Source organism: Cavia porcellus, unplaced genomic scaffold (assembly GCF_034190915.1).
Source record: "Cavia porcellus strain 051 isolate PalLab524CR breed Dunkin Hartley unplaced genomic scaffold, mCavPor4.1 scaffold_9, whole genome shotgun sequence".
Lineage (NCBI taxonomy): Eukaryota > Metazoa > Chordata > Mammalia > Rodentia > Caviidae > Cavia > Cavia porcellus.
This window is the reverse complement of record NW_026947492.1, coordinates 68,674,372-68,818,550: the sequence shown is the minus strand read 5'-3', so window position 1 is coordinate 68,818,550 and position 144,179 is coordinate 68,674,372. Positions and strand designations below refer to the sequence as shown.

General features: G+C 37.0%; 4 protein-coding genes and 4 pseudogenes across 4 annotated transcripts; 2 read left to right on the top strand and 6 right to left on the bottom strand.

The window, feature by feature from the left end:
* Window positions 1-4,001: 4,001 nt before the first annotated feature.
* Window positions 4,002-4,952, bottom strand: LOC100713538 (olfactory receptor 52D1-like). The gene has a single exon (XM_013147597.2). It carries the CDS (start codon window positions 4,950-4,952, stop codon window positions 4,002-4,004), a length of 951 nt encoding a protein of 316 aa, XP_013003051.2.
* An 8,243-nt stretch (window positions 4,953-13,195) lies between these two features.
* Window positions 13,196-14,157, bottom strand: LOC100713814 (olfactory receptor 52H1-like; annotated as a pseudogene).
* Window positions 14,158-21,029: 6,872 nt separating this feature from the next.
* LOC100716799 (olfactory receptor 52H1-like) lies at window positions 21,030-21,989 on the bottom strand. Its single transcript, XM_003465263.2, has one exon. The coding sequence runs from the start codon at window positions 21,987-21,989 to the stop codon at window positions 21,048-21,050; it is 942 nt and encodes a 313-aa protein (XP_003465311.1). The 3' UTR covers window positions 21,030-21,047.
* Window positions 21,990-26,895: 4,906 nt separating this feature from the next.
* LOC134477504 (eukaryotic translation initiation factor 3 subunit J-like) lies at window positions 26,896-28,523 on the bottom strand (annotated as a pseudogene).
* Window positions 28,524-32,229: 3,706 nt separating this feature from the next.
* Window positions 32,230-33,197, bottom strand: LOC100714372 (olfactory receptor 52B2-like; annotated as a pseudogene).
* Window positions 33,198-83,759: 50,562 nt separating this feature from the next.
* LOC100714648 (olfactory receptor 52W1-like) lies at window positions 83,760-84,725 on the top strand. The gene has a single exon (XM_003465339.4). It carries the CDS (start codon window positions 83,763-83,765, stop codon window positions 84,723-84,725), a length of 963 nt encoding a protein of 320 aa, XP_003465387.3. The 5' UTR covers window positions 83,760-83,762.
* A 6,395-nt stretch (window positions 84,726-91,120) lies between these two features.
* On the top strand, window positions 91,121-111,805 carry LOC100714924 (tripartite motif-containing protein 12A-like). Its single transcript, XM_013147639.3, has 8 exons — window positions 91,121-91,169; window positions 91,244-91,306; window positions 93,534-94,003; window positions 96,827-96,922; window positions 97,615-97,845; window positions 107,630-107,652; window positions 108,794-108,894; window positions 109,679-111,805. The coding sequence occupies exons 3-8, from the start codon at window positions 93,596-93,598 to the stop codon at window positions 109,963-109,965; spliced, it is 1,146 nt and encodes a 381-aa protein (XP_013003093.1). The 5' UTR covers window positions 91,121-91,169; window positions 91,244-91,306; window positions 93,534-93,595; the 3' UTR covers window positions 109,966-111,805.
* Window positions 111,806-123,149: 11,344 nt separating this feature from the next.
* On the bottom strand, window positions 123,150-123,272 carry LOC111755535 (small nucleolar RNA SNORA2/SNORA34 family; annotated as a pseudogene).
* Between the last annotated feature and the right edge of the window lie 20,907 nt (window positions 123,273-144,179).

The window sequence follows — 144,179 nt, the reverse complement described above, 5'->3', positions numbered from 1 at the left end:
GCAGGTTCACTCGAAGAACAACAGTCTCTTTAATAAATGGTGCTGAAAAAACTGGCTCTCTATTTGCTGAAAACTAAAGCTAAATGGGTCAAAGATCTGAATATTAAAACAGAAACACTAAATCTCTTGGAAGACAAATTGGGTAGAAACATTGAAGACATAGGAATAGGTAGAGAATTCATGAGCAGGACTCAAACTGGATGGGAAATACTTCCCAGGGTCTATAACTGGGACCAGCTCTTATTAAAAAGTTTCTGCATGTCAAAAGAAATCTCCAGCATAGTGAAAAGAAAACGCACACACTGGGAAAAGATTTTAGCGAACTCTCTCTCAGACAAGGGACTCTTGTCTGAAACATATAAAGAATTAAAAAAAACTCAGACCCCCAAAATTCAAAGATCCAATACAAAAATGGGCATCTGAGATGAATATGCACTTCTCAGATGAAGAAATAGAAATGGCAAATGAATACATGAAAAAATGTTCATCATTATTGGTCATTAGAGAAATGCAAATTAAAACCACACTGAGATACAAATGCTGGAGAGTCTGTGGGGAAAAAGGAACTCTCCTACACTTTTGGTGGGAGTGTAGACTGGTTCAATCTTTGTGGAGGTCAGTCTGGAGATTTCTCAAAAACCTGAGATTGGAAGTCCCATTTATTCCAGCTATTCTACTTCTAGGCATATTCTTAGAAGAACTGAAAGCATTATACCACAGTGATATATGTGCACATATGTTTATAGCAGCACAATTTGTAATTGCCATATCTTGGATCAACCTAAGTGTCCATCAACTGAGGAATGGATAAAACAGTTGTGGTATTTCTATACAATGGAGTATTACTCAGCTATAAAGAACGATCACATTGAGATATTTATGAATAAATGGGCACAGCTTGAGAACATACTCATAAGTGAAATAAGTCAATCTCGCATACGTGAATACCAAATAGTTTCCCTAATATGAGTAATGATTCAAATATATAAAAGTATGTGGTAATCATGATTCCCCATTATGTGACCCTGTAGTCTTATAAAGTATTCACTTATTGATTGGAAAGGCTTTATTCTGGGCTGCTTGATATGGAAATATTTGAAGCTATAGTATATGAAGTTATATTCAAATATTTCAAGGAAAAAGACAGACACTATGGTAACTACTATTAAATTGGGTTATTTGGTGGTGAAGCACTAGGTTGCTGAAACAGTCATGCTTTGACCTGTATTGTTATGTTGTTATGTCCTCTTTTATCTCAATCTCTCCCTTATTCATTAAAAAAATTATTTAGTTATTTTTTATGTTTTTTTAATTAAGGGTAAAATTTAAATAAATTAGCAGGATATATAATAGTACCTTTTTTTATTTCCTATTAACTTGTTTTGAAGTCCTGTAATATTCCCACTATCTTGTTTTGACTGATTAGACTCTGTTCCATTCTGTACGATAGTATCAAGTTTGAGGGTATAGGCAACTACTTTGAAAGCAATAAGATTCACTAAGATGCCCATTGTTGTTTGACTATTTTCTCCTTTGGGATTCTTGTAATGTTTACAAGGTTTAAGTTTTATTGGTCTTGTTCTCTACTGTTTTGTTCAACTTTATAATACCTAATAAGATAGAAAATTCTTTTTAAGGAAACAAGAGACATTATGGTAACCATCGTTGATAACCTTGTACTCTGTTCTTACATCATGTACTATGTACTCTGTTCTTACATCATGTACTATGTCTTGGTTTTGACTGACAGCTTTGTTTTGCCATATTTGGCTTTATTCTCTTCCCCAAAAAAAATAATAAGAACTAAGAAGTAATAAAACCCAAAATGTGTAAATTGTTGTAAAGAGGGAAAGAAAGTACTCTAAGGGATACAACTGCAAGTGTGTTTAGGGGTGTTAAATAGCTAAGCATATTATTGTTTTTGGTTGGATCTTTGAACACAACTGTTTGCAGTCTCTCTGTTTGAATATTCACTTTGTATGCTTTGATACTGTGACTTGAGCAACTATCTCTAAGATGATAATGTGTAATCTATTAACTGGTGATTTCTTACACTTTTTTTGTAGTTCTGTATTACTTGTACCCTTACACTGCTTTGTTTTGTTTTGTTTTTCTCTTTTTCCTTTTAAATAAAATTTTTTTAAAAATCCAAAAAAAAAAAAAGAAAAAGAAAAATTCTAATAGCCATTTTTCAGAAAGGGTGAAATGATTAAGTTAAAATTAGTAATATTATTTAACTTTAGACTTTCAGTAGTAGATTGTAAAGCAATTGTGTAAATATTCTATTCCCCAAGTATAGTATACAGATTTCTTTCAAATATACATAATTAATTTTTTATTTTTGTATTTGCATCTTGGCCTGAGTCTTACAAGAGGCAAAAAATGTTTTCTTAAAAGGAAACACAGTTCTTGACCACAATGTGACTTTTTAATTATTATTTAAAAAGAAAAGCAATAAAAACAATAATGTAGAATTTCAAAACAAGATAATACAAAAATTAACAATGGTTAGTATATTGTATATTGCTATCTTCAAAGTAATAGTTCCTCAGATTACGAGATAGAGGTATGTAAAATGGATCAAACAATACAAGCACAAACTGTTCTTTTCAATGAGCTAATACAAATTAGCAGTGCAACTGTCTTAGTTATCTTTGATAGATAGACAAATAGACACATATACTGTGTTTTCCTTTTCTTCTCTCCTGCCTCCGATCCTAGCTCTTCTTTCCTTTTGAACCATTTCCTTCCCTTTTACAATATCTATTGCACATTTTGTATCTTATTTACTCTTTCAGTTTCTCACAGTAAGGAGCCAATGTAATGTTTCAATCTGCAAACCTGTTTCTATCACCTGTTTGCTCTACTACTGCATGATGAACTAAGTCAACTTTACTAGGATGAATCTCAGAGTTTAGAAAAAGAAAGAAACATAGATATTGCAGTGAAAAGGTGAAATAAATACTCCAGAAGACCTAGAATGCAATAAATATTATATAATAAAAAAATTGCCCATGGGGAATTTTATTGAAGTATATAAGAGAATAGACTGACTATTTGCATTTACTTCTTCTAAAAATGGAGAGGGGGCAAAACAAAACACACAAACACTGCCAGCATTGTATTCAAAGTACATATGTGCTAAAGCAGGAAGGCCAGCTGTTTGAGGATTGTTGACACCTATAAACATGAATGGAATTTACGGAAACTATATCCTGGAAATTCTTGAACACTCAAAAGCTTGTCAACTAATTGAGGTAAGCAAACTTTAGAATAATGCCCAGAGTAGTACTCAGCATAATTTGTGTGTTACACTCATCACTCTGAGAAAGCCAGGAAGAATGCAAAGGCAATCAATCACGAGGTCTGTTAGCTATACATTGCATCTTTGAAGCAATTCCTTAAGAAACATGTATTGTGGCTGTTCCATGTGACAATGTGCTTCCAGACTTCTTATGATAAACCACCATGTAATCATTCACATCCATTCCAAACCTACGCCCAGTGCCAGAGGGCCGGGGCTCTCACAGCCATATCTGTCTGGGGCTGACACTCTCACTGAAAGTACTATTGGTCTAAGAAATTACTGATAATTATTAATTAGTCAATTAATAAATGTGGCTGCCCTCAATTCCTTGAGGTGGTAAGTAAGCAGCTCTTCTATAGCAACTTTCCTAACTCTAACAAATGGCATTTCTGTAAATGGAGTTAACTCTCTAGCTCTCTCTTTTAACATTGCGTCCTAATATTTCCTTAGCAAAATTCAAGATGTACAGGCCCACTTACAGGCTCTATGGTAACTTTATGGGAAATTAGTAGGTTTAGCAAATAAAGATGGATGAGCTGTTTTAAATACTCCAGAATATCAGATAATATGTGATACTTGTTTGCTGGGATTAGCAGAGACAGCAACGACTAGTCTGGGGACAACAGGTGCTGAAGAAGAAAAAAAATTAATTATGGCTTTTCCTATTAGTTTCTTAGGCATGTAGAGACTATAGTTACTTCCTTCCCATAAAAAAGTCACAGATTCTCTGGCGAATCTGTTTGGTATTAATGCCATAGACCAGAGGGTTGAGAACGGGGGGCACAAGAAGATAGAGATTTGCAAGTACAATGTGCACTCGTGGAGGTACTTGGTGGCCAAAGCGATGGGTAAAAAAAGAAAAAAAGGCAGGAATATAGAAGACAAGAATCACACAAATGTGGGCCCCACAAGTGCTAAATGCTCGGAATTGGGCATCTTTGGAGGGCAGTCGCAGCACAGCTTGCAGAATCATAACGTAGGAGACGGCAATGAGGACCACATCCATCCCAGTGACTGAAAGTGCTACCGTCAGACCATAAACAGTGTTGGGGTTGATGCTGGCACAGGCCAGCTTGGCTATCCCCATGTGCTCACAGTAAGTGTGGGGTATCACGTGGTGTCCACAGAAAGGTAGGCGCTCAATGAGGATAACAAAGGGGAAAACGAAGAGAAGGCCACGAATCACACATGCCAGACCAATTTTCCCGATCATGGTGGTACTGAGGATGGATGTATAATGAAGCGGACGACAGATGGCCACATAGCGGTCAAAAGCCATGGCCAGCAGAACAGCTGACTCGGTGGCAAAAACTGCATGAACAAAGAACATCTGGGTGAGGCAACCATGGTAGGAAATGATGTGGGACCTAAACCAGAAGATTGCTAGCATTTTGGGCAATGTTGTTGAACAGAGCACCAGCTCAGTAAAGGAAAGCAGGCACAGGAAGAGGTATATTGGCTTGTGCAGAGCTTTGTCTGTCACAATGATGTATAGGATGGTACTATGGCTAACTAGAGCAAGGATGTACATGGAGCAGAAGGGAATGGCAATCCAAATATGCTGTCCTTGCATCCCAGGAATTCCAAGTAAAATAAACATGGAAGGGTGGAAGGTGGTATCATTGGAGACAGATGCAGAGAGCATACCGAAGCAGAAAACAGACTTTATCTTCCTAAAAGTGGTTAGAAAACGAAATGATGTCATCCTAAATGCCATTTGTTTCTCTTAAACATCCATTTGATTTCTTGCCTCTTTTAAATCAGCTCTCCTCAAATTCTTTCCCTTTTCCATCTGATTAGGTTACTAAGTGATATTTGTGACTAATAGTATTTATCCCACTTCTAGGATATCCAGCTCCCTGTGAAGCATCTGAATCTCTGCCCAAATATTCTAAAGAAACATCACCAACCAACTGTAATGGAAATACTGACTTTTCTTTGGATATGCTCTACACCTATCCTGCATTCATGAGCTCTGGTCTACCCTCTACTGCTTTGTGTTATGTTCCGGATCCTGGGACAAAGATCCCTTCGCCTTCTTGATGCTAGCATTAGGAAACATCAACAATATATTGGAGGGAGGAAGAGAAGCAAGATCAGGAGTTTGTTTCCACAACAGTTTTTCCGCAGGGTTTTGCACTACCTCCCCATGATATCCTGCCTGATCAGTCTTTCTGTTACTATTTTCCTCTGGTAACTGTATCTTCTTTTTGTCCCTGTAATTACATAGGGAACTTCACAAACAGTTGTGATTTCCCTATGTATAACATCTTTTTGCTTCTCTTCAAATTACCTACCTTGTTCTGTAATCTGTTCCCAATGGAGTCTACAAGAAAGGTCAGGATGCAATGCCCTTCTTACCTATCTAACACTGCTTATCCTCACTTGAACCATGTACTTCATGTTTTAACCAGACGTATTGTCTTGAAAGGTAAGAAAGCACACTTCTTTTACACCAGTATGCTTTTTTTACAGGAAGATTTTTCTGCATAAAAGTGTTGTTTCCATTGAGTTGCCTAACAATCAGCTAGTCAGGTGAAGACATACTTGGCTATAAAGTACTACTATAATAACTTTTCCTAAGGAAAGAGAACCATACATCTTTAACATGCCTCCCTTTAGAAATGGAAACACTGTTCAATAATTGTGTGTATATATCATATATCTCAATTTTTACTCTGTGAAATTTCTGTCTTATTGTTCTCTATTGCTACCATATATGCCCCATATTCATTAAGTTGACAAATAATATTTAATTAGTTATTAATGGAAGATTGAACCCAAAAAATAGTTTTAAGATTTAGATGAATGACTATAGCAAAAAAAAAAAAAATACGAATATTCCCCCTTGGTAGCCGCCCTTATTAACTAGACAAGGTCTTCCCTTAACAGATCTATGATTTCTACCCTGTTCTTTTTAGTGCACATAATCCAGCAGGTGCTTCTCATGACCTCGTGTTTAATACAATATAACGTATATAATATTAATAAATATAATAATATAGCATACATAACACATATCTGTATGCTATCTTGATTAAACATATGCATTAGTTTGATTATAAAGTATATCTGCCTTATATTGATTTATAGCTTTATAAAATGATACTTCAGACATTTAAAAAATGACACTTCATTCTTTACAGTCAGTCAGTCCAGAAGCCACATAAGTGTGAGCTGCCTAAAATCTCCAAGAAGATGAAGTATGTCCTGGGAAGGAAAGCAAAAGGCAGAGTTGTGGAGCTTACAGGTGAATTAAATTAGGATTTCTCAGTGTGCCTGCCACTAGTTTGAGATTTTGCCAATAGGAAAAGAGAAAGAATTCTGGAGCCATCTTGCCTTTGGAGATCATAAGCAGAGTTAGATTTAGCATTTTATCTTGTCAAAGTCCAGGCTTTGCTCATCTAAGATCCTTGTCTTTTAGAAGAGACATCGACACTTGGCTCATCCAGTCATTCTTCCCTAGAAAGAATTTTAGAATGTAGAAGAAACAAAGATAGGATCAAAGCACTGCACAAAGAATATCCTCCCTTTAAATCTCTACTCTGCTGAGACTGCATCACTAAAAGAATAACCAATGGTGCATTATGGATTTTGTTTGTTTTAGTAAGTCCCTATTGCATGCATCTCATTTACTATTATAATTTTATAGTGACTTACTGTGAAATGTATACATAATACCAGTTTATTAAAAGTTTTAGTTACTAATGAAGTCATTTAGGGGCTTTAAATCCACAAGAAAGTTTACTAAGAATTTTGCTGTAATTGTGTATATCCTTCAAAATTCAAGTTAAACTCTCAAAATGAAAGTGATTGTAAACATGCAGGGCCCATCTTGGAAAAATGTAAATGTTTTGCCTTCTATTCTGGTAAGACCTGCTCTTCCAAAACAAGAGATAAATATAAAATTAATATTATGTGGTTTTGTTATGTAGTTGAAAAATAAACTGCTAAACATTTGTGATTCAATAATTTTATGTTTCATGGCTCCAAAATAAATACTATCCTGAACAACAGATCATCTGGCAGTTGCTTGTGCATCACTGCCGCCAGCAAGCATATGTTTTATCTGTGCAACCATTCTCAACCTCAGATCCCGAGTTGGAGTATGTTTCCCTTTTCACTGAGCCAAGGTCTATAACCACAACCTGTGATAACTGTTATTTTCTTCAATTTCTTAGTCTTCCAAACTTATAAATGCATATTTTTCCTAGGCTTTTTTATTTAATTTCTTTATAATTGTTTTTTACTTTGTTTCTCGTGTACCAATTAGTCTAGTTGTCTCACACACATTGATGAGTAAGAACACACATGTTCAATGATATGTTAAGCTTGCTACTTGATAAGAATACAAAATTAGGTAATCTTCATCATATGCATTAAGTACTACACTGATTATGCTACGAATGAAACTTACATAAGCCAATTTCCATTCAGAGAAGTCTTCCTGGGAAAAATGAAATTTAGAATCAAAATCTGGGTCAAATGTTTCAAACATCTCTTGAGGAAATTTACTACCACTATTGTCAGCCTTCTGAAGCTCCCCTTCTAGGGTCCAGCTTGAAATAGAAGATATCAGAATCTAAATTTAGACTCCCAGGGATCAAAGTGTGGTTTATTGCTGTTACATGCTAACTTTATTACTTTTTGTGTCCCTTCAGTCCTCAGTTTCAGATAATACTTTACAATGTTTCATGTGTTGCTGAGAAAAGGTATACAGTCTTATAACTTAATGTACATCAGCTATAATACTCTGACTTATCAAGATTTTGAAATCTCTTGAGTCTATTAAACTGTGTATTCATCTCTAAAAAGGAGGGAATTTCATTTGAAGACCTCTAATTGGAAGACACACTTACTTTCTTAAATCTGTAGCCCATGGTTAGGCAACATATTTTCATTCTTTTCTAAATCAAAGTCTTCTTTAGAGATAGCCAAGACTAGTCCTTAGCTAATTGATTAGGACTCTCAGAAATAGAACTCTCAGACAATGAAGTGGGATGGCTACCTAAAGTTCCCAGCATCACAAGACTGCCAGTGTCATTGAAGTCTCTTCAGTGATTTCCCTTAGGGCCAAGGAACTAGTATGGTATTTGAGGTCCTTTGATTCAAAGATAAAATGTGTGTTCAATATTGCTACAAGGAAGAGAGTAAATAAGAGATGATTACCTTTATTTTTGGTAATTTCGAAGTTTTATTAGATTATTTAATGAAGCAATGATCTGATTTTGCCATGGGGGGAAAAAAACAACATTTGGGGATTTCTAGCAAGGAATTTGTAGCTTGGTGGGTTTCTAAAGTTTATGCACATGAAATTCTAGGATAATCTACATGAAGAAAATTAAATTTGGAAGTTATCTACCATGTGCAGACACTGGGGGGAACAGAAAATCAAATGAGCTTTCTGATCTCTAGACCTTTAAGGGATACTGAAGGTCCTAGATGTTTAGCAACAAAGTTACCCTCTAATATCTCTCTGGCATGAGAAACTGAAAGTGTAAATAGGAACCAAAATGAAAGATAGATACTGTGAAATAGGGAGAAATTGTTCAAGAGGAAAGGGGAACTTGGGAGGATCAAGGAAGAAAGGAGAGAAGGGAACAGAAAGCAAATGAGAAAAGAAGGATACACTGGAAACAAATCTTTGTAAATAAGGAGGGAAAGTGGGGCTGGAGTGGAGGACAGTGGGGAAAAATGACAAATCAAGATTTATCATGTACAGGTATAGATTCCCTATGATGAATGTGATTGTTATGTGTACATAAATTATACCAATAAATTTAATTTTTAATAAGTTACTCAGTAACAAATGCATATAGCTTTACCCATACCTGGCTAATATAACTGAGAAAAACAGAGAGCTATTCTGTGCTATTATAGTAACCATTTATTCCCTACAGGTATCTCATGTCAACATGCGGTATACCTCAAACATACAAAATGGGATCTATTTCAAAGAGAGAAAAGAAGTGCTGACCTCATTATTTTAATATAGGATCCTGCTAGAGATCTTTCTAATTTATCTCAATCTACAAGGACAACGGGCAAAAACTAAAAGCTAGAATTGCAGCAGGATAGATTCAGGTGCAAAGCAAGGAGGATTTACTATGATAAATGTTAACAAGCATAAGAACCATACAAATATCTGAGGGTTGAGGAATCAGGGAGTCAACAAGATGAACTCTGTAGCATCCCAAAGCACTGGCAGCTCTATGTGATTGTAGTTTCTCCAAGTCTTCCCCTAGCTCTCTTCCTGGCTTAACAAAACTGTCCTCAACCAAATTTCCTATTCACTTCATCAATTTGGCACTTACCCCATCCTAGGATGTCAGCAGCACAGAAGGAGACTTATTCCAGCACAAGTAGCATAGCTTCTGGATCTGAGGTCTGGACCTATTTATCCCTATCATGTAAAGACTTTTTAATCCAGAGAGACTGTGCTTGGCTCAGAATACCCACGGTACCAGCTGCTGCACAGAAATGACTTTTCAGATATAGTCTCTGGGGAGAAATGCCAGTTGTCAAAAGATCTTTCAAAGCGTAGACTTTCATTATTGCTGTTGCTGTTGCTGTTTTTGTTGTTGTTGTTGTTGTTGTCATTGAAGACCAAAAGTAAGTTACCAGAGCCCTACACCAAAGGTTGACTTGGGATTTAAGAGACATAGAGCATGGAGTGATGAGCCAGGGAGAAATACCTAGAACTTAGAGTATTAATAATTTGCACATAAATTCATGTAAATACAGAGTCCTAGGGTCTGTCCAAGGTATCTGAGGTAGGGTGGTCAAGATCTATGAAGGAAAGATCAAGGTGCTGATAATCAAATTATCCCAGTTGTCTATTGTTACATATAATTACCCCAAAGCATAATGTTTTCCAAACAATTTATGATCATTTCTTATGATTGTGTAGGGTATACTGAAATGCTTGAATATTTCTCCATTGGGCTGTCAGGTGGCTACAGTGAGATTTTGATGGAATTGTAATCATCTCTAAGCCTACCAATGTTGATGCAATTGGTATTTGTTGTTAAATAAAAAGTTAGCCAGGACTGCTGATCATATAACCTCTCTGTTGCTACACTGTATAGTACCTTGTATCATAAAGTATCAAAGAAGCAAATATGTAAACACAGCTATGAGAAAGCTGTAAAGTTTCTTATAACCATGCCACGAATATCACCAAATTCCATTTCTATTTTTCCAGGCTCATCACTTCAAGCTCTATTTTTCTGTTATTCTTGGGGATACCGAGGATCGAACTCATGACCGCGTGCTTGCCAGACTAAAAAGAGAATTAGATCAGATCTTTTGAAGAGGCAGATATTGTTGCAGAAAAGTTAATGGGATGCAAGATATTGTTCTGGCCACTCTTGAAAAGTAAACCTTGCAACATTCCATTCTCTGGCCATAATGTTATGTATCTTTTCCTACAACCAAAAACATTTACCAACTCTGAGTTCTTGTGTCCATTATGGGATTAATTCAAAGTACAGATCTCATAAATTGAGAGTAGGGTGGTTATTATCAGTGACTGAGAGAGTTAAGGGAAGGGAGCAGAGGGAAATGTTGGTTAGTGAGTACTGTGTAACAGTTACATCAGAAGACTAAATTCCAGAATTCTATGGCACAGTGTGGTAAATATAGTTAGCAATAATGCTTTGCATATTATGAAATAGATGAGAGAAGATTTTTTTATGTAGTCAACAAAAAAACGAAAAAAGTTTAGGGTGATGAGTATACTAATTACCCTATTGGGTAATTACCCAATATGATTCTGCTCCATTTTATACCCAGATCACAACATAACACTCTACCGCATAAATATGTACAATTATTGAGGGTTAATCAAAAATACATTTAAAAAATGTAAATATGGCTGGGGATTTAGCTCAGTGGCCTAAGTGCCTGCTTGCAAGTGCGCAGTCGTGAGTTCAATCCCCGGTACCTAAAAAAATAAAACGTAAATATAGCTTCTTAAGCTTAGTTCTTTGTACAGAGTTTAGTTCTTTGTGGTTCGTCTCAGTTTTAAGAACAACAAAGGAAATAAAAAGCTTATCAACATGACTGCAATATTAACCTATAGATAGGTTAACTGCGAACATTCTTACAAACTCACTCTAGCAGTGATGCAAGATCCTGAGGCTTTTTTTTTTTTTTTAACTTGAGAAGCTTTTTACTATTTGGAGATCCTGGAGTGGAAGGGGTCTATTTATATTTTAACTTAATTCTTGTTTGTATTACTCTAAATTCTTCTTAAACACTGATTTTATCTTGTATCTCCTTTCTCATTGCATGTGGTATAAAAATAATATTAGTACTTTTAGTACTCTACCTCAAAATTTCCTTGGCCAGACTCTCTAGCACATTAGCTATAGAAAAATTTCCATATTTCTGCTACAAGTCTTGTAAATTGTAACTTGACTGGATGTAACTAATGGCTTACTGACATAATTGGCAGTTACTGACTGTGATGTGAATTGGGGACATTCATTTGAAATTTTAAAAATAGTTTCTCCATATTGCTTTGAATGCTCACAACATAGTAGCTAAAGTCTAAAGGGAGTCTACAGTAATCAAACATTGAAGAGCCCCAGGTGGAAACTGAAAAGATTTCAATGACTTACTCTCAGAAGCCATAGAATGTCACTTCTACTGGATGTTTTTGTCAAGGATGTCTACTCTATGTCAAAATTCAAGAAAAGGATGACTCAACTCTATTAATGCAGAAATAAAGAGCAGGTTATAGCACAGAGACATCTTTGTAAAATGCAATGCTATATCAAGTTATAAAAGAGCCTTTAATGTACACATGAAAATCACTAAGAATTATAGCAAGAACTGAGTTTTTTGCTTTGTTGTCTTCTGTTCTGGGGGAAACAATAGTATGTGAAAAGCCAAAACTCTTCAAAAAAAAAAAAAAAGAGTGATCCTGGCTCAAAAGATAAATACTACAAGTAGAGAGGAAATGAATAATATATTTTGATGATATGAGATTTTAAAAGTGAAAAGTTTTTAGTGTTAATGGATAATGTTGGTCAAAAAAGCAATGAAGGAGACATACATTACCTTTAGATCTGAAAAATTACTAAAAGAACTTATGAATTTTGCAAAGAACCATAACTTTTCTGATCTAAAATCAGTCAAAATTTCAGTCACTTGGAAGATCATTAAAGAATTCAAAGGTCCACTGATGGATGACAGAGACTGGAGCTCTGAAATTTAAGTTCTACAGCTGATTCTGATACCCACTGTAAGTTTGAGAACCACTATCTTAGAAAAATTAATTTCCTGCAAAGATTCCTTAAAAAGCATAAATATTCATGTTATTTCTACTGATATTTTATGTGGAAAGTACTATACACTTTTTCCCAAATTGTGGGGTCTTATTCACCTCTTTTAGCTAATTTATAAGACTAATCTACCTATATGATGTTCTACAGATCTTATCTGAAAATGAAATGTAAACCACTGTCTGATTTCTCTCTCTCTCTCTCTCTCTCTCTCTGTCTCTCTCTCTCTGTCTCTCTCTCTGTCTCTCTGTCTCTCTCTCTCTCTCTCTCTCTCTCTCTCTCTGTCTCCATCTCCTCTCTCCGTCTCTCTCTCTCAATTTGTACCAATCATCAAACTCACTACCTCATACTTACCACACACGTGTTTGAGCTACTGAGCTAAATCCCTGGCCCTGCCTCTGATCTCTTTTCAAACAAGTCTTCAACTTTTTATTGCTTCCCTTGAAATCTACCTGCTCATCTTTTCTCACTGCTTTCAACAAACTATAATAGATTTCCAGGATTTTGTGCAATTTTACACCAAGATGTTAGAAATTCTGTTTAAAAAACAGAGGCACTCCAAAACCAATACCATTACATATTTTACTTTCTTAATCCCTCAGCCTCTTGTCATCCTCTTAGGGAAAAACAGTAGTTTGACTTTATCCTGAATCTGCTTGGTCTTCACTCCATAAATGACTGGATTGATCGCCGGAGGGATGGACACATAAAGGTTAGCAAAAAGAATGTGGAAAGAGTGAGGAATATTATGACCAAAACGATGTGCAAGGACTGAGAATATGGCAGGTGAATAGAATATAAGAATGGCACAAACATGACAACCACATGTGCTGAGGGCTTTCTGTCAAGCAGCCTGAGATGAAAGATTAAACACATCACGAAGGATAAGAACATAGGAGATTTCAATGAGGATCAGATCTGAAGTGACAGTTAGTATAGGCACAGCAAAGCCATACCAGATATTGATGGAAATATCTGCACAGGCCAGCCTGGCAATATCTATGTGCTCGCAATATGTGTGGGGAATGATAAATGTTCTGCAGAATGGTAGTCGTTTCAATAGGAACACACATGGGAAGATGATACAAAAGCTCCTGCAGATTATACCCATCATAATCTTCATGATAATATGATATGTCAGAATAGAGGTATATCTTAGGGGAAAGCAAATAGCAACATAGCGATCAAATGCCATGGCCAGCAGTATAGCAGAATCCATGGCAAAGCTAGAGTGCAGAAAAAACATCTGAGTAAGACATCGGGAAATGTGATCTCCTGAGGACCCAGCCAGAAGATATTACAGGTTTTTGGTACACATGTGTTAGACAGGATAAGATCTGTGGCAGCCAGCATGGAGGGGAAAAAGAACATGGGCTCGTGAAGGCTACGATTCTTGAAAATAAGGCAGAGAAGAACACTATTCCCTGTGAGGGCCGCAAGGTAGATAATAAAGAAGGGAATCCCGACCCACGTGTGAAACTGCTCCAGCCCTGGGATTCCCATTAGGATGAAGGGGCCAGGATTGAAGCTGCTCACGTTGAAAGTGGCGATGATGGCCATGGTTGGGTGAATCTCATAAACTGAAAGCAAAAATTTCATGACTGATTGTTAGTCATTCACAGGCATCCACATCTGAACCTTCTTCAATATGATTCTCTTTCTTTCAGTTTTGTAGGGAATGATCAATCATGCCCCATCTCTTTTATTTCCTAAGCAACAGCTGCCAAATTTTCAGTCATAATTTTAAAATCTAATAACAGTATTATTGTAATATTGTCCTAGAGACAATGACATAACTCAATCCCAGTCCTGCTTACCTAACAACAACCCATGAAGCTTTCTAAGATAATGTGTGCATGAAATGATATTAAAGAGAGATCTACTTAGCTAGAAGTTAAGAATTTGGGCCAAAATTCAATTTGAAACACCAACCCAGGGCAAGTTGTAGTAAGTACTGTGTAGAATCACAAGGAACTTCACAAATGAGGCTCAACTAACACCTGAGCTCATCCTGTGGTCTCTTTTCTTTCTTTCTCCACCCTTCGTATTAATGGTCTGCTTATTTCTCAGTATCATTATGGAAAAGTTTACCAAAACCAGCAAAAGTGGGAAATTAGCACGTTGTCTACCCACCTTTGAAGTTTTAAACACAATAAAATGTTCCATAGCTCTGCATTGCCATTCTTCATGGGTACATTTTCAAACAGTACATTTTCTTTAATCTGTTAGTAGTATTTTTATATATGATCACACTACTTTTGATCACAAAGTCCTGATTTTTTACTTTAGAAGATATTTAATTCTCCTTTATTTTCTGATCTACTTGATTACTGGGGACAATTCTCCTCTCCTAAGACTGGGGATAATTCCATAGTGTTATGAAATTATCCTACACCTGTACATGCTCAGTGCCCCTCAATGCTTAGCTAAACACAAGAAATGTCTTTCAGTAATGTCTTGCTCATGAAATAGAATAATTCATTGCCTATCCTTTTCTCTGTTTTTATGCTGAGTATAACAATATGAATATGAATATGCCCTCTGCATCCTTAAATGAATGAGTGTGAATTGCCAAAAATTAGCCATGGAATAATATCCTAAGACCTATTCCAGAATGCAACTGTTCTTTACTACAATTCCATGCCACACCATGGTATTAGACATCTTGGCACTTGTCCAGCCCTCCAAAAGAAAAGACACTCTCACAAATCCTTCATAAATACAAACCTATGCTTGCACATATTAGACATCCTAAAGTCTCTGAGCTGACACAACTAGTCCTGAGTATAGCAATACTACCTTTTATCTTTCATATATCTTATATCATTAGAGTTAGAAATTTTGACCCCCCCAACCCCCCCAAAAAAACGAAATAATGTGAGAAGTGACATAGAAAGCATTCAAAATTAAGCTCCCAGCTCTTTTACACTATTATTTTACATGAGTACATTACAAAACTATGTTCAATATTCTAATCTTGTCTTTCCTGTTTTCTGGAGTCCACCCTTACACATCTCTTTCTTTCCTCCCTCCATCACTTCTATTTCTCATGAGCTGTGTTCACCACTATTTTTATGTCCTCTACTAGCTCCACACTACTCACCATCAGTTGATACCTTGGAATTCCTGGTCCTGGCACTGTTTTTTTACAAAGGCAGGGTGAAGAACACAAGGTGCAGAAAAACAGCAGGCAAGAGAAAGACCAAAACACTGGAAGAGCAACCTGAATGTCAAGAAGGAAGGACACAGTGATAAAAGGGAAAAACATGGGATCACGCTCACAATAGCAAAGAACAAACACAGAGCTTGGAGACATTGAAAATATATAACCCTCGATTTCTCAGTGGATTAAAGCAAGTTAAAACAGAGGACCTCTGAGCCAGGGAGACCAGGTCCCAGCACACTAAGATATTGTAGGCTAGGAGGAAAGATTCAACAAAATGAATAGTTTTCTAACTTAACAAAATAGTGTTCATCTCCAATTAATAGTGACAGGTATTTTAGCATCTAAGAAAGTAGCATAAGGACAAAAATGTGGATTACATCTCCCCTTTACTTTCCAACATTCATAGCAAACATTCCTATAATGAAAGACAAATTGACCAGAGAAAAGCATAAGAAGTTTATTTAATCAAAGTTTTAGTTCACTCAGTAGACTTTAAAAATGAAGACCCAAATACTCAGGGAAAACTATATTTTGTACTTAGGTTTAGTGAAGAATGGACAATCATGTATAAACGTCATTGAACAAAAAAGGTATGATCTAATAATATTAAGTAGAGGGAGTGGCTATGTTCTCACATGTTCCTTGGTCGCTTGGTTTAGCATTTCTTTACCTCTTGGAATGAGGTTGGTCCCTTTACAAATGAAGACTCTATGGCTTATTTCAAAAGACCTCACTATGTTCCATGGCCTTCACTGGGAGAGTGTCCTAGTCCCTGAGACCTGCCCTAAGGAAGTATTCTAGTTTCTATGCCATCATTGTGATAATAAACAGGGAAAGGAGAAAGAGAGAGAGAGAGTTGTATTTGTTTCAAAGTACACAACTTGCTACGGGTTGTACTTTTCAATGTCAGTTATGCTTCAGTTTCTAAGGGCCTTCTTCTAGTCTGACCAGCAACTTGTGAAAGAAACTCCATAAGAGTTAGAGCTATTGTGTTGTGTGGTCCGGTCTAGAATTCCTAAAATTCCTTGTATAGGAACCTTTTTATCTTCTGAATCCTTGGCAGAAACTGTATCGTAATGAGTGACTATCAATGCTTGTTGAATAGAAATAAATTTGTTCTATTTTTAGGTGACAAAGCTCTGGAGAAATTTTCACTATAACTGACATATATGCAGTTATAAAGAGGCTGTTCTATTCAATGATTTTTTTCATGGCCAGGCTTGCTTGATATTCTTTTGATCTTCCCATAGAGGTCCATTATTTAGAGTATGTTATATAGAGTACTACTAATTTATTTGTGTAGGGTAGGTCTCTAAAACAACATACATGTGAGTATAAAAATCACAGATAACCTACCTGGATGTTTTATCTAATTCTTTCAACAGTAAAATGTTCCATAAAACCAGCCAGTCATGGAGGGGCATGCCTATAATCCCAGCACTCAGGAAGCTCAGGCAGGAAGATCATTGAGAGTTCAAGACCAGCCTTGGCTTTAAAGTGAGCTCATGGTTAACCTGAACAGCATAGTGAGACCGTGTCTGAAAAAGACCAAAAAAAAAAAAATTCCACAAGACCTTCCATTCATCCAATGATGAAGTCAACTTTCTGATGCTAGTGACCAAAAATCAGAATTTACTCATTGTTCATCTCATTCCTTCGTTCATACTGAAACAAAGCATGTAAGTCTTCTAGGAATCAAATGGCATGCTTATTAAAGAGGTGTAACAATTTGAAAATATGTGTCTTAAGCACATATTGCAAAGAACTGGTGGTGAAACAATTATCACCTGGACTATAGAGAAAATAAGTCTTCATGATTTCTTCCAATTCCTCTGTTTAGGCTAAATCCAGGTAGATTCTCACCAGGCATAATAAAAATTCATTTTTAACTAAAACTCTTTCCAGTTATTCAGTAAATGTTTACCAAGGGCCAGGGATATGGCTCAGTGACACAGTGGTTGCTTGGCAAGGCAGAGGTTCTAAATTCAATTCAAAAGAAAAAAATTGTCACTTTTTTCAAAAGAAAAAAAATTGTCACTCTTGTTTTGATTGCCAGTACCAAAAAAATTTATTGAGTATGTATTACATTGAGACTGAATGCTAGGATCCTTGTTGAAATGGGAGCAAAGATAAATAAAATAGACACTAATCCAGTGACTTAATAGAGAGAAGGCAAAGATACTTTAAAAATTAAATATATAAGCAACGATCCCATCAAAGATATGATGAATCTTGAAATTACAAGTACTTATACTATCACAATATATATGAGACAATAATTTAGAATACAAGATTAAAGAAGGAGTATCTCAGGAAAGAGACTTAATTGAGGCCTAAATAGGAGTTGCCTAGCAAATAATAGTGAAAGATAAAATGTAACATTTCATGTACTGAGGAAGCTGAAACAAGGCGTGTATAGTGACTATATGATATTAACTCATTAACAGTTGTAGGGCCTGGGAATATAGTTCAGCAGCTTAAGCAACTGCCAGGCAAGCACAAGATCCTGAGTTCAATTCCTTGTTAAAAATAATAAGAATAATAGTTATTATATATATATATATATATATATATATGCATCTTCCTGCCCTGTGAAGTCATTTTTACCAATTCTCTAGAATACTGAGCGAATTTAGTAAAATTCTGTAAATACGTTTTTTAACTGAGTGTATAAGAAAGAAAGGAGAACTTAGGACATAAACAAAATGTGGCTAAAATCATGTACAATGGACTCTTAGCTGGTTAGAGAAGGAAGAAAAGAGAGTTTGAATGTAGCGTCTCAGTGGAAAAAATTTCTGATGAGGTATCAATATGCATGACACATTTTTTGAGGGTACATTCCAAGCCAGGTATTTTCATTGGACAGACTGTAGGAAGACGAAAATGATAAGTTTTAGCCTTCAAAAAGCACATAAAATAGTTGTTGGATAAATAAACATAAATAAATGTGATCATTTTTAGCATTGGCATAAAGAAAGCAGCCACTGTGTCTCTTCTGAGCTTCTAAAGTGCAGTGCTACAGAAAACAAAGACAATATCAACACACAAGCACACAGACACACATAAAATCTCATATCAGAATGCTAAGTTCAGTTTTTACTTTCTTATTCAAAGATGCTTGGTCTTTTGCCTAAGATCAAATGAAGAATCAAAGCTGCTTTAATGTGATCTTCATGGTTGAATGTATCACATTATTTCCTGTGGAGATTTTAAGCAGAATATATTGCTATCTGAGGACAACGGTCAAAGAGGCGTGTGGGCAGTTTCCATTCAGCTCCATTGCACACACCACATCTATTCCAAATCTTATTTTGTGTAAAAAAACATAACTCTTGAGTGTGACAATGTGAAAGAAAACCTTCACTACTGAAATTACTTCAAAGAGCCAAAGAGTCAGGGAAGTTAAAGGCAGACAAAGTGTAAATAAACATAATTATATACATTTAATATTTTTTATACAAAGAATCAAACTCAGGGCCTCATGCTTGCTAGGCAGGCATTGTGCCACCGAGCCATGTTCCCAGACCCCATAAATTTAGTGATGTAAGTAACAGGCAAGATTGGAAATTTCAAAAAACTACTTTTTATTTAGTCTTTCAATGATCTGAAAGAAGGACAATATGCATAATTCTGAGAACAATGGAATCACTGAAGAGCTTCAAGTAGAAAGTGACACAATTTTTTCTAAACTGTAAAATTCTTACGCTAAGAATAAGTTGGATGAGACTAGGTAGAAAGTTCTTCAAAAAACATTTTGAAACATCTTCAGAAACATAATGGATTGGGGACTAATCAAGCTCAATATTATGCACTGAGCATGCGATGCATATAGCTACCAGAATGACACATAAGCACCTGAAACTCAAATACTCAGTTCAAATATTGAGTTAATTGTGTTGGTGAATCTTGAAGGAGAAATAAAATACTACTCACAGGGTTCAGGCTTGGCATTCATTTTTTTTTTTTTTTTTAAGATACCATTTACCAGAAAGGAAGATATAAGAGAAAGGGAACATTTGTGGAACAGGAGGGTCCAACTGGGATTGAACGCAGGGGCAGTCCACTACTAATCTAACTTCTACCCCTTTTCATTTTTTAAATTTTGAGACAGGCTCTAACTGAACTGACCATGCTAGCTTTGAACTTGCAGTCCTCTTGCCTCAGCCTCTCAGACTGCTGGAATTACAGATTTGCACCACCATATCTAGTTAAAAAGAAAAATTTTTACAAGAAAGGAAGTGACTTTTCAGGTCTATTATGAAGAAATTCATTTTGAAACATTTGTAAGCCAGTTGTGTTAGTAGATTCCCAGGAAATATGTATTTGAAGAGTTCGGAATTCAAAATCATCCAGAACTGGATTTAGATACTACATCTATTAATTATCTTTCTGCAATTTTGTAGGTCTCTGTCTCTTCATCTTTAAACTAACTTAACATTACTCCTACAAAATGGTTTGAGTTAGTTGTATTAATGTTCCTACAACACAATCTAAGGGTTGTAAAAAATAAATTGTATTTTCTCTATAGTATGCAATTGAAAAAAATAGTTCCAAAAGTAGCTCATCAAACAGAATAGTTTGTGATGTCATTGCTTGTCTGTTCGTTTTTTACAATTTCATTTTGTAAATTGAACAGCTACTTCTAAGATAACAATATGTAATTTATCAACTAGTGATTTCTTACTGTCTTTTTTAAACTCTGTATTATTTCTACCCTTTTTTCTGTTTTGCTTTTTTCTCTAAATAAAAAAATAATTCCATGAAATTTGAGGTGAGAAAAGAGAAACAGTACAGCAAGTAAAAGGCATAGAGGAGAAGATATCAATGCCTGGAACCTAGACTGAAGAAACAAGAAGCTCCTCATCTGATAATTTTAGTAAAGAGAATTGATAGCCACTTGACAAGGGAAGGCAGGGGTGATGCTTTTAATTCAAAGTTGTAAAAATAATAATGATGATAAGGATGAGTTGCACATCAGAAAGTATCATCTATCCTTAAAATATCCTCAAATTTAGCAAGAGTTAGTCCTCTTAACCTTAGCTTTGGTGCTCTTCGGAATTCATCATCACCTTTTCACATAAAGGATAAACCTAAAGAAAAACCTTGATTTTCCACAAACATATAAAATTTTCTTTCCACTCTTTCTCTCTGGCCTATACTTCATGCATGGTTAGAACATTTGGATTTCATGTACATAGAATTTACAGATTTATAATTGTATCTTCATGTCTAATACAAAATTTCATGAAATTGATTTCATCTCAGTTTCTCCCTTAGGGTCTACTCATTGTGTCTTCCTCAAAGAGAAGCGAAGAATAAATTTGTCTTGGATCTGCTTGGTCTTCACGCCATAAACAATAGGATTCAGAGCGGGAGGGATGGCTACATAGAAGTTGGCAAACAGGATGAGCACATTGTGAGGGACTCCATGCCCAAAGCGATGAGCAAGGATGGAGAAGAAGGCGGGTGTGTAAAACATGAGGATAACACAGACGTGGGAGCCACAGGTGCTCAGGGCCTTTTGCCGGGCACCCTGGGATGGGAGCTTAAAGACAGCATGGAGGATGAAGATATAGGAAACAGCAATGAAGACGACATCTGAGGTGACAGTCATGAGCAGAACGGAAAATCCATACCAAATGTTGATGGAGATGTCAGCAGAGGAAAGTCGAGCAACACCTATGTGCTCACAGTATGTGTGTGGGATGATGCGTGTGCTGCAAAATGGTAACCGTTTTAGCAGGAAAACATCTGGTAGGATGACCCCAAAGCTCCTTGTGACAATGCTCACCATCAGCTTGATGGTCACCTGTGGAGTCAGGATGCTGCTGTATCTCAGGGGGAAGCAGATGGCCACATAGCGATCAAACGCCATTGCCAGCAGGATAGCTGAGTCCACGACAAAGCTGAAATGCAGGAAAAACATCTGAGTCAGGCAACCAGAGAAGGTTATTTCTTGGGAGCCAAACCAGAGGATACTGAGTAATTTGGGCACCGTGGTAGTGGACAAGATGAGGTCTGTGCTGGCCAGCATAGAGAGAAAGAAAAACATGGGCTCGTGGAGGCTCTGCTCAACTGCAATGAGGTCGAGGAGGATGCAATTGCCCACAGCTGCCACGATATAGATGACACAGAACGGAATCCCAATCCAGATGTGCAACTTTTCCAGACCAGGTATTCCAACAAGGACGAAGGAACTGGGGTTGTAACAGCTCAAGTTATACATGCTCTCTGCAGTGTGGGATCCACTGGTTCTTGAGCACTGCAGAAAAATCAATTGTCACGATGAGCAATGAAAGTTACATTTTCCGCCCACTGCTGGAAACTTTTGGGGCCGCAGTTGCCCCATTCTGCGCCTTTACTGACCTTCTACCTAACATGCTGGATACATGCAGATTATTGAGAACAAACACAAGTCCAATAGGAGAAAAAAACAATAAGAAAGGAGAGTGGAGAGAAGTAGGAGAGGAAAAGAGAATAATAAACATGCTGAAAATATACGGGATGAAGAAAAGAGACTAAGACTTTTGAACAGTAAATATTTTGTTTCAGACAATGAATTTGATAGCATAAAGAGTATGGAAGAAATAAAAAAAAAAGAAGAAAGAAACAGAAAGGGCAGATTTTAGTACCAGAGGTGGTGTGGGAAGCTTTGTTTCATAGGGGAAGAAAAATGGTTCAAATTAGGACATATGCTTGTAGGAGTGTGAACATAAGAGGACTATATTAGAAAACACAGGGTGACAAGTAAACAACATCACTCAGATCTAAGCAGAGGACAGTGAGCTCAGAGGGATATACAGACTTCAGAAGCAACATTCTAAACCCTGATTATCCTAGCTCCCTATTGTTAGTGGGAGAGACAACCTATCAGTGAGTCTAACAGTGCCTACCTCAGAGAAAAGAATATGTGTTTTCTCCTAAGCAAAGATGAACAGAGAAAGCTGTCAAGATAAAACAGTTTTCTGATCCCAAAGGTTTCCTCTTTGGCCTTCCAGTGCTTTGACCCTATGTGACAAATCTAAAGAAGATTGTATTAAACAGAGTCTGCCTTTAAAGGGGTTTTTGCATTGAAATGCATTTTGAGGGGCTGGGGGTTTAGTTCAGCAGCATAAGTGCCTGCTTTGCAAGTGTGCGGTCATGAGTTCGATCCCCAGTACCTATAAAAAAAAAAAGAAAATGCATTTTGAATATTAACTCCAGTTTGAGATTCAGTTTACAGATTGCTTTGAAAAGAGAAGCCAAATCAGGAAGGCTGACAGAACCAGTGACACCAGGAAGCAAGCAGAGTATTGGAGAAGCCTCACAGAGTATGAGCCACTGTAAGCTCACTTTTGACGGGGTTTGGCTCTTACTCTTCCCAATAAACTTATAAAGTTATTTGAAAAGCTTGTAAGGAAGGAAAGTGGATTTTGCAAGAAAATCATAACAAATCTGTATTGGGGTGCTTGCAGGGATCAGTACACTTGTCTACAGGAAGAATGAGTGAATCCTTAAAGGGTTTTGTAGTATCTCTTCAGATCAAATTTGTACATAAGTGAGCTTCTCTCTTAGGTTTGTCATTGAATGAACTCTCAATTAAGCAAGATGAACACATCACCTCTATCTATGAGAAACTTAACATTTCCATATCCAAAGGCAGACCCTGTATGAGTAATCTAAGTTATATCTCCTGGCTGAGGCTGGCTGAAGTCCTACAGGTGCTGAGCTCATATAATGTGTAGCAGCAGGGTATCCAGAAAATATTCCCTAAAATGATGGCCAAGTGATCTCCTGTAGCCAGAAGAGTAAGTAGACTTTCTTTTAGGCTATACTGCAATTCAGCTTCTTGGCACAGGTTCACTGCCCCATAATAGAAAATGCTTTTCCTCAGTTACAAGGGATACATTAAAGAGGGAAGAATAAATAACAAATCATTACAACTACAACGGAGAGTCAAAAGAAAACATCCTACCCAAGTTGCTATAATCAAATCTATTCTGATTTCCCTTCTTTTGCCCAAAGACTCCTTTCTTCTGAGTTTCTGGTTGTGTCTCTGGTTGTTCATTTTCTGGTCTCCACAAGAAATTGAGAGTCTCTCGCCAGACTCTGTCTGCTTATAACAGAATCACAGGTATTTACAAAGGCCATGGCCTTCAGGGCACAGGCCATAGTTGGATGCAGACTAAATTACGGATTATCATTTTGCTTGATATAAGCAGATCTGTTAAACATTCTGTCATGAATTGACTGTGGTTTTAAACTCACCACGTCTCTTTTGTCTCCTGGTTACCAAGCTTGTTGGAAAGAATCTATTTAGAAGGAAAGAATAAAATTTTTCGAATGGCAAAGACTCTTGTAAGCGCTAAATGAGAACATTTATACATCTCTTTTTATTCCCAAAACATTATTCAGGTTAGATGGGGGCCCTTTATTCCCATGTCCTCCAGAGGGCTGACACCAATCATAGTAAGTTATTTCTCTTGAGAGGGAATGTGCCTGACAGTTTTAATGGCCTGTGGATATTGAATCTTTGGGAGACACAGCCCTTGATATATTCAAACAGAATCAACTGAGACAATATTTGCAGAAGCCTAAGAATATTCTTGTTCTTTCAATATTTTTAATGTTTATTTGTAAAATGAACCAATATTATATACATATAGTGAAAAATATTTGCATTCTTCATGTTGCAGCATGAGTCCTTCAACTTTGTCTTCTATTTTTTCTTATCCTTTCTCAGCACTCTGCGCTGGCATGAAAGCTGATTAGCCTTTCAGTATATAAACACAAACATGATATGTTAATAACGTTGGACATATATACTGCAAATGTTATAAATGTATCTATGCTTCATTTAGCTTCTTTTAATTTTCCCAGTAACAGATTAAAATATCACAATGAATTTGCAAGAATCAACACATTTTTTGAATTCATAGTATACTGGTATCCAATAGCCAGTGTAATAAAACAATTGCTATAAACTACATTGCCTAAAATAAAAGAAATCTTAGAGTTCTGCTATTTGGAAGTACACCACATGCCCAAAGAGCTAAACACGATGTGTTGAGGTTACATATCCACCTAACAGAAGCCTCTTCTTGTCTTCCAAGCTTGCAATGCTCTTTCTTTTTGGCACAGTCACATTATCCTCTTCCACTTTTAAGAAGCCTAAATTATGCATTTGCACATACTGGATAACCCAGCATAATCATCCTAATTTAAAATACACTGATAACTTTTATCTGAATTCCAACCTACTGTATTCAATGTGATGTTGGCAGTAATGTTTAATATGACACATCGGGAGATATATATATATAGATATAGATATAGATATAGATATAGATATAGATATAGATATCCATTGTTTATGGGTATACAGGTGGCTTCCAGATTTAGCTACTAGGAAATTATGTCGCTGTAATCATTGGTATGCATGTATTGTTATAGTATGATATCTTAAGTTCTTCAAGGAAGATACCTAGAAGGGGAATAGCTAAGTCATGGAATTTCTAATTTTAGTTTATTGAAAAGTATCCACAATGGTTTCCATAATGATTGGATTGTATCATACTAGGAAGCTGCCATACAGCAAAAGAATCAATTAGTATAGCTCAGGGCACAAGTGCTTGCCTAGTAAGCATGAGGTCATGAGTTCAATCCCTGGTACCACCGAGAGAGACAGAGAGAGAGAGAGAGACAGACAGACAGACAGACAGAAAGAGACAGAGAGAGAGAGACACAGAGAGAGACAGAGAGACAGAGAGAACCTACAGAATGGGAAAAAATTTTTGTCACCTACTTCTCAGACAAATGACTTAGAATATACAAAGAATTCAAAAAAGTTAGACCATCTAAACTTAATTAGCCACTCAAGAAATGGGCAAGAGAAATGAACAGATACTTCCCATAGGAGGAAGTACAAATGGTCAATGATCCAAGATGTTGAATATTTTTTCATGCATTTATTGACCATATATATATAAAACATAAAGGACAGTTCTACTAAGTCAAGATACATTTTTAGGTACATTATCTATGCTGGATTAAAATATTTTTTTCTCTTTTTTCCTATTATGTGCCTTTTATTTTCACTTTGTATATATTATGTACAGCATATTCTATATGTATAAATTATTGTTTTCATACAAGAGAAACCATATGGTAATTAAACTTGTGTATCTTTGTTATTTCTCTTAACTTAATGGTCTCAGTGTGCATCCATTTGTCTACAACTGATTCAAGTTTATCCTCCTTTACAGCACATTAGTACAATATCACATTTTCCTTATCCATTGATCCATTCATGGACTTATAGGCTGTTTCCACGACTGCAATATTATGAATTTTGCTGCTACTAATATGGGTATACATGCATCACCAAGGTACGATGTCTTCAACTCTTTTGGGAACATACTTAGAAGGGAAATAGCTAGGTTAAATGGAGTTTGTATTTTTAGTTTTTCTCAGGACTCTTCATACTAATTCTCATCATGAATGTACCAGTTTACATTTCCACCAACAATGAAGAAGGATTTGTGTCTCCCCACAACTCACCAGCATTTAGTATTGATTGATTTCTTAATGGTAGCCATTCTTTCTGGAGTAAAATGGAAACTCAGTGTTGCTTTAATTAGCATTTTTCGAATGGGCAATGATGGTGAACATTTTATCATGTGTTTATTGGTCATTTGTGTTTCTTCATCTGAGAAGTATGTTTGGCACAGCACCCAGTTCTTTAAAAATGAGTCACAGTATTGTTATTGACTCCAAGATGACTTAATTATTCACATCCCAAGGAAATGAATTAATAGCACAACTATGTCACCTTGGCTATAGTAACAAAATCAGCATCAATTATACTGTCCAATGCAAACTGAATATTGACATTCTCTAAGAACTAGTAAAGTACCTCCATCAACCTAGATGCAAGGTATATAATTATAGTATGAGTACTAAGAAAAACCAAATACTAACCTATAGTAAACATCTACTAAATTTTACCTCTGCTACCAACGGCATAGTATTCAACAGCAATATCACAAAGTTAACTCTCTGGAAATTCATAAAGTTTAGTATTTATATTAGTAAAATTAGAGGGAGCAAGAAACTGGGGAGTGAAGAAAGCAAAACTTGAAAATCAATCAATGTACAATTTAATCCATTTGAAATATTGATTGAAGAATAAGGGAGAGATTGAGGTTTCTCTTTTTCCTTTTAAATAAAATTTAAAAAAAAAAAGAAATATTGATTGAATGCAGTATCAGAAGAAGTATCAAAAAAATATAAATACGTAATTGGTTTTTGTTTGTGATGCTAGATGGGGAACACCTCGGGCTATTAAAAAAATATTCCAGTGAGCTGAGCAAAAGAGACAGGATTTATAGGCAGAATATGGTTGAAGAAAGCAGAAACAAAAACATTGGTTGTTTCAAAGTTTTCTCTTTTTTTAAGATAAAGCAAGGTTAATACTAGGTGCACACCCCATGCCTTTATTACAATCTGCTTTTCTTGGCAAATTAGGAAGTAGTTCAAGGAAGTATGGGTAAGGCTGCATTACAAAATGGTGCTGGTAAATGCCACATAATTAATTTTGTCATGCTGCAACCTTTGTTTCCAATTTAATGAATGCTGCTATGGAATCAGAGAGCAACAAGGACAACATTATTAGATCTGTTTTTCAGCTATGATTTAGTAGCAATTGAAGTTCCTTGATTTTAGCCCCTTGGCAACAAGATCCAAGTTCCCTCATTTGCACATTATCACCTGAGGGCCAAGGGGTTAAATAACCAGCACAAAAGATACTGCACTTCTGATTGGCAGAACTGAAAGGAAAGAAGTTGTGCTACATGTTGAAGGGATTGAAGGCCACAGAAAGAAGTCTCCAGAAGATAAAATGTCCCATGAAGTCTTCATGGTCTTGTGCATATCGTTCATGATAACCTCCATAATCTGCCAGACTGTCTTTCATGGTAGCCTTTAATGCCCCTCCAGGAACCACACCTTTCTTCTCCTTTTTGGTTTTGCTTTGCTTTGCTTACTTCTGTTTCCAACAGCAAAGCACAGACAATGAATTCGTAATCTTTTTCAAGTCATCAGTTTTCAATCAAATACACACATCTCATAGCTTCCCTCCAAAAAGCTGGCATAATACAGTGACTTTTTATACTGCCTAATTTTATTTTTTACTAACTTGACAAACTGTGAAATCATGTCTTGAAGATGGATTCATAGTATCTGTTCCATGTGTTATTAACATCAAAAGTTTCTTTTGCTAATTCAAGATCTGACTCTTCCTTTAATTTCTTTAGGTGCAGTTTATCTGCTACTTGTTCTTCTGGTGTTAGCACTTTAGGTTCCTCGGGTTCTTCTGACCTCTTTTTAATTTCTTCTTGCCTTTTCTCTTGTTGTCCTTCTTTCTCTTTTAGATTCTCTGCTATATTTTTCTTTTATAAAATGTTTAACTTTTGTTTTCCTTCTGATTCCTGTTTTTTGGAGCTTTTTCATCATCATCATCATCATCATCCATTATCCTTAATGCTCTAGTCCCACCCCACCCCCCAGCCCCCACCCCTGAGGCGCCCCTGCCCCCATCTTCCCTCCAGGACCTCCACAGCCTCTGCGCCCCAGGAATCAGATTCCCTAGCCCCTCTATCACCGCAGCCTCAGCAGGGCTGGAGGGCTTGAGTGGCAGGGGTGACTCACTGAGCAGGATTTCCATAGCCAGCGCAGGGCCTCTTCTTAAAGAGTGAAGCAGAAGGCTCAAGGAAAATAACATGGTTTGATCAGTTCTGTATGCCTGTATCTGGCAGCTTGAGTAACAGTTTTGCAGATCACACTATGCAGTGTAACAACTACAGTTAAATTCCTATCATCTTGTTTTGAAATCCCTTATCACTGTTGTTGTTGATGCTGTTGATTGTTGCTGTTTGGATTTCCTTGTTGCTGTTTGTTTGACGCCTTTTGATTTTTCTGTGCTTCTTTACCCTTTAAAAAAAAAAATTAAAAGTTAAACAGAAAGGATTTCCTTACTTCACTGACTCAAGTTGACCATAATCTTTTTTTAAGGCACTAGCCAGTAGAGAAGTTCAGTTTGATCACATGGTACTCAGCACAAGTGAACCCCTTCTGGTTTCTTAGGTCTGCTGGGGATTAATGCAGAGCTTAGTTCAAAACAACGATCTGGAATAGACTCTTTAACACAGAAAGTTGCCAAAACTGAAATTTAACTACACAGAACTACATAAATGGTACCCGTGCACATATCCCTAAATCTTAGTTTATTTTATGACCTCTGATATTTTAAAAATAAATGAATCTAGCAGGCTGAATATTTGAAAGAGCTAAGACTAAAATGTAAAACACCAAGTAAAAAATAGGTCTATCGTGAATATAAGTCCAGTATAAAGCTAGACACACTCCAATTGCAGCATGCTTATAGAAAAATGGAACAGAATAATCCAGTATATATAAGAACTAAATGCATAAAAATAGCAGCTCAGTAATCAATATGCAAAGACCCAAAAATTATTCTTTACTTACTTTGAAAAAATCAATAAATGCTTATTATAACAAATCAAAATCTGCTTAATATTAGTTATATTATTGTAATCAAATATTAGAAACAATAAAAAATAATGAAAATGAATACTATCAAAAAACCGAATTGAAAGCTGAATATGGTGGAACATGCCAGTAATCCCAACACTCCCAGGCTGAGGCAGGAGGATCACTGTTTGAGGCCAGTCTGGGCTGCAAAATGAGTTCCAGGCCAGCCTGAACTGCATAGCCTAGTGAAACCTTGTCTGAAAAAGATTTTTAAAAAATCTTTGCAAGTCATTCAATGAATATTTCCATTTTCTCTTTCTGAGAAATGACCTGAAAACATTTTATTACTATGCATGATTTGAATCAAAATAGAGACAGTCTAGTTTGTAAATCTTCCATATTGTTCTACCAAGTCTTCCCTTGTATCCTATAAGCCAGCATGCTCCAGTTTTGCCTTGACAGCTTTGGTCAACTTCAACCCCAAAGGGAGAACAGTGTCTTTTTAAATTTACCTATTTTTTTTTCTCATTTGTTCACTGGGCAGTTACAATTTCCCAATATGACTAGGACATTAAGAAAAGCAAATGGAAATGGTAAAGAAGGTGTCTTGGATGTACCATCTATATGGTAGTAGTTAAAATTGATTTGCAATTCAAAGCTTGGAAAAATACTTCAGACATCCTTTTAAGTGTTGCTACTCAATTTTTTGTTTTTATCTCTTTAGTGAAATCATGGACAAAAATGTTGAGTCCAGAATTCTATAACCCACAGCAATGAAACAAATTGTGTGTGAATGATTGAGACATTCAGAGAATAGTGGAAGCACAAGTGAGTACCATCTTTTCCAGTGTGCATGTGGATACACATTGTGGATCACGGACTGAGGGAAATTTATGGATAAATCCAACCTTGAGGATCAGATCCCTGGGAGACAAAATCTAGACTAAAGCAACAAGAGGAACCAGAAGGTCATAAAGACTAGGTGGTTTAGTGCTGAGCAGCATAGGGAGCTCCAAACTCTGAGCAGAGCTAGATATCAACTGCCCTTACTCTAGGACAGGTGAACATGAGAGCTGTGTGCAGAGATCCTGTAAGCAGAAAGAAGCTGCGTCCTACTCCAGGGCAGACCATTTCATTCATCAGTGTCTGCAATGTAAAACTTCAAAGAATGGGTAAGGGAGGAGGGTTTAACTAGAAGATAACTTATGAGTAGCAGTATCTCCTCCAGAGAGCTCTTAGCAGCTAAAATTACCCCAAATAAAGCTCATTTACTCCTTATAAAAGTGTATTAATGAAATATGCTTCCTGTAATCCCAGCACTTGGGAGGCTGAGGCAGGAGGATCACTGTGAGTTCAAGACCAGCCTGGGCTACAAAGTCAGCTTAAGACCGGCCTGAACTGTATAATGAGACCCTGTCTCATAAAAGACAAAAAATATTAAATGTGATTATTATTATTTAAAAGATCTGAGAGCCAGAAAAATTCAATGTATTAAGAAAGAAAATAACTTCAAAGTTTCAGTTGTTTAACACAGCAGAACATTGTTATTCACACAGATAAGAAAAAATGAGGCTATTGTTGGTTGAATGATTTTTCTGATGGCTCCCTCCAAGGATGGACTTAAGAGTACTAAACTCCTGTCATTTTAAAAGCTACTGTCTCCAGTATGTGCCCCCTGGGAACTGCACTAGATATTGAGCTACTTCAGGATGGAAGTGATACACACACACACACACACACACACACACACACACACACATCCTTTCTGCCTGTAGTTCTTCAGTTGTAGCTAGTTGTGTGGCCCCATCTAGTGGTAAGAGTATGAAAAGCAGCAGCCCCCAGCTTCTGAAGAAAAGCTGTCCTATGGAAGTGACAGAACTGCCCATGTGTTCCTGCATCCTGACCAAACTGACTGCACGCAGTCCAGTGCTGATTTTACCTCACAGGAATGTGAAAGGTGGTGGTCTCACTTGTGTTGCACTGTGTGACCGTGGCAATGAAGAGAATGGAAAATGACTTGAGGGTCGAAGATCAGTTTAAACTCCAAGGCACTCAGAGAGACTATTCTGTGATCTCTATATCACAGCAAAAGTGCGAGAAGAAGGTATTGCTGATCAGCTGATTTGCCTCCAGAATGCTAAACTGTGTCAGTGAGATCTGGCTTATTTATCACTGGTTTTGAGGGCTAGAGGTGTGTGGTCTGGGTTTATGGAAGTAACTTTACTGATTTATTTTTCAAATGTGTATTGTGTGCCAGGCATTTTTAATGTATTATGGGTACAAATATGAATCATACACACTCCATTTCAAGGAGTTTACAGTCCAGGGTATAAACTACAAGATCATTACAGTTCACTGTGCATATTTGGACATATACACAGGGTAAACCACACCTGAAAAGATAAGGATCTTGGCTTACTGGAGAAGTTAGGTAAGACTTCACAGGGAAAGTAGTTATTGAAATAAAAAGTGAAGAATGGTGTGGGATTTTCTAGATAGTTCTAAGGCATGGATGTCTGTTTTTTAAAACATGCGCCATTATAGAAGTAAACTTGACTCTCTACAAAGCAAATACACATTTGGGGGATTTAAAAAATGGAATTGTGTCATATGTTAAATACAAAATTATTTCTCTTCATTTGTTTATAACCTTACTTCACATGACACTCGGGTCCCTGTGCTTCTGGAGTACGTCTGGCCTACTGAGACACAAACACTCATATCAGAGCATCATACACTTGGTTATTCCTGCACTGTAAATAGGAATGTGTGAAACAAGTAAAGGAGACACAGAAAGCACACAGGAGAGAGGCAACAAAAGAGTAGGCGGAGACAAAAGAAAAAGGAGAAAGATAAACTCTCTAAGTCCCAGAAATCTCTGTATTTCCTATCTAGTTTCCTTGGTGCTGCTGGGCATGAAGTTCTATGAGACCCCATCAGCCCAGAGGGGCAGCGCACCACTGAGTCTTCACAGCAAAGAGCCAGTGGGCCACACCCTCCCAGATCTGCTTCATCCTCACAGCATAGACAATGGGGTTCATCATCGGGGGCACCGCTACATAAAGACTGGCCAGCAGGATATGCACATGACTGGGAATGTTATGCCCAAATCGGTGGGTCAGTAAGGTTAAAGAAAGATGGAACCTAAAACATGAGGATGACACAGAAGAGGGACCCACAGGTGCTGAGGGCCTTATGCCGGGCATCCTTGGAGGGTAAATGAAACACCACTCGTAGAATCAGTGAGTAAGACACAGAGATGAGGATCACATCCAAGATGAACATGACAATGGGCACTGAGAAGCCATACCAGATGTTAACAGTGATGTCAGCACAGGCTAAGCGGGCCACTCCCATATGCTCACAGTAGGAGTGGGGGATAATGTTGGTCCAACAGAAGGGCAACCACTTCAGCAAGAAGATCACTGGGAAGATGATGCAGAAGCTTCTGATGATGATAGACAGAGCAATTCTTCCCACAATAGGCCAGGTTAGCACTGTTGTGTACCTCAGGGGGGCACAGATGGCCACAAAGTGGTCAAAGGCCATGGCTAACAGGATTGCTGAATCCCCAGCAAACAGAGTGTGAACAAAGAAGACTTGGGTGACACAGGCATCAAACGCAATGTGATGGGAATGAAACCAAAAGATGGCCAGGGCCTTGGGCACAGTAATGGTAGACAGAAGTATGTCTGCGATTGCCAACATGGTGAGGAAAAATACATGGGCTCGTGAAGGCTAAGCCCGTGATGATGACCACTATCAAGATACTGTTCCCCAGGACTGCAGTGACATACATGAGGCAGAGCGGAATTGACAACACAGTATGATAAGGCTCTAGTCCAGGGATGCCAAGTAGGACAAAAACTGTGGGGTGGAAAACGGTAAGGTTGCTGTGAGTCATGCTGCATACTACGGTCCTCTGTAGAATGGCTTAGAAGGTGATGCATCTGCTGAAAGTAATAGGAACCGAAACACAGCTGAGTATGTGTGGAGATCACAGAACACAGTGTGGCTTGATACACTCCTGAGCTTTCCAGGGTAAACTCTCCTAGAGCATGATCACTGGGTGTGGGACATACTCCTGGCTATTGGTGCTTCCTTGGCGCACAGAGTATCTCAGGCAATGTTTCAAGATTCAGTGGAGCTACATACACCTGCACTCACTGTGTCCCCTGAGTTTGCCCCCACACTGATTTCTGTCATCATTCTACCATTTCCAGGTGCATCTTATTTGTCCTGTACCCATCTTGCCCTTGTCCTTTCCCCCAAGATTCTACTCCATCTTTGTTTACCTGAATTCCCCTCCCCTTCCACTTCTGTCTACCCAAATTTTAACCTTAAAATACCTCCTTAAACCAGGCATGGCAGAGGACATGTAAAATCTAGTCATTAGGAGTCAGAGGCAGGAAGATCACCTCAAACACAAAGCCTTAAACATTCCACAAGACACTTGCACTTATGGTTCCCTGTGCATGGAAGTAGATTCCCATGTGGAACTTCAGAAGGAGCCTAAGGGTTGTGTTTACCATTCCAACGCAGATGCACATCTTCTCTAAAGCTAGTGAGCACTAGGGCAGCAAATGAAATCTGAAGGGACGATTATCAAAAGCTTCCTATGCTCTTTCCCAATTTCATACAAGTGGTTCTGGATTGTGTTCAGATCTTCTCTGTTATTAGTATGTGTCTGTGTTGCATAATAATTACACTCATCTCAAGGAATTGATAATACACACATTGCCCCTGGATCATTGTTACCTTCCTTCTCTCACCATGCTGCTCATCCATGGAAGCCCTGAGGCCTCCAGAGAAACTGTTCTGAGTAAAGGAAATCAATAGATTCTGGCTGCCTGTTCTCTCGTGGCTCCACTAACACAGCACACACACACCCTACGTCCCACACACTCACAATCCTAACCCTTATGCACCACTTGTTCCCCAAGCCTCAAAAAGAAGCAGTTTCCTTTGCTGCAAAAAAAAAAAATGTTAAATATATTGACTTCCTTATCTTAGCTTTCCCACTGCTCATCTAATAATTGTTTGCTTGGAAGTTAATTATCTGTCTATTTATTAGAAATAGAGAAGGATTATTAACTAAGAATCTAGAAGGATATATGAGGAAAAGAGACCATGGAGAGCTGAGTATGGTGGTGGCACACCTATATTCCTGGTACTTGGGAGGCTGAGGCAGTAAAGGTTTTCTCAAGTTCCAGAGCAACCTGGATTACTTAGTAAGGTCAAGATCAGCCTAGAATACCTAGTGAGACCCTGTCTTAAAATAAATGATGTGGGGTTGGGGGGAAAGCATAGTGAGGGAATCAGGAGTATAAAGGCATCCAACAAATAGAAGTTGGTCTTCTGTTAAAGGTATTCAGAGAGCACCAAGGAAGAAGCCATGCAAAGGAATCAAACCCTCAACTTCTCTAGCCTCTAGATGAATGCGCTTTCTCAGAGCATGATGGGGGGTAGAGAGAGAACAATGGGACCCCACTGTCCCATGATGTGGGGTACAAGAATGGGAAAGGGGCCAGATTCCAACAAGACCCCAAGCAAGCAAATCACTGACCTCTTCCAAGCCTGTGTTATCCCTGGCTTACATGTTAAATATGGACTCAAGTTTTACTTAGGAGGAGCTAAACTGTGCTGGGAGAATCACAGATAAGAAGAGCACTGGAAACATCCTGTGCCTGCTGTTTAAAGCACTGACCTCAAATTGTGTATAAGCAGAATCCCTTCCAGAACACAAATTAATTTTTCTTTGAGAGGAACCTATTGGACACTCATTTTCTCACTGCATCTCTCAATCTTACTAGTTATTAACATATCTCCTCTTAGTAAAACAGTAAGAAACCTAATGTAACTCCTTATGAAAACAATTTCAGCTCTTTTCTTATAATTTTGATGATGTCAGAGCACCCCAACAGAGAGATACCGAAGGCCAGCATGGGGATGAGGCATGGACCCTGTGCAGCTGTAAATGGAGGTCCATTCAGGTTCGTCCATCTCACTCAGCCCGTTCATGCTGACGCCCCTCTCTCAGCCTTGCTGCTTCTCTGCCAGACACCTTCGGAGGGTTCTAGGCTCTTGAAGGAAAAAGTCAGGGTGAGAAGAAAGGAAATACAGGTACAAAGAGGTATCCAAAGTCTCACAGAAAGTACCTTCTGGGGCTTTAAGAGAATTGTGTAGAGTGACAGAAGGAAAACCAGCATGGTGGAGAAGGGACAGGAGCCACAGTGAATGGGAGAGAACGTCTTGAGTCTTGTGCTCATTGCCCTGTTCATTCCTGACTGACCCAGTGATCTTGGGCAAGTCACTGTACACCTGCACACCTCTGTTTCTTCATTGTAAGACATTAAATTTCAGGAGGCAACTGTGAAGATTAAATGAGTTGATCCATATAAAATGCTCAGAAAATATAACATTATTTTATTATTGTTTAACTGTTTGGTCATCTTTTAATTACATTTCCTGCAGTAAACAAAATACCTTACTTAATGTTTAGCCATATTAGCACCTGATTCTTCACCCAAATATGACCAAAGGAAACTCCTTTCCCTGCAGAAAAGAAAAGAAAAAGTAATTAAAAAAGAATCTAAAGAAGATAAGTAGAGTGAGATTGAGTCTCACCCAGACCTGCCACCTCAAGGCCCCTTTGACGGTGTACGAGGCAGGGTGAATTTCCATACATGCAGATGAGATCATATAAAAATTGGTAAATGGTTTATCTCATATACTGGAGAAAATTTAGACTTATACCTGTAATTGTCTCATTCTTGCTCACAGTCATTTAAAACAGCATGTAAAATATTTTCATATAGTCTGTGTTATGCACGCTACTGAGATACTGAGATTCCCTTAATTAATTGATGAGCCCTTAATAGTGATTCATACCTTATTTGTAAATTACTAATATGTTTGTGTATTTAGGTGAGAACATTTAAAATCTACCCTCGTAACAATTTTAAATATACAATATATTGCTATTAACTATAGTTGCCTTGATGTACTGCTGTACAGTACAACTTCCCTTGAAGTTACTTCTGCCTAACTGAAATATATGCTTTGACCAACATCTACCTAATCTCACCATCCCATGGATTTTGCTATCACCATAATTCATATTTTTAATTAATAAATATCTCAAGAAAAGTGTCCATCTATCCATTTGTTTTACTCCATATAAACATTTTGGGGTGTTTAATCTAAATTTTAGTGACCATATGGTAGTGCAGCATGTGTTAAACCCCAGCTCAAGGATAGCCTCTTCCTCTCCCGGTGACTATAGCTGGTCTGCAATATTAAGGAGAAGAAATAGAATAAGGAAGATTTTTCAGGTTTATGCACACTTAATATACAGACTATTAAAAACATTTCTCCAAGTGGCGTCACTTTAGATTGATGTGTTTCTAGCATTAAGTAAATAGTTAGGCAGATGGTATGTGTTTAAGAAATATTTGAACAAATAAACCAAGGAATTAGTGCATTAATCTTTCCCTAGCTACTTTACTTATTTTACCAAAAATAAGATGGTGCTCAAAATGTATTCAGATTTTATGAACAGTCCCCCATGATACCTCCTACCCTAATATAGTCTAATTTTTTTTAGAAGGATTTCTCTATGCACTTCAGGCTGGGCTTGAGCTCACTTTGTAGCTCAGGCTGATCTCAAAATTGCAACAATCCTCCTGCTCAGTCTCGCAAGCACTGGGATTACAGGCATGCACCACTATGCCTGATTTACAGTCTGATTCAAATAAATAATATAAATTGCCCTCAACCCTTTCATCAAAAAGTCCCTTTTCCTCTATGCTCTTCTGATGTTTTTCCTAGCCGATGTCTGCATTTTAATTTCTGTCTCCACTAGTGCCTGCTACCAGTTCCACTGTTACATTACCTCATGCCTACACTCACCACTACATGCTCTATTATGTTATAATCTCCCTCCTCTCATCCCTTGTCTCACTAACCCCTTATATGTCTCACACATATCTATTTCTCTCTCAACCTAAGTCTTTGTCCTTTATAGTTACTTCTACACACACACACACACACACACACACACACACACACATCTGCTGCTCCCTCCTTCTTCCACCATGGATGCTCTTAAACTCACCTATTACATCACAGTATCCACTGAAGGACTAAGGAAGCAGCAGAGAAGAGATAAAAATCACTTTGTTTGCCCTGAAAGAGGAAGAATGATAACAAAAGAGAAGGCTGGAAACTAATCATGGTAGCATGAGCGAGAATCACTGTACAGAGCTCTTATATCTAGCCAATGGGAAGTTATTGCTCCCTTCTTATGGGAGCAGATGTCAGTGTCACCCCTGGGATCACTGAGAATGCAATGAATCGCTAGTGCCAAGAGCAAGCACTAATTCAAATGGTAATTAGTAACTCCAGACAAAAACCAAAGTATTTGAAGATACAACATACAGAATAATGATAGGAATACTCATATAAAAACCAGCTAATATTTGTTATATCTCTGTCCCTGTACTGTTTAACATAAATTATGTCACTTAATTCTCAGAACAATCCAATGATAAAAAGCGCTACTATTATATACATTTTGCAGATGAGCAAGTAGAAGCTTAGAGAGATGAAGTAGCTAATCAGAAACAAAGACAAAGAAGGGCTTCAGACAGACACTTCAGTGTTCAAACTCAGTCCAGAAACACAGATTAAGTGAGCTAAGAGAAATAATGTTGATGCAACACTGAAGAATCAAAAACTCAAAGTTATTTCAATCAATGAAAGAAGAGACAAACTAAATAAAAAATGAATTGAAATGTTGTACCACAAAAGCAAATTTATAAAAACATAATCATCATGAAGAAAATGCAAATCAAGGCCAGGAGATATCACCTCACATGCATTACAATGACAACTACTACTGAAAAAAACTGAAACTGGGCTTTAAAGAGAGAATAACAAGTTTTGCCCAGGACACGGAAAAACTTTGCACTGTTGGTAGAAATTTAAAATAAAACTGCTATGGGAAACAGTTTGATGGTTCGTCAAAACATTAAAAATACAATTAATGTATGATTTAGCAACTCCTCTCCTGAGTATTTTCCTGAAATAACTCAACTGTTCATTGACAAATATGAGTGGATTTGCAAAACCTGGACTATATACATTATACACATTGTTAAAAAGATAAAGAATACTGATATAAGTGGTAAAAATGTGCTAATTGAGAAAAGTATCCAAAATAAAAATACTATATGACTCCACATATATGAACTATTTATAGTAGTCAAATCATTGAGAAAGACGGTAAAGTGGTGGCTGGCAAACGTCATGAGAATAAGCAGGGGAAGTTATAAGTGGTACAGAGTTTGGCAAGATAAACAGTTTTAGACATGATATGAATACATTTAGTGTTGCTGAACTGTACAATTAGAAATGGTCAAGATGGTAAATTTTATATGTACATCTTATCACAAACAATTGAGGAAAAAATAAAATTTATCTTATATGAGCACTTAAAGCACTCTAAGATTGTTAGAACCATTCTTCACCCATATTCCAATTTTTAACAAAAGAAATTGCTAAGAAGCCAAAGATCAATGGAGCAGAACAAAAGATGCAAAAACAACTCCAAACACATTCAGCCACCTTTTTCTTCGACAAAAGCACCAATCATCTTCACTGGAAGAAAGCCCCTTTAATAAATGGTGCAGAGGGGCTGGGGATTTAGCTCAGCGGCATAAGCACCTGCCTTGCAAGCAGGCAGTCATGAGTTCAATCCCTGGTACTGATAAAAATGAAAAAGACCAAAAAAAAATGGTGCAGAGAAAACTGGCTAGGCCCATATCTCTCACTGTATGCTAAACTAAAATTGAAATGATCAAAGATCCAAATATTAAAACAGAAACATAGTCTGCCAGAAGATACAATATGTAAATCTCTTTTCCCATTATGTGTAGTTTTCTTTCCTATTCCTTTGAAATATTTACTATTCATGTCTTTCTTTAAGTTGATTGGTACAATTTAAATACACATAATGATCACACGCATCACAGAGAATTTGTACATATATATGTTTTGATTCCTCTTTTATCCTCAATCTCTTCCTTTCCGTCCTTCTGCTCATTTCCTAAGATTTGTTTCGATTATATCCTTCTTTAATCTTCCTTCCTTTCCCCTTCCTCCTCTTAGTTCCTCTTTCCTTTTGAAAAATTTCTTCCTATTTTGCAATATCTATTGTACATTTTGGGTTTTTTATTTCTTTTTTATTTTAAAGAGGAAAAACCAAAGAAAATAAAATCAATCTAAAAGAAACCAGAATAAGTGATACAGGACTTCCAAACCTTATGAAATCAACAATAGTTACCACAGTGCCTTTATGGCCTTCAAAATAGGTGCAAATACCACCTTCAGAAATATTAAAAATCGAACAGAATGGAATAGACTCAATAAAAACAAAACATCAGTGCAAATAAAGGACATCAAAACAAGCCAGTAGTAAAAACATATGTCCATAACACGTCTTGCTATCTTTTAAATAGCTGCTCGTGCCATCAGAGTTAACACATACAAAAGAAAATAAAAACCCAACACAACAAAACAATGAAACTGATATGGTTTCTTGGTGGGGATCGCCTCACTGTGGGGCCAGGTTTGCTCTCTCCACAGTCTACAAACAGTGCTGACTCACAGAGAAGGGCTTGGGTCTGACTCTTCCCAAGCCATGCTGGTTTCTGGAAGGTGATCTCGTCCCATGGTACCTGCTTCTCTCCCTCCACTGTCCACGAATGGCCTCTATTGTACATTTTGGTACTTTTTTTTTAACTCTTTCAGTTTCTTACAACAAGGGTACAATGCAATATTGGCACATGTATATCCATTTATTTGACTTAAAAGTATACCCCAAGATACAATCACTTACCTAGAAATGTCTTGAGTTTATGCCTCTTTCTGGCTGAGTAGTACTCATTGCATTAAATAAAAAAACACATCTTTTTCATTCATTCTTCAAAACCACTGGTCATTTAAGAGATGCAAATTCAAACAATGCTGAAATTTGAGGACACTGGGAAACCAAGCAAGCAGCTTCCCCCCCTGGTAAGTGGCTGCCGTGTGGCAGATTGCAGCCCTTCCAGGGGAAGAACCACCAGTGTCTCCCGAGGTCCAGACCATATTGGAACTTACGACCCTGGGAAACCAAGCAAGCATCTTCCCTCTTTGGTAAGCTGCAGTGGTGTGGGCGACTGTGGCACTTCCAGGGGGAGAACCACCAGTGTCTCCTGAGATCTGTGCCATGTTGAAACTTACGACCCTGGGAAACCAAGCAAGCAGCTTCTCTCCTTGGTAAGTGACTGCAGTGTGGCAGACTGCAGCCCTTCCAGGGGGAGAGTCACCAGTGTCTCCTGAGATCTGTGCCATGTTGGAGCTTAGGATGCTGGGAAACCAAGCAACCAGTCTGCCTCCCTGATAAACAAAAATGAACTTACTAGTGTACAGCCTAGAGTCAAACATCCCACTTCCCCTAGCCCCACTTCCCTATCCCCCATTAGCAAATAGGAACCAGAAATCTGAGCATCTCTTGGGAGTTTGACCATAGCAAATAAGGGGGATTTCCTTCTACCATCTCTTTGAAGGCAAATATTTTTATTACTGTTTTGCTTTATTCTGATTAATGGTACTCTTCTATTCAATATTTCTGTTTTGATAAGTTCTACAATGTTCTGTATTTCATTTTATTTTGATATAAGTGATTGAAAGAACAACTATTGTAAAGATTATGAAATATACTGTGATACCCATTACTGTTATCCTGGTTACCTGGTCTCAGTTGGCTTTATTCTGTTTTATTTTACTACTTTCAAAATGAAAAAAAAAAAAATCAAGCAATGCTGAAATTCGATCTCATTCTAGAAAAAATGACTGTCATCCAGAAATCAACCAATAACAAAAACTGCAGGGGCTCTAGAGAAAAAGAAACCCTTCTCCATTGTTGGAGAGAATGTAGACTAGTGCAAAAACTGTGGAAATCTGTAGGGAAATTCCTCAAAAAACTAGGACTAGAGGTCCCAAATGACCTAACTATTCCCTTACTGGTTATCTTCTCAGAAGAACTGAAATTACCAGACCACAGTGATATATGTGTACCAGTTTTTATAGGATCACAGTTTGTAATAGCAAAATCTTGAAAACAAACTAGAACAAGTAAAATGCATGAATACAGGTGGAGGCAAAGATGTTCTGAAAAAAAACCCATGATTTCCTAGGAAATATTACAAAGATTCAACAATAGCAGATCATCTCAGATTAAAAACTGTTTGCACAGCAAAAGAAACCACCAACAGAGTGAAGAGACAACTCAAAGAATGGGAACAAATTAAACAGCTATTTCCCAAATAATTAATATTTAGAATACATAAAGAAAGAAATCAGAACCTCCTACTCAACTGAAAGACCCAATCTAAAAACGAGCATCTAAAATGAATAGATTACTCTCAGATGAAGAAGTACAAACAGCAAATAAATATATAAAAAATGTCCAACATCTCTGATCATTCCAGACATGCTAGTTAAAGCAACACTGGCATGGTTTATGTCTGTGGCCCCCAGGCCTTATGAGTTGGCATTGTTCATTTGTGATAGTTCATTGTATACTGCTTGGATTGATGGTGTTAGTGCTACACCCACTTAGGGGTGGAGCCAGGATGTGATGTAATGGCAGGAAGAAGCTGTTTGCAGGGGCCATGAACTGTGGCCCAGCCTACCTGCCTTGGAATCAACTGAGTGTGGACTGAAACCTCCAAAAACTGTAAGAAATAAACCTTTCCTTTCCCAGTTTTGGGCTTCAGGTATTTTGTCTCAGCGATGAGTAAAAAGTAACTAAGACACTGACATTCCATCTCATTCTAGAAAGAATGGCTGTTATCAAGAAATAAACCAATAACAAATGCCAGCAAGATTGTTGGTGAAAAGGGGATCTTGCTCTACTGTTGGTAGGAATGGGAAACACTCCAATTGCAACCAATATGGAAATCAGTATGGAGATTCTTCAAAAAAAATTGAAAGTAGAGGTTTCACTTGACCCAACTATTTCCCTACTTGGTATCTTCCCAAAAATTGAAAGCATCATACCACAGCAATATATGTACATCCATGTTTATAGTGGCATGATTTGTAATAGCTAAACCTTAAAAACAGCCTAAATATCCATCAAAGAATGAATGGATAAATAAAAGGTGATTTCCATATACAATGGAGTGTTACTTTGCAATAGAGAATCATTAACTTGAGACATTTTTAGGTAAATGAATATATCTTGAGAACATACTTTTAAGTGAATCAAGTTGGACACGCACATTTAAATGTCACAGTTTCTCCTGTGTGAGAAACTAAAAGGTAAATAAGGACCAAAATGCATAATACATATTGTGAAGTAGGAAAAAAGTTGAAATGAGAAGAGTAACATTGGAGAGGGGAAAAAAACAAAAGGAAAATTTGAAACAAACTTTTGTAAATAAGGAGGGTAAGAAGGGTTGAATGAGCAGAGGAGTGGGGCAAAAAAGAAGCATAAATATATGTTACATACAGGCCCAAATTCCCTGTGATTAGTGTGATCATTATATCAAATGGGTACCAACAAAATTAACTTTAAAAAGGAAATTAGTAAAAAGCCAATAAAAGAAAAAAATGAGTATAAAGTTATCAACACAGAAATTGAACTCTTAGGAATAGGATTCCTATTTCAACTGTTGTTTCTCTTAGGAGAAATAGGTCCACAAACCTTTCAATACAAATATTATAGTAGCTTTATTTATAGTAGCCAAAAGTCATAAACGAACCAAATATGCATCAAATTGAGATTAAACAAATTTTAACATATCCTTATAATATATTGTTTGGACCTCAAAATGAATTACTAAACATGTGACAACACAAACTAAATTCAAGAACCCTATGTCAGGTGAAAGAGTTCAGACACAGAAGGCCACATATTATATAATTACACTTATGTGAGGATCTACAACAGACAAAAATTAGTATATAGTAATAGAAATCAAAAGTAGTCACTTTTGAATGAAAAAAGTAGACAAAGCTTCTTTGATGAAAATATTCTCATTATTGAAAAGTGTGTCCTTCCCAGTTACATGCATTTGTCGTAATACAAAATATTTTTGTACATCAAGAAGCACTAAACATCAATGGAATAAGCAATAATATAAATATATTCTCCTCATGAGTTTTTTATATCATAAACAATGATTAAATCAAAAAATATAACACCACCTAATACTAAAGGCAACAACATTTAAAAGTGAAAAGAGAGCAAAGGAATTGAAATATTAAGTAAAGTTTCCACTAAAAGTGATACAATGTTTGTATCAATTATCTTAAGTCACATATACATTTTAATTTAATAGCCAACAGTAAGAAAATTATACAAACAGGGGATCATTGCTCCGCCCCCAGCCGGGGAACTTGTGTGGCTTCCTGCTGCACTGGACTAGCTCAGTGGTTCTTGAGCCCACCTGCACCAAATGAACCACTCGCTGCCATGCTTGGCAGTCTCTGGGGTTCTGGCCCACCAGCAGCCCGTCCAGAGGCTGTGCAGCCTGTGAGTGTCCTGCACTGTCCTCCAAGCCCAGGGAGTTTGGGATCCTAGCTCTGGCCCAGGCCAGGCAACCCGTTTCTCTGCCCATTTGTCTCTATTTCTTAGGCTGCCATTCACCTCAGCATCAACTAAGGAAGAGATGGAGATCCAAATGTAAAAATGCAGGAAGTTCACACCAAACACCATATTCACTGCATAGTTCTTCTGTTTTCATTGAAAGAGGAGAAAAGGCATTTTTCTTCATTCACTTGAAATATTACAACCTTCTACTTCGATGCAATGACTAAAGCTAAGCGAGGTGAACAGAATACTCAGCCCACCACTATTCAGACTTACTCCAAGTGGACTTGCTATTATCTGTACAGCCATGCATAATAAACACAATAATCAGCTTGCCACCTTTGTACATGCCTGTAATCTTAATACCCTGGAAGGCTGAGCCAGTAGGATAACAAGTTCCAGCTCAGTCCAAGAAACATAATGAGTGAATGCCACAGAACAAAAAATGAAAACCAGCTGGGGATATAGCAGGGTGGAGCTCAGTGTGCAGGCCCTAGGCTCAATTCCCAACACTGAAAAAATAAAATAATACTTTTACTTAAAAATACACAAATGGGCTTCCATTCCAAGGGAATTTTGTGGAAATATGAAAAGTGACTACATACCTAGGAAGTTAGAAACACTCATTTAGTAAACAAAAACATACAACTTGATAATATAAAAAGTTGTGGGTCCCCCCTCCCCACTGGGAATCGAGCTCAGGACCTCACACTTGCTAGCAGGCACTGTGACACTGAGCTATATCCCTGGACCTAAATTTGTGATTTTTAACTGTATTCTATTTTTTAGAATACAAGTGTGAATGGGGGTAAAGTTTCTAAAAGTCAACTTTACATATGCTTTAAAATCAATTTTAGTCAAATTAATTTAGCTAAAATTTTAGACTGCATTATAGCTTGTGTGCAAGCACTAAAAAGTCTGTGTGTTGCTTGGTTTCATAATGCTATATGAGAAAAATTACACTATTACTATTTATTATGAATTTCTTACAAATGGTAATCTGATTCCACAGAATCAGACCAACATGGGGAGTCCAGCACATGGCTAACACCAGAATTATACACACACACAACACTCTGAAATTGTGAGGAAGAAATGCATGTGGCAAAATGGCAGTAGTGTTGATAATGGGACGGAAACATGAGGCTTCTCTAGAGTCAACTGTATTTCCTCTATCGGTAATCTGTTTCATGGAACATTACTGCCTATGTCTTTTCTCTTTTCCTGAGATGGGTTCTCACCATATAGCTCAGGTTGGCCTTGAGCTCACTATGTAGAACAGGCTGGTCTAGATCTCTCAATGATTCTTGCCTCAGTCTCCTGATTGCTGGAATTAATTGTTTTGTGTGTTGATTTTCAATTATTACTAGAAGAAAGATTTATGGAGACACTTCAGTAGGTGCTTAATATCCAATTTATTCTCTCACAGTGATCAAGTTTTCTCAGGTACAGTGTTTACACAAAACTCAAGAAAAAGAAAACACACAGCATTGAAACAAATTATACAAAGTTACACTGCTTAGATATGCAGAAATAGGATTTGAACATGGATAGCATACGGTGAACAAAAAATCTCTTTTCTGGATTATAGATCATGGATGATATTTTTTCTTTCTTTAAACATTTTTACTTTTATTACTACATGTTTGCAGTACACAGTGTTAAATCCATTACAGGGAGATGGTACACATGCATACATAACACATTATAGTTTTTTGATGTCCACTACTTCTCCCTCCTCCACCTTTATCTCTTATTCCCTGTCCCATTTCAAAAAGATCTTGTGCCTGTTTTCTATGATGAGACTCTGGGGGTAATTTTTGTTTTGTTTTAGGGGTTTTATTTTATTTTATTTTGTCTTTTTGAGATAGGTTCTCTCTACGCAGTTTGAGCAGGACTTGGGCTCACTTTGTAGCCCAGGCTGTTCTCAAACTCGCAAGGGATCCTCATGACTCAGACTCCTGAGTGCTAGGATTACAGGCATGAGCTACCATGCCAAGCAAGAGTCTGTTTTTCACACCTGGATGAAAAAGAACCATTGTGGTTAAAGTGACCTACTCTAAGGCTAAAGGCTCATTCTTTAGTCAAAACACTCCACAATGTATAGTCTTCAGTGTACAGAAAGTTGAGTGAACCCTTTCCTCCATCTTTTCTCAGTGACAGAGAATGAGGCTGTAAAGATTGGGCCCAACAGTTACCTCAGTAGTGATCTTTCTTAAGAAGACTCAGTCATTTCCTTGGGAGTATGGGAAGAAATACAGTAAGATTCTCATGGGCAAATGAGACATTGCAAATAAAACAGTGCCAGAGAATGCACAGATCCCACAGTGAGTGAAGGACATACAAATAGAAGACCAGGACCCAGCAGGCCACTCAGAGGCAGGAAGTACACACCTTGGCCAGAGGCATGGCATCGAAGAGGGAGAGGGTTTAAGAAAGTTCACATTTGGCCACCGTAAAGTCACAGGCTCTGAACATTCCAAAGGTCTTAAAAATGAAAAACCATTACCAGGAAAGGAACACCGAGAGAATTTATAGATGTGAAACCCATGGTCGGTCACACTGTAGAATGAGAGAGTATGAGCCTCATAGCCTGGAAAAGCTCTGACACTACTTGGAGGAACAGTTGGAGAAAGGGTCACAGTCCAGGGATTAGAGTTCTCAGATATCTCTGAAAAATCATGGTACTTAACTATGTCCTGCAGCTCTGTGACCTAGGAGCCATGCTGAGGTTGATAACTTGGAACACTGAAGTTACAGGAGGTTTTTAATCATCTTCAATATTGAAATCCCAGTCCCAAATGTCCTCCAACTCACAACATCCTGATGAGAAAGCTGTGAAGACTCTACACCCTGGATTCCCATTGGAGAATCCATAGAAACTATTGAACATATAAGTTTGTGGTATAACTGGAGAAAGGATGAAATTGGGCTTGTCCCTTGGATCCTGGGTTACATGAGCTGTAGAAAAATCACAAAGGTGTTGAGGGACATTATGTAATGCCAAGTGTGATGTTATGAGAGGATTCTTGGGAAGGCCCTAAAGAAGAACTTGGAGGAACTTCATTCAGGAGTCATCCTGAGACACAGTACGTTTGCAGAAACCTACTGAGCATGTGTGGGGGGGAAAGAGAAACATAGATCTCAAAGTGTGAGAAATAAGGTATGAAATATATTAAAAAGAAGGAGGCTTGTGATACTCTAATTTGTCTTTAACCAGTAGTATTACACATTAATTAGCTTTGAATATCAAGAATTCATAGTATTAATTCCTAAGGCAAAGGAGTCACACCGACATGGATTTCCTCTCTGGTCTGGCAGAAGGCAAGGGAACTGTGATCTGCCAATGAACTGTCCATAAGGATGGTCATTCTCCAATATGACCACAGCACCACCAGATAATATGTTTTGTTTGTCTCCTACATCCACATTAGACCCTGCGCTCTCTTCTCCATTACCTTCTGCCTTGTCTAGAATCCCGTAACCACACACATAACCTCCCCTTCCTCACTATAGCCTCCTTCCATTTGGGTGGTTTTAGTGATTGAGCCCAGTACCTACTGCATGCTAGGTAAGTGCTGTCCCCCAAGCACATCTCCATCCCTTTCTAAATTTTGCTTTATGACAGTCTTCCTAACTTGCTGAGCTGCAATCTTCTTATCTCAGCCTCATGAGAAGTTAGACTTACAGGCAGACATCGATCATAGCTCACTTAGCTCATTCACTTAGCTCTACTCACCTCGATATGCTCATAGAAAAGATCTCAGATCTGGAGCTTGGAACAGGATCCTTTGATTCTTGGGAAAAGTTTGTGGCTTCATCACAGTCTCTACCTTACTCCTAGGGAATAAAAATAATGAACCCAACTACTCACACTTGTGTCTTACAAACACCACCCACTGTTTGTCATTTTGTCTCATTTTCATAACTGCCCTCCCTCGAAGTCCTGGGAAGGGGCAAAGCAAATTTCAGATCCTGAACTCATAAGGGATATATCTATCCTCTCAAAAAATATATGTCATCTTTGAGATCTTAATCAGTTAGAAGCTGAGTTTTCCATTCTGAAAGATTTATAACAAAAGCTCTAGCTAAAATTAAAGATCAGAAAAATGTATGGAAGAGGTCCTGCCATGAATATGGGTTCCTGAGAAAGGGGTCACTAAGGATATTTGCAATTTCTGGCTCTTAAGGGTCTTGGGGTATCAGGGTAGGAAACCCACCTGGAGAAGCCTAAGAACTCCAATGTGCTTTGCCAACAAGAAGTCGTTAGACAGCATCTGAGGTTTCAAGTTATTTTCCCCCTTCTAGGAAAAATTGTGAATATTCGGCAAATGAATGCCAAACTCCTCCTGATTTGAATTCCCTGATGTTGCCAGGCAGGTGTGCAATTATAGCCAGTAGGATGAGAACTTCCCAAATTCTCTCTCAATGTGAGTAAGTTGCTTCATCTGTTTACACTTGGGCCAAAATTCTGTTTCACAGTCTCAACTCAGATTTTTGGATGTAATCTTTACCATTTTCAGGAGAAAAATGTAAGTACTGTGTTAAGGAATTATCCCAATGGACAATTGTTGGGAAAAAATAGAGGGAAAGGGCTAGGGCACTTGCTTAGCATGTGGGAAGCCCTGAGGATCAACCATCAATACCGCAAGACTAAATAAAAACAACCCATGCCTTGAGAGGCTGAGGCAGGAGGATCATTGCAAACTTAAGACCAGTTTGGGCTACAAAGTGAGCCTGAGGCCAGCCTGAACTATATATATTCAACTATATATATATATATGCAAGACCCTATCTCAAAAAGACAAAAATAAATAAATAAAAATAAAAACAAACAGTCAAAAAAAGGCCGGAGATTGATCTCAGCAGCATACGCTCTTTCTTGGCAAGTGAGAGTTTACATGGTTTATACATAGTACAAAAAAAAAAAGAGAGAGAGAGAAAGAAAGGACACTATAATAACAGATAAAACAGCAAGACAAAGAACAACTTTCATAAAAGAAAAGCCATCCATAGGTTAATAGCTGACCCCTCATATGACATAAGAGAGGACAGAAAGAATGACACTGAGGTAAACCAAGAAAAGAAGGAATCGGTCAACTTTGAATGTCATATAAAAATAAAAGAGTTATTTTAAATAAAGAAAAAAGATATTTTCCTAAATAAATATTGGCTTTTTCTTGGAGGAAGAGCTTTACAATTTAACTTTTTAAATTGGAAAAAGCCCCACTCTTAGCACTTCTATGCAATACAGCAGCAGAAGTGCCTAAGCACCAGGGAGATGGAAAATAAGGCCTACCCTGTATGGAAGGAGAGGAGTGAAATGTCCTTTCTCTCACATAGGATGATCTTAGGGCTGGAAAAAACACTGAAGACTGCATCAGAACAACTTTTAAAACTCATTCATTAAGTACGAAAAAAAATCCTAGCATATAAATATTACTAACATTTTATATACTAACAAAAAGCTGTTTGAAGAATACAACAATCCACTTACAATAAGCACAATAAAAAAATTTAAGAATAAACTGAACAAAAATGTCAAAAGATTTAACATTGTAAATGTTCATAGTACTTACTGTAACATATAGGTTCAATGCAATCATATGAAAATTCCAACATTCTTTATAGAAATAGAAAAAAGAAATCATAACCTGGGCATGGTGGTACACTCCAGTAATCGTAGCCCTCAGGAGTCTGAGGCAGGTGGATTGTTGACAAGTTGGAGACTAGCCTGGGCTACAAAGTGAGCACAAGGCCAACCTGAACTGCATGTGAGACCCTGTACAGGTTATCTAAATGACCTTAGGTAAGAAAAACAACTTAAAAATTTATATTTCCACAAAACCAAAAACATAACCAACAAAAAGTACTGATACAGTTTCTATGCTGAATTTTACTGAATATTTAAAGAAAAAAAAATACTGGTTGGTCACAATTTTTTGGGACTAAAATGGAAAATATCTCCATTGATTCTGCACAGGAAAATACAGCATGACTTTTGACCTGAAGTTACTTTGTTTACAAGTGACCATCTGGAATCATGAAAAGATGTTTCATAAAAGCTTCAACAGGATCATAAAAATGAATGAATTAGAAAATGTCACTGCATACAATGGATCTTTCCTCCTATATTCAGATTTTGCACCGTACTTCTTGAAAACCAAAATGGGATTCTCCCTTTTTATATACACATGCAATTATTCCCATAAGCTCTGAAACTGATTCATTTCAGTGAGGTATTAATTGGTCCAATCACTTGAAAGTACAGCAACAGTAGAGAGAGGGAAATAATTTCCATCTGTCCTGAATCTCAGAAGGTGGAACTTCCTGTAAGGTCTTATCTGCAGCATGGACATAACTGACCCCTGCAGCCGATGCTGCACATCTGAGATGAGCTCTCTCACCAGCTGGCTCTGCTGGGTCAGCTCCCTCTCAGACTCTGCCAGGCCATTCAGAGTACCTTTCTCCTCTGTCTTCAGTTTTTGCAGATTCATCTCCTTTTCAGATTCCAGGGTGGCTCTAATTTTTTTAAATGCATCCTTGACACTTTCTATCTCCTCCTGCATTTGATTCCTCAGGGATAAGAAAGAGAGAGTCACTCAGTCACATGAGATGCAAAACAAAATAACTCTTATCATTGGGAAGTTCTCAAGGAAAGGGAGGGAGAAAGAAGATTTTTTCTTTTTGATATCAGGAATCAAACTCAGGACCTTATACTTGCCAGGCAGGCACTGTGTCACTAAGCTATATATCTGGCCCAAGAGAAGTTCTTAAGTAAACATAGTGTTCCTGTGAATTTCCCTTCTTGCCATTAAATAAGTCAACATTATCAAGGCTCACTCTGCTCCCAAACAGGACGCCCACACCTTGCAGCTGATCTGGATCTCCCATATTGCTGATTTACTTCTCATCACACTTGTGCACTACCTGCCAAAAATTTAGTGTAGAAGACAAAATCATGACCCAATGTCTAATGTCAGTTTCAAAAACCAACACTAATATAGAACTGTGTTCACTAGACATCTTCCCAAATACCCCTCACTGTGAACACCTCCCTCCAAACAGTCATACTCAATAGTAATAATCACTCTCCAGACCATACTTACAAAAGTAAAAGTGTACACAACACTCATCAAATGACTTCTGGACACAACATGTGGCCAAAGATAAAGAAAAAGAGACCTTCTCCCCAAGATCCTGTCAGCTAACACCCTCAGAAAGTGTTTTTCCTGCCTTCCAGGAAGTTCTTTCTTCTTCGATGTAAGCTTTCCACTTCTCAGATTCTTTCTTATCCTTCATCAACTTTCATAGTGTTTCACACAGCTTCTCCTGTGAGAAAAGAATCATACCAGAAACAACCTATAAGTTTCTAAGCACCTGGTGAGTGGAAAGATGTGCATGAAATCTGGTAGCCTGTTGGTACTGGGACATTTGTTTCCTGAAGACAGCTAGTGTGGGCCAGGAGAAACAGCCACAAATACCTCTGCATGAGTGCTGCCTTGTGGGAATTTCAATGTAGTCATGCAGCCAGAGAGAAAAAGCAGCCACACCACCAAACACCCAGGGTCATCAGGAAAACCTTGGTGTAGATGCATGAGTTTGGAGAAGCCCACCTCATATTCCACTGCCTCTTCAGGAACCTGGGTTCAGAGAAACCGAGCTTCCCAGCACATTCCTGTATATTACAGAGTCAGCCAACATGGGAAGTGCCTGGGATCCCAGAATTAGCTTGTCCAGAGGATCCTGGGAGAATGTCAAGATGAAGGAGAAAAAGGTCATCTCAGACCTCAAACCCACACAAAACAAGTCTAAGAGATACAGATATGAAAGAAAATGTAAGTCACACACAAAATTTCTGAATGTATAGCAACTAACACAAAAGAACAACTTTAAGAGACTGTAGAAGTGTTCAGATCAGACATAATGTCTGAAATAGAAGAAATCGCAAACTTAAAAAAAAGAATTGCTGAGTATAGCTAAAATAAAGACTCAGATAAAAAAGAAGAGCAATGCCAGGGATTTAGCTCAATGACACAAGCACCGGCCTGGCAAGTGTGAAGTCATGAGTTTGAACACTGGTACAAAAAGAAAGCAAAGGCAAATTAGAGTAACCTTGAAATAATAATATAAAAGGAATTACAATGCACAGAACAGATTCAAAGAGATATCCCTGAAATTAAAAACTCCACTGAAACCAGGCAAAACTATTTGTAAAAAATGAAAATACACATTGAGACCTTGAAGACAGGTTTACAGCCAGTGATTATAAAAGTAAAGATCTCTTAAAAATAACAAGAAACCAGGAAATAACAGTTTAACAGCTATAAAGTAATGCAAAACATAGTTTTGGAATCATAGGAGTCAGTGAAAAAGCAAGGATTAGTAGGACTGACATAAAAAGTTTATTTACAGAAGTTATAGTACAAAACTTTCCAATTATGGAAAATGTATCTGGCATACTGACAATAGAGGCATAAAAAACTCCAACTAGACATAACCAAACAAATCTATTTTGAGAGATGTAATAATCAAGATCTCAAAATTAAAAAAAAAAAATCCCAGAAACTCAGCACAAAAACAGAATATTGCAGGCTGCTAGAGAAAACAGATCACCTATAAAGGAAAACCCATCAGAACCATAGCAGACTTATCAACACATACCATCAAGGCAAGAAGAGCATGCAATGAAATGTTTCAAGCCCTGAATGAAGACAGCTTCCAACCTAGATTGATGTACCTTGCAAGACAGTCTTTCAGAATTAAAGGCGAAAGACACTTCCATGAAAAAGAACAACTGAAGGAATTCATGACTGCCAAATCAACTCCACAAAGGATATTCCAGAGAGATATCAAAATTATCATAGTTCCAGGTAAAGCAGCAGAGGGGGAATCACTGAGTGGGGCAAGCAATTAAATAGAGGTGAATAGTAGATGCCCAAAGGCAGGAAAATAGCAAGGCAAAGATAAGCCAGTGTATGTTGGCTGCAACCATTAATGTAGATGGACTCCATTAAAAGAAACTCAGGCAGAGTGGATCAAGAAACAAGATCCACCTGTATGTGTTATAGAAGAATCGTTTAACTTGAAAGGCAATTCAGAGACTGAAAGTCAAAGGAGAGAAAACAAGGTTCCATGCAACAGGAAATCAGACAAAAGCAGCGGTAGCTTCCCCATCAACCACAAATTGATAAAAGACAGTATTTTTATACAATAAAACACTAATCAGCTATAAAGAATCAAAGATATTGTAGGTAAATGGATGCAAGTTGAGATCATGCTTATGGGTGCAATAGTTCAGCCTCATATTGGTGAACATCATATTATCTCCTTAGTGTAAAAAACTGAAGGCATTAGTGGGAGTCAACAGGTACAACAGATATTGTGAAATTCAAAGCAGAGGAAATATATAAAAAGGGAAGACTGAAGATTGTAGCCATTGTTAATTTTTTATTACCTTGTTTTGAACTTTTGTTGTTTCAATTGTTTTGATTGCTTTGATTTTATTCTGTCTTGTTATTTTGATTTTATTATATCTGATGGTATAGGCAGTTATTTTTGAAATAAGTTATATTATGATAGTGATATTCTATTTAGTTTGGAAGTCTCACAATCCTTTTATTATTTTATTTTGATTATTTATATTCTGTTTTGCTTATTTTGATTTTATTATGTCTGATGTTATGGACAGCTATTTTTCTTTGTACCAGGGATCCAACTCATAAACCTTGTGCTTGCCAGGCAGGAACTTAGGGTGCTGAGCTAAATCCCTGGCCCCTTTGGACAGCTATTTTGAAGAAAAGAAGTGGCATTATGGCATTTTGGTAGTCATTGTTGATTTCCTGTTATCTTTTTTTTTTTTGGTACCAGGGATCTAACTCAGAACTTCACACTTGCCAAGCAGGGACTTTAGCTGCTGAACAGAAAAGGAAAGATCTCTTAAAAATAACAAGGAATCCAACATCTGCAAGATGACTCAAAGAAAAACAACATAAGATTGATAGGGATAAATGAAAAAGAAGGGGACAACACAAATGATATCAAGAGACTATTTATAGAAGTAATAGCTGAAAAATTTCCCACACATGAGAATGGGAACTGGCATCAGGATCAGTGGATCATATAGAACTCCAAATAGGCATAACCAAAATAAAACTACACCCAGACATATAATAATCACCATCCCAGAAATTCAACATAAAAATAGAATATTAAAAGCTGTTAGAGAGAAGAGACAGATCACCTATAAAGGACAATCTATCAGAATCAAAGCAGACCTCTTAACACAAACAATGAAGTCAAGAAGACCATGGAATGAAATATTTCAGATACTAAAGGAAAATGACTTCCAACCTAGACTGATGTACCCAGCAAAATTGTCCTTCAGAACAGATGAAGAAATAAGATACTTCCATGACAAAGAACAGCTGAAAAACTTCATGATCACCAAGCCAACCCTGCAAAGAACACTGAAAGACAGTTTAAATACACTTAGGGAAAAAGCCACTAACAATTAAACAGAACAGAAAGATAGAGATGCAACAGCAAAAAGATAACATGTCAACAATAAACCAACATATAACAGTTAAAATCATTAATGTAAATGGTCTCAATGTACCAATCAAAAGAAATAGACTGGCAGAATGGATCAAGAAACAACATCCAACCATATGTTGTCTACAAGAAACCCATCTAATCCAAAAGGATGCTTGCAGACTGAAAGTCAAAGGATGGAAAATAATATTTCGTGCAACAGGAACCAAAAAAAAGCAGGAGTAGCTATTCTGTTTGCAGCCAATGTGAACTTCAATCCAATAATGATCAGAAAAGATAAGGAAGGTCATTATATACTGGTTAGGGAAAAACTTCAAGATGAAGACATAACAAACTTAAATACACATGCACCAAATTCCAGAGCACCCAGTTATACAAAGCAAGTATTAATAGAAATGAAAAAATCAAATTATCAAACACACAATTATAAAATCAAATTATCAAACACACAATTATAACAGGAGACATGAACACACTATTGACACCAAGGGACAGATCAACCAGACAGAAAATCATCAAAGAAACAACATAACTGAATCACACCTGTGAACAAATGGACTTGATAGACATATATGGAGTGTTCCATCCAACAACATCAGAATAAACATTCTTCTTAGCAGTACATGGGACATTCTCTAAAATAGCCCACCTACTAACTCACAGAACATATTAAATAAATGCAAAATAGTTGAAATTATTCCATGCATATTATTAGATCATAGCACCATGAAACTAGAAATTAATGATTAAAAACTGCAAACAACCCACAAACACATGGAAATTGAACAAATTACTCTTGAGCAATCAGTGGGTCATAGGGGAAATTAAAGAAGAACTTAAACAATACCTACAAGCAAATGAAAATTTAAAAAAACCTACTGGAATCTGTGGGGTGCAGTGAAATCAATACTCAGAGGAAAATTTATTGCACAGACTTCCCACATCAGGAAAACAGAATGAATACAAATAAACAACCTGATGCTACACCTCAGACACCTAGAAAAAATGGGCAAGTCAAGTCCAAAGCCAAAAGAAGGAAAGAAATCATAAAAATCCGAGGAGAAATTAATGCAATAGAGACTGACAAAAAAATCCAAAGAATCAATGAATCAAACAGTTGATTCTTTGAAAGAATAAATAAAATTGATAAGCCCGTAGCCAATCTAATTTTTAAAAAGGAAATAAAAAGCTCTAATTCATGCAATAAGCAATGAAAAAGCAAAATCACTACAGACCTTGTAGAAATACAGAAGATCATCAACTCCTGTTTCAAAAACCTGTACTCTCATAGGATCAATATCACAGAAGAAATGGACAGATTCCTAGAAACATGAGGAAACAAAGCTGGGTCAAGAAGATGTAAAACTGCTCAATAACCCAATTTCTATCAATGACATTAAAAATGTAATTAAGTCCTTTCCTACAAAGAAGAGCCCAGGCCCCGATGGATTCACTGCAGAATTTTACAAGAAATACAAAGAAGACTAAATGCTGACACTCCTCAAACTCTTCAAAGAACTCGAAAGGGAAGCAATTCTTCCTAAGTCATTCCTGGAAGCAAATATTACTGTAGTACCAAAACCTGAGAATGACCCAACTAAAAAAGAGAACTACAGGCCTATCTCCCTAATGAACACAAATGCAAAAATCCTCATATAAATATTGGCAAATAGGATGCAGCAAATCATCCAGAAGATTATACACCACGACCAAGTGGGACTCATCCCAGGCATGCAGGGATGGTTCAACATGCGTAAGTCAATAAATTTAATCCATCATATCAATAAAGCCAAAAGTAAGAATCACATGATCATTTCTATAGATGCAGAAAAAGCTTTTGATATGGTCCAACACTCATTCATGATAAGAACCTTACAGAAAATTAGAATAGTCTTTACCTCAATATGTTAAATGCCATCTATGACAAACCAACAGCCAGCATCATATTAAATGTCCAAAAACTGAAGGCCTTTACCTTAAAATCAGGCACAAGACAAGGATGTCCCTTATCACCACTTCTATTTAGTATAGTACTGGAAATACTAGCCAGAGCAATTAGACAAGAGAGAGAAATAAAAGGGGTAAAGATAGGAAAAGAGGAAGTTAAATTATCATTGTTTGCAGATGACATGATACTCTACATAGAAGACCTCCAAAACTCCATTGAATGACTTCTAGATATAATAAATAAATTCAGCAATGTAGCTGCATACAATCTCAATGCTCAAAAATCAATAGCATTTCTATATACTAACAACAAAATTACAGAGAGATAAATAAGAGAAGCCATACTCTTCACAATAGAATATAAAAAATGAAATAGGAATTAATCTCATGAAAGAAGTGAAAGATGTATACAGGGAAAACTATAATGCCCTGAAAAATAAATCAAAGAAAATTTCAAAGATGGAAAGACATCCCTTGTTCATGGATAGGGAAAATAAACATTTTGAAAATGGCCATTATCCCAAAACTGCTATACAGATTCAATGCAATCTCAATGAAAATACCATCAACCTGAAAGAATGGCCAGGATCAAAACCTAAAATTCATCTGGAACCAGAAGAGACCCAGAATAGTGAAGGCAATTCTAAGTAGCAAAGGTAAGGCAGGAGGCATCACAATCCCTGACTTGAAATTATACTACCAAGATACTGTCATAAAATCAACATAGTACTGAAATAAATTCAGATCTTAAGATCAATGGAATAGACTAGAAGATACATCCATAACTACCAACACACTCAACCACCTTATCTTTGATAAAGGGGCCAAACACGTTCACTTGAAGAATGGCAGTCTGTTTAATAAATGGTGCTGGAAAAACTGGCTCTCAATATGCCAAAAATTCAAACTAGACCCATGCCTATCACCATATACTAAACTAAAATTTAAATGGGTCAAAGATCTGAATATTAAAAGAGAAACACTTAATCTGTTGAAAGGCAAAGTAGGTAAACATCTTGAAGACATAGGGGTAGGTAGAAAATTCATGAATAGGAATCAAACCATACAGGAACTAATTGCCAGAATCAGTAACTGTTATTGCATCTTATTAAAAAGTTTCTGCATGTCAAAAGAAATCTCCAGCATAGTGAAAAGAAAACCCACAAACTGGGAAAAAAATCTTAGTGAACTGCCCCTCAGACAAAGGTCTTTTGTCTAAAACATATAAAGAATTTAAAAAAAATCAAATCCCTGAAACTCAAGGACCCAATCCAAAAGTGGGCATCTGAAATGAATACACAGTTCTCAGATGAAGAAATACAAATGGCAAATAAATTCATGAAAAAATGTTCATCATCATTACTCATTAGAGAAATGCAAATTAAAACAACACTGAGATTCCATCTCACTCCTAAAAGAATGGCCAGGTTCAAGAAAACTACCAACAAGAAATGCTGGAGAGGATGTGGGGTAAAAAGGACCTCTTCTGCACTGCTAGGGGGAGTGCAAACTGGTGCAACCTCTGTGGAGGTCAGTCTGGAGATTCCTCAAAATCTGGGATTGGAGGTCCCATTCGACCCAGCTATTCTACTTCTGGGCATACTCCCAGAAGAAATGAAAGCCTCATACTACAGTGATATATGTGCACCCATGTTTATAGCAGCACAATTGTAATAGCCAGATCTTGGAAACAACGTAAGTGTCCATCAACTGAGGAATGGATAAAAAGCTGTGGTATTTTTATACAACAGAGTACTACTCTGCTATAAAGAATGATCACATTGAGATACTTACTAATAAATGGGCACAACTTGAGACCATGCTCATAAGTGAAATAAATCAAACTCACATGTATAAATACCCTATAGTATTCCTAGTGTAAGTAATAGTAAGTGTACATAAGAGTTTAGGATAATCATGATTCCCCATTACATTGTTTTTGAAGCCTTATTAATATCACAGTTGTAATGTGTTTGTCCTGGTTTTTTGATTTTATTATCTGCGATGGTATGAAGAGCTAACTGAAGGGAAACAAGTCACTATAATAGCCAGTACTGATATAATATCATCTTACTCTGAAGTCCTACCATGCTTTTTCTCTTCTGTTTCCATTGGTTCTATCATGTTGTACCTTATTGGATTATATTACATGTGAAAGTATAAACAAATTTCCTATGGAAAATGAGATAATATAGTAGCCATTGTTTCTTTTCTGTTATTTGGTTGTGAAAACCCTGTAATACTCTCATTCTCTTGAATGTTTTTATACTATTTTGTTATGTTTGATACTATTGTATATGAAGTTATACTCAACTATTTCAAATAAAGAGACATCGTGGTAGTTATTGTTAATTATGGATTGCCTTCTGGTGAAATACTGTGTTGCTTATATTGTTCTGTTCTGATCTGTTCTGTTATGTCCTGTTTTGTCTTAATCTCTTTAAAATAAAGATTAAAAAATACATAAAAGTATGCATTAGACGTGATTCCCCAATATATTGTTTTGAATCCTTATAATGTTTTCTTTCATTAATTGGAATGGTTTTATTCTGGGGTGTTCAATTTTATTGCCTGTGATGGTATGAACTGTTATTTTGAAGAAAACAAGACATTATAGTAGCTAGTGCTGATTTAATACCAGCTTGTCTTGAAGTCCCATCAAGCTTTTGTTCTTCTGTCTCCATCAGTTTTATCATGTTGTATCTTATTGAATTTTATTATATCTGATAGTTAAACAAAATTTTCTATAGACAAGGAGATAATATAGAAACCATAGTTTGTTTTCTGTTAGTTGGTTCTAAATACCCTGTAATACTTCTACCCTCTTGAATGGTTTTACAGTGTCTTGTTATGTTTGATGCTATAGTATATGAAAGTATACTCAAATATTTCAAGGAAAGAGACACTATGGTAACTATTGCTATGTCAGGTTATCTTGTGGTGAAACACTATGTTGTTTAAATTGTTCTATTCTGACCTGTGTTGTTAGGTCCTCTTCTATCTTAATTTCCCTTTTTTAAATAAAAAAAGAAAATATACAAACAGTATAAGCAAAAGTATCAAATATAAAGCAAGGCTAAATCTTGAAAATGTTCAAGTTACCCATGAAAAGCAAGAAAATAGAAATTCAGAAATAAGACACAGAAATAAAAGAAAAATCAAGTAAAAAAGTAGTAAACAAACATTAACATGTTAATAATTATCATAATATAAGTTTTCTAAATATACCAAATTTAAAAAACAGATATTGGCGATGTGGACTAAAAAAAAAAAGAAGACTCGACTATGTCATTTATGAGAAATTAATGTCAAATTTAATGGCAGTTTGGCTGAAAATAAAAAGATGGAATCATGCAAATATTTAAAAATAAGGATGACTGTATTAATTTCAGATAAAAAGAAACTCCAAGCAAAGAAAACAGAGAGACATAATGACCCATTTCATAATGATAAAAGAATTTACTAGGAAGACATAATGATCCTGAGTATGTATGCATCAAATATAGTCTCACAACAAATGAAGCCAAATTGAAAGGAGAAATAGACAAAAGCATAGTTGTAATTTGGAACTTCAACAGACCTCCGATTTTACAAGGAACTGATCTTAGTAACTGATAGAACTACTAGACAAGGATATAGAAGAAGTGCCAAGTGTCAAACAATAGGATCTAGTGGATATGTACAAAACCTTCCACCCCAAAACAGAAGAATACAATTTAGTTTTGCAAATACCTATGGATGTTCACCAAAATTACTTTATTTTGAGTCATAAAATAAGCCTCATCAATTAAAAAAATTCACCCAGACTATTTTATGATCATACTGTAATTACATCTTCGTGTGGGTTGAGGAAGTGGAAACCAACAGATAGAAACCAAAACAATTTCTAAAAACTTGGAAATAACACATTTCTAAATATATTGCTAGTTAAAATAAAATAATAAAATATTTTTTAAAAAAATAGAACAGCACAAATGGAAATGAAAATATAATGTAGGGAAGGGTGTGGGATGTGACTTAAGCAGTTCTAGGACTTTCATAGCACCACATGCTGACATTAGAAAAAATCAAAGGCCCCAAATTAGTAATCTAAGTTCTGTACCCCAAAAAATGAGGAGAGGAAGAGAACAATAAACCCAATGCAAACAGAAGGAAGAAAATAATAGAGCAGAATTTAAAGGAAATGAAATTGGGAAAAATCCATGAAATAAAAATCAGACTCTTCAAAAAATTAATAAAATTAATAGACTTCTACCAGATCAACAAAGACATCAATAATCAATATCAGAAATAAAACAAAGGATAGCAGTTTAGCCTCTATTACCATTACCAGTTAAAGAGATATTAAATGGACGTAGGGGTCATAGGAAACTTTGGCCTTGCCTCTCCTTCTCCTCCGATGGATCTAGGAGTTGGAAGAAACTTCTGCCTCACCTCTCTTCCTCCCTTCATGGACCTAGGGTCAGTGGATGTTGGCCTCACCCCTCTTTCTTCCTCCAAAGACCTAGTGGTTGGTGAGGTCATAAGATCAGAGAGGAAATCAACAGATTTCTAGAAACATATGAATTACCAAAGTTGAATCAAGAACATATAACAATTTTGAATAACCTAATATCAGCTGCTGAAATCAAAAATGTGATTAAAATCTTACCAACAAAGTAAAGCCCAAGTTCTGATGGATTTATGGCTGAATTTTATAAGAAACAGAAGATTTAATGCCAATACTCCTTAAGCTTTTCAATAAAATTGAAAGGGAAGCAATTCTTCCTAACTCATTCATAGAGGCAAGTATTTCTCTGATACCAAAACCAGAAAAAGACCCAACCAAAAAGGAGAACTATAGGCAAATCTCCCTAATGAACATTTATGCAAAAATTCTCAGTAAAATACTGGCAAATAGACTGAAGCAAATTATCAAAAACATTATACATTATGACCAAGTGGGGTGTGCCCCAGGAATGCAGAGATAGTTTAAGATACACAAATCAATAAATGTAGTACACCACATCAACAGGACCAAAGGAAAAAAATCACATGATCAGCTAAGTAAATGCAGAAAAAGATTTTGATATGGTTCAATATTTGTTCATGATAAAAGACCCTACAAAACCTTGGAATAGATAGTATCTACCTCACTCTGATAAAAGCTATCTATGATAAATCAAAACCAACATTATACTAAATGGACAAAAACTGAATCCTTTCACTCTAATTAGACATTAGGGATAAATAAAAGGAATAAGGATAAGAAAGAAAGAATTTAAATTATCACTAATTTCAGACAGCATGATACTCTGTATAGATGATATCAAAAACTTTATCAAAAGTTATTAGAGTTAATAAGCAAATTCAGCAGTGTAGCTGGATACAAAGTCAGTACCCCAAAACCAATAGCATTCCTGTATGCAAATAGCAAACCCATTGAGACAGAAATTATGGAAAGGACACCTTTCACAATAGCATCCAAAACAGTGAAATGTAAGAATTAAGCTAACAAAGGATGTAAAAGACCTATAGGTTGAAAGCTACAGTATTAAAAGGGAAATTTAAAAGGCTACCAAAAAATGGAAAGATATCATTTGCTCTTGATTAAGAAAAACCAATACTGTCAAAAGGGCCATACTCCCAAAACTGTTATAGCAGATTTAATGCAATACCAATCAAAATACCATTAACATACCTTACAGATCTAGAGAAATCATTCCTAAAATTTATTTCAAAACAGAAGAAACCTAAAATAGCAAAGGCAATTCTGGGCAACAAAAGTGAGGCAGGAAGCATCTCAAGTCTCCATGACTTAAAATTATACTACGAAGATACAATGATAAAATCAGCATGGTGCTGGCAAAGAAATAGGCCTGAGGATCAATGGAGCAGATTAGAAGATACAGGCACAACTACAAAGATACTCAGTCACCTCATATTTGACAAAAGGGCCAACCATATTTTCTGGAAGAAGGGTGGCCTCTTTAATAAGTGGTGCTGGAAAAGCTGGCTTTCCACATGCCAAAGACTGAAACTAGATCCATGTTTATCACCATGCACTAAACTAAAGTAAAAATGGATCAAATACCTAAATATTGAGCTAGAGATTTAGCTCAGCAGCATAACGCCTGCCTGGCAAGTGCAAGGTCATGAGTTCAATCCCTGGTTCAAAAAAATCTAAATATTAAAACAGAAACACTAAATATGCTGGAAGACAAGGTAGAAAGAAATCTTGAAGACATAGGAGTAGGCAAAGAGTTCATGAACATAACATAAATCACACAAGAAGTACTTCAAAGAATTCACAACTGGGATCTTATATTATTAAAGTTTTTCCATTTCAAAAGACATCACTAACAAAGTGAAAAAGAAAATGCACCGAATGGGAAAGAATTTTGGCTGATAATCCTTCAGACATATATCCAGAACATATAAAGAATTGAAAAACATCAAGCCCCCCACCAATTCAAAGACCCTCTCCAAAAATGGGCAACTGAGATAACATGCATTTCTCAGATAAAGATATTCAAATAGCCATTAAATACATGAAGAAATGTTCACCATCACCAGTCATTTGAGAAATGCAAAGTAAAAGGCATTGAGATTCCATCTCACTCCAGAAACAATGGCTGCCATTAAGAAATCACTGATAACATTGTTGGCAGGTCTATGGGGGGGGGATGCTTCTCCACTGTTGGTGGGAGTGTAGACAGTGCTGCCACTGTGATCTTGGAAACAACCAAAATGTCCATCAACTGCAGAATGGATAAAAAATGTGGGGGTTTTGGGGGAATATTATCAGCTATAAAATGGATGATCTTGAGGCTTTTATAGGTAAATGGAAGCAACTTGAGACTATCCTCATAAGTGAAGTAAATCAGACTCACATTTATAAATATCATATTGTCTCTCTAGTGTAAAAAATAAATAATATTAATAGAAAACTGAAAGAGTAATAAGATCTAAAAGGTACAATAGATATTATAATAATGAAAGGGAAAGAAAGTGCTCGAAGCAGCAGAGATGCTGGAATAGAGGAAAGGAGAAAAGGAAGAAATGAAATGAGTATATGTTTATTGATAAGCATATATATAAATTATGTATGTATATGTTATGCTAGATATATAACTAATTTACTAATCTCTTTTAGTTTAACCAAAAAGAACAGTTTGTGCTGTCATTGTTTGACTGATCACTTTTTATCTAATTTTGTAACCTGAACAACTAGTTCTGATACAACAATGTGAAATATACTAACTAGTGTTAATTCCCTACTTTTTTTTCCTTTTTTGGAATTCTATATCATTTCTGTACTTTTTTCTGTTTTGACTTTTCAAATTAAAAAAAAGGAGAGAGATATTATGTGTTGTGGCTTGTGTATGGATGACTGTACAAAGTCTTATGTGGGCATAGGGGCCTTTACAGAGGTGGCTGGATCTAGGGTGTATGGTACTAGAATTAAATGTATGATGGTGCAATTAAGGGTGTATGATTATTAAATTAGTGCACTGACTGGCTTGGCATAATTCTCAGTGTGCATAATGGAAAGGTCCACTCTGGTTATGGGTGACACCACACAAAGGGAAGGTAGCCTGGAAGGGATAAAAGGGAGAGACTACTGCAGCTGCTACTGCTTCACTAATTCACTGCTTTGCTGCCTTCTGCTTATCATGGACTGTTTTGCCACTGGCATGACACTTTTCCTTGGAGCCAGCCAATTAGGGACTGAAGCCTTTCAAACTATGACCCAAATAAGATACAAGGAACAGAAAGAGAATCACTATGTGTAGCTTGCTGCCTTGCTGCCTTCTGCCTGCCATGAGCTGTTTATCCTCCATGATGCTTCTCTGTCATGCCACTTTGCCTTAGAGAAAGCCAACTATGAACTGAAGTCTCTACAAATTGTGAGCCAAATAAAACTTTACTCTTTTAACTTTGGATGTCAGTTCTTTGTGTAAGCAACAATAACAAAAAAATAATAATAATTAAGACAACTACCGAACAACTGTGGAGTAGGAACACAGAAGTGGCCAGACAATGCAAAATCAGAGGTTTTTGTTTATTTTCGTGACAAGTTCTTGCAGAGTTACTAATCTGCCAAGGCTAGTTTTGAATTTGTATTCCTCCTACCACCATGTTTAGCTCAAATGAGGTATTTTTTAGTAATTTGAAAACCGAGATAAAATTGGACTTTGCAATCAATCTTCACCCTCCAGCCAGTAATACAAACACACAGAGTAGGCAAGTTCTGCAAGGTGTCTGACATTGTCATCATACACAAAGAAAGGGAGAGAAGAAGGGGTGCTGGACTAAGAAATTATGGAACACAAATAGTATTTTTAGAGAAGCTGGTTGCAGACTTTTGGACAGAAGAATTATCTGGCACAAAATATATGACAGCAACTATAGAAAAAAAGCAGAAAGTTCTGGTTGCATCATAGATATAAGATATAACAGAAGATAAAACAATGCTTTGGCTCGATGCAAGAATATTCAAGTAAATTTGAAGATCAGAACAAAATCTATCTCTGTCCACACATTTTGGGCAAAGCAATGCAACTATTCTTTTAATGGTGCACTATTCTAGAGAAGGGAGGTGAAATGCATGATATGGAGAAATGAAATTAGTAATAAGAAAAAAATGAAAATCAACTTATTTTGTTATATGAAGTCATCATAACCCTGATACTATATATCAGGAGAATCCACTTTGAATCCATTAGGAGAGTCCATTTTACTGGGAAAAAATTAGTCCCAAGCATGGTTGCACATGCTTGTAATCCCAACACTCCAAAATGTTGAGGCAGGAGGGCTGCCACAAGTTTGAAGTCATTCTGGGCAAAATATTGACTTCAATACTAACAACTATATAGAAAACTCTTGTCTCAAGAACAAAAAAAAAACAAAAAAGAAAAATCCATTTTGGACCTACAAGGACGTGGATTCAAATCAGACTTGTTAGAAATTTTGTGATACGAAGTAAGCTACCTATGCCTCAATTACTTCACCTGTAAAATGGAAAAAATAAATGTCTACCTCATTAAACTGAAGGATATATGTGAAGAATGTCTCATAGTAAGTGTTCAGTAAATCATAACTATGAGTGATATCAAGCATTGTTAAGGTCTATACACTGTACGAAAATTAACATTAATGTCTTTGCAACTTTAGAAAGGAAATAACTTCATAAATAACACAAAAAGCAGTATTATATGTGCTTTATATGAAGTTCAAATTTTCTGTAAGATAAATGACACAAATTAAAATAAAAACAGAAGTCAACAAGAAGCAAGCCCTCCTTTTCAGTTGATGCCATGTGTGGTCCACAGAAGGAAAAGCCAGATGCTAGCATTTTCCCATAAGTAAGTGACATTCGTGGACTATGGGGGAAGAGAAAAAGAAGTCACCAAGAAGGCAGGCCTCCCTGAAAATCAGCACCATGCACAGAAGGACAGCCAGATGCCATCCCTTTTCAGTATGTGGAGTGGGAAACAAGCAGAGCCGTGCCCCACCCTACCCACGTAAGCAACCAGTTGATCCAGAGAAACACAGGCTGTGATGATAACTATTGAGGTAAATTACAATTTAATACTTAAAGTCACTGACCTTGCAGGTCTAAAGCAGGTAGTCTGATCATTTATTCAGAGTAAAACACTATACAATATAGCATCTATGGGGGCTCTCCTTCTCAAGGTGCTAGCCATTTTTCATTCCCTATCATTTTGTTTTGAAGTTTTGTATCATTTTCATTATTTTTTTTGAGTTGGGTTTTCTTCTGTTTTGTTTTTATTGATTTTATTATATCCGATTACATGGGCAGCTATTTCAAAGATAAGATATACTATGGTAGCCATTTTGGATTTACTCTTATCTTGTTTTGAAGTCCTTTATTGCATTCATTGTTTTGTTTTTATTGGTTCTATACTGTTCTGTTTTGCTTGACTTTTACAATATCTAAAGTTATCTGTAGCTATTTTGAAGACAAGAGGCTTCTATATATTAACCATTGTTGGTTTTCTATTGTTCTAAAGTCCTATGTCACTTACACTGATTTGTTTTGATTGGCTTTATTCTGCTTTATTTTGGTTGGTTTTATTCTCTTTAAAATTAAAAGAAAAAAATTTAAAAATACAAACAGACTGGAAGGTTATATTTCCAATGTAAAATAAGAGATTACTATTTAGAATATATAGAGAATTTCCATGTAAAACTATATGGAGAAACAGCAACTGATTTGTTTTTAAAATAGGCAGAGGAAATTATTAGAAAAGTTTTAGAAAATAAATCTTAAACTCATGGAAATATAAATCAAAACAAGATAATATTTCTTATTAGTCCCAGTCACAAAACCTTGTGATAGTGTAAGGTGTTCTGAAAGAGTGTTTTGTTTTTTGTCTTTTTGAGATAGGATCTCAATATTCAGTTCAGGCTGGCCTTGAGGTCACTGTATAGCCCAGGATGGTCTCAAACTTGCAATAGTTCTCCTGCCCAAGCCTCCAGAGTGCTGGGATTCATCACAAGCATGCATCACCATAGCTTGCTTGAAAGTTATTTTTAAAACAGAATCTTTTGTAAAATAGCTAGAGTGAAACCAAACTGAAACCAGCAATTTGTCAATAATCTACTAAAGAAACAAGTGTGCATTTCTTGTAGTCCAGAAATTCCACTTCTAGATATGTGCTCTACAGGATCACTCATGTAAAACATTTAAAAACTTCTCCAGTTTTGCATGGAGACATGTACAAAACAGCAATAGTGGCATACATAGCAAAATAACCAAAAATCATTCTGTTTATTAACAAATATTTGGCATAATAATGTATTATAAAAGTATGCACCAAATTTAAATAAATGAAAAAAATTGTTCATTTATGTAAACAGAATACTAAAATATAATTTCCTGTATGCAGCAGGAAATAATTAAATATTTCAAAGCACCAACTAGAGAAAGTTTTTATTAAAAACTCAATTAAAGGATACACTCTAATTTTTTTATTTTATTTAAAAGGAAAAAGAGAAAAAACAAAACAAAACAAAGCAGTGTAAGGATACAAGTAATACAGAACTACAAAAAAAATAAAAACCAATAAAAAATCACCAGTTAATAGATTACACATTATCATCTTAGAGATAGTTGCTCAAGTCACAGTATCAAAGCATACAAAGTGGACATTCAAACAGTGAAACTGCAAACAGCTGTGTTCAATGATCCAACCAAAAACATTAATATGGTCAGCTATTTAACACCCCTAAACACACTTGCAGTTATATCCACCAGAGCACCTTCTTTCCCTCTCTTTTTCACAATAAAATTTACACATTCTGGGTTTTATTATTCCTTAGTTCTTGTTACTTTTTTGGAAGAGAATAAAGTCAAATATGGCAAAACAAAGCTGTCAGCCAAAACCAAGGATAGACATAGTACGTGATGTAAAAACAGAGTACAAGATTATCAACAATGGTTACCATAATGCCTCTTGAGTCCTTAAAAAGAATTGTCTATCTCATTAGGTATTATCAAGTTGAAGCAAACAGTAGAGAACAAGACCAATACAACCTAAACATTGTAAACATTATAGGACTTCCAAAGGAAACAATAGTCAAACCAGAATAGGCATCCTAGTGAATCTTATTGCCTTCAAAGTAGTTGCCTATACCCTCAAACTTGATACTATCATACAGAACAGAACAGAGTCTAACCAGTCAAAACAAGATAGTGGGAGTATTACAGGACTTCAAATCAAGTTAATAGGAAATCAAAAAAGTAACTATAATATATCCTGCTACTTTTTTAAATTTTCCCCTTAATTAAAAAAATCATAAAAAACAACTAAATAATTTTTTTAATGAATAAGGGAGAGATTGTGATAAAGGAGGACATAACAACATAACCATACAGGTCAAAGCATGACTGTTTCAGCACCCTGGTACTTCACCACCAAATAACCAGATGCAATAGTAGTTACCATAGTGTCTGTCTTTTTTCTTGTAATATTTGAATATAACTTCATATACTATAGTTCAAAAATTTCCATATCAAGCAGCCCAGAATAAAGCCATTCTAATTAATAAGCGAAACTTTTATAAGGCTTCAAGGCCACATAATGGGGAATCATGATTACCACATACTTTTATATATTTGAGTCATTACTTACATTAGGGAAACTATTCAGTATTCACACATGTGAGATTGATTTATTTCACTTATGAGTATGGTCTCAAGCTACACCCATTTATTGATAAATATCTGAATGTGATCCTTCTTTATAGCTAAGTAATACTCCATTGTATAGCAATACCACAACTTTTTTATCCATTCCTCAGTTGATGGACACTTGGGTTGTTTCCAAGAGCTGGCGATTACAAATTGTGCTGCTATAAACATAGTGCACATATATCACTGTGGTATGATAATTTCAGTTATTCTGGGAATATGCCTAGAAGTGGAATAGCTGGAACAAATGGGACTTCCAATACCAGCTTTTTGAGAAATATCCAGACTGACCTCCACAAAGGTTGTATCAGTCTACACTCCCACCAACAGTGTAGGAGAGTTCCTTTTTCCCCAAAGCCTCTCCAGCATTTGTTGTTTTTGGTTTTCTTGATCCTGGCCATTCTTTCAGGAGTGAGATGGAATCTCAGTGTGGTTTTAATTTGCATTTATCTAATGACCAGTGATGATGAACATTTTTTCATGTATTTATTTGCCATTTGTATTTCTTCAACTGAGAAGTGCATATTAATCTCAGATGCCAATTTTTGGATTGGATCTTTGAATTTTGGGGGGTCTGAGTTTTTTTTTAAAAGTCTTTATATGTTTTAGACAAGAGTCCCTTGTCTGAGAGAGAGTTCACTAAAATCTTTTCCCAGTGTGTGGGTTTTCTTTTCACTATGCTGGAGATTTCTTTTGACATGCAGAAACTTTTTAATAAGAAGTGGTCCCAGTTATTGATTCTGGGAAGTATTTCCCTTGCGGTTTAAGTCCTGCTCATGAATTCTCTACCTACTCCTATGTCTTCAAAGTTTCTACCCAATTTGTCTTCCAATAGATTTAGTGTTTCTGTTAAATATTCATATCTTTGACCCATATAGATTTTAATTTAGTACATGGTGGTAGGCATGGGTCTAGCTTTAGTTTTTGGCATATGGAGAGCCACTTTTTCCAGCACCATTTATTAAAGACACTGTCATTCTTCCAGTGAACCTGCTTGACTCCTTTATCAAAGATAAGGTGGTTGAGTGTATTTGTAGTTGTGGTTGTATCTTCTAATCTATTCCATTGATCTTCGGGTCTGTTTTGAGTCCAGTACCATGTTGATTTTACTACTGTTGCTTTGTAGTATAACTTCAAGTCAGGGATTGTGATGCCTCCTGCCTTGCCTTTGCTGCTTAGAATTGCTTTGCTATTATAGGTTTCATCTGGTTCCAGATGAATTTTAGGAGTGATTTCTCTAGATTTATAAGGTATGTTGATGGTATTTTTATTGGGATTGCATTGAATCTCTATAACAGTTTTGGGAGAATAGCCATTTTCACAATGTTTGTTCTTCCTATCCATGAGCAAGGGATGTCTTGCCATTTTCTGAGATCATTTTCAATTTCCTTTTTCAGTGTATTATAATTTTCCTTGTATAGGTCCTTCACTTCTTTCATAAGTGTAATTCCTAAATATTTCATTTTTTTGCTTGCTAGTGTAAAGAGTGTTGTTTTTTTATTTCCCTCTCTGTGATTTTGTTTTTAGTGTATAGGAATGTGATTGATTTCTGAGTATTGATTTTGTATCCAGCTACATTATTGAATTTATTTATTATATCTAAGAGTCTTTCAATGGAGTTTAGGGGGTCTTCTTTGTAGAGTATCATGTCATCTACAAACAATGATAATTGAACTTCTTCTTTTCCTATCTTTACCCCTTTTATTTCTCTCTCTTGTCTAATTGCTCTGGCTAGTACTTCCAGTACTGTATTAAATAGGAGTGGTGATGAAGGACATCCTTGTCTTGTGCCTGATTTTAAAGAAAAGAATTTCAATTTTTGGCCATTTAGTATGATGCTGGCTGTTGGTTTATCATAAATGGCCTTTATTATATTGAGGTAAAGACCATCTATTCCAATTTTCTGTAAGGTTCTTATCATGAATGAATGTTGGACCTTATTGAAGGCTTTTTCTGCATCTATAGAAATGACCATGTCGGGGCTGGGGATTTACCTCAGTGGCATAAGCACCTACCTTGCAAGCAGGCGGTCGGGAGTTCGATCCCTGTACCAATAAAAATGAAAAAGACAAAAAAAAAAAAAGTAGGAGAAATGACCATGTGATTCTTACTTTTGGCTTTATTGATATGGTGGATTACATTTATTGATTTATGTATGTTGAATCATCCCTACATTCCTGGGATGAATCCCACTTGGTCATGGTGTAAAATCTTCTTGATGATTTGCTGCCAATATTTTATTGAGGATTTTTGCATCTGTGTTCCTTAGGGAGATGGGTCTATAGTTCTCTTTTTTAGTTGGGTCTTTCTGAGGTTTTGGTACTAGAGTAATATTTGCTTCCAGGCATGACTTAGGAAGGATTCCTTCCCTTTCAATTTCATTGAATAGTTTGAGGAGTGTAGGCATTAGGTCTTCTTTGTATTTCTTGTAGAATTCTGCAGTGAATCCATCTGGGCCTGGGCTCTTCTTGGTGCATAAGGACTTAATTACATTTTCAATTTCATTAACAGAGATTGGGTTATTCAACAGTTTTACATCCTCTTGATCTAGCTTTGGTACTTCATATGCTTATAGAATCTGTCTATTTCTTCTGTGTTATCAAACCTTTGAGAGTTCTATTTCAAAAACCTCTACTCTCAAAGTCCTATTTCAAGAACGTCTACTCTCAAAAGTTTTATCTCCATCTCTCCCTTATTCTTTAAAAAAATTATTTAGTTATTTCTTATGTTTGTTTTAATTAAGGGGAAAAATTTTTTAAATTAGGATATATAATAGTAACTCTTTTTGATTTCCTATTAACTTGTTTTGAAGTCCTGTAATACTCCCATGATCTTGTTTTGACTGATTAGACTCTGTTCCATTCTGTATGATAGTATCAAGTTTGAGGGTATAGGCAACTACTTTGAAGGCAATAAGATTCACTAAGATGCCCATTCTGGTTTGACTATTGTCTCCTTTGGAAGTCCTGTAATGTTTACAATGCCTAAGTTTTATTGGTCTTGTTCTCTACTGTTTTGTCCAACTTTATAATATCTAATGAGATAGACAATTCTTTTTAAGGAAACAAGAGACAACGTTGATAACCATTGTTGATAACCTTGTACTCTGTTCTACATCATGTGCTATGTCTATCCTTGGTTTTGACTGACAGCTTTTTTTGCCATATTTGACTTTATTCTCTCCCCCCCAAAAAAAGTAATAAGAACTAAGGAGTAATAAAATCCAAAATGTGTAAATTTTGTTGTAAAAAAGAGAGGGGGAAAAAAAGAGCTCTAACAGATATAACAGCAAGTGTGTTTAGGGGTGTTAAATAGCTGACTATATTAATATTTTTGGATCATTGAACACAGCTGTTTGCAGTCTCTCTGTTTGAATGTCCACTTTGTATTCTTTGATACTGTGATTTGAGCAACTATTTCCAAGATGATAATATGTAATCTATTAACAGGTGATTTCTTACTGTTATTTTTTTTGTAGTTCTGTATTACGTGTACCCTTACACTGCTTTGTTTTGTTTTGTGTTTTTCTCTTTTTCCTCTTAAATAAAATTTTAAAAAAAAAGAAATAGGTGTTGATGATCTTCTGTATTTCTGTAGATTCTGTAGTGATTTCACCTTTTTCATTTCTTATTGCATTAATTTGAGCTTTTTCTTCCCTTTTTTAAATAAGGTTGGCTAGGGGCTTATCGATTTTCTTTATTCTTTCAAAGAACCAACTCTTTGATTCATTGATTCTTTTGATTGTATTCTTAGTCTCTATTGCATTGATTTCTGCTCTGATTTTTAGAATTTCCTCTCCTCTTTTGGCTTTGGGCTTGACTTGCTCTTCTTCTTTTAGCTGTTTGAGGTGTAGCATCAGGTTATTTATTTGTATTCATTGTGTTTTCCTGATGTGGGAACTCAGTGCAATAAATTTTCCTCTCAGGACAGCTTTCTTTTCATACGACAGATTCAGGTAAGTTGTATCTGAATTTTCATTTTCTTGTAGGTATTGTTTAATTTCTTCTTTAATTTCTTCTGTGACCCACTGATTACTCAAGAGTGTGTTATTCAGTTTCCATGTGTTTGTGCGATTTTTGCAGTATCTTTTATCATTAATTTCTAATTTTAGAGCGCTATGATCTGGTAACATGCAAGGGATCATCTCAACTCTTTTGCATTTGTTTAAATGTATTCTGTGAGCTAATATATGGTCTATTTTAGAGAATGATCCATATACTCCTGAGAAGAATGTGTATTCTGAGGTTGTTGGGTAGAACATTCTCCATATGTCTATCAAAGCCATATTATCGCAGGTCTGATTCAGTTCTGTTATTTCTTTGCTCATTTTCTGTCTGGTTGATCTGTCTCTTGGTGTCAATGGCATAGTAAGGTCTTCTGTTACAATTGTGTTACTGATAATTTGAGTTTTCATTTCTGTTAATAGTTGTTTTATATAACTGGGTGCTCTGGAGTTTGGTGCATATATATTTAAGATAGTTATCTCTTCCTCTTGGAGTTTTCCCCTAACGAGTATGTAGTGACCTTCTTTGTCCTTTATGGTTATTGTTGGTTTAAAGTTCACGTTGTCTGCAAACAGAATGGCTACTGCTGCTTTTTTTTTTTTTTTTTTTTTTTTTTTTTTTTTTTTTTTTTGGATTCCTGCTGCATGAAGTATTGTTTTCCATCCTTTGACTTTCAGTCTGTGAGTATCCTTCTGGGTTAGATGGGTTTCCTGTAAACAGCATACGGATTGGATTTTGTTTCTTGATCCATTCTGCTAGTCTGTTTCTTTTGATTGGTGCTTTGAGACCATTTACATTAATGGTTATTACTGTTAAATGCTGGTTTATTGTTGACATGTTATGTCTCTGCTGTTGCATCTTTATCTTTCTGTTCTGTTTAATTATCTGCTTTGCTTAGTGGTTTTTTCCTTTGTGTATCTAAACTGTCTTTCAATATTTTTTGCAGGGTTGGTTTGGTGTTCATGAAGTTCTCCAGCTGTTCTTTGTCATGGAAGTATCATATTTCACCATCAATTTTGAATGAGAGTTTTTCAGGATCCATCAGTCTAGGTTGGAAATCATTTTGCTTTAGGATCTGGAATACTTCACTCCATGCTCTTCTTGACTTTATTGTTTGTGCTGAGAAGTCTGCTGTGATTCTCATAGGTTTTCCTTTATAAGTGATCTGTCTTTTCTCTCTGACAGCTTTTAATAATATATTCTTGTGTTGGATTTCTGGGATGGTGATTATTATATGTCTGGGTGTAGTTTTATTTTGGTTATGACTATTTGGAGTTCTATATGCTTCACTGATCCTGATGTCAGTTTCTGATCTCATGCTTGGGAAATTTTCAGCTATTACTTCTCTAAATATCTTCTTCACATCCTTTATGTTGTCCCCTTCTTTTTCATTAATCCCTATCAATCTTATGTTATTTTTCTTTGCATCATCTTGCAGTTGTTGAATTGTTATTTCCTGATTCCTTGTTATTTTTAAAACATCTTTCCTTTCCTTTTCACTAGCTGCAATCCTGTCTTCAAGGTCTGAAATTCTATCTTCACTTTCATTGAGGTGGTTTTTAAAGCTTTCAGTGGAGTTTTTTATTTCCTGTATATCTCTGTGCATCTGCATTATGTATTCTGTTTCTTATATTGCTCATCTAGGGATTCTATCTTTTTGTTTAGTTCCCCCAATTTTTTAACTGTGTTTTCTTTAGATATATTCAAAATCTCTTTCATTTCTTTTGTCATGTCTTCTCTTACCTGGGAGATTACTTCAAGTTTGGATTCTTTTAAAGCTTTCTGGAGTTGCTTGTTAATTTCCGTAGCTATTATGTCTGATATTTGAGGTGAATGGCATATATTTTCTTCTGTATACATCACTCCTAGAGTTTCTTGAGATGGGCTGGGGGTTTGAGGTTGTAATTTGGTCTTTCGTTTTGTCATTTTCCTATATTTCTGTGTTTCAAGTATTATTTGAATATTTGCTCAGGGTCTGTTGAAAATCCACTTCTATGTTCACGACTCCTGGGACTCTGGCACCCATTTCCCCCAAGCCAGTGGGCCTCTAGAACCAATGGTCCTCTTCTGCCTGTTTAGAACTCCATAGTTCTAGATAAGTTGGGTTCCAGGGACACTGTGCGCCCACCTGCTTGCTGAAAGTTCCACAGCTCTCCAAGCACAGCTGGAATGGGCTGGTGGATATAGATGCCTCAAACCCACTTATCCACTTCACTGCACCCGGAAGCCTGGAGGGTCCCGAACAGTCTGTGCTTGGGGCAGAGTGCACTGGGCACTTACCACAGGCCGCGGGGCCTCTGGAACTGGTGATGCTCCCCTACCTTCTGAGATATCCACATTCCTCCAGACACATGGGGAGGTGGATGCAGGTGCCCCAGACCCACCCAGCCCTTCCTCTGCACCCAGACGGTGCAGGACTCCCAAATAGGCTGGGCTCCGGGGATAGTGTGCACCCACCTGCTTGCTGTGATACACTCTAATTTATGAAAAATATTATCTTTAAGGAGGAAGAATAGGACCGTCTGGGGATAAAAGAGACTTAATATTATCTATAATTTTTATTGCTTTTATTTTAAAAAGGAGCAAAAGGGATAAAATATTAATAATGATACTTCTGGGTTGTTAATATATGTGCATGTTCTTTTCTTTGTGCTTTTGTATCTGTTAGCTATTCCTCAAATAACAGTATGATGAAAACATGAAGAACAATGCAGGGAACAAGGTCAGTTACAAGGCTGTTGCAACATTCCTCAATAAAAATGTAAAACAGGACACACTGCGATGAAAAGGTGTCAGACACACAAGTTCCTAGTGAAATGAGCCTGAATTGCTCTTTGGATATTGTTTGGCCACTCATATTCCCATAACAAAATATCACAGATGGGATGCCTTAAACAACAGACATCTAAATGGTTCTGCCAGCTCTGAATAGAATTTTTTGTTTCTTGATGTCTCTTTGAGGTTGTTTCATGAATTTTACTTGTTTTCCATATTGTTCATTCAATGTTTCAATGAGTTTCCCATGCTCCTGGACTTTTTTCTCTATTTCTTCTTTAACTGTGCTCAGCAACTCCTTTTCTAGGATGGTTATTTCTCTTTACCTGGGAGAGCACTTCTAATTTGATTTCCTCTAAAACCCCATGGAGTTGTTTTTTTTATTTCACTTGTGATCTTTTAAGAGATTTCCGGCGTGTTACTTTTCAAGTCCTCCATTTCAATGTCTCCTGTATTTGCTCCTGGTGGACTATGTGTTTGAGACTGCATTTTGCATTTTGCTTTGCCATTTTCCCCTTTCAAGTTGATATTGGTCCTTCAATCCCGCTAGTGTCAACTCTTGGTAGTGTATATCTTGGGGTCCTAATGTAAGGTTGATGTTTGTCCAATTACTAGGTCGCACAATGAAAAGATGGGCCAGTCCCTTGACTTTCCACTGCAGGGCCTGTTAGGTGAGTCCTATATTCTTCCCGGGCTGAGAAGCCTAGTGGTATTGATGTAGCTCAACTTTTAGTTCCTGCTATTACTTTATCTTCAGGTTATTCCAGGTCATAAAATCTATAGTGTCTATAGTGTTTATGTTGGCTGAGGCCTGACTGTGTCCCTATTTTGTGCCTGTGTCTCATAAGCACTTTGATTTTCTCTAAGTTGGGGAAGTCCTTATTGGCACACTCCTCACCCTGCCTGATGTTTTCTATGTGCAGGAAGGGGCCACCCACACACTCTTGCCAGACCCACCAAGGTCTAACAATTAGTTGGAGGGAGCTTTACTACTGGTCCTATTTACACACTGTAAACCTCTATTTTAGGGGCATATTCACCACACTGACTGGAGCCTGCTGAGATCATCTCTTTGGGTGAAGCAGTTACTGAATCTCCCTTTAAGCTAGCATAGTTAATCTACTGTAGTCCAAGGTTCTGGGAGAAAGCATGAGAGCTGAAGGTATTAGGTCCAGGAGGTAGGGAGTGTCCCCCAAGTGCCAGCAGATGTCCTGGGTCCAGGCATCCCCTGGGCATAGGCCAAGTTCCCAGAGCAGCATTCATTCCTCAGTGCTGACTGGAGTTGCTCAGGAATTGGTGGCTGCACAGGCCAAGGTCCAGGGATGGGCAGCATGTGTTCCCCAGGGCCAGCAGAAGTCATGCAGGAAGTTCACAGCATCCCAGGCCAAGGTCCCAGGGCAGCATGGTGTTTCTCAGTGCCGGCTGGAGTCACACCTATTTCCAGGTTTTGAGCAATGTTTCAAAGCTTCCTCAGTGCACTGGAAATCACCTAGCCCACTTGTGGCTCATGGGCAGACTGCTGGGAACTTCTTGCCACTTGGAGCTTGATGGGTGTGGGCCAATTGAGCCTGCAGGGACTCCATGTGTCCTTTGATGATTTCAGACATAGAGAGTGGTCTTACTCTCTGGGAGCGAAGTTCTAAGGCTTCTCTATGCACTGGAATTAAACCCTCACAAGGTCAGGGGCCTGGACTGGATTCCAGACTCTGTTTGCTGCTTAGATTTCATTGAGCATGGCCTGGTTAGGCCCACTGGTACCTCCTGTGCCTCTTAGGGTGATTTCAGACACAGGGCGTCGTCTTACTGCCTAGAAGCAAATTTCCAAGTTTTCTCCATGCCCTGGAATTCAACCCCCATGCATGATCAAAGCATGGGACTAGATTCCAGGCCCTGCATGCTGCCTAGAGGTGGTTGAGCCTGGACTAGTAGTGAGGGTCTTAGGGTGATTTCAGATGCAGGGCATGGTATTGCCACCTGGGAGCAATGTTCCAAGTTTTTCAGGTGCACTGAAACTCAACTGGCCCATGTTCAGAGCCCAGGACTGGATTCTGGGCCCTGCTTGCTGCCTTAAATCATTCCTGGAGGCAAGTATCACTCTGATACCAAAATCAGAGAAAGACCCAACCAACAAGGAGAACTACAGGCCAATCTCACTAATGAACATTGATGCAAAGATTCTCAATAAAAAACTGGCTAATAGAATGCAGCAAATCATCAAGAAGATTATACATCATTACCAAGTGGAATTCATCCCAGGAATGCAGGGATGGTTTAACATATGCAAATCAATAAATGTAATATACCACATCAACAGAGCCAACAACAAAAACCACATGTTCATCTCAATAGATGCAGAAAAAGTTTTTGATAAAGTCCAAAAATTGTTCATGATAAAAACACTTCAGAAACTCAAAACACACGGTGTCTATCTCAATCTTACAAAGGCCATCTATGACAAACCAATAGCCAACATTATACTAAATGGACAAAAACTGAAAGCTTTCACTTTAAAATCAAGAACAAAACAAGGATGTCCACTATCACCACTCCTATTCAATATAGTTCTGGAAACACTAGCCAGAGCAATCAGACAAGAGAGAGAAATAAAAGGAATAAAGATAGGAAAGGAGGAAGTTAAATTATCACTATTTGCAGATGACATGATACTTTATATAGAAGACCCAAAAACTGCATTAAAAGACTATTAGGAGTAATAAACAAATTCATCAGTGTAGCTGTATATAATGCTCAAAAATCAACAGCATTCCTATACAAAAACAAAAAAACTCACCGAGAGAGAAACTATGGACCCTTCTCAACAGCATATAAAAAAATGAATAACTTAGGAATCAACCTAACTAAGAATGTAAAAAACCTATATGCTGAAAATTATGCTATGCTAAAAAAGAAGATTGAAGAGGATATTAGAAACGGAAGGACATTCCTTGCTCTTGGCTAGAATGAACATTGTGAAAATGGCCATACTCCCAAACTGTTATACAGATTTAATGCAATCCCAATCAAAATACCATCAACATACCTTACAGATCTAGGGGAAACACTCCTAAAATTTATTTGGAAACAGAAAAAAACCTAGAATAGCAAAGGCAAGTCTGGCCAACAAAGGCAAAGCAGTAGGCATCGCAATTCCTGACTTGAAACTATACCACAAAGCCACAGTGATAAAACCAGCATGGTGCTGGCAAAGAAATAGACCTGAGGATCAATGGGACAGACTAGAGGATGCAAGCATGACTACAAAGACACTCAGCCACCCTATATTTGACAAAGGGTCTAAACATGTTCACTGGAAGGATACCCTCTTTAATAAATGGTATTGGAAAAATGCTGAAGACTGAAACTAGATCCATGCCTATCACAATGCACAAAACTAAACCATAAAAGACCCAAATATTAAAACAGAAACACTAAATCTACTGGAAGACAAGATAGGTAGAAGTCTTGGAGACATAGGGGTAAGCAAAGAATTCATGAACAAAATGCAAATTGCACAGGAAACACTTCAAAGAATCAACAACTGGAATGCCATCTTATTAAAAAGTTTTTGCACTTCAAAAGAAATCATTCTCAAAGTGAAAAGAAAACCCACATAATAGGAAAGAATTTTAACCAGCAACTCCTCAGACAAACGACTTATATCAAAAACATATAAAGAATTCTAAAACATCAAGCCACCCAAATTCAAAGACCTTCTCAAAAAATGGGCATCTAAAATGAACACACAGTTCTCAGATGAAGATATACAAATGACAAATAAATACATGAAGAAATGTTCACCACCACTGGTCATTTGAGAAATGTAAATTAAAATAGCATTGAGAGTTCATCTCACTCCAGAAAGCATGGTTGCCATCAAGAAATCAACTGATAACAAATGTTGGCGAGGCTGCAGGAAAAAAGGAACAATGCCCCACTGTTGGGGTGGGGTAAGACACTGATCCACTGGTGCAACCACTAAGTAAATCAGTATGCAGAGTTCTCAGAAGACTAGGATTGGAAGTTCCATTCAATCCAGCTATTCCCCTCCTGGCTATTTTCCCAGAAAAACTGAAAATTTCATATCACAGTGATATATGTGCACCCATGTTCATAGCAGCACAATTTGTGATAGCTAAATCTTAGAAACAACCAAGATGCCCATCAACTACAGAGTGGATTAAAAAGATGTAGTATTTTTATAGAATGTAATATTACTCAGCTATAAAAAGGATGATCTTGAGGCCTTCATACGCAAATGGAGACAACTTGAGGCTATCCTCATTAGTGAAATAAGCAAGAATCATATTTATAAATATCACATTGTGTCACTAGTGTAAAAAGTAATAAGAAATGTAGGAGTAATAAAACCCAAAATGTGTAACTGCTATTGTAAAAAAGAGAGCAAAAGAAAGTGCTCTAAAGGATGTAACTGCATGTATGTTTAAATGTATAGGATTGATAACCATATTACTAAGTCTTTGTTGGATAGTTGAACAGAACTCTTTGCATTCTCACTGTTTGAATGTCCATTTTGTATATTTGAATGTCAATTTGTAACTTGAACAGCATTTGTACGAGAACAATATGTAATTATCAACCAGTGATTCCTTACTGCTTTTTTAAATTATATATTATTTCTACCCTTTTTCTGTTTTTTTTTCCTTAAGTTAAAAAAAAAAAAAACAGACATTTCCCTCTCCCCATTCCAGAGGCTGAGAAGTTCACATCAAGGCGCCTGCTGCTGATCACACTCCTAGTGGGGGCTCACCTTGTTCTGTAGTCAGCTGCCTTCTCATTGTGTCCTCACAAGGTATAGTGAAGAGGGACAGAGGGAGATCTTGCTCTTTCTCTTGTTATAATGATACTAATCTAATTCAGGAGCATTTTACAGTTATGACCTCATCTAACTATAATTACCTTCCAAATGCCCATATTGCAAATGCTACCTGTTATGATTTACATCTAGATGTCCCCCCAAAGCCTCCTGTGCTCATAGGTGGAGTTTTTGGGAGGTGATTTGATCACAAGGGTGTGATATTCATCAGTGGATGAATCCACTCAATACTTTATGGCTACCTGTGATTTGGAAGGTGAAGCCTGCTTGGAAGAGGTGGGTCACTGTGTGCATGGCCAGGAATTATATTCCAGCTAGAAGCAACTGAGAGATCCAATGAATCTCTTCTGCCTTGCATCCCATGCCCTGAAGATGCCTAGCATCTTCTGGAGAGCAGGCTCTAACACATACCCCCACATTTTCATGGATGTAAAGTCCCCTGCGCTACTGACCTATGTCACAGACAAAAACCAGCCAAGTGACCCAAAATGTGACCTCAAAGAGCTTCTATAAGTATGAACCAAGAGCTAGGGGAACAACAAAGGAATTTTTTAGGAACAACATCTCAAAGTACATCTTAGACTGGTGGAAAGTAGGAAATTCAAAATACAGACTATTTCTATAAAAAGTTAATTATCTTAATTTTGAACTTATTTGATTTAAGAGGCCTCCTACTACCTTATATATACTCTTTGACCAAAAGCAAGTGTGTCAAACAGCACAAAGTCTCACTAGCATTCTCTTGAAGCCAAAAACAACTTTTTCTCTCTACTCATTCATGACTCTTAACCCACTCCTCCTACCTCCTCCTGAGTGGATAAGAGATCACACTTTACTGGCAAATAATCACAGCTACACAGTCCCATTCAATGATCTTGAACCATTTGCTAATCCCAAACTCTCCTGAAATACTTTTCCCAGGATCAGGTAAATCTTGCCCCAAGTATTCTAGAGAAGCCCTATTCAAACACTGAATCTCAGCTGAAATGCTCAGAGTAATCACTACCAGTAAAAGTATTCGAAAGCTAGACTGTATTAATACCCCTAACTCTGCTATTTACTAGCTGTGCAACCTTGGGAAAATTTCTTAATTTCTTTGTGTCTTAGTTTAATCTAAAAAGTTAGGGGAAAGAATTTTACCTTCTCCAGTGACTGTCATGAGGTTCAGCTTAGAGCAGGGCATGCACAGAGGAAACTGTAGAAGACTCATTTCCCTGACTCTGTTGGTCAGAGTGTTTGTCTTTGCTGCCATCCTATCTGGTGCTGACCTGAGCTGATGGGACTGTCTTAACAGCCCTCCCACAACTATTCACATTGTGATACCCACCAGACTGTGAGTTCCCTTAGGGCAGCAGGGTTTTGTTAGTACCACCTGGCACAAGGCTAGAAACAAGAGAATCAGTGAGTTCTGTTATAATGCTGCCTTTGAAATGTAAATTTGTTCAAACACAATTGGTATGTTAGGAAGCTGAGCATAATGTGAATTTCAAGTTTAACTATACATGGTTCCATTTCTGAAAAACACAGAAAGTAGGTGAGCTGAGCTGAATAGAAAACCCCAACATGCACACAATCCAAACATCATCAGCAACCTCAGCTTATCACTGGTGTCATAAGCTATACCCAACTGGAGCTGCTGTTAGCCATCTTTCCACCCAATTACAGATTAACAGCTTTCACTGCTTTACAGTATTTCACAAGCTGCTTCTAGCACTCACTTGCACAAGGGAAAATCCAAATCTTTTTCTAGGTCAAGTATCACACACATATAGTTGTATGTATGTACTTTCTAGCTATTTAACGTGTGTAAAACAGTTCTACTGTGTTCTTAGATTCCTATCTCTTTTTAAAGATGAAATTTCTGAGTGTTACTGCCCTGCCCACACATTTTTCCAATAAGCCTGGGTTTTGTGTGACTTTGATTCTGCCATGATTGATGGTAACTAATGTCTCTTCATAGATACCTAAGGCTGCTAAAACTATAGAATCGCTGTTGGTCACAACTGGCTACTTGGACAAGTTAAGGCAAAAGTATTTACCCATAGCCAACTGTAAGCCTCATATTGTAATAAGCTCTGAAAATCATGTGGTTAATAAGCAATGCCTGTAACTCAGTCCAGTGAGGAAAAAAATCAAGGTAGCTCTGATAGAGTAAGACCAATGCAATTAAAAACTAATGAAAGGATTTTTTTAGCTTTAATATCTTTTTATTCATTTATGCATTACTTTATTAGTTCATGTCTCTTATGACTTCAGGGAGTTGGCAAAGACCTCCCAGAGGAAGCACCTCCCTCTAAGATTTTTCCTCTCCACCGTTTCTTTCCTTATTACTGAACCCATGTTAATGTGGCGCAGGTGACACGGAAAGGGCCCTGAGGGAAGCAGGTAGAACAGCCACATAAAGGGCCCCACCCACCGGCACTGGCCAGGCTAGAGAGAAGCTGCCCGTGTAGTGCCCAGCATCTTTCCTCAGTCAGTGCATTTCTTCCTCATTCAACAGTTACTGCACTTCTGTGAGGAAGTCTGTCTGCTCCTCCTGCCTCCTCCAACATCAGAGCTGCTTCTTCCTTATAGCCTGCTGTGCAGGGTTCAGTGCCATTGCCTCTGCCTGTCATCTCTACTCTCTGAAACCCCAGGAACGAGACTCCAGTGGAAAACCCCACCTCCATCACTGTTGTCTTTCTGGATCATGAAGAGTGGAAACAAAGGGAGACAAAAAGGAAAATATTTCTTTTTCTTGCCACCATCTCTTTTTCACTGATGCTCCCCAACCCCAACTTCAGCTTTTTACCTTTCGAGTTTACTACTAAACTTACATCTAATTTAGAATGTAAGTACCCCACACCCCAGCCCCTGCCCCAAGTCTTCTCCTGTCACTCCAAGCTCCCAGGTTCTCTCCAGATCCCATAGGCCTCCCATTACAGTTTCTCCCTTTCTTCATACTCTGCCTGCTCACTCTTGGAGGGTTGGTACACACAGTGTTAATGCTGGCAAACACCTTGGATCATTGTACCCATTCCTCTTCTAGAGCTGAGAAAGCTAAGGCTCAAGGTCCCTCCCAGAGACACAGAGTCAGGGATAGGATATCTTGATCCCCATCCAACTTTGGTTTTCTTCCTAAATACAGAGCCTGAGACTAACATTACTTGGACCTGAAAAGGAGGTCTGCTCTCAGCTCTGCTTTCAGCTGATCTCGAACTGGAAGCCTCTGGCTTGGCAGCCACTGCAGCAATCACCCCTTCCTCATTACCTCCTCCTATCACTGTCCCCTGCTACCCCTCCAAGCCTTGTGAGATTTCAGGAACAAAGAATTCTCTCATCCTTGCTAGGACTATGACCGCAATTAGCCACCAAGCAAAGTTTATGCTTGTGATCTTCCTAGGCCCTCACTGCTCCTACAGTTGCCCCATAGATGGATTTGGGTCACTGTGACACTCCTTCAGCCTATCCTTTTGTCCCTCTCTTGCCAGGAATCATGCCCACACGAACCCTATAGCTTCATGCCCCACAAGATGGTAGAAACTCTACCATCCAACGCCACTTTCTTACACCCAGCCTTCTTCATACTGGCTGGCATTCCAGGGTTAGCAGGTGCCCAGGCCTGGCTGATGCTGATGTTTGGGCCCATGTATCTGCTGGCCCTGCTGGGTAATGGGATACTTCTCACAGTGGTACGAATAGACTCCACACTGCACCAGCCCATGTTTCTACTTCTGGCCACATTGGCAGCCACAGACCTGGGCTTAGCCACGTCTATAGCCCCTGGGTTACTGGCTGTGCTGTGCCTTGGGCCCCGACCTATACCATATGCTACCTGCCTGGTCCAGATGTTCTTCGTGCATGCACTGACTGCTATGGAATCTGGTGTGCTTCTGGCCATGGCCTGTGACCGTGCTGTGGCTGTGGGACGCCCATTGCACTACCCTGTGATAGTTACCAAGGCCCGTGTGGGTTATGCAGCTTTGGCACTAGTACTGAAAATTGTAGCTGTTATTGTGCCTTTTCCTCTGCTAGTGGCACGATTTGAGCACTTTTGTGCCAAGACCATACGCCATGCCTACTGTGCACACATGGCAGTGGTAGAGCTGGTGGTGGGTAACACACGTGCCAACAACCTGTATGGGCTGGCACTTTCACTGGCTGTGTCAGGTGTGGACATTGTGGGCATCGCTGGCTCCTATGGGCTCATCACCCGTGCTGTGCTGCGGCTGCCTACCCGAGAAGCCCGTGCCAAAGCCTTTGGCACATGTACCTCTCACATCTGTGTCATTCTGGCCTTCTATGTGCCTGGTCTCTTCTCCTTCCTCACACACCGTTTTGGCCGTCACACTGTCCCAAAGCCAGTGCACGTCCTTCTCTCTAACATCTACTTACTGCTGCCTCCAGCCCTCAACCCCCTCATCTACGGTGTCCGCACCAAGCAGATCAGGGAACGACTCCTGCAGATGTTCACACTCAGGAAAAGTGAGTTCTAATGGATAAGGATGACAGTGGTGTCTGGAGGTGATGGAGGAGGAGGGTACCTGGAGGAATGCTGTTTCTCTTCATTTGTACATGACTGTGATCATCACTGAGCAGTTATTTTCTATGAAGCCTCAACTGTGTGCATCACCACCGTCTGTAGACTTGGCCTGGCCACAATTCCTGTTTGAGAGGAGGCAGAAGGAAAGGGGCTACACACTACCAAGCAGGGAAAATAAGGGAGTCAGTTGGGATCACAAATAAATCAGCTGAAGGAAATCTTTCTTGCCCTCTTTCCTATCATTCCAACGTAAGCCTGCCTAAGTACCAAAACACCTGAATGCTTGTCCAAGATCACAGCCCTTCCTATTCTTGAAGCCAGATACTGTTTTCAGTCCTTGTTGTATTTATGTTTCTTTCCTCATCACAGAAATACCATTAGCATTTCAGGAAATAAAATCCTAAAATTCCTGTCTTCCTTCAGCCTGAAAACTGCTCTTCTTGCTCTTATTTTTTCATTGTTTGATTAGTTTGAGATGAAAGAGAAAATTTTTCTCTTACCTACTAAAGACAAAATATCCATGTTCATTTATGAAGTGATCACAACCAAACCTCTTAACTCCTTTTCTCCACAAATGTATCATTCCTGAATCACCGAAAATACAGTGGAAGAATATTTAAGGGATTTGGAAGAGTCTACTCCTCACTTCTTGGACATCTTCATCTTCTATATTCTCAGCTTCCCATTCCTCTATCATAGTCCACTGCAGAAGTATGTTACCTTCTCCTTTCAAAAACACATTTCATGAGTTTAGCCCATGGGGAAAAACTCCAGCATTATGAATTCAGGAATATGTAAATAAAAATCACTATTAAGTGTGTCTATTCCCCATTAAAATGTATACAATTAAAATTGCCTAACTAAAAATGAATTGATCAGAATCGTCTGATTGTTGGTTACTGTGTAAAATATTACACGCATATTACACAAATATCTAGCTGTCTATCATAAAGTGACACAAACATGTAGCCTGTAACAAAGGAATTCAACTTTTAGGTTTATTCTCAAGAAAAGTGACAGTGTATCTCCATAAGAAAATTTTATACATGTACGTGAATCACACTTTTATTCAACAATAGAAAAATAAGTAAACACATTGTGCATATGCATACAATAGAATGATATTCAGCAATAAAAAAGAATAAATCACTAAACAAAAATAACAAAAATATTCAATTAATACTCCATACACTGGAATATCCACACACAAAAAAATGTAGGCTCAAGCTGGATGTGGTAGTGTACTCCTGTAATCTCAGCACTCAGGAAGCTGAACTAGGAGGATTATTGCAAGTTGAACACCAGCCTGAGCTACAAAGTGAGCTCAAATCAGCCTGAACTGCATAGCAAGACCTTCTCTCAAAAAGAAAAAAAAAATGTATGGACTTCATTTCTCATATTAAAGCTCTCAGAGAAAAGTAAAAACAAGGTAGAAGAAGGGTGGAAGGTGAGACAGTTTTATAATAATTAAAAGCACTCAGACACTGCAAAATGGTAGACATTTGATAATAAACAAAGGAAGAGAAGAAGGAAGAAAAGAAGGAAGAGCAGTTGTGGGGGAGGAAAATAGGAAGGAGGAAAAGAAAGGGAAAAAGGAAGGTAGTGGGAGGGTGGGAAGGAAGCCAACACGGAAGGAGGAAGCTGAAAGGAAGAAAGAGGAAAGGTATGGGAAAGGAAGGAAGGGGAAGGATGAGGAGGAGCAAGAAGGGAAGGGAAGGGAAGGGAAGGGAAGGGAAGGGAAGGGAAGGGAAGGGAAGGGAAGGGAAGGGAGGCAATCACCTAAAGTGTCCTGTTGTGATATCTTTCTGACTGCAGCAGACTCTAAGCAGCACAAGGTGACACACAAATGTGTGCAAAGAATTTGATTACCTGAAAAGTAGCTGACATGAGGATCACAGACTCAAGGCCAGCTACAGGAGCCTATTTTCACTGACTAAAAATAAAAGGAAAAAATGTGGGGTTGTAGCTCAGTGTTTCCTGGGTTCAGTCCCCAGTACTGGAAAGCAAATTTACTCATTATTTCTTCTGTTGGGTCTAATCTCTTACTAAGCCTGTTTTATTATTTTTAAAAACTACATTTTGCTGTACATTATATCTTTTAAAATTTTCATTACTTAAAATATTTTTCATTCTTGTGCTGAAACTTTCTATTCATTGATTCATACTGAAGACATATTCCCTATATCCCTGACCATAATTGTAATAACTGCTCTAAAATTTTTGTTAATTGATTCAAGCATCTGGCTCATTGTGAAGCTAGTCTCTTGGTTTTTTTCTCACATATGGGTAATTTTAGATGATAGATCTTCAAGTGGTTCTACTCGGGGTTAGGGGGTAAACATTCAGAAGATGGGGACTAACTGGAGGTCCTTATATTATTGGGGGCTTGTCCAGTTTTGTGCCCCTTTTTGTGGTCTAAAAGCAAAGAAAACTCAGAGTATGAGACAAAATAAAAGTTTTCTTTTCTTAAGTGAATTATTTCAACTATTTTGTTATAATAATGGAAAGTTGAGAGGTCAAGGTGTTACATTTTAAAAATTTATTCTGTTGCTTTTGGGGGAGAACTGGGAATTGAATTCAGGACCTCACACTTGCCAGGTAAGAGCTGTGCCTATTATTATTCTTTATTATTCTATTCTATTCTATTATATTCTATTTTATTCTATTCTATTCTATTCTATTCCTTTGAAACTTGCATGTATTTCAGTCCACAATCCTGTATATGATGGAAGTATTTCAATCCACCTCCTGTCAAATAAAGTCATTTTTTTCAGATACACTAAAAACTAGCAGAGCATAAATGATGTGAGAGAGGAAATGGAAGTGCTCTGCTTTATAAATTGTACTATATGCAAAGCAGTACTTCAATGTAGATTATGGATTAGGAGGTTAACACATATCTGTGTCCAGTGGCATAAATAGTAAATTAATTCATGAACAGGAAGAGTGTCAGCTCTAAGATTTCTGAGGACCCAGATGTCATTTGTAAAGCATCATCAGTTTCTATTGCTGTCTTAGAATGTCAGCTTTCCCATTGCTGGACACAGAACCATGCACCTACAAATTTAAGGAGGAGGGAATGATTTAGCCTGTGGTTGCAAGAGATTCAGCACAAGGTTGGTAGGCTCCCAGGCAGGAACATCATGGAGGAAGCGTATGTTAAGGCAAAGCTGCTTAGTTTATAGCATCCAGGAAGCCAAGAGGGGAACAGTGATAATAAAGACAACAGCAAGTTGATGATTCCACCTAATATAACAACTACCCTGCTGACAAATGAAAATGCAATAATCCTACGCGAGTCTCAATGATTACAACAAGATGAAAACATAGAGGATGCGTCTTTAAAACCTCGTCAGTGGCACAAGCTGAAGGCCTGCAGAGTGAACCCCTCCAGCTATGCAACCTCAGCACCTCACCAGGAACATAGTAAGGCCCTGCCCAGTGTCCCAATCAGCCTGGGAACCTCAGGGCCTGGTTGGACCCCAACCATGTAACCTGGGTAACTCACTGGGAACCTGGTAAGGCCCCGTCCAGTGCCCCAATCAGCCAGGGACCTTCAGGGAGGTGCCTCGGGGCCTGGTTTGGCCACACCAAGGGATCTCAAGCAGCTGGAGAATCTCCTGAGCTCAGTGAAATGAGCTGGAGGCCTGCACAGTGAACCCCATACAGCCATGCAACCTCAGCATCTTGCTTAGAACCTGGTAAGGCCCTGCTAACTGACCCCAAAGAGCTGCAGAAATTGGGTGTATCATGTAGTATAAGCTGAAGGCCTGCATAACATACACATTCTAGCTCTCAGTCTTGGTATGCCACTCATAACCTATTAGAGTCCTCCCAGCATCCTCAAACAGCTAACAAGCTTCACATTACCATATGGGGTGTGCTGAAGGCCTGCCCAGGGTACTCTCCACAGCTGGGCAGCCTTTGAGTGCCACTAGGGATGTGGTAAGGCCTGATAATGACTGGAGAAAATCCCTGCAGTACGCACAGATATGATTCAGTTCAGCTGATTGCTACAAGTGGACTATTGGTTAATCCACCACATTGACCACAGTTGTAAAAACTAATTTAGAATCTTTGTCAATTGATTTGAACATCTGGCCCATCTTGAAGCATTTGTTTGGCTTTTCCTTGCATATGGGTAATGCTTAATGATTGGTCTACTGGTTCATTGGGAAGTGGGTGAACCTTCAGAAAATGGGGCCTAATTAGAGGTCCTTATATCAGAGGGCTGTGCCCAGCTTTGTACCACCTTTTGCTACCTAAAGGCAATGGGTTCACACAGTAAATATTCATTTTATGAGCCAAAATACCCCTCTTTTTCATAAGTTACTTATACTTGTTATTTCATTATAGTAATAGAGAACTGAGAAGTCAAGGTATTATATTTTTCAATTGTATAATATTATATTAGAATCTACATATATTTCAAATCACAATCCTGCATATGATGAAAATATTTCATTCTGTCTCCTGTCAAATGAAGACATTTTTCAGATAAACTAAAACTGTAGTAATTAAAAGATAAGGAATGTGACAGAAGAAACAGAAGTGCTCTATTTAGTAAGTTCCACTGTATGCAAAGTAGTACTTGAATTCAGAGCATGGAGTAGGAGATTAACATATATGAGTTCAAGGGCATCAGTGGTAAACTGCTTCATAAACAGGAAGTGTCAACTCTAAGATCTTAGAGTACACTAATGGCACTTGTAAAAGCATCATCAGTTTCTATTACTGTCTTAGAATGTACACATGAATATCAGTCAGCTTTGCTATTACTGAACACATACTGGACACAGACAGATTAAAAGACAAGGGTGTGGAGATGGGGCACAGATGAAATCCAGTGATAGGTGATGGTTGGAAAAATAGCTCACTTCTGCCTCACAGTGGTTCCAAAGAATCCCTAACACCATCCTGTGATTCTCGTCCCAGTGCTGGAATACATAATTGGAATAAACATTCAGCACATGACAAAATCTCAACAGCTTTAAAATGGGGCGTCCCATGGGTCTCCAGTGTTTTCTTACTTGTGGAATGAAGGCTCCTAAGAGATAAAAGGTGAAATGCAGGCTGCTAGATCTGACTTTACCTCTGAAAAAGCACACAAAAGCAGCAACACTAATTCCTCCATTCATCATAAAGATTAGTGTCACGATTAGGGATTGAAAGGATACAGGAGTGTGATTCTCACCCCATCCTCTTCAAAATGACCTGTTTGGACTGTGCAAAACAAACATCACAAGGCAGGTATGAGGTGGCACAAAACTATGGTCAGAATTGGATTACAAGAGTATTACCTAATAGGAAATGGGGATCAAATAGGGAAGCAAGTCACACAGCAAGCTCACACGGGAAGGACAATGACTTTCTTGGATGTGGTAGTTTAAGAAGGTTTTGGTCTTATACCCAAGGTGGTTGAGGCCTATTTAGAATATCAGTCACTGCTGTCCATCTCTAGGGGAGGTATGTGGGTAAAATCCTTCCACTTTTTCCTGAAGCCTGATCTCCGGTGAATGGGACACTAGCCACAGTTCTCTTCCACACTGACCTGTTCAGGGCCCTCCCATATCTAATTGCCCACAGTATTTTTAAAGAGCTTACCTGTATATAATAGTATCTGCCACCCAAGAGCAAAACACAGCTAACAGATCAGCAGCAAGAGCAGCTCATGGCAAGAATTCCTTAAAGGGATTCTTCTAACTTCTAATTCTTTGTAGAGTTAATATGAAATACGGTAGAAAAATACAATGAAAATTTCTGAGACCTTTGGGAAAAGGGAAATGAGGTAGAGGGAAAAAGGCAGGTGTAAGACAGGAGGACAGAGAAGGTGGGAGCTGGGACACACAGCAAGATAAATGCACCCATGATGAGGTCACTGCAGAGCTAATTTGTGGAGGATTTGAGGAGCCGGAGTGAAAGAGAATAAAAGAAACAACTATTCTGTTATGTACAGGTACCAACTCCCCACTGTGAATGTAATCCTAATGTACTAAAAACATAGCAATAAAAAAAAATCCTTTCAAACCACTAGTTTGCACAATTAAGACATCTTGATAATTACAAATTTAAGAATCACGTCTGGATAACAAAATACACTGTCACCGAGCAAAAGCCATTAAAAAAAGATAACATCTCTGTAAAATACATATCAAACAATTTCAAAGATATAGTAACTGAACAGAGCCCAGGGCAGAGACTGGAGGTTGAAATAAGGAAATAGAAAGGGGCAGAACTTGTTTGTTTGGCCAGTGCTCCTCCCACATCACCCTGGCAACACAGGGCTCCAGCATTCAACTGGGGCATCCCATTGGTCTCCAGTGTCCCTTCCCACTCCACCCCACCCCTCCACACCACCACCAGGATTACTTTCAGTTCTCACCTGGCTGCTCCCTTGGTAGGTATCTGGGAACTATATAGTAGATCTGTCCACTCCTCTTCATGGACTCACGACTTCTTTTCCTCCTCCAGGTGTCCAAAGCTGTGTTAAGCACTTCGTGGTGGACAAAGGTCAGAAGATTACAGAAGAAAAAGGTGCATTTCCTTTCTGGTTTTGAAGCCTTTCTTGGGAACCAGGGCAGGGCTGGAAGGAGGCAGCTTTCCAACTTCCTGCTGCACAGATCCTGAGGCCTGGGAGGAGTGAGGCTCAGAGCAGGAAGGGTCCTTCTCCCCAGAGACAGCTCCTTCTCTTGACTGAGAGCCACCCCACTGCCCTTTTACCTCCTTGCTAGCCTGTACTTGTGATTTCTCTTTGGCTAAGTGTGCCAGGATCCTGATCTCAAGGGCAGATAGTTGTTTCCTGGTGCTAAAGGGTCAGTGCCCTAGGGCTGTTTTAATTGCAAACTAAGAGTGCCTTGCTTTTCAATGTCTTTGGTCCTCACTTTACCTGTGACTTTCTGGGGCAGGTACAGTACTTAGAGTGAAAACTGACAAGGCTAATTCTCCTTACTCTTAAGGAAGAATCCCTAAGTGTTTGCTCTCTTAAGAAGTGACACATTTTCTCATCTGTCTATGCTTATGTAATATCTCTAACCTAGCAGGTCTTTGCAGAGTAGCCATAGTGTCATTTTCAAAATTATTGAAGATGTTTTATCTACATCAACAGATCATTTATATGTTTCATTTCTAATGCCTAACACATTTATTTCTTTTTTGATCCATGTGTCCTCCATAAGCTTTAGGCTTCTGTTAAAACCTTGTATTTTTAGGTTGTAATTCCAGCATATCAGCTTTATCCCAGCATTTAGTTTTGTCACTACAGGTACATTTTTCTAGTACTGTTTTTCACATTTCATTTTTCTGATTATTTAATTCCTATGATTTCCAAGTCCATAATAAGGCTTTAAACAATGTTTGGCCTCCATTTGACATCATCTTTCATTTCAGATTTAAATTAAGCTGCTGGGACATAGCTCATTATTAATAATGATTAGTCAGAAGGTCACATCTAATATTGGGGGGCTTCTCTAAAAAATTAACTTTCTAATTTCTCTGAGATAGCATTTTTCATCTCTTGGACATCTGGTATTTTAAAAATACATTTATGTCATTTCCTCCCTAGCACACATATGCACATACACGTTTAAACTACTTTCCTTGGTAAATTTTAAGGTTTCGAGACCAAGATGCAATCCTACCATTCGGAATAATGTTTGCCTGGAATCAACTAGTAGTCAGAAGCCAGCTTCTAAATCCACATTTTTATGAATGTTATTATATCTGTATAGTGACTGTACTTTTTTTTTATTAACTCTGTGAGATAAAGGAGAGATTTCTGAAGGGCTACATTGGTTAATTCCAGGTAAAAGTAAATAAAGTACATAGTATTGCTTTGATTCACAATCTTTCTCCACAATTTGTGTTGTACACCCAACTGCGCAAGAATCAAATCAGCCTTGTTCTCTGCGCGTGTGTGTGTGTGTGTGTGTGTGTGTGTGTGTGTGTGTGTGGTGTGTGTGTGTGTGTGGTGTGTGTGTGTGTGTGTGTGTGTGTGTGTGTGTGTACCAGGAATCAAACTATCAACCTCACACTTGCGAGACAGGTGTCTGTCACTCTGCTAAAACCCAGATGGGAAACACAGCAGATTTCTCTATAATTTTAGAATTTAATCTAAAAATTGAATTTGATTCTATTCTCCAAATCAGTTTGTAACCAGCGTGGTGTAAAGATTCAAATTCATGAACCAAAGTACCATCTTGTCTTTGGAAGTCATTTACTGTTGTATTTGTACATTTAATAAAAGGATTAACTTATTTTTTTCTTACTAAAATTAAATTAGGGCATATGAATAGCAAGTGGTGAAACTGTTTAGATGTGGGAGTTAGAGCAGCGAGGTTGGAGAACATGCCTTGAACAGGAAATTTAAGAACAGAAACATGTTGATAGCAAAGGTATCACAGTTGTCCTGTGATCTAACAAGTTTTATGGTTTTAACACTGAACCTGTGATTTTTGGTGGGGGGAAGAAAAGAAAGGACTATGCAAGAATGTTGGTAGAAAAGGACTCCCTTTTTCCTTTCAAGTAAAGGAAGGAATACTGAAAATCATTCTACATATAAATTTAATCATATGATGAACTGAGAGTAAAGTACCTAAAATTATTATGACATAGTTAGTATGATGACAGTAAACTCCTTCTGTTTTTCTATTCCTTTATCTTTTTTGACTTTCAGTATTTTGGTCTTGATACCTATGTGACTTTTGCCTACTCAGTTTTCATTTTATTGCTACGTTTCTTACTTTGGCTCATTTTATTTTCGCAGCTTCAGGATCCAGAGCAGGAGAAAGCTTAGAGGCAGAAAGACAAGAAAGGGGACGAACATCCATGGCTTCATCAATCCTGGAGAATGTCAAGGAGGAGGTGACCTGCCCCATCTGCCTGGAGCTCATGACAGAACCTGTGAGCACTGACTGTGGCCACACTTTCTGTAAACCGTGCATCACTTCAAGTTATGAGTCCACAGAACGCGAAAAAGGCGTCAGCCAGTGCCCTGTGTGCCGAGTCCCTTACCAGTTTGAAAACCTGAGGCCCACTCGCCATATGGCCAACATAGTGGAGAGGCTCAGGGAGTTGACACTGAGCCCAAAGGCAGATCACTGTGCCCTCCATGGGGAGAAACTCCTGCTGTTCTGTAAAGAGGACGGAAAGGTCATTTGCTGGCTTTGTGAGCGTTCCCAGGAGCACCGTGATCACAATGTTCTTCTCCTGGAGGAGGCTGCACAGGAGTATCGGGTGAGAGATCAGGGTTGTGGGATTATAGATTAGCAAATGACACCTGAGAGGAAACTTACTCTTTACACTATAGTTAATTAGTTTGCCACTACTGAACAGGTCTCTGCTTTGTGTCCATGTTGGGTTAGCTTCTACAGCCTATCATATGTATCTGTGCACTCCAGTTCATTGAAGTAAAATAGTCCTTGACTAAAAGTTCCTAGAGAAAAAAAATTTCTTGTAGTTTTTACTAGATGGGTGGAGATTTGGTGTGCAAGAGAAGTTCTGATTACTACCTATTTCAGCAGATGAATAACTATGATGAGTTCAGATACAAGTTGTTTCCTTGATGCAGATCAAGTTCCAATTCTAAGAAAGAATCAGCCTACACTTGGTGAAGTGGAGTTGAGATTAATACTGTAAGAAAAGTTATCTAGAGACATAAAGAAGACATCTCCTCAGATGTTTTTCTCATTGACTTTTTCTCAGTTTCAATAAACTCAGGTGTCTTTGGAGGTCAACCAGATTTTTTCAAAAGAATCAAGTATAACAAAATAAGACAGATTAAAGCTATGAAAACAGCAAAATGAAAGCAATACAAAATTCAAAACAAGATAATACAAAATAATAATAGCTACCATAATACCTCTTTCTTTTCTTCAAAATAACTGTCCATACCATCAGAGATAATAAAATCAAACATAACAAGACAGAATAAAATCAAACAAAACAAAACAATGAAAGTGACACATGAGTTCTAAACAACATAATAAAAGATTAACAATGGTTTCTACCTTCCCATTTTAGATATTTTCTCCACTTTGACTTTTGCAATATGTATTGTACATTTTCTATCCCACTAATGCCTTCAGCTTTTTATGCTAGGGAGATAACACAGTGTTCACCAATATGAGTCTGAACCATTTCACCCATGAGTATGATGTCAAACTGCATCCATTTATCTACAAGATCCTTGAGATTATCCTTCTTTATATTTTTTTTGGCAGTACCGGGGATCAAACTCATGACCATATACTTGCAAGGCAAGTGCTTATGCCTCTGAGCTAAATCCCCAGTCCTATTATTCTTTATAGCTAAGCAGTTTTCCATTGCATAAAAATACCATGTCTTTCTTATCCATTTTGTGGTTAATGGGCAAGCTATTGCTGCTTTTTTCTGATTTCCTGTTGCATGGAACCTTGTTTTCTCACCTTTGACTTTCAGTCTATGAATTGCCTTTCAAGTTAAATGTTTCTTCTCTAGCACATATTGAAGCGTCTTGTTTCTTGATCCACTCTGCCTGAGTTTCTTTTTGTTAATGAATTGAGTCCATTTACATTAATGGTTACAGCTAATATGCACTGGCTCATCTCTGCCTTGCTCTTGTCCTGCCTTTGGCTCTCTGCCTTTCCCCTCTATTTTACTGCTTACTCCAGCTGAGCAGTCCTCCCGTGCCACTGCTCCTGGAACCATGATAATTTTTATCCTCTAGAATACCCTTCAATATTCTTTGTAAGTTTGATTTGATGGTCAGGAATTTCTTCAGTTGTTCTTTGTCATGGAAGTATTTTCTTTCTCCATTATTTTTGAAAGATTGTTTTGCAAGGCATATCAAACTGGGTTGGAAGTTGTTTTCATTCAGGACTTGAAATACTTGGTGCTCTTCTTGATTAGATGGTTTGTACTGAGAAGTCTGCTGTGATTCCTATGGGTTTTCCATGATAGGTGACTTGTCTTTTCTCTAAAAATTTTTACTATTCTGTTTCTGTGCTGCATTTCTAGGATTTTTTTTTTTTTGAGATCTTGATTACTATATGTCTCAGCATACGTTTATTTTGGTTATGTGTAGTCTGAAGGTCTACATGCCTCTCTTATCAGTGTGCCAGATCATTTTCCCGTGTTTGGGATGTTTTCTGCTAGTACAACTGTAAATATTTCTTTTTATTTCATTTGTGTTGACCCCTGCTTTTTCACTGATATCTATCAAACTTAAATTATTTTTCTTTGCATTATCTTGTGGCTTGTTATTTCCTGGTTCCTTGTTATTTTTAAGAGACCTTTCCTTTCAATCATTAGTTACAGTTCTATCTTCAAGGCATAAAAGTTCATCTTCAGTTTTTTTTCAAGTGGTTTTGTCAGGTTTCAGTGGAATTTTTAATTTCCTGGATAGCTCTTTGAGTCTGTTTCATACATTATAATTTCATTCTATATTCATTGAAGGTTTCTCTAATTTTCCTATGCTCCTCTTTTGCATCTGTCTTTTTTACATATACTTAGCATTTCTTTTATTATATTTGTAATACTTCAGTTGCTATTCTTTCAGAAATTTCAGCTTTTGACTTCCACTTACTTTTATGCTGTGTCTCCCAGACTTGTTCTATGTGGGATTGAGATCTGAGATTGTCTTTTGCTCCTTTATCTTGACATTGTCCTGGGTTCCTCCATACAAGCTGGTTGTGGAGTCCTAGGCACTTCCCACACTGGTGTAGAGGAGGCACCTGGGTTTCTCTGAACCCGGGTTCTGGAAATGAACTGGAGCATGGGGTAGGTTTCTACAGACCCTTGCAGCTACATTTAGGCTTCCCTCATGGCTATGGGTGTGTATGTGGGGGGGCTGCTTCATTTCTCAGCCTGCCTGGCTCCACTGGAACTCCCATGATGGCAGCAGGCATGCAGGAGTGTGTCTGGGTGTTCTCCTGGCCGAGGCTGGCTATCCCTAAAAAACAAGTGTCCCAATGCCATCAGGCATATAGAAGCCAAATCAACCAGAATTCATGCACATGTATATACTCTCCAGGTGCTGAGAAACTCATAGCTTGTCTCTGGTGTGATTCTATCTCACAGGAGAAGCTACACAAAACATTGAAGAAGCTGATGAAAGATAAGAAAGAGTCTGAGAAGTGGAAAGCGCACATCGAAGAAGAAAGAACTTCCTGGAAGGCATGAGAACTTGCTTCCTAAGAACATTAGCTAGAAATCTGACAGGATACTGGGAAGGAGCTCCCTTTTTATTTATCTTCTGGCACTCGTTTAGTTAAGAAGTCATTTGATGAGTGCTGTGTATACTTTTAGTTTTGTGAGTGTGGTCTGGAGAGTGATTACCACTATTGAGTATGGCTGTTTGGAAGGAGGTGTTCGCAGTGAGGGGTGCTTGGGAAGATGGCCAGTGAACACTTGTATGACTGTGGTGGTTTTTGAACTGACATTTGTGATTGGGTCATGATTTTGTCTTCTACATTGAAATTGTATCAGGGAGTGCCCAAGTGCAATGAAGAGTAAAGCGGGTAGATTGAGGTTGCTGATCAGCTGCAAGGTGTGTGTGTGTTTTGTTTTGGGGCAGGGTGAGCCTTGATAATGTTGACTTATTTAATGGCAGGAAGGGAAATTCAAAGGAACACTATGCTTCCCTAAGAATTTCTCTTAGGCCACGAATATAGCTTAGTGGCACAGTGCCTGCCTGGCAAGTACATGGTCCTGAGTTTAATACCTGGTACCAAAAATATAAATAAATAAAATGAATAAAGAACTTCTCTTTTCTATCTCCCTTCTCCTGAGAACCTCCCAATGAAAAGAGTTATTTTTCTGTCTGGCAACTTCATGTGACTGAGTGACTCTCTTTCTCATCCCTGAAGAATGAAATACAGGGGGAGATAGAAAGTGTCCAGGCTGCATTTAAGCAAATGAGAGCCACCCTGGACTCTGAGGAGGAGATACAACTACAAAAACTGAAGACAGAAGAGGAAGATATTCTGAATGGCCTGGCAGAGTCTGAAAGGGAGCTGACCCAGCAGAGCCAGCTGGTGAGAGAGCTCATCTCAGATGTGCAGCATCGGCTGCAGGGGTCGGTGATGGCGATGCTGCAGGTAATACCTCACAGGAAGTTCCAGCTTCTGAGATTCAGGACAGATGGAAGCATTTCCTTCTCTCTTCTGTTGCTGTGCTTTCAGGTGATGGTAAAAAAGTTCTTTGGGACAGTGAATACTTCACAGAAGAGTGAATCAGTTTCAGAACTTATGAGAATAATTGCATATATATATAATACATATGAGAATCCTATTTCAATTCTTACAAAGTACAGTGCAAAAATTGAATATGGAAGGAAAGATCTATTGTATGTAGTGACATTTTCAAATTCATCATTTTCTGTGATCTGGTGCTAAATATTGATCAAGCATCTTTTCGTGATTCAGGGTAGTCACTAGTAAGCAAAGGAACTTCAGGTTACAAATGATGTTGTATTTTCCCTTCTTAAATGGAGAATTTTTCCATTTTAGTCCCTGAAAAAAATGTGACTGACTCATATTTTTTTCTTTAAATATTTAGTAAAATTCAGCAAAGAAACCATATCACCATGTTTTTTGTTTGTTTGTTTTGTTTTGTTTTCATATTTGTTTTTTGCTTTTTGTGGAAATAAAAATTTTTAAGTTGTTTTTTTTCTCTCAGGGTCATTTAGATAATCTATACTTCTCAAATTGGTTTTTGGTCATCCATATTTTTGTAACAATTTGTTCATTTTATCCAAATTGCTGAATTTGCAAACAGATTCCTCAGAATTCTTTATAATCTTTTTTCTTTGTATGTTATTATGTTGAATTTACTTGTCAGATAAAAATTGTTTCTATGTATCACATATACCATGTTCATTTGATGTATGTATACATTGTGGAATATCCAAATGGAACTAATTAAATCACTCATTATTTCACATACTTATCTTTATCTATGATAACAACAAAGTGTATTCTTTATGCAATTTTTAAGATTATAATACATTATTGCTAGGTGCACTCACTGTATTGTGCAATGAATTTCTTGAGAACATTTCTTCATTCTAAGTTAAGTTTTTTATCTTTTGACAAGGGTCTGCTCATCTCTACGCCACAGATCTTTACCCTCCTCATCTACTTCCTACTTCTCAAATCACCTTTGTTTACTCTCCATATTCTCCATATTCTCCATGTGACAATAGGCAGTATGTTTTTCTGTCGCTGCCTGTTTCATTTAACCTAAATTCCTCCAGATTCATCCATGTTGCTGCAGATGAAAAGATTAATTGTTTTCTTTCCGTTTTTAAACCAAAGAGCTTTACATTGTGTATACAGCACATCTGCTGACAAATGTGCAAATAATGACAGCACAAATCTTTCTCGTCATTGAACACAGAGAAATCAGTAGTATTACTATCTTAACTACACACACACACACACACACACACACACACACACACACACATTGCTATTATTGCCTTCTCACACAAGTGAGACAATACGATATTTACATATACTGAGTATAGTTGTATCAATTTAGCTGTAAGAGTCTCTAGTTTATCCTTCTTTATGGATGAGTAAAAGTCCATTGTATAAAAATACCACAACTTTTTTATCTATTCCTAAGTCAGTGGGCATTTAGGTTGTTTCCAAGATCTGGCTGTTACAAATTGTGCTGCTGTAAATATGGATGCACTTTATATCACTGTAGTATGATGCTTTTAATTCCTTTGGGAAGATACCCAAAAGAGAAATGGCTGGGTTGAATGGGACTTCTAGTCCTAGTTTTTGAGGAATCTTCACACTGATTTCCACAGTGGTTGCACCATTCTGCAGTCCCATCCGCAATGGAAAAGAGTTCATTTTCCCCACAGCCCTCCAGTATTTGTTATTGGTTGATTTCTTGATAACAGCCATTCTTTCTTCAGGGAAGTGAGATCTTAGTGTTCTTTTAATTTGCATCTCTCAAGTGACAGTGATGTTGAATATAGTTTTGCATATTTATTTGTTATTCATATTTCTTCATGTAAGAAATACGTATTCAGCTTAGAAGGCCATTTTTCACCTGGGTTTTTAAATCTAGTTCTGATTTTTTTTTTTTTTGAGTTCTTTATAGATTCTTGATAGTACTCATTTATCTGAGGAACAGCTGGAAAACATTTTTTTCTCATGTTGTGATTTGTCTCTTCACTCTGTTGGTGGTTTCTCTTGCTGTGAAAAAGCTTTTCAGGTGGATGAGAACCCCCCTTTTGATTCTTTGTGATGGTTCCTGTGCAATTCGGGTTTTGTTCATAAAATCTTTACCTACACCTATGTCTTCAAGAGTTTTAACTGCTCTATCTTCCAACACATTTAATGTTTCTATTTTAGTATTAAGATCTTTGGTCCATTCTGATTTCAGCTTAGTGCGTGATGAAAGATATAGGTCCAGTTTTAATTTTCAATATGTGTAGAGCCAGTTTTTCCAGCACCATTTATGAGACAAGCTATCATCCATCAGTGGCACCTTTGTCAAAGATAAGGTAGCTTAGTGTATATGGAGTTGTTTCCAATTTTCTAACCTGTAGGTATTTTGATACTCCCATTTTGTCTCTATTACCCCAGATTACCTTTGCTATTCTACATCTCTTCTTGTTCCCAATGAATTCAAGATTGTTTTGTCTAATTCTGTGAAATATGGTATTGGAATTTTGATTGGGATTACACTGAAAAGCATGGGATACCTCTCCTTTTCTTATATCCTCTTTAATCTCCTTTTTCAGAGTAATGTAGTTTTCAGTATAGAGGTCTTGTACATTCTTCATTAGATTGATTCCTAGGTGTTTCATTTTTTGGATGCTATTTTAAAAGTGTTATTTCAGGGCTAGGGATTTAGTTCAGCGGCATAAGCCCCTGCCTTGCAAGTGCGTGGCCATGAGTTCGATCCCCAGTACCACAAAAAAAAAAAAAAAAAAAGTGTTATTTCCATAATTTCTCTCTCAATGGGTTTGTTATTTGTGTACAGGAAAGCTATTGATATTTGAGTGCTGGCTTTGTATTCAGCTATGTTTCTTTATTAAATCTACTAGTCTCTTGGAGGAGTTTTTGGGGTCTTCTAAGTAGAGTATTATTTCATCTGCAAATAACATAATTATTTTTCCTTTGCTATCTTTATTCCTTTTATTTCTTTCTCTTGTCTAACTGCTTCAGCTAAAGTTTCCATGACTATGTTGAATAAGAGCAGAGACAGTGGACATCCTCATCTTTTTCCTGATTTTAGAGAGAAAGCTTCTATTTTTAATTTTTTATTTTAAAGAGATTAAGACACAAGGAGACAGAGCAAAGCAGATCAGAACAGAAACATGTAAGCAACACAGGACTTCCAACAAGACAACCAAATATTAACAGTAGCTACCGTAATGTCTCTTTCTTTGAAATAGTTGAGCACATCTTCACATACAATAGTATCAAACATAACATAGTATAAAACCACTCAAGAGAATGAAAATATTATAGGGCATTCCGAACCAAATAACAGAAAAACAACAATGGCTACTATATTATCTCATGATCCATAGAAAATTTGTTTATACTATCACACATATTAATATCCAAAAAGATACAACATGATAGAACCAATGGAAACAGAAGAACAAAGGCATGGTAGGACTTCAAAGCAAGATGATATTAAATCAGCAATGGCTGCCATAATGTCTTGATTTCTTCAAAATAGCTGTTCATACCATCAAAGATAATAACTTCAAACAAAATAGAATAAAACCATTCCAATTAATGAATGAAAACATTATAGGCTTCAAAGCAATAGTGGGGAATCATGAGTACCATGAGATCTTATGTACTCTTACTATTTCTTATACTAGGGAGACGATACAATATTTATATATGTGAGTTTGATTTATTTCACTGATGAGTATGGTGTCAAGCTGCATCCATTTATTTATAAATATCTCAATGTGATCCTTCTTTATAGCTGAGTATTACTTCACTGTATAAAAATATCACATCTTTTTTATCCATTTCTCAGTTGACGGACACTAAAGTTTTTTCCAAGATCTGTCTATTACAAATTGTGCTGCTATAAACATGGGTGCATACATATCACAATAGTATGAAGTTTTCAGTTCTTCTGGAAATATGCCTAGACAGCTGGGAGGAATAGGATTTACAATCCCAGCTTTTTGAGGAATCTCTAGACTGACCTCCACAGTGGTTGCACCAGTCTACACTCCCACCAAAAGTGCAGAAGAGTTCCTTTTCTCCCACAGCCTCTCCAGCATTTGTTATTGGTAGTTTTCTTGATCCTAGCCATTCTTTATTGGAATGAGGTGGAATCTCAGTGTTGTTTTAAATTGCATTTCCCTAATGACTAATGATGATGAACATTTTTCCATGTATTTACTTTCCATTTACATTTCTTCATCTGAGATTCATCTCGGATGCCAAATTTTGGATGGGCTCTTTGAATTTCAGGGATCTGATACTTTTTAATTCTTTATATCTTTTAGACAAAAGTCCTTTGTCTGAGGGATGGTTCACTAAGATGTTTTCCCAGTTTGTGGGTTTTCTTTTCACTATGGTGGAGATTTCTTTTGACATGCAGATATTCTTTAATAAGATATGATCCCAGTTAATGATTCTGGGAAGTATTTTCTGTGTGGTTTGATTCCTCTTCATGAATTCTCTACCTACTCATGTCTTCAAGATTTTAACCTAATTTGTATTCCAACAGATTTAGTGTTTCTGTTTTAATATTTAGATCTTTGATCCATTTAGATTTTAGTTTAGAACATGGTGATAGAACATGGTGATAGGCATGGGTTTAGTTTTAGTTTTAGCATATGGAGAGCCAGTTTTTTCAGCACCATTTATTAAAGACACTATTGTTATTCCAGTGAACATGTTTGGCTCCTTTATCAAAGATAAGGTGGTTGGAGTGTGTTTGTAGTTGTGGTTGTATCTTCTAATCTATTCCATTAATCTTAAGATCTGTTTTTATTCTAGTACCATGTTGATTTTATTACACTAGCTTTGCAGTATAACTTCACTTCAGGGACTGTGATGCCTCATGCCTTGCCTTTGCTGCTTAGAATTACCTTTTTTATTCTAGGTCTCTTCTGATTCCAGATGAATTTTAGGAGTGATTTCTCTAGATCTATGAGGTATGTTAGTTGTATTTTCATTGGCATTGCATTGAATCTGTATAACAGTTTTGGGAAAATGGTCATTTTCACAATATTTATTCTTCTTATCCATGAACAAGGGATGTCTTTCCATTTCCTGAGTTCCTCTTCTGATTCCTTTTTCAGAGTATTATCATTTTCCCTATATAGATCTTTTATTTCTGTCCTGAGATTAATTCCTAAGCATTTCATTTGTTTGGATCCTGGTGTGAAGGGGATGGCTTCTCGTATTTCTCTCTCTGTGATTTTGTTGTTAGTGTATAGCAATGCTATTGATTTTTGGGTATTGACTTTGTATCTAGCTACATCGCTGAATTTATTTATTCTATCTAGGAGTCTTTCAATGAAATTTTGGGGGTCTTCTATGTAGAGTATCATGTCATCTGCAAATAATGATAATTTAACTTCCTCTTTTCCTATCTTTACTCTTTTTATTTCTCCTTTTTGTCTAATTGCTCTAGCTAGTATTTCTATTACTATGTTGAATAGGAATGGTGATAAGGAATATCCTTTTCTTGTGCCTGATTTTAAGGTAAAGGCTTTCAGTTTTGGCCATTTAATATGATGTTGACTGTTGGTTTTGTCTTAATGGCCTTTATCATATTAGGTAAAGACCATCTATTCCAATTTTCTGTAAGGTTCTTTTCATGAATGAGTGTTGGATCTTATCAAAAGCTTTTTCTGCATCTATAGAAATGATCATGTTATATGATAGATTACATTTCTTGATTTATGTATGGTGAAGCATCTTTTTTACTTTCTCTGTGGGCTTCAATTCATACTTTAGATTATTCCTGGGTCTAGGAGACTCACTTCCCTCTTCCCCTCACAATGCTATATTCTAGCATATATATATATATATATATATATATATATATATATATATATATTCTGATATTTTGAGGATCTTCTATACCATTTACCATAATGGCTAAACTAAATTACATGATCCTCAGGGCTTCCTACATGCTAAGCAAGTGCCCTAGCCATTTCCCTCTGTTTTTTGATTTGAGAAGCCTGCCTGCCTTGTATTTAAGTCATCATGTTTCTTTAATTTGGCTCACTAAGCTTCTGTGGGTTATTAATATATTTTATAGACTCTGTAAACCTTTTTTCATAATTATTTCTTCACCTGTTTCTCTCTTTTCTCCAGGAATACCCATGGCATATGTATTGCTCGGGGTGCATTGGATGTCATCTCACATGTCTCATATCACTGAAGCTCTCTTCATCATATCAGTGTTTTTATTTTGTTTTCTTTTCTATTTCCTTTGCTTTTTTTTTAATCAAGAGTCCATCAGAGGATCAAACTCAGGGCTTTCACACTGAATTACATTCTCTAGAACTATTTCACTTTGTTTATTTTGAAACAGACTCTCACTCAGTCCCTAAATGGCATGGGCTGGCCTTGCACTTGTGATTCTCCTGTCTCACTCTTCCAGTGTGCTGGTGTTATACACATGATGACCACCTCGGCTTTCCTCTTCTCTGTACTTTGAATTTTTTTTCTTTTTTAAGATCCAGTATACAAGCATACAGTAACCAAGCACTCTGCCACCGAGGTGTGTACCGACATTTCTGATTGAAGGTTGTCTTTAGAAGCAACTTCAAGCTAAGTCAACGTTTCTTCTGCTATCTTAATATGTTGTTAAATCCATAGTATTTTTGTTATTTTGCTTAAACATATGAAATTTTTCATTTTTAAACATATCTTCTCTTCACTGCAGAATATTTTGAATGATTATTTCCATGCTTTATTTCCTCTAGCATAATGGTCCTTACATTTTTAACCTACTTATAATATTTCCTTGGAAGTCTTTCTCTCTTAAATATAATATCCAGGGTCACTCAGTTATTTTCAGTTTTTACTGTTCATATTTTTCCCCTGAGTATCAGTCATACATTTGTTTTTCCTTGTATTTCTTAGCATTTCTGTTACAAAATTGAAATTTTTAATAATATTTTGTTATTTCTCTGAATTCTCATCCTTCCATCCCCTAAGAAGATGGTTTTTTTTCTCTCCTGTGTGGTTAGCCACTAATATCTCTGCTCACTTTAAAGAAAAAGCCTCATTTCTAAGTGCAGCACTGTACATTTTCCTTGAGAGTCACTGTATCCTTAGCTGATATCCAGGGTTACACAGAGCCTATACTCCATTGCCAGTAAATTTCTGTCCAACTGGATGTGCATTTGGGTAAGGGAGTACTTTCACAGTTTAACCATTTTCAAACTGGCCATAGCTTACCTGATGGATTTTATTCACCTCTTGGGTTCTAAAGGGTGCATTTTTAGCATATCCAGAATGGCATGCCAGCTAATCCTAGCTTAGCAACTACATCCAGTTCCTGTGTTTATAACACCCATACAAATGGATTATAAGATATTTATCTGATCTAATGCAAGTGGATGCCACAGAGGCTCAACACTTTCTGTTAAAACTTAGTTCTCATTTCTGCAAAGTTTTTTATCAGGAAATATAAAAGACAATCTGGATGACTCCCCTTCAACAAAGAGTAGTTACCTCCACTTTGGCTAAACCTGATCCTATTTCCATGCACTGGTGTATACAGTGATCACTGAACCATTTCCTTTTCCTTCAATTGGCTCGAAGCAATGTAAATAGGGCTAGCTGTTTAATCTTTGATGCTAGGCAACAGTCACTATTTCCCCACTCCTTGATTCCCATGAGGCTATGGTTCAGCTAAGGGAGATGGAAAGCCACCACTCCAAGGCTGTGACTGGATTCTAGCCTCAAGATAAGAGGCAGTGACTCCCCAGAACACAAAATCTTACAAATCAGAATGGAAGCACCACCCTCTAGATAGTAAATCTACCTTAATTGTGTTATGTGATTGGTATTCCTGCAGTCCTTCTCTCTGCATATTGCAGAAGTGCTTTCAGGCCTCCTTACTAGCTGAGCTCAAAGTACTCACCATTTCCCACCATCCTCATAGTCATTCATCCTCAGGCTACTTCTTTCTTCATGAATTAATAAAATCTGGCTTAGGCCCTGGGTTGAGGACTTTGTTTGGATGAAACATAATCTTGGCAAGACTAAGGATTATTGGAGACCTTTCAAAGAACCCCAATCTGTGTTAAGGGTACAGTGAGAGAAAGAAGAAAAAAACAGAAATGAGTACAGTAATAAGTAAGTGACTGAGATGTCCATGTCTCCAGATGGGCCAAGCCCCAATACTCCAAGACAGTCAGTATTGGGTATATGTCATGATAGTCAGGACTAGCAAAAGATTCAAATTTGGCAGAAGATTCAGTTTATGATTCAACAGGCAAGTATACTCCTGAGATGATGCAAAAGGGCGCAGATGATCTTTTGCTAAGAAAGATCTTGCCTTACTCATCTTAGTTTTCATCTTACTGGGTGGGAGAAGATGACTCATTCTAAAAGAGCCAATGGGAAATCTCAAATTGGTAGTATCTATAATCCCAAGCCTCCATTGTATCCCTTAGGGAAATATGCAAAATTAGTCATTGTGAATTTGCAGTTCCCAATAAATGACCCCTTGGTTTCCCATAATTATAAGTATGTGTTAGTGTCTTTAACCTTGCTGTGGGTTGCACTGGAAGTAATGGATTGGAATTAACTTGCTAGAATTCCAGTAACTTTTCAAGGGGATTATAAACATAAGCTTCCCAGACTGCTATAAGTATGGGAAAAGGCTGTCTATAGTTGAATGGAAGCTTTATAAGTAGAGTCACAGTTCCTTCATACCTTAGGGATAAAGTCCTGAAGGATGGAAAACTGGAATTTCAAGAAAGATGAAGACCTAACTCCGAAAGATAAATTTGAGCTGTAACACTCAGCCGTGACTGTAGTTATAGCTTCCTGCAACCTCTGCCTTTTAACTCTAAATATTATTTTGTTTGGTTTAAACATAATTTTGTTTGGTTTACATAATAAGGGCACTATTATGAAGAACAAGACTCTGTATGTGTATTTGGGCCCAGCTGTTGGCTTAATTTTTGCTTAGGACTTAGGAAGGACATCTAGGGTAAAGAGCAGCAAGTGCATTGCCAGCTTTCTGTCCAACCAAAAGTGTACCTGCAATGATACAATGAATAGCTGACTAAAAACCATGAAAGACAGGGACCAAACTGGCATAACAGAGCCTGAAATTCAGAACAAGTACTATAAATTTTAGGACAATGGATTGTGAGAGAAAAGCCATCATGGTTGGTATTAAATATTATACCCCTTAGTTTTCTTTCCTTATAGCTTCTTCAATACTGAGTATACTCAACTGCATTTAACTGGCTAAGCTAAGTAAAAATAGAAATAATTTCCTATATATGTAATCCAAGTAGTGGTTCGATTCATTTGAGTTAACATGTAAAGTGAGAAGAGATACCTTCTAAAAGACTTGTTTACTTGTCTCCTTAGCAAAAACCATGTAAACTTTCATGGAATTATTATTTGTTTATCTTTGATTCTGCAAGGCCTGTTCATACTTACAAAATAATAGTGAATCATTATATGTATCTGTAAAGTAAGATAAAGAACCACATATTATTTAAATCATACCACGGGTAGTCATGGGTTGGTTGCATTGAGACTTTACCTTATTGTCTTTCAAACTGGAAAAATCTCCATTCTCAGCATATCAGGTGCTTCTTTGAATGTGACAAAACTTTGTAAGTGAGGAAAGTTCATTATTTTAATGCGTGTTCTTTTATCTCACTAGGATGTGAAGGACACCGTGGAAAGGTATGTGTGTGCTGGCAAGGACTGAAATTTGGACATAAGCTTTGTGATTATTGAAATTAAGGAGTGTTCAATGGGAACAAAACATTTTCCAGGTTAGGGAATTTTAGATGCAGTGCTACATAAACATCTTGTCACATTCAGAGTTTCAGTGTTTTACTACTATTTAGAATTGACCAGAATGAACCAAATTGTATGGTAGGAATTTGATTCCTATGGAGCCATGATATAGAACAGTAGTGGAATTAAGCCTAAGCTGTTACACCATCGAACTTCTTGGTGTCACCATTTTATTCCCTGTGTCCCTCCATCTAGCTCTAGGCTTCAGATGTAATAGGAGCTTGATTAATTGTACATGGAGTACATCTTCCTTACCAAGTGAAAGAATTGTCCATTAAGATAATGCTACAGATAGCATTTATATTTTTCTCTTGAAAATGGTAGAGATCATGACAAAAAAAAAAAAAAAAACCTGGGTTGAGTCTGTGAAACAGAAATTTGGTCCAAGTGCAAACAGCTGAAGCCCTTAGACTATTGTTCAGAAGAAATAAGGAAGGCCTCATCCTGCTGTCTACAGCTGCACAACTGTGTGGCACCATCAGGCTTTTCCAGCTCATGGAATTCAGATCGGTATCAGTTTGATGTTCCTTTGCTGAATGTTTGCAGTTTTTCCCAGAGAAAAAATAAAATTTGAAACCTCAGATGATCTCTGAGGAACACTTTGTTGACTAAGAGCTTTGGAGTTCTTGAGCTTCTTCAGGTACACTTATAAGCACAACCCTCTAAAAGTCAAATGCTGCAAATGTACTTCCTGCTTACTTGGATATGAGCCCACACCCATGACAGGAACTCTTCCATACATTATGCTTTTTTAATTTTAATTTTAGTCTGTGAGTTTTGTTTTGAAATACATAGAAATGGAAAACTAGACTTCTGACTGGTAAAGGTCATCCAAGGATCACAGAGAATGATTGAGCAGGCAGATATGTTTCTTATGACTTCAGAATAGGACTTTGTATCATCCCTTCCCAGGATGTCCCCATGGAGGATAGTTCAAGAGTAAAAATGTATTAAAATGATAGACGTGCGTGGTGTTTGAAAGCACAGGTGTGAGTTATGGAGTTTACTGCTTTTCCCTCCTTAGGAGTAAGTTATTGACTGTGAAGCAACCAAGAACTTTTCCCAAGAAACAAAGGATTTTGTTCCAAGCTCCTGATCTGAGGGAGACTCTACAATCACATCAAGGTGAGTAGAGCTACGTGGATGCTATGATCCATGCCTGCCTGTAATCCCAGCTGCTCAGAAGGTTGAGGCAGGAACATTTCAAGATCAAGTTCAGCCTGAGTAGCTTATCAAGTTAGGGAGACTGCCTCAAGGTAAAAATTTCAAGGGATTAGAGATGTGGTTGGTGAGAGAGCACTTACTTAGCATGCAGTAGGCACTGGGTTTAATCACTGATACCATCCAAATGCAAGGAGGGTGTAGAAAGCTAGGTTAAGTGTTTGACTGGGATTCTAGACAAGGCAGGAGCCAACTGAAGGATAGCAGTATCTAGTGTGGATAGAGGAGACAAGAAAAATTAACACCTGCTGGTGATGTGTTTGTATTACTAGTGAATGACTAATTAACCTTTTTCACTAATTCACTATACAATCATAGTTCCTTTGCCTTCCCTTGCACTGGAGAGGAGATAGATAGATGTCCATGTAATTTCTTTGCCTATACTGATTATTATGAATTTTTGTCATTTTAAAGCTAATAGATGTCCAATGCTGCTCAGTTAAAGGGAAATTACAGTTTCATAAGCCTCCTTTTGTCAATATATTTCACAATTTCTCATAGTTTGAGACCCATATTTCTCCTTCCCACACACACACACACAGTATGCTTCTGCAAATGTACTGCTCTCCCTAAGACTCTTGAAGGAAAATCCTCCTAGTCCTTTTTAAAGGTTTCCCCAAGAATCCTCTCATAACATTACACATGGTGTTATATCACATCCCTCACCAACATTGTAATTTTTCTACAGATACTGTGACACTGGATCCAAACAACTATACAGGTATTGAGGTTTCTGCAGATTGGACACCAGTTTGCATCCCTCATCAACATCATAATTTTTCTACAGATCCTATGGCACTGAATGCAAGCAACTATACAGGTATTGAGGTTTCTGCAGATTGGACACCAGTTTGCATCCCTCATCAACATCATAATTTTTCTACAGATCCTATGGCACTGAATGCAAGCAGCTATACAGGTACTGAGGTTTCTGCAGCTTGGACACCATTTCACATCCCTCACCAATGGTCATAATTTGTATGCAGATCTTATGACACTTAATCCAAGCAACTATACAGGTATTAAGGTTTCTGCAGATTGGAGACCAATAACAGTAACAAAAAATCCATCCTGGCCATTCAGATCACATGGAGACAACACAGTCATAAGACCTGTCAGTTCAAAAATGAATGTCTGGAATTAAGTGATGGAAGATGCTTCAAAACCCACTTTAACTTCAGCGTTCCAAGTTATCAACCTCACCATGGATTTTGGGTCATGGGCTGCAGAATAAAGTTAAATACCAGGATTTTGGTATTTGTCTGAGAACTCTAATCCTTGAGACAGCTGTCCTTTCACTGCCTGTTCCTCCAAGTTATGTTGGAGTCTCCAGACTGTGAAGTTCATTCTCTCTCATTCTACAGTGTAACTGATCATGGGTTTCTCCTCTATAAATTCTCTTAGTGTTCCTTTTCTGGTAATTTTTTTCCCAATTTTCAGTCCTGGGACATGTTCAGAGCCTGTGGCATTATGTGGGCCAAATGCATGAGCTTTCTTACATGTTCATCCTTTTCCCTTGCATGCTTATGGCTGAGATGTGCATCTCCTGCCTTTGAGTTCCCTGCTCCTTTTAACCTGTCTGCCTGCTGTCTCCTGGTCTCCCATCTGGATGTCCTTCATTCACTGTGGGATCTGCACATTCTCTCTCACCACTTGTTTCTCACTGTCTCACTTGATCAGGAGAGAACCTTAGTTTATCACTTTCCATATGTCCAAGGAAATGGCAGAGTCCACTTAAGAAAGGCCACTACCAAAGTGACTGCGGGGTTCAATCTTTACAGCCTCATTCTCTGCCACTGAGAAAGGATGAAGGAAAGTGTTCACCTAACTTTCTGAGCATCAAAGACTGTTTATAAGGCTGTTCCCAGGAAAGAATGAGGCCTTCACAGTAGAGTAGGTCACTTTAACCATGATGCTTTTTTTTTTTTCATCCAGGGGTGAAAAATAGAATTTCATCATAAAAAATAGTGTCACAAATCTTTTTCAAACAGGACAGGGAGAGGAGAAGAAGGGACATCAAACTTACACTGTTACATATGTGTACCATCCCCACATGATGAAATTTAACATTACACACCGGAAACATATACTAAAAAACTTTTTTTAAAAAAATTTTTTTGGTACTGGGGATTAAATCACGATCTCACGTTTGCCAGGCACTTACACTGCTGAACTAAACCCTCAGGCCTAAAAATGTTTAAAAAGAAAAGAAATCACCAGTGATCTATAATCCAGAAAAGAGACTTTGTGTTCAAATTTTCCATGTTCAAATCCTATATTTCCATATCCTAGCAGTGTAGCTTTGAATAGAGTGCTTGAATGTTGTGTGTGGTTTCTTATGTGTACCCAATAATCTTGATCACTGTGAGAGAGAATAAGTTGACTATTAAGTACTCACTGAATTGTCTCAGTAAATATTTGTTCTAGTAATAATTGAAAAATGAAAATCACAAGAAGTAATTCCAGCACTTGAAAGACTGAAGCAAAAACCAGTGCAAGTTTGAGACCAGCCTGTGCTAGATAGCAAACTCAAGACCAGCCTGAACTACATAGTGAGACCCTGTCTTTGGGGAAGAAAGATGAAAAAAAAAAAAGAATGAAAGAAAGAAGAAAGAGAGAGAGAAAGAGAAAGAAAGAAAGAAAGAAAGAAAGAAAGAAAGAAAGAAAGAAAGAAAGAAAGAAAGAAAGAAAGAAGGAAACAAAAAAATAATAAAAAAAGAAAGAGATAAAAAATAAGGTAATGAAACAGGCCACACAAATGGGAATTTCAATTGATGTAAAGAACATCTCTCTTTTAGGTACCATTCTCAACACCGCTGCACTTTTTTTTCATCAGACTAGGCACCTCCTGGACCCCAAAACAACTGCACTTTTTCCAGATACATTTTCTGTCACAATTTTAGAGTGCTGTGTATGTGAAATTCTGGTATGACCACATATTGTTATCTATAAAACACATTCTGTGGGAATCATTAACCATTTGTAAAAAAATACATTATAAAGGAATAGTAATAATGAAATATATTTCATATAGCATTTTAAAAACCAAACAACACACAGACTTGTTAGTTATTAATCTTATGCATGGTAAACACAACCAAAAACCAGCTTGGTATCTTAATTTTTGGCGTATTCTCTTTTGACTAAAATAAAAAATTTTAAAGCATATCTATCAGTTGACTTATAGAAACTTCATTCCCCAGTTCTGTTTTAAAAATAGAATACGTTTAAAGATGACAGGTTTTTTATTAGTAAGTTGTATGTTTCTATTTGCCAAATGAGCGTTTCTAACTTCATGGCTATCTAGTCATTTCTCACATTTCTGAAAAAGTCTCTTTCATTCAAAGCCTTTTTCTGTATTTTAAAATAAATTGATTTATTATTTTTTTTTCTATTTTTACTCTTCTGAGGATTGAACCTCAGGCTTTCACACTGGGTTCCACCATGCTACATGCCCAGCTGCTTTTCAGTTCTTATTCTGAGGCATGGTCTCATTATGTTGCCTGGGATGAGCTAGAACTTAGTATCCTCCTGACTCAATCTCCCAGAACATTAGGATTACAGTCATGTGCCACCAAGCCAGGATAAATATAGTGTTTATTATGCATGATTGTCATGTAGTAACAAGTACATTTGGAGTAAGCCTGAGCAGTAGTGTGGTGAGAATTGTGTTTGGATTGCTTTACTCTTTGCATTGATAGAAGCTTGTAGTGTATCACATGAAAGAGGGGAAATATCTGTTCTTCTGGAGTTTAAGATCCTTGCTTCTGCTGGCCAGGGAACTTCACAGCTTCCTGCTGCACTGGACCACCTCGGCAGGTCTTGGGCCTGCCTGCACCAACTTCCCAGCTTCCTGCCGTGCTCGGCCTACTCCTGGGATTTGAGATTACAAATAAATAACATCATGCTACACACAAAACATCTAGAAAAAGAAGAGTGAGTCAAGCCCTAAGACAAAAGAAGAGAAGAAACTATAAAAATCAGAACAGAAATTAATGCAATAGAGACTAAGAAAACAATCCAAAGAATCAATGAATTGAAGAGTTGGTTCTTTGAAAGAATAAATAAAATTGATAACCCCTAGTCAGCCTTATTTTAAAAAGGGAAGAAAAAGCTCAAATTCATGCAATAAGGAATGAAAGAGGAGAAATAACTACAGACGCTATAGAAATACAGAAAATCATCAACACCTATTTCAAAAACCTCTACTCTCAAAGTTTTGATAACACAGAGAAAATGGACAGATTCCTAGAAGCATACAAAGTACCAAAGCTAGGTCATGAAAATGTAAAACTACTGAATAACCCAATTTCTATTAATGAAATCAAAAATGTAATTAAATCCTGACCTACAAAGAAGAGTTCAGGCCCAAACGGATTTCCTGCAGAATTCTACAAGAAATACAAAGAAGACCTAATGCCAACACTCTTCAAACTCTTCAATGAAATTGAAAGGGAAGCAATCCTTCCTAAGTCATTCCTGGAGGCAAATATTACTCTAGTACCAAAACCTGAGAAAGACCCCTCTGAAAAAGATAACTACAGACCAATCTCCCTAATGAACACAGATGCAAAAATCCTCATTAAAATATTGGCAAATAGGATGCAGCAAATCATCAAGAAGATCATACACCATGACCAAGTGGGATTCATCCCAGGCATGCAGGGATGGTTCAATATACGTAAATCAATAAATGTAATACACCATATCAATAGAGCCAAAAGTAAGAACAACATGATCATTTCTATAGATGCACAAAAAGCTTTTGATAAGGTCCAACATTCATTCATGATAAGAATCCTGCAGAAAATTGGAATAAATGGTCTTTACCTCAATATAATAAAGGCCATCTATGACAAACCAACAGCCAATATCTTACTAAATGCCCAAAAATTGAAGGGCTTTACTTTAAAATCAGGCACAAGACAAGGATGTCCCTTATCACTGCTCCTATTTAATATAGTACTGGAAATACTAGTCAGAGCAATTAGACAAGAGAGAGAAATAAAAGAATGGATAAAAAAGTTGTGGTATTTTTATACAATGGACTACTACTCAGCTATAAAGAATGATCACATTGAGACATTTATAAATAAATGGACACAGCTTGAGATGATACTAATAAGTGAAATAAACCAAACTCACATGTATAAATACCGAGTAGTTTCCCTAGTGTAAGAAATGATAAGAATACATAGAAGTATGTGGTAATCATGATTCCCACTCATACTGGTTTGAAGCCATATAATGTTTTCACTCATTAACCGCAATGATTTTAGCCTGGGTTGTTCAATTCTAGTATCTATGATAGCACGAATAGCTATTTTGAAGAAAGCAACACAACATAAAAACTAGTGCTGATTTAATATCGTCTTGTTTTGAAGTCCCATCCAGCTATAGTACATCTGTTTCCACTGGTTTTAACATATTGTATCTTACTATATTTCACTATGTGCTATAGTATAAACAAAACTCTTTATAGGCAAAGACATAATATAGAAACCATAGTTTGTTTTCTATTAGCAGGTTCTAAATACCCTGTAATTCTTGCATTCTCTTGAAAGGCTTCACACTGTCTAGATACGCTTGATATTATAGCATGCGAAGTTACACTCAAATAATTTAAGGAAAGAAGCACTATGGTGACTACTATTATGTTAGATTATCTAGTGGTGAAACACAATGATGCTTGAATTGCTCGGTTCTGTGCTGCCTTATTCTATTACAATGTCCTTTCTTATCTCAATCTTCCCCCTATTTTTAAATTAATCTATTTTCTCTCTTTTTTTAATTAAGGGAAAACTAAAAGAATAACGGGACATATTACAGTAACTTTTTTGTTGTCCTATTAACCTGACTTGAACCCCAGTATTGCTCACTCCATCTTGTTCTGTCTGATTATTATATATTCTATTTTGTTTGATAGTATCAAGTTTGAGGGTATAGGTAATCACTTTGAAGGCAATAAGATATACTATGATGCCCAATATGGATTGACTATCATCCTTTTTTTTTTTTTTTTTTTTGAAGTCCTGTAAGGTCCTCACTGTAGATTTCATTGGTTTTGTTCTGTATTGTTTTGATCGGTGCTATTATACCTGGTGATGTAGACAACTCAGTTTAAAAGTAGCAAGAGGCACAATGGTAACTACTTTTGATCACCTGGTATTCTATTTTTGCATCATGTACTATGCCCACCCTTCTGTTCTAACTGACTCTATTTTGCTTAGTCACATTTGTTTTTGTTGTTTTCAAAATAGTAATAAGAACCGTGAGAGTAATAAAATCCTAAAAGTCTAATTGTTACTGTGAAAAAGAGAGGAATGTAAGGTGGACTAAGGGATAAAACCGCAGGTATGTTCGAGAGTGTAGGACGGAAAACCATATAACAGCTTTTGTTGGATCATTGAATGGAACTGTCTCCAGTTCCACTGCATGAATGTTCACTTTTTATGCTTTAATTTAGTGATATGGACAACTGTTTCTGGGAAGATAATGTGTAGCCTGTTAACTGGTGATTTTGTATTGTATATATTTTTTTCTAGAAATACTATATTATTTGTACCCTTTAAAAAAAAAAAACTAAATTACATGCCCACCCAAAGTGTAAGACAGTTCCTTTTATCCACATTTTTGGCATCCATTGTTTTCATTTTGTTCTTTATTTATTTTGTCTTTTGTGAGACAGGGTCTCGCTATACAATTCAAACTGGACTGGAGTTCACTTTGTATCCCAGGCTGGTCTTGAATTCACAGTGATCCTCTTGCCTCAGCCTCCAGAGTGCTGGGATTACAGGCGTGCACCACCACACCAAGCTGAAACTTTGCCTTTAATTTTAATGACAGTACCCATTCTAACAGACATGAAGTTATACCTCACTATAGCTTTAATTTATATGTTTTTGATGATTAATGATTTTAAGCATTTTTCATCTACCTGTGGGTCATTTGTCTGTCTTTTGGGAAGTATCTATTCCGGTGCTTTGTCCATTTTATAAATTGAAATAGTTGTTCTCTGTTTTTGATGTATAGATGAGTTCTTTGTAGGTTTGAATTTTGTTCCTTTATCACTTATATGATTTGTGTATCTCTTGTCATTTGATTGATTGTTTCATTTGCTGTGCAGAAGCTTTGTAGTTTGAGGTAATCCTATTTTTCTCTTTGTTGCTTTTGCCAGTGCTTTGGATTTCATACATATATGAAAAGTCTTTACAGATCTGTCACAGGGTTTTTGCCCTATGTTTTTTTCCAGTAATTTTATGCTTTCATGGGTTATGTTTAACTTTTTTGTACATTTTGAGTTGATTTTTACATACAGTTTGAGACACAGGGTCATATTTCATTAGGCAGTTTGTAGGTATGCAGTTATCCCAGCGCAGTGTACTCAAGACATAGATCCTTCCACACAGTGTATACTTTTAATTTCTTGATCAAAATTCAGCTTAACTGTAAACATATTGATTTTATTTTCCTAGATCTCTATTGTGCCACACTGTCAAATGTGTCTGTTTCAATGTCATTACCATGTGTTTTGATTACCATAGTTTTGTAGTGACTTTTAAAACCAGGTATTGTGATAATTCCTCCTCCTTTCTGAAGGTTGGCGTTTTGGAGCTCTTTTGTATAGTTTCCATATGTATTTTAGAATTCTTTTGTATTTCTTTTAAAAATGCTGGAATTTTGATATGATTTTCATAGGATCTATACCTTATACTAAGTAATATGGACAATTATCAGTGTTAGTTCTTGCATATCTTTCATTTATTTGTCTTTTTCAACTGCTGTCATCAGTGTTTTAGAGTTTTCTTTTTTTTAATTTTATTTAAAGAAAGACTAAACAAAACAGAAAATAGGTAGAAATAATACATTCAGAGAAAAAAAGAAACAGTAAGAAATCACTAGTAGATGTTTAGATATTGTCATTTTACAAATAGTTGTTCAAGATACAAAAATGGAACATGTAAAGTGGGGATTCAAACAATTAGATTGCAACTACTTCAGTTCAACTGTCCAACAAAAACTTAGTAACATTGTTGTTAATCCTATATAATTAAACATAATGCAATTATCCATATCTTCATTTATGTTTAGATTAAACCAACTAAAGCAGGTTAAAATCATTATGAACAAAGAATAATAATATTGCTGGATTTCATATCAAGACACTCCATGATAAGCACTGGGTACTGTAGTGTCTTTTTTTTTTTTAATTTAATTTAAAGAAAGACTAAACAAAACAGAAAATGGGTAGAAATAATAGGTAATTTCAAAGAAAAAAATAAAAAGTAAGAAATTACTAGGTGATGATTACAGATTGTCTTCTCACAAAGAGTTATTCAAGATACTAAAGTAGAGCATATAAAGTGGGGATTCAAACAGTGAGATTGCAACTACTTCTGTTCAACTATCCAACAAAAACTTAGAAATATGGTTATCAATCCTTGTACACTTAAACATACATGCAGTTATCCATATCTTCAATTATGTTGACATTGAATAAAACCAAGCAGGCTAATATCACTCTGAACAAAGAATAATACTATTTCTGGGTTTCACATTATGACACTCCAGAATCAGCACTGGGTACTTTAGTGTCTCTTTTTGTTCAAAGTATCTGTTCATTTCATTATGTGTCATAAGATCAGTTCTCATGAACTGTTCATAGATTCTACACATACATGAGGTTTAACATGTATTTCTATCCTTTCTATATTAGAGGGAGAAACAAAAAAAAGCATGACAATACAAAACATATTCCTATAAACACATGTAATGAAATAAACATATAAGGCCATTGTACAGAGTTCTACCATGGTCTCTGTGTTGTCTCTTGTTATCTCCAAAAGAATTGGCTATATCATCAGACATAGTTTAATTGAATATATCAGTATATAACAGTATTAATAAAAATACAACTTTGTATATAGAATAGAACTTCAAAAACCAGCAATTATCAAACAGGAATGTGTATTGTAGAGTCTTGTCATCTTCAGTGTAGTTGCCTATACACTCAGACTTGATACTATCAATCATATCAGTTTTGAATCAAATTTTCTCTGCCTCATTTCTGTTATGCTCTTTTATTGCCAGCAGTTGTCTGCTTATCTTCTTCATTCTTTATAATGTTTTCTGCTCCACTCATTGAGACTTCTCTGCCACTGTTCTTGGAATCCTAATATTTTTCTCTCTCTCCAGAATGCCCTGTACTATTCTCTGTAGAGTTGGATTGGTGGTTACAAATTGCTCAAGTTCCTCTTTGTCTTGTTTCTCCATTAATTTCTAAAGACAGTTTAGTAGGGTGTATCAATCTGGGATGGAGGTTATTTCCTTTCAGGGCTTGGAATATTTTGCTCCAGGCTCTTCTTGACTTGATGGTTTGTGTCGAGAAGTCTGCCATTATTCTGATGGACCTTCCTCTGTAGGTTATCTGTTTCTTGTGTCTAACAGCATTTAATATTCTGTTCTTATGCTGAATTTCTGGGATTTTGATTATAATATGCCTGGGTGTATCTCTGTTTTAGTTGTAGGTGGCTGGAGTTTTGTATGCCTCATATATCAGAATATCATTTCCTTTTCCTATGTTTGGAAATTTTTCCTTAATTATTTCTGTAAATAACCTTTGTAGTTGCTTTGTTTGGACCCCAGTTTCATTCACATTCTTTATTCTTAAATTATAGATCCTTTTGTCATCTTCTAGCCTTTGTATTGTTACTGTTTGTTTCCTTGTTATTTTTTAAAAGTTTTCCCTTTCATACTCCCACATTGCAAAATTGTCCTCTAATTTGCATAATATATCCTTAGTTTCTTTCAAGCTGATTTGCCATCTTTCCATAGAGATTTTAATTTCCTGGTGATCTCTTTGAATTTGTTTCATGTATTCTATATTTTTTTATATTCTTCACCAAATGTTTCTCTCCTTTGTTTGAGTTATTCCCTTTTTCCATTTGTCTCTGCTTGAGGGATGCTTAGTATCTCTTTTATTACTCTTCTTATATCTTGCTTTATTTGGCTAAATATTTCACTTTTGAGCTTATATACCTATATACCAAATATACCTATTTGTGTCCACTAGCACTGTGTCTGATATTGCATGTTTGCTGTTCTCATTTTCTTTTGTATTTATCTGTCCTGGGTCAATGTTCTCAGGGTTGGGGCCTGGGGACTTTTTGTTGTTCCTTCCTCTTCCCATCATTTTTGCTTCTTTCAGCAGGTCCCAGTTTCTTGCTTTGTTGGTTACAATTATTCTTAAGTGCACTGGCTAGATGTCCCTTCACACTGCAGTGTGCTAGTGAGTTGCAGACAGGGACAGTGTATGCTGGGCCCTGCCCTCCAGATCAGTCAAGCTGCTATGGCCTGCACTACTATATTACCTTGTGCCACCTCCCCTCCATACCAGCCAAACCTCCGAGGCCCCATGGACCTAGGAGGTTAATGTGCACCACCGCTGCAGGGACTTGAAAAATCTATTGGGTCTCAGCAGGTCATGTGACCCAGGAGTAGCTCACTCCACCAATCCCATTCAGGAAGGAAACAATTGACTGAAGTCATTGCTGCCCTTTGTACATGCCAGTCCTGTCTGGTCCCAGAACATCGTCTGCCAGGAGGCCCCCAGTTTATGGAATGGTACCATTCCTGTCACACCCCACAGGTCAATGTAGGAACCCTGCCAACTCAGCCCTCTGTTCGGCTTGCCGACCCCGAAATTAATGTAAGTGCACTTCCAGTGAGTCAAAGCTGCAGGACCTTGGACGGCTCAGCAAGTCATAGTGGGATGTCAGCAAGTCACAGCAGGACCTCGGGTGGTCGGCAAGTCTCCCTAATTTCTTCTTGGGAGGAGAGAATTCATCTCCCTCTGGGGCTCCCCACTCTGTATTATGTTGAATTCTAAGTTGACTATCTCAGTGAGCCTCTGTAGCCAGTTGTTATCTATGAATAACAGAATTCCTTTTCAGAATTCCTTTTGTTGTCTTCAAAATAGCTGCAGATAACTTAGGACATAGTAAAAATCTACAAGAACAGAATAGAATAGAAACAATAAAATAGAATAGAAAAAAATACAAACAATACAATGAATGTAATAAAGGTTTTCAAAACAAGCCAATAATAAATCCAAAATGGCCTAGAGTTTTCAATGTCCAGATATTTTCACATCCTTATTCAATTTATTCTTAAATAATTTATTTCATTGTATCTATTGTAAGTGGGTTGTTTCCTTCTTCTTTGGACATTGTGTTGTCAGTGTAGAAAATGTGATTGATATTTACATGTTGATTTTTTTTTTTTTTTGGTCTTTTTGAGACAGGATTTCACTATGCAGTTCCACCTGCCTTGAACTCACTTTGTAGCACATGCTTGCCTCAAGCTCACAGTGATCTGTCTGCCTCAGCCTCTTGGGATTACAAGGATACAACATCATGCCTGGCTACACATTAATTTTTTTGCCCTACTATTTTACTGAATTTACGTATGAGTTCTAAAATGTGTTTTGGTGGAATCTTCAGTGTTTTCTCTCTTTAAGATCATATGATCTGAGAGTGAGGACAATTTAACTTCTTCCTTCCACATCAGATAACTCTTACTTTTCTGCTTCCCTAATTGCTTGGCCTGGAACTTCCTCTGCCATGTTGAATGAAAGTGCAAGAATAGGCCTTATAGTCTAATTTAAGAAATTAAATTGTAAAGCTCATCTACCAGCAAAAAACTTATCAGTTTTTTCAGAGAATAATTTTTCCCCTTCATTTTGAAGAATTAGTTTTGCTTTATCTGAAATTCTGGATTGACAGTTTTTTGTTGCCTTCAGTATCTCATTCTAGTTCTTTCTGACTTCTCCTGTGTCAGGAGAGGAGTTAGCCATTAACCATGTTGATGATTTTTCTTTTGTGACAATTGTTTTTTTCTCCCATTGCTTTACAATGTTACTGTATTTTTCTTTGTTTCTTTTTGGCTTGGTTGGTTTTTACTTAGTATTTCAGTGCTGGTGATGAAGCCCAGGGAAAACCCTACCGCTGAACTGCATTTCTAGCTCTTTCTCTTTGTTATAGATTGTCAGAATCCTGTCAGCATTTTATGTATTCATTCATTCATTTATTTTGGTATCAGGATTCAAACTAAGAAACTTGTGCATTCCAGGCAGGCACTATGCCAATGAGTCATATCCCAACCACCTACATTCTATTTCAGTCATCTTATTTCTCTAATTGTGTTGACTTCTCATGAATTGAGAACTTTAGTCAAGTATTCCTCAAACAAGGGACTTATGTCTAAAACATATAAAGAATTTTTAAAAACCAAAACCAGCAAATTCAAGCACCCAGTCCAAAAATGAGCATCTGAGCTGAATATGCACTTCTCAGACAAGGATATACAAATGAAAAATAAATATGTAAAGAAGTGTTCAACGTCACTGTTCATTTAAGAAATACAAATTAAAACAACACTGAGATATTATCTCACCCCAAAAGAATGATTGTCATCAAGAAATCAACCAGTGAGCCAGGTAGGCTGATGCAAGGGTATCATTGCAAGTTCAATACCGACCTAGGCTAAAAAGTGAGCTCAAGGCCAGTCTGAACTGCATAGTGAAACCCTATCTCAAAAAGAAAGAATAGAAACAGAAGGAGGAGGAGAACAGAAGAAAGAAAAAAGAAAGAGAGAGAGAAAGAAAGAAAGAGAAAGAGACAGACAGAGAAAGAAAGAGAAGGAAAGAAAGAAAGAAAGAAAGAAAGAAAGAAAGAAAGAAAGAAAGAAAGAAAGAAAGAAAGATCAAATGGTTATAAATGCTACTGGGGCTGTGGGGAACAAGAAATCCTTCTCCACTGTTGATAGGACTGTAGATTGGTGCAACCATTGTGGAAATTGATGCAAAGATTCCTCAAAAAACTAGACTTAGAGGTCCCATTTGGCACAGGTATTCCCTTTCTGGGTATTTTTCCAGAACAACTGAAAACATCATACCAAAGTGACATATGTGCACCCATGTTTATAGCAGCACAATTTGTAATAGCTAAGTCTTGGAAACATCTCAAATGCCCATCAAAAAAAAAAGATGTAGCATTTTATACAGTGAAGTATGATTCAGCTATAAAGAGGGATAAACACAAGGCTTTTATAGGTAAATGATTGCAACTTGAGACAATATTCATAAGTGAAGTAAATCAGACTTGGATGTATAAACATCATATTGTCTCCCTAGTGCAAGAAACTGAAAGAATAAATAAGATCCAAAAAATGAAGTAGATGCTGTGAAAGGGAAAGCAACTGCTCAAAAGGCAAGAATAACTGGTATGGGGGAAGGAGAAAAGAAAGAAGGGAAAAAATATGTATACGTAAGATAGCTGAGATAATTCTACTCGTTGTGTTAGTTCACTGAAAGAAAGTGTTTATACTGTTTGATCAAATTTGCATGCCTATATCTGGTAATCAGAGCAAGTATTTTTAAGACCGTAACATGCAATGTAATAACCATTGTTCGTTTCCTATCATTTCATTTTGACATTCTGTATCATTTTTGTTGTTTATTATTCTCTTTTTTTAAAACTGCTTTAGTTCACTGAACTTCAGTGAGCTATCTATATCTTTTGGAATGGAATTTGAGAAAGTTTTTTTCTTAACTATTTCTTCATCTTGTTTTTTCTGGGAAAACCCATCTCATATGTATTGTGGTGCATTTGCATTTTTTAAACGGGTAAAATTAAACACAACATAATAGAACAAAATAGGACATAAGAAAACAGTGGTAAGAGACCTAAATTTCAAAGCTAGACAATCTGAGATCTTCACTATCATATTGTCTCTATTTTTCTTCACATATAGTTGTCCATGTCTTCGCATACAGACAATTTATACAAAACAACATAGTATAAAACTAATTGAACAGAATGAGGAAGGCATTTTAGGTCTTCAGAACTAGACAATAGGGAAGTCACTAATGGTTGTCATAGAGTCTCTCATGCTCTTCAAACAAGCTGACCATATTTTCATGTATATTGAAGTTCAACAAAACAAAACAGGCAGAGGAGGAGAGGTTGCTTGGTTTCCTGGGACTCCAGGTCCCAGCATGGTGCAGGTCCGAGTAAACACTGGTGGCTCCTGTCCTGGGCTGCTGCAGCCTGCCACCCTCACAGCCACTCACCGGGGGTGAGTGGGAAGGGGTTGTTTCAAGCTGTTTCTTTCTAATGAATTGACCATTTCACTGCCCAAGTTCTGAAATGGCCAACTTACCATAGAAAGACATCTCTTTAGGCTCCTGCATCAGCAAGCTGCTGGCCTTGATTCAGGGCGAGGCATTTCCATTTGACATATCACAATTCATATGTCACTGGACCTCTCTTCATCATTTTAATATTTTTTGTGGAAGGTGTGGTGTTATTTAGGGGATCAAACCAGGGCTTTCACACTGAGTTACATCTCCAGAACTACTTTTTATTGTTTATTTTGAGATTGAGTCTCACTAAGTCTCTAAATGGTTCAAACTGGCCTTGCACTACTTGTGATCCTCCTGCCTCAGTCTCCCAGTGTGCTGGTGTCGCACAGATGGCCCACCATATCTGGCTTTACTCTTTTCTATAGTTTGAAACTTTTCTTCTTTAAGACCCAGCATCTTTCATACAGTAGTCAAGCACTCTGCCACTGAGATACATATCCCCATTCATGACTGAAAATTTTCTTTTCAGGCATCTTAAAGTTCAGTCAAACTTCTGTCTACTGTCTTAATCTATTGTTAAACCAATCAAATATTGTATCAGTTTTTCCCTTTTAAATATCTGAAAATTTTCATTTTTCATAATATTGTCTCACTGAAATATCCCTACCCTGAATTGTTGTTTTCATGCTTTATTTTCTCTAGGGTAGTGATCTCTCAATTTTATCATTCTTAGAATACTTTCTATGAAGTCTTTGTCTCTTCAATCCAATATCTGGGGTCACTCAGAATTATTTTCAATTCCTTTTATATGTTTTCTTTTTCTTTTTATATGTTTTATATGTTATCCCCTGGGTCATATGTTCTTTTTTGTTGTTGTTGTTGTTGTGTTTGTTTTTAAGAGAATAAAACCAAACAAAACAAAACAATGAAAATGATACAGAACTTGAAAACAAGATATGGAAAATTAGCAATGGCTACAATAATGCCTCTTATTATCTTCAAAGTAGCTGTCTAGACCATCAGACATAGCCATGCAAAATTAATCAAGAACATAAGCACTAAGTTGTTTGTTTACCATAGATTTCAGGTGTGTGACTTCTAAATTTGTCTATGTCCCTGTCTCCTGAATTTGTTCTAAATGGGATAGATTTCAGAGATTGCACCCTGTTCTTTGATCATGATATTTTCCTATGCTCTTCTGAAACACCCCATTGTTAACTCCTGAGCACTTCCTGCACTGGCTGCCAACCACAGTGTAGGAAATTGCATTAGGCACTTGGTTCCTCTGATCTGAGGTTGCTGCAATGATGAAGAGTCATGGGGCAATGGTTCACCAATGCTCCTTGCTAGGCCTCAGAGCATGGCTTCTTCTCTGGGTCAGCACTGTGCTCACTGGGTCCCTGGGCCCATTGGCATAAAACCAGATCATAAATTCTTTGTTCCTCATATTTCTCATAAATTTCAGTTGTAAAATTGAAATTTATTTATCTTCTATCTTAGTGGGAAAATATACCAAAATTTCAAAACAAAATAATATCAGAATAATAATAATTACTACATCGTGTGTTGCTGTCTTCAAAGTAGTTCCTCAGAGTACAAACATGGGTATAAAATATTCTCCAAATGATATTAGCACAAAACTTCTTTTCAATGAACAAAGATACACTAGTAGTATAACTCTCTTGTATTTTTTCTGTTCTTTTCCTTTCTTATTTCCCTCCACCCTAGTACCTCTTTCCTTTCACTTTTCCCATTTCACAATATATATTATACATTTCACACCTTATTTACTCTTTCAGCTTCTCCCACCCAGTATACAATTTGATGTTTACACATGCAAAGTGTGATTTATTTCACTTACGAGAACTGTTTTGAGTTGCATCCATTTACGTATGAATGTCTCATTTGTTTTTTATGGCTCAGCAATGCTCCATTCTATAAAAATATCACATTTTTTCATTCATCCCTATGTCAGTGAGTTATTTCTAAGATTTAGCTATTACAAATTGTACTGCTAGCCAGGTGTGGTGGCTCATACCTGTAATCCCAGCACTTGGGAGGCTGAGGCAGGAGGATCATTGAAAGTTTGAGACCAGCCGAGCTATAAAGTGAGCTCAAGGCCAGCCTGGACTGCATAGAGACACCCTATCTCAAAAACATGAATGCAAACATATTGTTATGATATGTTTTTATTTCTTCTGTGTAGGTACCCAGAGTGAGAATAGTTGGATGGAATGGGACCTCTAAAGCTACTTTTCTGATGAAAATTCATACTGATTTCTACAATGGTTTTATCAGTCTACACTCCCACCAAGAATAGAAAAGGATTCCTTTTTCCCCAAAGCCCCACCAGCATTTCTTATAGGTTGATTTCTTGATGATATCAATTCTATCTAGGGTGAGACAGAATCTCAGTGTTGTTTTAATTTGCATTTCTCAAATGACTAATGATGCTTCACATTGTTTCATATCTCTACTTGTCATTTGTATTTCTTTAGCTGACAAGTCGGTATTCATCTCAGGTGCACATTTGTGGGTCTCTGAATGTGAGGGGCCTGATTTTTTTTAAATTCTTTATATGTTCTACATAAAAGTCCTTTGTCTGAGGAGCAGCTTGCTAAAATATTTTCCCAGTCTGTGTGTTGTCTTTTCACTGCTTTTGTGATTTCTTTTTGCTGTTGTTGTTGTTTTTTGTGATTTCTTTTGATATGAAAAATCTTTCTAATAAGATGAGAACCGAGTAGTTGACTCTTTATAATATGTCTTATGTGGCCCACGTTTTGTTCAGGAACTTCCTGCCTACCCCTATGTCTTCAAGATTTCTACCTACTTTCTCTTCCAATAGATTTAGTGTTTCTCTTTTAGTATTTAGATCTTTGATCCAATTGACTTTAGTTTATTGCATGGTGATAGACATGAATCTAGCTTTAGTGTTTGGCATGTAGAGTTGGTTTTTCCAGTACCTTTTATTTAAAAAGCTATCTTTCTTCCAGTGAATTTATTTAGCCCCTTTGTCAAACATACAGTAGTGAATGTGTTTGTAGTTTTATCCACATCTTCTAATATGTTCCACTGAACCTCAGGTCTGTTTTATTTTATTTTACATTTTTGGCAGTACCATGCTATTTTTATCACACGACGTTTGTCGAAAGTTCAAGTCAGGGATTGTGATACCTTCTACCTTGCCTTTGTTTCCAAGAGTTGCTTTTGCTGTTCTATGAATCTTCTCTTTCCAAACAAATATTAGGAATATGTTTTCTAGTTCAGAGAGGTATGCTAATGATATTTTGATTAGATTGTTTAATAGTTTTGGGAGTGAGCAACCCACAGGGGGAAGTGGAAAGGAGAGACAACAGCCAAGGGGAGGGAGTCTTCTCAGCCCTGCCCATAGCCTGTCCAGTTGGAGGAGCTCACCACAGCTGACATCAGGAAGGAGAGAGCTGGGCTGACCCGCTGGAAGCTGCTCTGGCCTCCTCTGCGAACTTCTTTTGACCTGGAGAGCACCAGCACTACTTCCACTGCCTGGAGGAGAGAGCAGCCCTGCTGAGCAGGTCTGAGGACTACCTAGGCCACAGGGGGAACCTCTATCAGTGTGGGGAGCGTTGCCATCCAAGGAGCTGTATGACTACACAGCATCCAATCCCTGGGAGAGTATGAGATCCTGGCGTGGGTGGGCTGGGGGTCTGCTGGGCTTGCAGTCACACTAGATTGGGCTTAGCAGGATTTGGGAGTGCCTGGACCACACCAGGTGGCCTTCTTTCCCTCAGGGGAGTTTGCTATCAGAGGGGGAAACTGTGCAACTTGAAGAGGCTATACATCTACCTGAGAGGAACCTGGCAACTCTCTTTTAATCCAGAGGCTCTGCTACCCAAGGAGGGAATTATACTACCAGAGGTGTCCCAGAGCCCAGGTCATAAGAGACAATTTCCAACATACCCAGGGGAAACTCTGGAACAATACTTAAAACACAGAAATACAGGAAAATGTCAAAACAAAAGACAAAAATGCAATCTCAAACATCCAGCCCATCCCAAGAAAGCCTAGGAGCCATGTACATAGAAGAAAATACATGCCATATACTTGAAATACCAGAAATAATAGTAAGTGAAATAAAGAAGCAACTCCAGGAAGCTTTAAAGTAATTCAAACTAGAAATAATCTCTCAGGTAAAAGAAGAAATGATAAAAGAAATGAAGGAGATGCTGAACATATCTAAAGAAGACACAGCTAAAAAATTGGAGGAACTAAGCAAAAAGATAGAATCCCTGGATGAACAATATAAGAAACAAACAGAATATATAAAACAGATGCAAAGAGATATACAGGAAATCAAAAATTCTATTGAAAGTTGTAAAAACCAACTCAATGAATGTGAAGATAGAATTTAGGACCTTGAAGACAAGATTGCAGCCAGTGAACAGGAAAGGAAAGATCTTTTAAAAATAACAAGAAATAAAGAAATAACAATTCAATACATGCAAGATGACACAAAGAAAAACAACATAAAGTTGATAGGGATAAATGAAAAAGGAGACAATATAAAGGATGTCAAGAGGATATTTAGACAAGTAATAGCTGAAAATTTCCCAAACATGAAATTGGAAACTGATATGAGGGTCAATGAAGCATATAGAACTCCAAATAACCATAGCCAAAATAAAACTACACACAGACATATAATAATCACCATCCCTGAAATTGAACAAAAGAATAGAATACTAAAATCTGTCAGAGAGAAAAGACAGGTCACTTATAAAGAAAAACCTATCAGAATCACAGCAGACTTCTCAACACAAACAATAAAGGCAAGAGCATGGAGTGAAGTATTTCAGATCCTAAAGCAAAATGATTTCGAACCTAGAATGATGTACCCAGAAAAACTGTCCTTCAAAATCAATGGAGAAATAAGATTCTTCCACCACAAAGAACAGTTGAAGAACTTCACGATCACCAAGCCAGTCCTGCAAAGAATACTGAAAGACAGCTTAGATACACTTCGGAAAAAACCAGTAAAGAAAGCAGACAGATAAACAGAACAGAAAGATAAAGATGCAACAGCAGAAAGATAATATGTCAGTAATAAACCAATATATAACAGTTATAACCATTAATGTAAATGGTCTCAATGCACCAATTTAAAAAAATAGACTGGCAGAATGAATCAAGAAACAAAATCCAACCTTTGCTCTCTACAAGAAATCCATCTAACCCAAAAGGATACTCACAGACTGAAAGTCAAAGGATGGAAAACAATACTCTGTGCAACAGGAATCCAAAAAAAAAGCAGAGGTTGCTATTCTGTTTGCAGACAATGTGAACTTCAAACTAGTAATGATCAGAAGAGATAGAGAACAGCACTACATACTGGTTAACGGACAACTTAAAGAGGAACAGATAACTATCTTAAATATATATGCACCAAATTCCAGAGCACCCAGTTATGTAAAACAAGTAATATCAGAAATGAAAAACCAAATTAGCGGTAATACAATTATAACAGGTGATTTTAACACACCATTGACACCAAAGGACAGATCAACCAGACAGAAAATAAGCAAAGAAATAAAATAACTAAATCACACCTGTGAATAAATGGAATTGATAGACATATAAAGAGTATTCCACCCAACAACAACAGAATACACATTCTTTTCAGAAGTACATGGGTCATTCTCTAAAATATACCATATATTAACTCATAGAACATATTTAAATAAATACAAAAGAGTTGAAATTTTCCCTTGCATGTTTTCAGATTATAGCATTAAGAAATTAGAAATTAATGATAAAAAGATACTGCAAAAATCCCACAAACACATGGAAACTGAATAATACACTCTTGAGTAATCAGTGGGTCACAGAGGAAATTAAAAAAGAAATTAAACAATACCTACAAACAAATGAAAACATAAATATAACTTACTGGAATCTGTGGGATGCAATGAAAGCCATCCTCAGAGGAAAATGTATTGCACTGAGTTCCCACATCAGTTAAACAGAACAAATACAAATAAATAACTTGATGTTAGATCTCAAATATCTAGAAAAAGAAGAGCAAGTCAAACCCAAAGCCAAAAAAGAGAGGAAATTATAAAAATCAGAGCAGAAATCAATGCAATACAGATTAAGAAAACAATCCAATAAATCAGTGAATCAAAGAGTTGGTTCTTTGAAAGAATAAATACAGAGGACTTCCGGGAGAACATGGTAGACAGATAGAAGCAGCTACGGAGGCTCTCTGAAACACCCAGCTTAGAATTCAGGAATGGTGCTGAGTAAGGAATCATAAGCAAAAGGAGATATGCCCCGGTGAGCCAAGAACGAACAGGGCTAAGAGAAACCAACTGGGAATGCAATCCTGGTGTTATAACAGGAACAGATAAAGCCTCAGCGTGGAAGCTGGAACCCGCACCATTGGAAGCCGCAATTTGTGTTTCCCGCCGCCGCCACTGGGTCTGCATAGGCTTGGCAGGGAGAGAGACGCGCGGAAGCTCTGAGAATGGGAATCGGTGAACGGAGTTGAGAGTGGGATGGGCGGGGAGCCGTGCATCCACCTCCTGTGAGTGAGGGAAAACTGGGACTCTTCCACAGTCTAGGAGACTCCAACAGAGGACATTCTGGGATCGGGCAGACTTGCAGGAACAGGGCACTGCAGTAACTTCAGTCACCAATCCCCCTCTCAGGCGGGATTGGTGAGCAGTGCCTAGCCCACGTGACGCTGCTGGCTTAGACCCAGTAGGCTAGCACAGCCCAGGTCCCAGCTCCTGAAGGTAGATTGACCTGGAGGGGCGGGCCCCACATAGGCTACCTGGTCTGCAACTTCCTGGTGTGCTGCGGTGGGTGGGAACACCTAGTGGGTGCAATTCAATCAGACTGTGGCTGAAAGGGAAGGAAGCTGGGCCTCCTATATATGCTTGCATATATAAGAAACAAAGAATATGGGAAGAGGCAGCAACAAGAAAGAGTCCTCAGGCCCAATCCTGAGAAAGAGGCAACAGCAGACACAGCACCAATAGATATAAAGCGCTATCTTGAGAGCCTCATAGATGAGTTCAGGGATGAAGTTATTAATGACCTGAAGCTAGACATAAGGAGAATAGTTAGAGAAATCCTAAGCACCACCCAAGAAAAAACAGATGGTGGAATGGAAGAACAGAAAAAGAGGGGAGAATTGTTTAATGGAGAAAATAGAGAAAGCATAGAATACGTGAAGCAGGTTCAAAGAGATTACCAGGAAACTAAAAAGTCTATCGAAAACTGGCATAACAGCTTGCAAGAAACTAAGGAAAGATTACCTGAACTGGAGGGTAGATTTGTAATATGGGAGCATGAAATGAAAAACTTCTTAAAAATAACAAAGAAACAAACAGCAATAATGCAAAGACTAGAAGATGATAAGAGGGTCTATAACTTAAGAATTAAGAACATAAAAGAAGAAGTAGGGACACAAACAAATGAACTACAAAAGCTACTCACAGAAACAATCCAGGAGAATTTTCCTAATTTAGCAAAAGGTAAAGATACTCAGTTGTATGAAGCATACAGGACCCCAGCCACCTACAACCCAAACAGAGCAACACCCAGGAATATAATAATTAAAATTCCAGAAATCCAATACAAGAACAGAATACTAAAAGCCGTCAGAGACAAGAAACAGATCACTTACAAAGGAACACCCATCAGAATTACAGCAGACTTCTTGGCACAAACCATCAAATCATGAAGAGCATGGGGGGAAATAATTCAAGCTTTGAAAGATAATAATCTCCAGCCAAGATTGATATATCCTGCACAACTATCCCTGGAAATTGATGGAAAAACAAGGTGCTTCCAGGATAAAGAGGAACTAGGGGAATATGCAACCACCAATTCAACTCTACAGAGAATACTGCAAGATATTCTTTAAAAAGAAAAATACGAAGAATGCAGAAGTAGCCGCAGAAAGGCCACAATGAATGGAGCAGAAAACAAAATGAAGAAGACAAACTGACAACTAATGACTGAAAAAGAGCTCAACAGAAATGAGGCAGAGAAGATTGGATGATAGGAACAGCTATTTTGGAGAAAATGACGTCTTAAGAGGTAATACTGATTTAGTATCATCTTGTTTTGAAGTCTCATCAAGCTTTTGTTCTTCTGTCTCCATTGGTCTAAACAGGTGGTATCTTATTGGATTTTATTATATATGATACTATAAGCAAAACCTTTTATAGACAAGGAGATTATACAGAAACCATTGTTCATTTTCTGTTAGTTGATTCTAAATACCCTGTAATACTGTCATTCTCTTAAGGTTTTACATTGTTTTCATATATTTGATACTACAGTATATGAAGTTATACTCAAAGATTTCAAGGAAAGAGACAATATGGTAACTACTTTTATGTCAGGATAATCTTGTGGTGAAACACTATTTTGCTTAAATGGTTATGTTTTGATCTGCGCTGATTTGCTGTTATGCCCTCTTTTATCTCAATCTCCATTTTATTATTTACTTTTTTATCCTTTTAATTAAGGGAAAAATAAATTTAAAATAGCAGGATATATTATGGTAACCCACTTTGACTTTCCATTATCTTGATTTAAAGCCCTGCATTGCTCTCACCATCTTGTTTTGACTGATGTTCCTCTATCCTGTTTTGCTTGATAGTACCAGGTTTGAAAGTTTAGGCAACAGCTGTGAAGATAGTGGGATTCATTATGATGCCCATTCTGGTTGACTATTATCTACTTTTGAAGACCTATAATCTCCAATGTTTTGGTTTTGTTGGTTTTGTTCTTTACTGGTTTTTTTTTCAATTTTATTATAACTAATGATATAGGCAATTCTATTAGAGATAGTGGGAGGCATTATGGTAACCATTGTTGATCACCTAGTATTATGCTTTTACATTATCTATTACGTCCACCCTTTTGATTTGACTGACTGTTCTGTTACGTCACATTTGGTTCTACTCTCTTCCAAAAAAGTAATAAGAACTGTGGGAGCAACAAAACCCAAAATGTGCAATTGTCATTGTATAATTACAATGACAGTTATAAAGAAAGGAAAAGAAAGTGTTCTAAATGATATAACTGCATGTATATTTAAGTGTATAAGATAGATAATGATACTACTGAGTTTTGTTGAATCATTGAACAGAACTGTTTGCAGGCTCACTGTTGGAATGTCCACTTTATAAGCTTTGATTTTATAACTTGAACAATTATTTCTAAGATGACAAAATGTAATCCATTAACTAGTGATTTCCTACTGTTTATTTTTTTCTGTAAATCTGTATAACTTGTACCCTTTCTGTGCTTTTTTTTCTTTTTCTCCTTAAATAAAATTTTTTTAAAAAGAAAGAATAAATAAAATTGATAAGCCCTTAGCCAACCTTATTTTAAAAAAGAGAAGAAAAAGCTCAAATTCATGCAATAAGGAATGAAAAAGGTGAAATCACTACAAACCCAACAGAAATACAGAAGTTCATCAACACCTATTTCAAAAACCTCTACTCTCAAAGATTTGATGACACAGAAGAAATATACAGATTCCTAAAAGCATATAAAGTACCAAAGCTAGATCAAGAAGATGTAAAACTGCTGAATAACCCAATTTCTATTAATGAAATAAAAAATGTAATTAAGTCCTTACCTACAAAGAAGAGCCCAGGCCCAAACAGATTCACTGCAGAATTCTACAAGAAATACAAAGAAGACCTAATGCTAACACTCTTCAAACTCTTCAATGAAATTGAAAGGGAATCAATCCTTCCCAAGTCATTCCTGAAAGCAAATATTACTCTAGTACCAAAACCTGAGAATGACCCAACTGAAAAAGAGAACTACAGACCAATCTCCCTAATGAACACAGATGCAAAAATCCTCAATAAAATATTGGCAAAAATAGGATGCAACAAATCATCAAGAAGATTATACACCATGACCAAGTGGGATTCATCCCAGGTATGCAAGGATGGTTCAACATATGTAAATCAATAAATGTAATCCACCATATCAATAGAGTGAAAAGTAAGAATCACATGATCATCTCTATAGATGCAGAAAAAGCTTTTGACCAGGTACAACATTCATTTATGATAAGAACCTTGCAGAAAATTGGAATCCATTGTCTTAATCTCAACATAATGAAGGCCATCTATGACAAACCAATAGCCAGTATCATACTGGCCAAAAATTGAAGGCCTTTACCTTAAAATCAGGCACAGGACAAGGATGCCCCTGTCACTGCTCCTATTAAATATGGTACTGGAAATTCTATCCAGAGCAATTAGACATGAGAGAGAAATAAAAGGCATAAAGATAGGAAAAGAAGAAGTTAAATTATCATTATTTGCAGATGATATGATACTTTACATAGATGATGCCCAAAACTCCATTGAAAGACTCCAAGATATAGTAAATAAATCAGCTATATAGCTGGATACAAAATCAATACTTAAAAATCAATAGCATTCCTATACACTAACAACAAAATCACAGAGAGAGAGAAAATAAGAGAAGTCACACCCTTCACACTAGCAACCAAAAAAAAATGAAATATTTAGGAATTATTCTCATGAAAGAAGTGAAAGACCTATATAGGGAAAATTATTATATGCTGAAAAATGAAATTGAAGATAATCTTAAAAAATGGAAAGACATCCCTTGCTCATGGATAGAAAGATTAAATATTGTAAAAATGGCCATCCTCCCAAAACTGTTATACAAATTCAATGCAATCCCGATAAAAATACCATCAACATACCTCATAGATCTAGAGAAATCAGTCCTAAAATTCATCTGGAGTGAGAAGAGACCTAGACTAGCTAGCAAAGGCATTTCTAAGAAGCAAAGGCAAGGCAGGAGGCATCACAATCCCTGACTTGAAGTTATACTACAAAGCATCTGTAGTAAAATTAACATGGTACTGGAATCAAAACAGAGCTGAAGATCAGTGGGATAGATGAGAAGATACAACCACAACTACAAACACACTCAACCACCTTATCTTTGATAAAGGGCCCAAACATGTTCACGAGAAGAATGACAGTCTCTTTAATAAATGGTGCTGGAAATCCTGGCTCTCCATATGCCAAAAACTAAAACTAGATGCATGCCTATCACAATATACCAAAATAAAATCTAAATGGATCAAAGATATAAATATTAAAACAGAAACACTAAACTTACTGGAAGACAAATTGGGTAAAAACCTTGAAGACATAGGGGTAGATAGAGAATTCATGAACAGGAATCAAAGGCATGGGAAATACTTCCCAGAATCAATAACTGGGATCACATCTTATTAAAAAGTTTCTGCACATCAAAAGAAATCTCTAACATAGTGAAAAGAAAACCCACAAACTGGGAAAAAATCTTAGTGAACTGCCCCTCAGACAAAGGACTTCTGTCTAAAACATAAAGTATTTTAAAAAATCAGACCCCCAATATTCAAAGACCCAATCCAAAAATGGGCACCTGAGATGAATAAACAATTTTCAGATAAAGAAATACAAATGGCAAATAAATATGTGAAAAAAGGTTCATCATCATTAGTCATTAGAGAAATGCAAATTAAATCCACACTGAGATTTCATCTCACTCCTGAAAGAATGGCCAAGATCAAGAAAACCACCAACAACAAATGCTAGAGAGGCTGTGGAGAAAAAGGAACTCTCGGGGCTGGGAATTTAGCTCAGCGGCATAAGCACCTGCCTTGCAAGCAGGCGGTTGTGAGTTCGATCCCCGGTACCGGAAAAAAGAAAAAAAAAAAAAAAAAAGTAAAGAAAAAGGAACTCTCCTTCACTGTTGGTGGGAGTGTAAACTAGTGCAACCATTGTGGAGGTCAGTCTGGAGATATCTCAGAAAGCTGGAACTGGAAGCCCCATTTGACCCAGCTATTCCACTTCTAGGCATATTCCCAGAAGAGCTGAAAGCATCATACCACAGTGATATATGTGCACCTATGTTTATAGCAGCACAATTTGTAATAGCCAGATGTTGGAAACAACCTAAGTGTCCATCAGCTGAGGAATGGATAAAAAAGTTGTGGTATTTTTATACAATGGAGTACTACTCAACTATAAAGAATGATCACATTGAGACATCTATAAATAAATGGACACAGCTTGAGACCATACTCATAAGTGAAGTAAATCAAACTCACATGTATAAGTGCCAAATTGTTTTCCTAGTGTAAGTAATGGTAAGAATGCATAAAAGTACATAGTAATCAGGGTCCCCAGTTACACTGGCTTGAAGCCATACAATGTTTTCATTCATTAATTGGAATGTTTTTAATCTGGGTTGTTTTATATTATTGTCTGCAATACTACGAGTAGCTATTTTGAAGAAATAAGACAGCGTAATAGCTAGTGCTGATTTAATATCATCCTGCTTTGAAGCCCCATCAAGTTGTTGTTCATCTGTTTCCATTAGTTTTAACATGTTATATCTTATTATATTTTAATGTATGCAATAGTATAAGCAAAATTTTTTATAGGCAATGAGATCACATAGAAAATGAAGTTCAGTTTCTGTTAGCTGGCTCTAAATACCCTGCAATACTGTCATTCTCTTGAATGGTTTCACAGTGTCTTGATAAGTTTGATGCTATAGTATATGAAGTTAGACTCAAATATTTCAAGTAAAGAGACACTATGGTAACTTCTATTACTGTCAGGTACCTGGTGGTGAAACACAATGATGCTTAAATTGTTCGGTTCTGACCTGTGTTGTACTATTGATATGCCCTTTTTTTTTATCTCAATCTCCTCCCATTTTTTTAAAAAAATTAATTTATTTCTTAGTATCTTTTAATTAAGGGAAAACTAAGTTAAAAATAGTGGGACATATTATAATATCTTTTTTGTTTTCCTATTAACCTGATTTGAACCCTTGTATTGTTCTCCACATCTTGTTCTGACTGATTTTATTATATTCTGTTTTGTTTAATAGTATCAAATTTGAGGGTGTAGGCAACCACTTTGAAGGCAACCAGATACTCTATGATACCCATTATGGTTTGACTATTATCTTATTTGGAAGTCCTGCAAGGTCTCCAATGTGGGTTTTACTGGTCTTATTCTGTATAGTTTTGTTCAGTTCTTTTATACCAGCTGATATAGGCACCTCTTTGTAGGATAACAAGAGGCATAATGGTAACCATTGTTGATCACCTAGAAATCTCTTTTAGCACTATATACTATGTCCATCCTCCTGTTCTAACTGACTCTGTTTTGCTTTGTCACTTTTGGGTTTTGTTTTGTTTTGTTTTGTCTTGTTTCTTGTTTTATATATATATTTTTTTCTTTTCCTCTTTAAAGAAAAAGTTATAAGAATTGTGGGAGTAATGGAACCCAAAATGTGCGATTGTTAGTATAAAATAGGGAGGAAAGAATGTGATCTAAATGCTACATCTGCAAGAGTATTTAAGAGTGTAGGATAGAAAACCATATTACTGAGTTTTTGTTTAATCATTGAACAGAACTGTCTAAAATATCACTGTATTAATGTCCACTTTGTATGCTTTAATTTTGTAACCTTGACAGCTGTTTCTGAGATGATGATGTGTAATCTATTTACTAGTGAATTCTTACTGTATATTTTTTCTCTTGAAATTCTGTATTACTTGTAGCCTTTTACTGTCGTGCTTTGTCTTGTTTTGTTTTTCTCTTTAAATAAAAAAAAGAAAAAATTTTGGGAGTAGGGCAATTTTTACTATGTTGGTTTTTCATATACATGAACAAAAGCTATCTTTCTATTTTATGGTATCCTCTTTGATCTCCTTTTTCAGAGCACTAAAATTTTTAATGTATACATCTTTTTCTTTCCTTGATAGACTGCTTCCTAAGTATTTCAGTTTGGGCAATCTCTTATGAAGGTTGTGGTTTCCCTAATTTCTCTCTCAGTGAGTTTGTTTGTGTGCAGGAATGCTATGGATTTTTGAGTGTTAACTTTGTATCCAGCTATGCTACTGAATTTACTTATTAAATATAGAAATCTTTTGGTGGACTTTTTGTGGTCTTCCATATCGAGAATCATGTCATCTACAAATAACAACAATTTAACCTCTTCCTTTTCTGTCCTTTTTCCTTTGTCTTGTCTAATTGCTCTGACCAATGTTTCCAGACTATATTACAATTGAAATTTAAAAACTCTTTTGTTGTTTCTCTGGATTCTCACCCTTCTGTCCCCTAAAAAGATTGTTTTTCCTTTTCTATGTGCTTGTTTCTCTATAACCACCGATGTCTCTGATGAGGATAAAAGGTAAAAAAAGACAATTTTAAGCACGACATTCTACATTTCCCTTGAATATCAGGGAATCTTTAGCTGACCTTTATGCTTAAAGATTTGATCCCAGTAACCCTTTTCTTCAACTGGATGTACATTTGGGTAAGAAGGGACATTCAATATTCAAGCCATTTTTAAGCTGGCCATAGATTACCTGATGGATTCTATGCACTTCTTTTGTTCTTTGTTTTGTTTGTTTGTTTATTTGTTTGTTTTTTTGGTACTGAGAATCAAACTCATGACCTAGAACTTGCCAGGCAGGCACTTATGCCTGCTGAGCTAAATCCCTGCCCACTTCTTCCATTCTTATGGGTGCATCTTTAGCATGTCCAGAATTGTTTGTCACTTAATTCTAGTTTAGCAGCCATATCTAGTTCTTGTGTTTGTAATAACACAGTTGAATTTTAAGATGACTCTTATGGGAGAATTGAGAAAAGATCATGGATAGATAACAGCAGCTACAGAGGCTTTCTGAGATAGCCAGCTTAGATTCCAGGAATGGCATGGTGTGGGGAATCCTAAGCAGAGAGAAATATACCCTGCCGATGCAGGAACGAACTAAGCTGAGAGAAACCAATTGAAAATGCAGTTCCGATGCTATGACTGGAACAGCTAAAGTCTCGGTGCTGCCCCTTGAACTCACAGAATGAACTCACTGCCACTGCCGTGGCTGAATTGGTGCAGCCAGAGTAGCTGCTAAATCTGTGAATCCAACTCACTGGAGATGTGAATGCTCTGAGAGTGGGAACTGGCGAGCCGAATTGAGAGCAGAGCTGGCAGGGAAACCTACATTGACCTGTGGTGAGTGAGAGGAATAAAGATCCATCTGTAAACAAAGAGGTTCCAACAGAGGACATTCTGGGACCAGGCAATCTGCCCAGAACAGGACACTGCAGTGACTTCAGTCACATATTCCCCTCTCAAGTGGGATCGGTGAGGAGCACTTGACCTGAGTGATGACACAGACTGATGCCAAATAGGCTAGCCCAAATGAAGTCCCTGTGCCTGGCAGTTTACCCAAAGACAGTGAAGCCTTCAGTAGGTTGATCCAGAGAGGAGGGCCCATCATAGGCTGCCTGGGTCTGTACCTCCTAGTACACTGCAGTGGGTGGGACCACCTAGTCAGCACACTTCAGCCAAATGAAACAAAGAAAGAAAGAAACTGGGCCTCCTATATATGCCTGCATGGAAGGAACAAAAAATATAAGAGGCAACAAGAAAGGGTCCTCATCCCAATCCTGAGAACACTAATGCAGGAAAGGTAAATGCAAAGGAGAATGAGGACAGGAAAAATGCAATATCAGTCATGGCACCAATAGACATAAAGCAATATATTTGGAACCTCATAGACAAGTTCAAAAGTGAAGTATTTAACGAAGTAAAGCAGGATATAAACAGAATAATTAAAGAAATGCTAAACACCTCCCAAGAAAAAACTGATGGTAGAATGGAAGAACAAAAAAAGTGGGAGAATTGTTTGATGGAGAAAATAGAGAAAACATAGAATACATGAAGCAGGTTCAAGGAGATTACCAGGAAACTAAAAACTCTATTGAAAGCTGGCAAAACAGCTTGAAAGAAACTAAGGATAGATTATCTGAATTGGAGGACAGGTTTGTAATGTGGGAACATGAAAGGAAAAACTTCTTTAAAATAACAAGGAAACAAGCAGTAACAAAGGCTACTGATACAAAGGCTAGAAGATGACAAAAAGATCTATAACTTAAGAATAAAGAATGTGAATGAAGAAGCAGGGGTACAAACAAAGGAAATGCAAAGACTATTCACAGAAATAGTTAAGGAAAACTTCTCAAACATAGGAAAAGGGAAAGATGCTCAGATGTATGAGGCATACAGAACTCCAGCCAACTATAACCAAAACAGAACTATACCCAGGCATACAATAATCAAGATTCCAGAAATCCAATATAAGAACAGAATATTAAAAGCTGTCAGAGACAAGAAACAGGTCACTTACAAGGGAAAACCCATCAGAATTACAGCAGACTTCTCAGCACAAACCATCAAATCTAGAAGAGCATGGGGCAAAATAATCCAAGCCTTGAAAGACAATAATATCTAGCCAAGGTTGATATATCCTGCACAATTGTCCCTAGAAATTAATGGAGAAATAAGGTGCTTCCAAGACAAAGAGGAACTGGGGTAATTCACAACCATAAACCCAACTCTACAGAAAATACTGCAGGATATTCTAATGAGACAGGAAATGTACCAGGATTCCAGAAACAAAAGCAGAGAGATCACAATGAATGGAGCAGAAAGCAAAATGAAGAAGACAAACAGACAATTAATGACAGAAAAACAGCACAACAGAAATGAGGCAAAGAAGGTTGGACATAATTTCTAATATAGATGGCCTAGATAAATTATTTAAGGGAAAAAAGAGAGAATCTCAGGCAGAGTGGATCAAGAGGTAGGGTCCACTGAGAGGCTCTTTATAGGAAATATAATTATCCTAAAGAAGGTTAAGTGGACCAAAATCAAATATGAGAAAATGGAACTCGATATGATAAGGAACCAGAGAGTAATAGGGGTAACTGGACCAGTATTTATGGATAGGTTGAACAGACAGGCTTTAATAAATGAAGAAATATAACTAGAAATCCAGCCCAGGAGTGAGAAAGTTCAGAAACACTTAGGTAAATAGCAGGTTGCCTCCCACACAATATAAAACTGTGAGTGTTGGAGAGACCCAAAAATACACAGTTCATCCTGGGGGAGTAAAGGGGAGGAATAGTCTTCAAAAAAGACAGCAGAAGATATAGTTAATAGTGCATCAGGAATTAAAACCCTTACTGCTCGCACCACTCTGCTTGGTTGGAACTTGTTCCATCCTAGTTTGTATACAAGCACTGGATCTGAAGGCACAGACAGCTGTCCCAAAGATATCAGAACATAGCACAGTGGTCATCTTTAATTTCCTATTCACTCAATCAGGATCCCTGTATGACTTATACTGTTGTATCATGACTGATTTTAGTTAAATCTGACTTGTTTGATTGCTGCTTATTATTGACAGATTTTATTCAAAACTTTTAGGATCCTGGTATCAAGTTGAGTATAGAAAACTATACTGAAAATGACAATGATTCAACATGATATCCATTCTGATTTTAATGCTTTCTGTTTTTGTAGCTCTACACTATCTACAAAGTTGTATTTCTATTAATTCTGTTATGTACTGATATGTTCAATTATACTTTATCTGATGAGATAGCCAATTCTGTTGATGATAACAAGAAACAGCATAGTGACCATGGTAGAACTCCTTATACAGCAGTTTTATATGTCTTTTTAGTTTTATGTGTCTATAGGAATATGTTTAGTTCTGTCACACTTTGTTCTGTTTCTCCCTCTAATGCAGAAAGGATAAAAATATGTGTTAAGACTCATGCTTGCATAAAAACTATAAACAGCTTATGAGAACTGATCTTATGACACATGATGAAATGAACAAATACTTTGAAAGAAAGAAAGGGACACTGCAGTACAGTGCTAATTCCAGAGTGTTATGATGTGAAATCCACCAATATTATTAATCTTTGTTCAAAAGGATTTTAATCTAACAAGTTTTGTTAGGTCTCAAAATAAATGAAGATATGGATAAATGCATACATGTCTAAGTATAGAGGATTCATAGCCATATTACTTAGTTTTTGTTGGATAGTTGAACAGAACTGTTTTCAGTCTCCCTGGTTGAATTCCTGTTTATATGTTCCACTTTTGTATCTTGAACAAGTATTTGTGGGGGAACAATATGTATACATCAACTAGTGATTTATTACTGTTTATTTCTTTTTTTTGAAAGTATGTACTATTTCTGTCCATTTTCTATTTTGTTTTGTCTTTCTTTAAATAATAAACAAAGATGATTTTAATGTACACTGACACCATAGAGGCTCTCAAACTTTATTAAAATCTAGGTTTTATTTCTGCAAAATTTGTATCAGGAGTGTCACATGAAATCTTGAATTTCAAGAAAGATGTAGACCAGATCCTAGAGATATGTTTGAGGTGTAAAACTCAGCTGTTGATGTAGTTATAACTTCCTACAACAGACCTGTTTCACCTCTAAACATAATTTGTTTGGTTTTGTTATAAGCAATATGATTGCATTATTATGAAGAGCAAAACTCTGTACATGTATGTAGACCCAGCTCTTGCCTTATGTTTTGCAGGTAACTTTCATAAAAAGAAAGTCTGGGGTGAAGAGCAGCAAGTGCATTGCCACATTTCTGTCCAAACAAAACTATATCTATAATGATATAATGAATGGGCAATTAAAAGCCATGGAGGATGTGGAGTAAATTGGACTAATGGAGACTGGAATTCAGGGTGGATATTATAATTTTTAAGACAATGGAGTTTGAGACAGAAGTCATGATGGTTGATATTAAATATTAGACATCCCAGTTTTTCACCCTTGTGGCTTCATTATTAAATATATTAAACTACACTTAACTGACAAATCTGAATAAAAACAGAATTAGCCCTGGATGTGGTGGTATGTGCCTGTAATCCCAGCAGAGTCTGAGGCAGAAAGATTGCCAAAAGTTTGAGGCTGGCTTGTACTATATACTGAGTTCAAGGCCAGCTTGAGTTACATATCAAGATCCTGCCTTAAACAAATAAAATAGATAGATGATAGGTAGATAAGTAGATAGGTAGGTAGAGAGAGACAGAGACAGAGAATTAGAAAAGAAATTTTATATATTTACTTTAAGTGAGAAGGGACAGGGCCATTATAGTTAACATGTAAAATGAAAATAGATGCTTGTTAAAATACTTGTTTGCTTATTCCCTCAGCAAAAAACACATAAACTGTTTCTGGAACTATTATTTATTTATCTTTCATTCTTCAAAGCCTGTTCATACCTACAAAATAATATTTTCCTCTGTATTATTGTAGGTGTAGCACCATAATATATCATTGTATTCATCTTAAATAAGTAAAGGAACCACTTCTTATTTAACTCACCTCATGTGTATCAGTGTAGGCATCTGTAACATAAGTGCAAGAACCGTTTATTATTTAAACCATCTCATGAATAGCCAGGGGATGGTTGGATTAAGTCTTATCTTTACTTTTTGTCTTTCATAGTGGAAAAATCTCCGTGATCAACATATTAAGGATGTGATAAAACTTTATAAGTGATGAAAGTACACTCTTTGTCAAGTCATGTTTTCTTCTTTCTCTCTAGGATGTGAAGGACACTGTGGAAAGGTGTGTGTGATGCCAAGGATTGAAAGTTTGTGCATCAGAAGAGATTTGTAGTTATTACAATTAAAGAGTATTTATTTAGAATAGAACATTTTCCACATCAGAGAATCTGAAATGTAGTGTTACATAAATTTCTTGTCACCAATGTGAGTTTGAGTGTTTTATTACTGTTCAGAGGAGACCAAAATGGACCAAATTTATAGTAGCAATTTGGGTTGTGAGGATTCTCAGATTAGAAGAGTAGTAGTATTATCAATCATCACCCCTATGATGTCACCATTTTATTCACTGTGTATCTCCATCTAAAAGCTTCAAGCTTTGTATTTAGTAGGAGCTTGATTTATTATACATGAAAAACATTTCCCTTATCATGCAACAAGAACTGTCCATTGGGATATTTCCTACATACAGTATTTATATTTTTTCTTGAAAATGGTAGAGATCATATCCAAAAACCTGGGTTGAATCTGTGAAACAGAATTTTTGCCCAAGTGCAAACACTTGAAGCACCTTAGGCACACTGTTCAGAAAAATGTGGGAAGGCCTCATCCTGTTGTCTAATAGTATACCTGCCTGGCAGCATCAGGCTTTTCCAAACCCATGGGATTCAGATCAGTATCAGCTTGGTGTTCCTTTGATGAATATGTGTAATTTTTCGAGAGGAAAAAGGAAACCGTAGATGATATCCGAGGACCTTTCTGTGGACAAAAAGTTTGGATTTCTTGTCCTCTCTAGGTGGGGTTCCTACCATGATATGCCCTGCACCCTAAGAGCCAGATGTTACAAATGTACTTACCGATTCCTTTCTCAGGAGCCAACATTCATGGCAGGACCTCTTCCATGCATTATTATGTTTTCTAGATTTAGCCAGGAGTTTTCCTTTAAAGTCCTGCAGATTGGAGAAACTGTGCTTCTGCTTGATTAAGACCTTCCCAGTATCACACAGAATAATTAAACAGGCAGATATGTTTCTTACAACTCCACGGTCAGGAGTTTGCTTTGTCCCTTCCCAGGACCCTCAGGGAGGAGAGAGTTCAAGTACAAAACTGAGATGCAGTGATAGGTGTGATTGGTGTTTGAAAAACACAGGTATGAAATGTGCAACTCACTATTTTCTTTCACTGGGACTCAGTTATTGACTGAAGAAATCAAAAACTTTTCCCAAGAAATAACCTCCTGTTCTGAAAAGGATGCTGCAATCCCATCAAGGTGGGAAGAGCTAGGTAGATGCAATGATCCATACCTGCCTGTAATCCTAGCTACTCTGGAAGTTGAAGCAGGAAATACAAGCTCAAGTCCAGTCTGAGCAGCTTAGAAAGTTAGGGTAACTCTGTCTCAATGTAAAATTTAAAAGGAGCTGGAGATTTGTTGAATCTGTGAAACAGATTTTGTAGAGTAGCTACTGGGTTCAATCACTTATAACACCAAAATGGGAAGAGAGTATAGTGAAGAAGGGCAGGTTTAGTGCATGGCTATGGCATTCTAGACAAGGCAGGAGCTAACTGGGAAGAGGGAGCAATATCTAGT

What these genes read in the sequence shown, in the direction of transcription:
- LOC100714924 (XM_013147639.3), top strand. Translation starts at nt 93,596, where the DNA reads ATGGCTTCATCAATCCTGGAGAATGTCAAGGAGGAGGTGACCTGCCCC. An exon ending in AAGAAAGAACTTCCTGGAAG is followed by an intron (nt 96,923 to 97,614) that starts GCATGAGAACTT and finishes TCATCCCTGAAG; the next exon opens with AATGAAATACAGGGGGAGAT. An exon ending in CGGTGATGGCGATGCTGCAG is followed by an intron (nt 97,846 to 107,629) that starts GTAATACCTCAC and finishes TTATCTCACTAG; the next exon opens with GATGTGAAGGACACCGTGGA.
- LOC100713538 (XM_013147597.2), bottom strand. Translation starts at nt 4,952, where the DNA reads ATGCTCTCTGCATCTGTCTCCAATGATACCACCTTCCACCCTTCCATG.
- LOC100716799 (XM_003465263.2), bottom strand. Translation starts at nt 21,989, where the DNA reads ATGTATAACTTGAGCTGTTACAACCCCAGTTCCTTCGTCCTTGTTGGA.
- LOC100714648 (XM_003465339.4), top strand. Translation starts at nt 83,763, where the DNA reads ATGGTAGAAACTCTACCATCCAACGCCACTTTCTTACACCCAGCCTTC.